Source organism: Vidua chalybeata, chromosome 2, assembly GCF_026979565.1.
Source record: "Vidua chalybeata isolate OUT-0048 chromosome 2, bVidCha1 merged haplotype, whole genome shotgun sequence".
In the NCBI taxonomy this organism is placed as follows: Eukaryota; Metazoa; Chordata; class Aves; order Passeriformes; family Viduidae; genus Vidua; species Vidua chalybeata.
The window spans coordinates 100,173,283-100,317,461 of NC_071531.1; the positions used below are offsets into that span (position 1 = coordinate 100,173,283).

General features: G+C 41.0%; 1 protein-coding gene and 1 long non-coding RNA gene across 7 annotated transcripts; both read left to right on the forward strand.

Moving 5' to 3' along the window:
• Positions 1-13,825: 13,825 nt before the first annotated feature.
• Positions 13,826-104,778, forward strand: TSC22D1 (TSC22 domain family member 1). 6 transcript variants are annotated; one of them, XM_053934161.1, is made up of 4 exons: positions 13,826-14,298; positions 14,920-17,783; positions 102,251-102,302; positions 103,345-104,778. In XM_053934161.1, exons 2-4 carry the CDS (start codon positions 14,953-14,955, stop codon positions 103,600-103,602), a joined length of 3,141 nt encoding a protein of 1,046 aa, XP_053790136.1. In that variant the 5' UTR covers positions 13,826-14,298; positions 14,920-14,952; the 3' UTR covers positions 103,603-104,778. The 6 variants fall into 6 exon arrangements, 5 of the variants coding, with proteins under 5 accessions (XP_053790136.1, XP_053790135.1, XP_053790137.1 ...); XR_008429168.1 differs by lacking the exon at positions 13,826-14,298 and having other exon boundaries at positions 14,911-17,783; positions 103,345-103,833; positions 103,994-104,778; XM_053934160.1 differs by lacking the exon at positions 13,826-14,298 and having other exon boundaries at positions 14,911-17,783.
• A 2,858-nt stretch (positions 104,779-107,636) lies between these two features.
• On the forward strand, positions 107,637-110,558 carry LOC128784029 (uncharacterized). Its single transcript, XR_008429337.1, has 3 exons — positions 107,637-108,212; positions 108,441-108,652; positions 109,700-110,558. It is a non-coding gene; the product is annotated as an uncharacterized LOC128784029 (long non-coding RNA).
• The last annotated feature ends 33,621 nt before the right edge of the window (positions 110,559-144,179 follow it).

A 144,179-nucleotide genomic window follows, 5' to 3' on the forward strand; every position in this document is an offset into this window, starting at 1 on the left:
ATTATTCCTTCAGTAGGCTCCAAATGTTTCTGATTTAATCCCAGATCTTTCTCATATTTATTATAATTTTTAGCCTTAAGAACTAACAAATTATGAGAACTTTCAGAAGCCCATGGCAACAATCATCATCTTAGAAAAAAATAGTTTACCTGAGATTTCTTCAAATAGCAGGAGAACAAATAGAAAATTTTTGAAAAGTTTAGTGAAATATCTGCCAGTTCAAATACTGGCCTATGTCTAGAAACCATAGCACTTTCTGCATCCTAAACATGCATATGACTGGATGTACAGGTTTTGATAAAATATTATTATATTTACACTAATATACCGTGCAAATACTTTGGTAGCCTTACACCTTTGTCTGAAACCAGAATGTTTTCTACAAAGATTCCCAAATTTTCTTCTCCTTTCCCAGTCTCAGGTAGCTAAATTTAATTCCTGTTTTTTCAACTTTGCTAAACAGCAACAACTGGCAGCCAATTATAATTTTTTTGAGCTGTGGTTTCAGCCAAAGAGCTGGATTTAGAGCTCTGAAATGTGAAAACACAACCAGGGCATTTGTATCACATGCAGTTGCCAGCCTTTCCTATAAATAGCTGGGTCAGGAGAGCACCTGTGTTTTTTCCCTCCCAGCATTTGATGGATAGCTTTGCTGGCATCTCTGCAACAGACACTACACTAAATTCAAAAGAGAGGCTTAGTCAGTTCTAAGTAATGGAAAGTGTCCAAATTCTCTTTGGCTTTGATTCTAACAGGGAAAGACATAATTTTCTCGTCTGTTTCCAGATTAAACTCCATTCCATTTTCTGCTGCCCTCAATGCGCACTCCTGAAAATCCCACAGACGCATTAACATTCAGTCAATGAAATATTTCTAGAAGCTAGACTACTACAGTGTTTAGGTTCTTCTGCAGTTGCAAGGCCTTGATTTTAGCTTGCCCTTACAGTGCATAAATTGCCTTTAATTTTGACAGCCCTGAACAATACCATCTTGACAGCCTGTAATGTCTTGTACCCTTGCTAGCTATACCACCCTGCTTTAAGGCTGCCATTTTGACCTTCTGCTGATTGTTGATATGAGAGAAAAAAATTAATAATCACCATCCAAATAATGAAGAACCTGTGTTTTCATGAGTTCTCCTGGAAGTCCACGAGCAAACTTTTTTTTAGCACAGATTGTTTGGAAATTCCTCAGAATGCGGGTGAAACAACAAAGTGCAAATGTTTTCTCTTTCCCTTGTGCAGAATAAATAAACCACCCCCAGCTGGTAGAGTATCAACAATTCCACATTACGGCATTGGGGAATCAGGATGAAGGGAGGGATAGTATATCAAGGGAAGCACAAACAGCAGGTTCAGGCTGTGAATGTAAACTATACCTACGGAAAAGAAGAGATGTAACCTGCTAACATCAACCTCTTAAACCCTTCCCTTGAAGATGGCATGCTACAGAAAGTACAAGCTATTTTCTTGCCACTCACAACCTTTGGTTCAGCTGCTCGCAGACTCGGAAGGATTTGCTACCCAAGTTTATAGCAGATCATGCTTTCAAAGTTTTCTTTGCAACTTCAAAGGGCAGGAGGGTACTTCAGACTGGAAATTAACAGCAACAGCACGCAAGTTCTAGACTGTGCCAAGTGCTGACACTGTCTGGGTAGTCCATTCTGACACACTGCAGTGTCCTTGACCCAACCTTGCATGAGCCACCTTGCATATGCTAACATATGCACTAGCCAAGGGCAAGATCACCAGCCAAGAATACATTCCTCTAGTAGCTTCTACTACTTGTGTCAAACTTCAGATTACCACATTGATGGAGACTCCAAAATGGCATAATGGTAGCTCATGCACATCTCTGCACACCCACAATCATAGATTGCTTGCTAAGCAATGTAGTCAAATGTGTTCAAAAAGTATGTGTCATTCTTAGTGGCCTTTTTCCACATAAAATTCAGTTCAGCTGAAGTAATTTCAGTGTTCTGAGCATATGTAGGGCTCCAAAAGGGCAGGTTCCTAGGTTACAGCTTACTTTATCTCAGCCCCATTGAAACTGCTGAGTTTTGTGACAGAGCACACTCCGCCAGATTGACCAGTTTGTGTTTGGCCAAGACATTTCTAGCCTGATTTCCTTAGGCTAAGGTCTGTGATTGCAGCCTTCATGCAAGAGCACATACATGCATAAATGTGTATGTACATTTGCATATCTGTGAATTCCCCTTCTCATCACTGTCCATCATCCATTGGTAATGTTGAAGCTCTCAGTCACTTCCAACCAAATCTGATAGCAGAGCAGAGATTTATAACATTTATTTTATATGGGTCTGTATAAATAGGCAGTTAGTTAATGGATAAAAGCTCTGGTAGTATATCAGTAGTCCAAAGGAAAAGGTGTAACTCCTATAGTGTACATCTATATCCCAGCATTAATTTTCCAGGACCATTTTCTGCCATTAAGGGCAGCAAGCTGTGAACAGCCCATGCCACATACTACTAAATGCCCTTGCCCTCTGAAATAGGGTGGCCAGCTACTTGATGGAAATGGAGTTGGCCAAAGCTCACTCCCACGCTGTGTTCCGGATCCGTTTGGGAGACTGTTACAGACACAGGTCGGCACCACGCCAAGCACCGTTTGGATAATTTGACAGTACAGAGCACTGAATTTGAGTTGCCAGAACTGCTCCCTGGGACTGTTTGATGTAGTACAGAAACTCAAAAGGGAAGGGTTTAAGAATGTCCCATCTACAGGAAAAGCTTGGATCAAGGTCACTATCATATTAGACAAGGGTGAATCCAAGTATGAAGTACAAACCTTCAGGGAATAGGCCTCATTAAATCTGTTTCTGACAGAATGACTTGTTTAGCTGATGGCACCTTATTTAGAATTCACTCCCACTAGCAACCCATTTCAGATATGCTACAGAAACTTCAGCCCTAGATACCAGATGCATGAGTATTTTTTTTTTTTTTTAGTATTTAGGTGTTCAGATTTTGTTCTCTAGTTTGTTCGTAGTAGCTGCCACCATTGTTGTTTTTTTAAGACATTGTAATCATGTGCACCTTTATTGCTTAACATGTGAATCAGATGATTTATCTTATTTTCTATCAGGAGAGGCAACTGAGAATTCAGACTGTGACCTCCATGGCTAAAGCATGAAGATGTTAAAATCTTAGAGTATGAAGTCTGCTAACCAGCAGCTGCAAAATCTCATCTTCCATGGCACAGAGAGACAGAGGACAAATACCAAGTATCTGCACACTGGGTATCTGAAGAACAGCCTTCTGCAAGGATAAACAGCTGAAAATTGTAGCAATGCTGAGAAGATTTAAGACTTGGAGGAGCTGGAAACTTGAATGCCCATGAGGACTCTGAAAATTGCAAGCTGTAGGCTCTATCTCTTTGGTACCAGAGAATGAAATCTCATATTCCTACTGCAATATTATTAACATCTGTTTGTATTTCACTGGCACCTAGTGACCCAAATCCAAGACTAAGCCAACCAACTGAAAAATGAATACACATGCACCATGGGTCCATGATGTGCATACACATGAAGAGAAAGACTCCAGAGAAGGAAACTCTTTTTGCATGCATCTTTCTTTGTCGTAAATGCGCTTATTCCATGAAACAGCAATAATGTGAGTTTGCGGGCCCCACGTCGGGCAGCTCCCTGAGGGCTCCCCTTGAAGCAGTTCTTTGTCAGGAAAAGCAGAAGCACAGGGTTTTTTCGGTCTTCAGGTTCTTGTTTTATTGTTATCTTATCAAGACTTCAGCACACTGTCTGCACTCAGACCTTACATGCGTGAAAACAGCACAAAGTGGCTAACAAACTCGAGCCACAAGGTCTTTTTAAGTCTAATCTAAAGCTAAACTACCCAATAAAGAAGTGACACCTAGATTATTTCCCTTTCTAGCCCAATAACTGACCCCTAAAGGCCCGCAATGCAGATATTTCTGCCCAATTACAAGATACCACCCAAACCCAAGAAGAAGGAAGAAGAAGAAGGAAGAAAGGAACTCGAGACAACACCCTGCATCCTCCATATTGCATCTATCTACAATATGCTAAAAATCCTAAAATCTAAATTTTTCACCCGTGTGACATACTAAATTACTCTCTACAATCTCTACAATCTATTTCACACTTTTGTGGTCTTTGGTTTACTTTGAGGCTTAGGAGGCCTTCTCCATGAATGAGGGTCAAAGTTGGTGTTTTCCTGGGAGTCAGAGCACCCCTTGCCCTGGGTTTCCACACAATAACAATGTTTGCCTACAGACTTTTGCCATGCTACATAGCAGGCCTCCATCCTTCCCAGTTCATCAACATTTTTCTCCTCACCAGAACATTGCCCCTCCTCAAGCTCTTTTTGCCCCCAGAGAGGGCTGTGTGGTGCTGGCCAGACCTTGCTGGCTGAACCGCAGTGCTGTGGCCACTGCTGCCCCAAATGGCTGTGGGGGTCCTGGAGCCTGTGTTAGGATCTCATCCTTTCCTAGGCTGTAGAAGTGCAGGATCTTCAGTGCTAGCATACCTTTGGGATCTCTATTCCTGTCTGAAATGAACAAACAGGTTCAGAGTTATTAAAGAGGGGCTGACAGAGAAGCAGACAGACAGCCAGGCAGAACAGTTGTGTAAGCTTTGTTTCCTTAGGAAAGCAGGCTAAAAAAAGAAACAAAATGCAGTATTCACTCATCATTGTCTGCAAAAACACTGAAATCAGCTATTTAACACTTTGCAATGAGTGTAATGGCTCAGCAGAGTTATTTATTCTGCTTGAAAAACCTGTTTCTAGGCCTCAGAGGATTAGTTGAGAAGCAGCATAACCTCTGTGTGACCCTACCCGAGAAGAAGCTGGTCTAACTGGAAGCCTGAAAGCAGTATTTTGAAAGTGGTGGCAGCTATGTGTAGCTGTTCTAGGACTGAAACTAAGGGGAAATTTTGCAGAGAAGGAAAATGCTCTAAGCATCAGAAAGGAGAAAGAGTTACAGAAAGTAAGTGAAAAGTAGGATTGAAGACAAGCAAAGAAAAAAAACCCAGGATGCATTTAAGTGGGATAAGGAACATGGTACGTAATTAAAATGATAGGTTAAAGGTATGTTTGAATCGTTGTTAGAAGCTGTACAGTGAAGAAATTTGTAAAACACAAATTTGGTGTTCTTAAACACTTTTTAAATCAACATGAAGCATCACTGCCCCCAAATGCAGTGGATGCCAGAACAAAGAAAAGACATCATCAGTAACATGAAGCCAGGGCTGAACCCAAAAATCTGCTTTCATCTACCTGCCAGTGTTAGGTTTGGGAGGTCATGTTCACGTGGACTGTAGAGAGATGTCCAGTTTGGGAAGAAGGAAGACAAGAAACATGGGAAGGAGCTCTCAGCTGCACTGGCCAGGCCAAACCAAGCCCAGAGCACCCTTGGCTAACAGCATCTGACAGCAGGAGGAGGCAGAATTGTCAATCAGCAGACAATGAGAGCACCACCAAGTTATGTTAGGAAACATTATTAAGATTATTATTTCCCAACATATATTAACATATATGTTAGGAAATATATATTAAGATTATACATGTAATATTTTCAAACAGAAAACCACACATAAAAATATTTACTTATGTATGCACATGTTTATATACATGCATAAATTTATTTATATAAAGAATGTGATTTTATTCCCCAGCATAATGTTAAAGAATAAAATCACATTCCTTTCTGCTCTGGACAATCACCTGTCACTTTAATCCTGGTATCAGGTAAAAGCCTTCAATTATTGATTGTTGTCCTTTGCTAGATAAGAGTATTGTATATATTAATGGTAGGAATAATCTTACAGATTATATGAACCCTCTCTTGGCAAGCATAGGATTACTCTGTACAGGCAATTCTTTAGTAATTTATCTTGGCTAAATTTGAGTGCCACTGTAATTGATTTTCTACCCTTTTCTCATGGCCTTCCACTGTTAGTGTCCAGTGTAGCTTCCAAACTGTTTGTTCTGATGTTCAGTCTAAATATTCTTTTTCTGATGTTCTTTTTCTCACATACCTCCCACCTTACCCAAGGTCCCTATTGATAGACACACACTAGACATCTAATTATCCTGGAATCTCCTAGCAGTCAGTGGAGACAGCTCCAGAGGATGCAGAGCTTGTAGGTGAATGTTCCTGCTTTGTAGGAGAAATGTTACAGCAACACTTCTAATTCAGGTACCTCACTGGGGGTGAGCTGAATTTGGATTTTGAAATACTACCCCTCCCCTTTAAACAGTCACAGATGATTATCTTGTGATTTAATGCCTCAACCTGAGAACACTCATAAACAAACACACATTATGACTGGAACTCCTGCTTTTCCAACATCACTTTTTTTTGCTGCATTTTTCCGGGCTATTTCCTGTTCTCCAATATATTTCTAGTACTACAATGTTCTAAAATTATTACAATTCACAGGGCATTGATATGCCATCTTCACAAATGTCACCCAACATTAGAAATGTTACTTTGCATCCATTTTATATAACAAAATCAGATCTAATATTGTATTTACTAGCATGTGAACTAAGTAAACATACTTCTGGAAATATTAAGCCTGCATGTTATTTCCTGGACCTGTGTGATTGACACACCCCCTCTCATCTTCATGTCAGTGAATTTCATTTGTATCCCATTAACTTCCTCCTTTATGCACCAAGTAAAAAGTACCATCTCCTGCAGCCCACGCCAAGAGGGAGTCGTTAGAAGTCCTCTCACCAAGGATTCCCTTTTGACCATCCTCGCTAAGCTGCTGAGGAGGCACCTGTCAATTGGAGAGCAAGTGTTCTGCATGTTACTGAGCTTGATTTAGCATGCGTGCTGACCAGGATTTGTTTTTTGTTTCCCACAGATGGTTTAAAAGAGACAACTGGGAGACACAGGGCAGGGGGTGTTTGCTGCAGGAAGCAATTCCCTCACTTACAATGTCACCATATTTTGTTTCACAGGACAGGCACACTGACATACTGCCCTTTATTCAAGTAGGATGGGCTCCATCAGCACAGTTTGAGGTGTGTTTTGAGACTATTTCTGCCTTTCCTCATGTGTTATCTAAGAATTCATTTAGCAGTGAGATGTGGCAAGTAACCCCAGTGGATTTTAAACTCTCATCAGTGCTTCCATGCTGAAACTACTAACAACGGTATTAAGACTGAGCAGGAATAAAGCACTTTCCAATCAATAGCAGCATGCATTTTTGTTAGATAGCCTATTTAAAACAGAGAATGTTCTGTTTTCTGATGAACAACAGTTAAAATGCCTTAATAACAGGTAAAACTGGAAACGAGGTGATGCAGCTTGATCCTAAAGCCATGAAATATTGCAGGGCGAGCTTTTAAGCTAAGACACAAAGCTCCATCAGACATAATGTCAGCATCTTTCAAAAAAATATTGGCAGCATGAGGAGTAACTTTCTTCTTGATAAGGACTCAACAGGGTTACCAACTAAAAGTAAACAAAATCCCAAGTCTCCATAAGGCCACACCTTAGCACATACCTCATCTTTTTGTCTTCTAAGCCTACAAATATTTACACATTTAATGTTAAGTTTTTAGGGGGTTTGTGACCAAACGTTAATCAAAGGGACTATTCACATGACTGAAGTTAAGCCTCTGACTTTGTGTTTGTGCCTGTCAGGACTTGGCACATCTTTTGTTTTACTTTAAGTGATAAAGAAAAATTTTTTTCTTGTGCTTGAGTTGGAAATCCTAAACCTGTTTTCCACTGAATTTTGTCACAAGGGCATTTTTAATGTGACTTTCAAGGCTTGTCAGTGTATGCGTGCAGAAGCAAAAGTGACACATACAGTATTTAAAATGCAGAGATAATCGGAGACAAGACGCCTGAAAAATCATAATGTAGGGAAACAAATCAAAGACAGATGTAGAAGAATTAAATTTACTATTATTGTGAATGAGTTTGTAAGTCCTTTAGCAGAGAAATATATAGTATATATATATATATATATATATATATAGTGCAGTATATATAACTTTTATTATTGGAGTTATCAGGAAACATACCAAGTGACTATTGATAAAAATTGTGTTTACTTCTGCTGTGCTCATGACTAGTCTGTGGTTACTTTCAGTAAGCAGTTCAGTTACACTACAACCAATGCGTATAAAAAACAAAGCTGAAGTTTGCTCAAGTACTGTCCCATAGAAAATTCTGGATTTCTGCAAACAAACACTTGCTTCCACAGAATATGTTTTAAATGGCCAGAAATACTGTTGACACAGACAAAAGGGAGATGAAAACTAGATACACAAGCTTCAGACAATTAAATGAGTTCAAGAAGAATTTCTCTGTATCCTCCACAATCAGGCGATCCTATCTGCTTCCAGTTACTGTGTGATAATACAAAAAAAATTTTGTGTGGCTGTACTAAATACTAACTAACTATACATTCTACTTTTCCAAAGAATTCAGCATCGAAGAAACCCATTTCTTCAGGGGAAAACCAAAATTTAATTCTAGGCTGAAATTTTAAAGATTTGTGCCTTTTTGCAACAGACACATTCACTCCTGACCATTCAAGAAAACCACACATAAATCACAGAACTTTTAGACATCACAAAATTCCCAGTGCAGTGAGGGAACACAAAGTACATTCCCAAACAAAGCATTTTCCTAAGTGCTTTCCTCTATCAGAGTTAGGATCAGTCAGAAGAAAACAATTCCACACAATCTTTGCAATTGAGAACTACAAACCAAGAGCTCACATTTTCAGCATTTTTAAACAGTCCTATGCAAATGTTTATGATTAATTCATCAAAACTAAAACTAATCTAAAAATATGGTTGACTCACTACTTTGCTCATTGATTTACCAGGAAAAAAAAAAAAAAGAAAAAAAAAAAGAAAAAAAAAAAAAAGAGGGGGGAGGCTCTATTTAACTGTATGACCATTTTCCATTGATTTGATCATCTATTTTATTTAATCTTCAGCTTAATTATATATAACATTTGGCTGACTAATCAAAGATCAAACAGTTAGCAATCTAAGACCTGTACTCTACAAACACTTAATTAAATAAATGATCTCACACTACAGTAGTTCTGCATTCATTACAGTTGCATGTTGAGGTATCTGGGAAATACTTTCCGTAACTTGGCACTTGTATAAAATGCAAATTCATCAGTTGACTACAAATTCAAGAGAAAATGGAGGAATAAAGGAGAGCAAGATGAATACAGTGATAAAATCGTGGTGATCTTTTGGCTGTTAGTTCATTAGTCATGGGCTGGTGGAGGATTTACTTTTAACCCTTGCTCCCACAATACAGTCTATATAGTCCTGTATGTAGTCTACACACCTATAAAATTTAAAGCAATGATAAAGCATTCTAAACATCTTTCATTAAATCTGAATTTGAATACAATCCCCATTAAAGAAAGACTGCCTACTTGGCCACATTCCCCAAGTGCAGGTATAATGAATATTTTAAACCAACTTTTCCAGATGATCTAGAAAGATATGATTTTGTGTATATTGGCATTGGAATACACTTTACTAGTCTAAAGAGAACTGATTTTTTTTTTTTTTTTCAAGACTGCTAGATTGCAGTCTTGAATTGTTGATTTCTGGAAGCATTTATTTAATAAAAATTTATGAGAAAACTCCCCTTTCCCAAATGTTCAACATTATTTAATAAAAATTAAAATAAGCGCTGAAAAATGTCTCAGTAGGCGTTTTGGAATCAGTAAACTCAATCAACCAACTAACCAGCCAACTAAAAACAAAACAAGAAAGGAAGATCAAGACTTGACTTGAACTTTCTAAGAAAATGCAGAAGCAGAATTACCACTTTTTCAGGGCTGAAAGGTGAGAATTTTCTTATGACTGCTTCTCTTAGAAGGAAGAAAAAAATGCATACATCTTTGCAAGTCAACTTAGAGACTACAGTCAGCAATATTAATGAACAGAGAGAAGCTTTCTGTCTAAACCAACAATGGCAGCTTCATGGGAAAAAAAATTCTTTTCATTAAATTTTTAAAAATTATTTATGAAGCAGTCACACAGGATTTAAAGCACTCATCAGACTGATTTCTCATGATTTTGACTGTTTTGAGTAAAAACCCCATAGTACTCCTGTTTGTTGGCTTTATAATTACTTGGTACAAAGACATAAACTACTGCATATGCTAGGATGAATGCACACAACTGTGTCAAATAGTAAAGGAGCCAAAGAAAGAAAATATTAAAATAGTGCTTCTTTTGGTATCCTTGGAGAATCTGTGGTGGTAGCAAGGCTTGTTGTTTCCTGTCTGAAGAAATATTACATATACAGGAGACAGATCTCTAAATATTTACACTGCAAAGATCTTGTTCTCTTGCACTAGCCCGAATAATAAGATTTTAAAGTTGAAATAAGCGTTATTCCAGACACTCACTCTCCCTGCCTGGCAGTGAGGACTGTGTCAAACTCATCTGTGCTTGTTCATTTGGGAAGCATGTATCTAAGAGATGCAATCCAAAGGGATTCCTCTATCCTGGCAACCCTCCAGCACTCTTCGGTCTGCAGCTGAGGTAATGATGGGACTGCAGGACTGTCTGCCTTGTAGTCATGAGCAGTGATCATGGTCAACAAGCTGCTCAATCCATCCAGTGATGACACAAGTAACTCTGGTTCCAGCTGGCTGATCAATGCAGTTAATTAAAAAATAGCAGGTAGACCTGTTTGGAATAACTGTGGGTAATTTCACTTACTTTCTACACATGGTCAGTTGTGTGGTGGCTGAATTTTGAAATATCTGGTGTTTTGTAAATTAGGTATATGATCAAATTTCTTTTCCCACCTTGAACAACTAAAGAACACAATCCATAACAATTATAAAATTCAGTGGTTTAATTTTGATTTCATATAGTTTAATGGATATGAAAAGAAATTAAAATTGTTAATCTGAGAATCCCATTTTTATGCTTAGACTAATGCTTACCAAAAAATGAAAGAAAGAGAAGTAAGTTTATACCTGAAGAAAAGAGGTAAGGAAAGAAAAAGGGTGTAACATGAAAATATTTCAAGCAGCATTAAAAAACTAATTTCAAACGTGCCGCTTCCGACGTGCTTTGTCTCATCTAGACCATTATTTGGATTGTTAACAGATCAGTGACCACATTATGCAGATAAGTTAACACTGTTATCTAAATTTCATTTTTTTCTTCAGTTTCTCTTTATAAGAAGAAAACAATATGGACCCAATTAATAAAGACCCCATTTCACACACAGTGCTATGAAGCAGTCCAACTACTCAAAATGAATATAAGTTAATTAGCATAGGCAAAGCAAACATTTAATTACTACCAGTACTACTGCTTTACTTCTTTTTCAGCCTTGATGATATTGATTAGGTGCATACAAACTTTACAGCTCAATCCTTTTTAGGTTGCTTTTGCACAAATTTTTAAGTCTAGAAACCAACTCACCCGTATTCATAGCCTCTGTGCTTTAACAGTAGTTGAACTTTATTCAAACATTCAAAAAATCATCTTTGAGCCACAACTCATCATAGAAGACTCAATTCCTCAAAGGAAATTGTTCTGGGAAAGTTATTAGCAGACAGAACAGGGATTTTTAATAGCAGTTGACTTGCAGTCTTGAACCCTCATCTCAAAAATGTTTACACGTGTGAGTATCTCATTAAAGACAATCTAAGATTTCAGTGTAGCACCAAGGATCAAGATGTAGACAGATTGTGGGCACCTTTGTGATGCTGTCCTGAAATCTGCAAAGGTTACATGCAGGCAGCTCACTTTCAGGTAGTACAGTCTTTAAGTATAGGCTGTCATCTGATTGTCAGTTTTTAAAAAATAATATTGGCTTGCCCTCAGGAAAAGAAGAATCTTTTTAAACTATGTGTCAATTGTTCTTTAGTTTCTGTATAAAGGCAGTACAGTCATGGAAGGAGCAAGGGTTGCAATTCTACCTTTCAGGTACCTGGAGACCTGAGCTGAGTGCCTGCATTCCAGATAAAAGGACTTAAACTGCAAAAGGCAGGGTTTTCTCAAAAGCCACCCCTATCCCCACACCAAATGAAAGCTAGATAAGCAAGGTTAGCAGGGAGAGGCAAGATGGAAGTGTGAAATTCAGGAACAGGCAGCAAAAGCTCTCACTGTGTGTGACCTTGAATCCTTGCCCTTTTCACAAAATGGAGCAAGAAAAGCAGCTTTTTAGTTCCTTGGTGATTAAACGCCACATATTAAACATGGGAGACTCAAATCTCCTCTCTGCCTGAAGGAACTAACATTTATATCTCCCATAAGAACTTTCTAATGACTCAGCTAAATGATATAATACCTTGGACTCTCACAACTTTTTTCCCCATTAAAGCTCTACTACTCTTCCTTATGTGCTTAAATATTCACTGCAGCAAGAGCCAAGCTCTGTTTTTTCTCCATGTCCTGTTGATTGTCCTGACCAGTGGGCTCCACAGTCAGGTTACATTAGCCTGAGCCCTCCAAGTCCTGCAAACACTTCACCATTCCAGGCAAGCCGCACCAATTTCAAAGCAGTGATTTGAGACACCTCCTGCCTGCTCATGGATGCCTGTGTTTGGAGACAAAACCATGCTGCCAGGAGTTGGGAATACGAGCAGCTCTCCAGGCATGGTGCACATCTTACGTACCACCAGGCTGCTGGAGAAACAGGGCAGAGGGTGTGAACCTGTCCCCACCTCTGTAGGAATGCAGGACACCCCACCTATCGAGCTCTGAAAGTCCGGCTGGAGAGGGTTCTGCTGCCAGGAGAGGTAGAGCAGTGCCAGTGGTGGGGATCCATTGGGCTGGATCCATTGATCAAGGTGGGGCCACAAGATACCTGCCAGGCAGCTCTGTGCAAGCCAACAGGCACAAGGGCGCGAAGGAAAATCTCTGGGCGGGTGTGTGTGCATCGAGTGTCTCTGGCGATCAGGCGGTGCTCAGCGAAGGGGAGAAGCTAGCTTTGGGATGGGAGCAGCCGCACCGTGGTGGGCGTGTTGAGCTTTGCTGGCTCTGACGATGCCGGCACTGGAACAGTGAAGGAAGGTCGGTTAATTTCACCTCGATCCCGTTTAATAAATTTTGTACCTTTTTTTTTTTTTTTTTTTTTTTTTTAATCAGTGCTTCGGTATGGTTCCTCTGGAGCTTTCATGAGAAGCTCCTCCACACATACACAGCCGCACATTGACACAATGTGGATGCGGATGGACGATTCCACCTGACCTCCGGGCATCCCTGCCCCGGCACTACCGAGGGCGCCTGCGGGGTGGGCGGCGACCCCCGCCGGGGCCGGGATGGAGCGGGGCGCCGGGGCGAACCGCTCGCCCCGGGCACAAAGGGAAAGCGGCCCCGGGCGAGGGGGATGCGCGCACACTCCGCTTTCCTCCCCATGCGCGGGGGAAGGAGCGGGCAGGAATATTCTGGACCGAGGGAGGGGAGGAAGGAGAGAAGGTGATGAATAACTTGAATAAATCTGCAGCGGAGCTGAGGAGAGGGGGAGGGAGGCGGCGGCGGCAGGTCATGTGAGGCACAGTCATGTTGCGGGCAGAGAGGGGGCACCTGGAGGGTACACGACGCGGCCGGGGAGGGGGGAGGGCTACCGCCCGCCATGGCCGTAGCCGCAGCCTCGCCCCCTCCTCAGCCGGGACACCGCGGGCTCGGCGCCGCTCGGCCATTTCCGCCACGCGAGCCGAACCCTATTTCCGCCGGCCCCGGCCAGACGGGCTTTATGTCTGCCGGCGGGCCGCGCGTGCGCGGCGGCCGCCGCCATCTTACGTTGTCTCTCGCCCGCCCTCCCCTTTGGCGAGCTCTCCCCTCCTCCCCCCCGCGGCGCCTCCTCCAGCGCTCCGTGAGGAGACGGGGCAGGCACAGGGAGGGAGAGACCCGCGGCGGCGGGGAAGCCGGGAGTAGACCGTGAGGGAAGAAAGGACGGGGCGGACGCACACGCGGGAGGAGGAGGACGGATTCCAGGCGCGGTTCTGCGGAGGACGAGCGGGTGCCGCCTGTTATAAAGGGGGAGGAGGCGGCGGAGGGGGAAGGAAGAGCGTGCAGAGCGGAGCCTCCTCCAGCGACAGCCAGACACAGGGAGGAGAGAGAGGCTGCCTGGCTGGCTCCCCCTTCCTCCCTCCCTCTCGCTCTCCTTTTCATGGACTCTTTTGTCGGGTTGCTGCTGCTGCTTTTCTTCCGTCCTTATTCCGTCTCTCTAATACCCAAAATGATTCAGCTCCATGGCTGCCACTGACGGGGATGTCCCTGCCCGGCTCAGCCTGCCGCTGCCGCCCTGCTGTGCGCCAGTCCTGTACGTATCCGCGCCTTCCTCCTCCTCCTCCTACTAAGAGCGGTGATGGCGAGGGGCGCCGGCCGCCTCGCTGGGCTGCCCTGCGGGCCCGCCGGCTACCCTCGCCCCGCCGAGGCGGGGAGGGAGGGAGGGAGGGCGGTGCTGCCGGCTGCCGGCGAGCCGCGGCGCCCGGCGGAGCCTCCGCGGGGAGGAGGAAGGGGCTCGCCCCCGGGCCGGCCGGCTGGCTGCCCTCCCGGGTGAGGCGCAGTCGGGGGGCTGGGGAAGGGGGGGGCGGCGGCTGAGCAGGGAGGTGGTGGTAGGGTGGCGGGGGGGAGGGTGGTAGGGAGAAAGAAAGTGAATGGCGGAGGATTGAAAGTGTCACATTCAGAGGCGGCGGAGGACCGGTGCTCGCCCCCTCCCTGTCTCGGAGGGGAGGAGGAGGGGAGGGGAGAGGGGTGGTGGTGAGCGGTGGTGCCGAGCCGCCTCAGCCCGTGCGCTGCGGGAGTCGGGGGGGGTTGTGCGTGGTGGTGTCTGCCCTGCCCTGGGCACACAGCTAACTGTGTGTGTGTGTATGTGTGTCTGTCTGTCTCTTTCCATACCGGGGGATTGCACTCTTAAAATACACTCGATACAATGCACCAGCCTGACTCAGCCGCAGACATTAGTGCTAGGAAGATGGCGCACCCGGCGATGTTTCCTAGAAGGGGCAGCAGCAGTAGCAGCGGCAGCAGCTGCGTTACTGCTCCCACTGCACCAGGTACCGGCGTTGGGAGCGCTGCCCTCTCCGCCGAGGATTATCAGCCGCCTTTGCTGGTCCAGCCGCCGCCTCCATCTCCTGCAGCAGCTTCAACGGCGGGTCCACAGCCGACACCCCCTCATCCACAAAGCCTGAACCTCCTCTCGCAGTCTCAGCTCCAGCCACAGCCCCTTGCACAGACTGGAGCTCAAATGAAAAAGAAAAGTGGCTTTCAAATTACCAGCGTGACCCCTGCTCAAATATCAGCTAGTATGAGCTCTAATAACAGCATAGCCGAGGATACAGAAAGCTACGATGACCTGGATGAGTCTCACACTGAAGACCTGTCATCTTCAGAAATTTTGGATGTGTCTTTATCCAGAGCCACTGACATGGGAGAACCTGAGAGGAGTTCTTCTGAAGAGACTCTAAATAACTTCCAAGAAGCAGAGACTCCCGGGGCTGTTTCTCCAAACCAGCCTCATCTTCCTCAACAGCATGCTCCTCTGCCTCATCACCCACAGCAGAGTGTTGTGATCAATGGAAGTGTTCATCCCCATCATGTTCATCATCACCACCATCTTCACCACCACCATCATGGGCACCATCATCCATCGCATCCTGGGGTGGGTAGTGCCCCAATTTCTGGAGGACCACCACCCAGTCCATCGTTTAGAAAACTATCTACAACTGGAAGCTCTGACAATGTTATATCAACTGCACCAGTTTCTGCTGCATCATCCACTGGTTCCCCGGCATCTGCCATGTCTAATATCCGCACTACAAGTAGTCCTGGCAATTTAGGTATAAGTCCTGCTGCTGGAACTAGTACCTTAAGTAATATTGGTGGTGGTAGTTCTAATGTGGCAAGCAGTGTGCTTGGTACTATGAATTTAAGCAACGTCATGAGTACTGGTAATGTAAATGCTTTGTCTGGAACTAGCAGCAATGCTAATGTGAATATCTTGAGTGGTGTTGGCAATGGTACGAGTGCTTCCTCTAGTGTCATTAACAATGTTACTAATCCAGCTGCAGGAGTGGCAGTGGGATCGAGCCAGCAGCAGCCTGCATCTGGCACATCAAGATTTAGGGTTGTAAAATTAGATTCTAGTTCTGAACCTTTCAAAAAAGGTAGATGGACATGCACTGAATTCTATGATAAAGAAAACACTGTTGCAGTTTCGGAGGGAGTAGCAGTAAACAAAGCAGTAGAGACGATAAAACAAAACCCGCTTGAAGTGACTTCTGAAAGGGAGAGCACCAGTGGGAGTTCTGTTAGCAGCAATGTAAGCACACTGAGTCACTATACAGAAAGTGTGGGAAGTGGAGAAATGGGAGCACCTACTGTGGTACAGCAGCAAGCATTTCAAGGTGTGGGTCCGCAGCAGATGGATTTTAGCAGTGCTGCTCCTCCAGCAATTCCAGCATCTAGTATACCACAGAGTGTTTCTCAATCACAGCTTGCACAAGTCCAGCTGCATTCTCAAGAAGTAAACTATCCACAGCAGAAGCCAGGGGTCCAACCTCCTGCACAGGCCAGTCTAACCACTGTTACTGGGGTTCAGCCAGCCCCAGTTAATATACTAGGTGTATCCCCATCTCTGGGCCACCAGCAACCTGCCCTTCAGAGTATGGCTCAACAGCAGCTGCCATATTCGCAGCCGGCGCAGCCTGTGCAGACTTTGCCAGTGGTGCAGCAGCAGTTGCAGTACGGACAGCAACAGCAGCAGCAGCAACAGCAGCCAGTTCCTACGCAGATGGCCGCAGGTCATGTTAAGCCGGTGAACCAAAACTCTGTCACAGGGGCTATGCCAGACTACATTCAACATCAGCAGATCCTTCAGACTCCAGCCCCTGCCATGCAGCCAAGTTCTACAGGAGTAGGAGCTGGGCAACCGGTTCCTGTTGGCCAGGCACAGGGCATGCAGCCTTCAGTTCAAGCACATCCAGCTGCTGCCCCAGCTCAGCCTGTTGCACATGCTCCAGCAGCAATACCAGGTGTAGCTGCCAGTGGTCAAATGCTAAATGTTGGGCAGCAAGGAAGTGTAGCTGCTGTGGTGCAACCACCATCTGCTACAAACCAAATTCCACCTCCAGTTATGCCATCAACGGCTGCTCCTCCATCTTCCCAAGTAGTGCAGCCTGTGCAGACAGGAATAATGCAGCAAGGATTACAGGCTAGCGCTACAGGCCTTCCTCAACAAATGGTCATTGCTCAGCAAAACACCTTATTGCCTGTACAGCCACAGGCACAAGGAGTGGAATCTGTAGTCCAAGGGATGACTGGCCAGCAGCTGCCTGCGGTAAGCCCTATACCCTCTGCTAGTACTGTTCCTGCACCAAGTCAAGCTGGTTCAGCTGTGCCTCCTGGCATACCTTCTGCTTCTGTAGGTTTGGGACAGCCACAGAATATTGCACAGGCTTCGGCTGTGCAGAACGGCAATTTGGCTCAAAGTGTTAGCCAGCCTCCCTTGATATCAACAAGTATAGGTATGCCAGTGGCACAGAGTGTGCCACAGCAGATGCCATTAAGCTCTACCCAGTTCCCTGCACAATCACTAGCTCAGTCCATTGTAAGCCAAATTGAAGATGGCAGACGCCCTACAGAGCCTTCCTTGGCGGGTTTACCTCAAGCTGCCAACATTGAGAGCGGTGGTGGAGCATCGGCCGCTTCAGATGGCGGTAGCAGCAGCATGCCATCCTCGGCGTCCCTCTTCCCGCTGAAGGTGCTGCCGTTGACAACGCCTCTTGTAGATGGTGAGGATGAGAGGTAAGACTGCCCGTAACTTTATTAAAAGATGGACTCTCTGACAGTTTGATTTGCACTAACTTGCAGGTCTTGTTACAGCCATTCTGTGAAATGAAGGAGTGTGATGTTTCTGTCTAATTAAAATACTATTTCTCAGGTCTCAGCACATGCAGATATTGTATTGAAGAACTTGTTTTCCACTTGAGGGGGTGGGTTGTATTGATTATGCTTTGAAACTACTGTGTGGGTAAATTGTGCTTAACAGTTTGTTCAGTGTGTATATTCCCACTGTGTTGAGGAAGACAAGAATACTGTAGAGTATACTAGTGGTGATTGCAGTTTAGCTTATTTATTATATGGAAATAATTAATAGTTATTCTTAGGTATATTTTTTTCACAAGCGTAGACTTCATCCTGCCTTAGCTTCTCTTTTTAAAGTATTGACTTTACTAAGGTTGAACCAGTTGCGATTCTTTGGTGTATTCAAAACCTCTTTGACAGCCAAGAGATGCTTTAGGCAAATGAGTATGGTGGGATAAGGGATGTTCAGCAACATTGTTGTGGCTCTTTGAATTGAACCTGGGGTACTTTTGGTCTTGATGGTGTCGCTTCAAAGTGTTAATGCATGTTTAGATCTGCTCAGGCCTGCCGAAGGGCGGTGAACCTTTGCATCTGGTGCACCAATTCTGTGCAGTTAGAGTAAGAAAACTGCATTTTTTTTCCCCATTTTCACCAGTTCAAACTACATGTATTCTCTCACCTTCACCTTTTCAAGTAAATGACCACTGCCTAGTCTTAATAGTACGTGCATGTGAATATTCTCATTTCTTTGACAGCGTGTGCAGAGAAGTTGAGACCATTGTGTGTGCAGGCTGAATCGATTGAAACATCAATTTTAAAGTGTGATGGTTTGATATTAATTATGTGTGGAAAGTCCTCAATGTGTTGAGGACCTCTTTTAATACGGGTTTGTGAGTGCCCAGGAAAACTGGTGCTTCTTCCAAAGAACTTCCTGTCTAAAAAGCTAAATTAATGGAGAAATAACTTTTAAGATAAATGACCCTCCTTGGGAATGTGGAGCAGGACAGAAAACACTAGAAAAACTGAGACTAGGGTGAGGAGACAAAATAAGGTACTAAACACAAGGTGGGGAAAATGCTGCAGCAGTGGGAGGTGAAGCACTTTTTAAATACCTTCTTGGTGCCATAACTTAAATAAGAGTAATACCAGTGGCCAGACTTTATTAATTTTTTTTTTTTAATCAAATGGGTTGCTGGGAGAGGCTGGATTCTTTTCTTAATATTGAAAATCCTAACTCTATCAGCAGTCTCTGATTATGTTGATCATAAGGTGTTGACTGCCGTAGTGGCTTTCATCACATCTTTCTAAGATGCCAGAGAACTGTAATGAGTAGCAGCTTGTCTTCCAGGAGTGCTAGAAGACAAGTTCCAACACTGTTGCATTCTGGTTATGTTTTTTTAGTCAATAAGTACATGAAGGTGATAGAAGACAGATTGAGGTGTTAAAGTCAGCAGTGTCACCATGATGCTGTTAGCAGTTTTTCAGAAATATTTTTTGGTTTTCTTTCATTTGAATTTTGTAAACCAAGACACTAATCCTTCTCTTCACGAGTCCTGCTGGTGTTCGGTGGTGTTGTTTGTTTTTGCTGTTGTGTGGTTGTTGTTTTTTGGTTTTGTTTTCTTTTATCAACCAAAAAATCCCCCTAAGCTTTCAGGGGATCCTAGCCAAGTAGAAAAATCATAAGCTTAATTGATAGGGTTTTGGAAAATTACATCTAGAATATGTCTGTACCCTGATTTTAAGAGCATATGTTAACAGTTCAACATGATTGGTAGTTTTTCCAGAATGTTTAAATCTCTCAGGGTAACAATAGCCAGAAATACCTTCTTCCTCTGTTGTTTGCCTAGCCAAAGATCATATCCTTTCTTCTCCCATGCACGTTGTGTCTTTGTTCAATCTGTCATCTCCAGGTAGGCTACACTTTTGTTTAGCTGCAGTTGGAAAACCATTTATATTCATTACACAAAGCAGGATATGACTCTATTAAATGGAGACCAAAAATAATCTGGTTTTTTTTTGCATGGTAGTAGTGGCCAGTTCACTTTTGTGTACAATCAGACCATTTACAGCAGCACGTCTCCCTGTATATTTGTATGTGACATTAAAAACCTAGTGAGATTGCTTCTGTTTCCGCTTCCTGGGGATCTCAGGGCAGGGCACTTCTGTTGTCATGTTCACTGGAATTTTTGGGCTGGAGCTGAGAGTTTGTTACTCACTAGAGGCAGTGCAAGATACGTTGTTACTCTGCTTGTCTCTGCACTTTTGTGGCCATGGGATCTCTCTAGTTTGTTTTTTTGCTGGTTTGTTAGATTATCCCCTGTTTTACAGGAGGTAAAGGGTAGTGTATTGTAGAAGGACATAACCATTTCAGAAGCAGATGTATTGTATATATGAAGTACCCATTTCTCTTGGTCTTATCTGCACACACATATATCACTGAAGACTTCTGTCAATACATCCCAAGTGATTCTAAACCTGGCAAAGGAAAAGGTAGGAGAAAAGAAGTGAGTGGTGACATAATTGGGCCAGCGAAGAAGCTGTAAAATTCCATTTAGCGTGCCTTTGAAAAAACATCTGACCCATGTAATACCTTGTATAGATTAAGTCCCAGCTTTCCTTAAAGCTGTATGTAACTGCGTTTAGGGCTGTGCCAGTATCTTTATGTCTGTTCAGTTTTTAGAATGCCATTTGCAGCTCTTTCTATGCCTGTTATCAGGGCATGGCCTTTTAAATATAGACAGTGTGGAGTGTATCAGCTTTGAGAACGGTAACCTTTATTTCTCCAGTATAAATTACTTTTATTTCAAGTCATAGTGAAGATTAGATATTAAAAATGATTTGCTTGGCAGAATGCCATATGGAAAATTAATTTGCAAATGTTAATAAATAAAGAGAGGGTACAGATAATACTCCCTGTACTTTCTGTATTTAAAGAAAAAAAAAATCAAACTGCATAACAAAAAACCCCAAACCCCAACAAAATCACCAAACACCCGTAGTTCTTCTGACTAGCCTTTCTTAAGCCTGTTGGGTATGCCATAGATGTTTGTGTGTTGGTAGATTGATCATCTCTTAATTTTTTGGTCTACAAAAATGCAGGCCAGTTTTTTGGTTGTTAAATACTTTTTTTTCCCCTTCTCCTTAGCTTGAGCCATGGTGTGGACTCGGTGCATAGTTCTTAATTAGTTTCTTGGATTTGGAGTGGTTACCTTGATTTGTTCACTATAATTACTAAATCTTGCTAATTTTAGGCATGGTCTTTTGAGTTTAGTATTTCATTTTTAGAACTGTAGAGCAGGATTGCTTTTCTTTTCATGTACTTAATATTTAGGCATAGGAGAATGCATGTTTATATCACAGTGAATCGTTTTGTGTATTTATACTTAGTGTTGCAAAATCAGTTTTAAATCCTTGTAGACAATGTTTTGCTGTACATGCTTGCACTAAGATTTTGTATGGACTTACATTATTTTTAAGTTACCTGTAAAGTGAAGATTTTAAAAGTTAATTTATTTTTCAGCATCTATGAAGGCTGCTGTAAGTGAATTTAAAACTAACTTAATCTGAAATGTTGTTTGCCATTACTCAAAAGCAGATTTTGTGAATGAAGGATAAGAGAACTAGTAACTGCCTCCCTGACCTTGACAATGTTTCCTGTAGAATTGTTTGCATTCTTGAGGCTGTTGCAAGTTCTGTTCACCTGTTTGTGCATGTCATCCAACGAAGCTGAAGAGAAAGAAGGAAAAGATGATGGCAAACACAAAACAGGCATAAAGATTTAAAATATGTTTTATTATTTGACAATCTCATTATTTTTTAAGAGAAATTTTTATTAGACGATCCCCTTAGAAATGTTTTTGTGTAGGACATGTGTTTCAGCTTGTTACTAAGTTTGTAGAGGGGCTGGAACATTAAAGCTGAATATGAGAGTCAAGACTTGTGAGCAACTTTTGAGAAATCTCTAGCAGTAGTAACTAGTACTAGATTGTAAAGTGAAGTACAGTCAGGAAGCTGGATTAATGTTTGTCATGTATGCAGCTGTGTAGTGGAAAGCTTGACCAGGTACAAGTGAGATTTTTTACAGATGTAATTCAATATTTTTTGAAGATTTTAGTAAGCAGTAGTGAATGAAGTAAGTAAGGTAGACCTGGAAGCTTCAATTATATTTTTGGTGCAGTAACTGTTTTGCGTACTTACTTTGATTGTGTAAGTGGGTTTAGAATTTATATGGGCTTTTTGGTTTGCTGGAAGTTTTTGCTGCTCTATATTTGGTGAGAAAGGGACAACAAAGGATTTACAGACAAAGGATTTCTGGTGGATTAGCATAGATTTATAGTGATTTTAATTTTTTAGCTGCATCTTAGGGGCACAGGTGTTAATTTCTGTCTTGCAGATTTTAAACTTGCTTCATAGTCTTGCCACCATTTTGAAAACCATGTGATTTGAGTTCTAGGAGATGAACTGTTACAAAAATCTGTTGATATCTTCAATTGAGCTTTCTGTGGTGTCGTGGGAGCATGAAAATGTCCTGTCCCCACGACATGTGGAACTTGAAAAAAACATTAACCTCACTAGTGTCATGTCAAGTGAGTAGAAAGAGAGAACTTTGATGAAGAAGATGTGCTTGCTGGTGTGTCATGATGACAAGTCCAGTTTCTCACTTAGTCTGATGGAGTAAAAGACCTATTGCTGATGGAATTGACTTTGTTAGTTCTGCTCTAAGTGAAGAACAATGAGGAATTTAGGGTCTACACCTTGTATGTCTGCTGACCAGCTGTATGTGGAAATACCTTTTTTGATGGAGCTTTTCCTGGCATCTTTTATAGATGCATTTTCTACATGCCATGATACACTTTGAACGAAGGGTTGCTACAGTACTTGGTATTACATTCATTGTCTTTCAAGACAGGAAGAACCAACAGATACCAGGAGGTTGTAAAAGCAGTAATTTAGCACTTAGTAATTAAGGCAGATGCTGAGAAATTAATCTCTTCTAGTGATTTCCAGAAACCATTCCTTAACACTGCAGTTTTGCTTGCTCTTTGGAGCAGTGCACAAATATGAAACTATCTATGTATGTGTATGAGAACATGAACAAGCAAGATTTTAAAGTATTTAATGTTGAAAAACAATCTTTGTTACTATCTCAGGATTTGCATTCTTTACAGACTAATCTGAAAATTATAATTAAACCCACTGACAAATTGGTAGTGAAGTGTTTCAGCCTTTACAAGTTACTGTGATCTAGATAGTGGGGAGCAGATATCAGTAAGTGGTAAGCTAGCAAAGTTAGCTAAGTGGGAGGGGAAAATAATTGAAAAACAAACGCCACCATCCCCTCCAAAAAACCCTAACCTTAGCAACCCCCAATACGTTAATGTATCTTGCTTAGGCATAAATAAAAAGGAGTATGGTTAGCATTCCTATGCTACAAAAAGACCCCCTATAACCTGTTCATCTTACAGATGGTAATAAAGTAAATAAGCCTTTTCAGACCTGCCTCTTAACAGCTTAGGAAGTACATCAAATCGTAAACAGCAGTATTGCTAGTATGGTTTTTTAAACAAGAAACTGCACACGCCCGAATATTAGTGCAATTATAGCAAGTGATTCTCGGTATGACCTTTCTGGGAATAATTTGTGATCTGGGTTTGCAGTGTGATGTAGGTGAAACATAAAAATGACTAGAGAAGAATAGTGTGTCTTTGTTCTCATTGATTTAATGCACTGGTTCTTCTTCTATTCTTTTGATTAATTTATGAGACTAAAATGTACTGTGTGTAATACATATTATACTTTAACAAAAGACTGAACACTTCTTAAAGTGGGCCTATACCTTTCATTTACTGCATTTACGCCACCAAAAGCAGTGCTACTAAGATGGACTAAGGGTAAGATTATTCAGTAAATTACTTCATGGTAATGAGCACTGTAAATAAGAAACTAGATTATTCTCAGCATGGTTGTACAGGAAACCATAGCCTAAAGCTAAGATGGAAAGAGTTCCTGAGTGACTGGAGATACAGCACTTTATTTTTGCCTGTTCTAAAGCATTCAGACTTAGGAATTGCGTGATGGAAGTGCAGCATAATTATGCTATCAAATTGGAGCACCTGATCATCCTTCTGGCTTTAATGTCTGGGAAGACTTTAACTCTTTTTCTGCCTTTGGAATTTGCTAACAAAGACAGTAATTGTGCTACAGGCAGTGGTGTAGAAATCCTTATCAGCTCATTTTGTGCAAGCCTCCAAACACCTATTGTGCATTGTCAGTGTTGGAAGCAGGGTTTGGTTTGTGGTTGCAGCTATATGCAAAAATCTCCATCTTCCACTGAAGCTGAATTGACTTTCCCGAGAGAGATATTTAGAGATTATAAATATTTGGCAGGCAGGGATTGTAAAGGTGCCATACATGCAAGTGGTAGAGCCCGTGGTAGTTTAGGTGTTCTATCATTGTTGGTTATCTTATGGACTAAGTAACTTGCTAGTACCTACTAAATGAGGGCTTCTGATTTTGGTGCTGTGTGGAGATGAAGAATGATATTCATCATGTTCAAACACATCATTATGCTTTAATAACGGGAACTTGATCCATTTTATGAAATTTTTTTATACTTGCAAAGCTAAGATCTTTAACATGTTTTGGTAAAACAGAAAAGTCACAGTAAAGTTTTTCACTGTTTTCTTTCAGCAGTTACTTTGATTATGCTTCCTTTAAATTATTTTGGTATTATTGTGTACCAAAAATTACTCTTGAGGTTTTTTTCTTCTCTTCTCCACTGGGTTTTGTTAGATGTTTTTCCCTCATGTTTAATGGTTTATTACGCTGTTTTGAGGTGTTGGTGAGGCTTCCTATATTGATGACCTTTGACAATCAGGATGTAAATTTAAGAATCGTAGGCATTCAGGCTTGAAGTTCTTGTTCCAATTTCTGTTTCTTCTTGCAGTGCAGGGTTAGTGATGGCCCAGAGCAGTAAAAGTAACTTTGTTCTTTCAACAGAGAATAGCTACCAAAGGAAACTACTCTTTTAAAGTAGCCTTCCTTGCTGGGACTCATAGGTATTGTACAGTCTGAAATGGGTATAGAATTTTGAAAGTACACTAGAAGAACAGAGTAAGAAATAAAGTAGTTGGCGATTTTGTTTATCATTCTGGCTTGGAAATTTAACACAGCTTACTGTAGTCCTCAAAGACCAACAAATGCACCTACCACTGACGCTTTTCCTTTTCCTCAAGGCAATTCTCGAAAAATGGATTTGTAGTTGTTTTAATTAAATTTAAGGGGTATCTTGTTTATTTGTTTCCATACTTCTGAATCCATTTTTTTTTGCATGTAGCGGAGAAGTACCATTTTATAGACTGCTAAAACAGGCAGCAGAGGATCTTCTCTAAATTTAGATTTAGAGATGAACATGCTACTAGGTGAATGGCAGTCTGTTAAAAAAGACAGGCAGTCCTTCTAGTAAGGTATAGATTCGATAGCACCTGGAAGCTGGTTATAGAGTGTTTTATAATCTTCTGCTTAAGTTTGTTGAATGACTCAGCCAGGCATATTGTTTGAGCTTCTGTGTGATTTAAGTATTTTTCTAGCCTTTTTGTTTGTATGACTTGTCTTTTCTTTATTCCTTTTTTTTGTGTCTTGTTTCGTTTTTGCTTTTGTTCGGTTTCTTGTTTGTGTGTGTTTGGTTGTTTTAATTAGCATGGATATCGGCAGGAAGTTTTCAGGACTGATTTCTTGGTGTGTTACTGAGTTTTGAACTTCTCTAGCAGCACTGTTTAAGCAACAGTGTCAAAGTACTGTGCTAAGTACTAAGGATGGTACTGAAAGCTGCTGAAAATATGGATACACATTCAACAATAGTTTTAGCATCTTAATGCATTTAATAATAGGGTTCTTTTTTAGTTCAGTGCTGCAGTGTAGCTCTTAATGGTGAGTTACACAGGTAACGTAATTTCAGCATGCAGTGCTATTACTGTATGGTTGTTTCTTTATCCTCAGTGTTGCACTTGTTTCATTCCCCCTGTAAAATCTCAAGGTGTGGATCAAATGTAAGTTACACCATCTTTTTTGCAGATATTGTTAGTCTTTTATTTGTAATCCATTGTCTTGTGTGCCCTAGTTATGGATAACTGAATGTTAATTGTCTCTGGTTCTTACATATCTAGTCAGTAGTTCTTTTAGTTATGCAAAGTGTTAAATTCTGAATTTGGTATCCCTTAAGTGTTGCTTATGCTGGTTTATAAATGGTGTTTTCATTTAAATCCTTGTAAACAAATAAAAGTTACAGAAATAGCTCTTAATGTTTCTCTAGTAACTTTGAAGTATGTGCAATGTAGAGGCATGAGATCCCTGTCAAGATGAGAGAAAACTTAAATGCCTCTTAAGCTTCCTCTGACTTTCATTTCACCCAATTTCATCACAGTCATGGATAGATGACAAAGAGAGATGATGACTGGCAGTTGACTTTTATATAAGAAACTGTAGAAATCCAAAAAGTTAGAATGTAACCATACTAAATTTGTTTCTGTATATTTAGTGCTCTTGTAGCTATTAAGGAAGATGGTGATTAAAAATTAACCCAGTAATTCATGAATGATTGCTTTGATGTCTGTTTTGACTGCAATTTTGAAGTACTGCTCTTTTTAAAGTAAAGCAAGCAAAAATTTCTCAGACAGAATCTGAATAATGAGTGACTTGTTTGGCATATATTGCCATTGAGCTGGGATAAGCAAAGGGAAAAAAAAGGCTTCTGTAAATTTCCTGGAATATTATTTTAAGCTTCATAATTTTACTGGATGTATGTGTGTTGAAATATCATAATGTGTTTTTGTACCATATGAAAGATTCCATATTTTTCTGGGGAAGTCTGTCTGTGGACTATAAACAGCATTTTAATTTATACTTCCAGATTGAGCCTGACAGAAATGGAATGCTTTTCTTTCCCTTTAGGATTTTGTGAGGGTTCATCCTGTAATGCCTGCCATATAGAAAGGAATGTAAGGGGAAGGAGAACAACTTAGGATGTTTAATGATTATTGTGTGTGTGTCAACTTGTGCATGGTATTAATTGTCATTCTTGCTTGATGTCACTTTCAGTAGAGGATTCTTAGACTATAAGCATCTCTGAAATCTGTCAAGGAAGGATTTTATAGTAATAATTCATTTATATTTAACATTATGGTTTATCTTCTAAGCTGTTCAGTGAAGAATCTTGACCTGACCCTAATTTCAAATGTCTCCTGAACATCTTGATCAATTGGTTTTTTGAAATCCTTCAGTCTGAAATTTTTAATGTTCCTTACCTGTATGTACACATATGAGAATATATAAAGCTTTTTTTTAAAATAAAACAACCTGAAACAAACCTACTGGTGAAATAACGAGCCATTGCTGCTTTTACAGTCTCATTTCTTGCAGTCTTACAAAATAAGACCAAGTGAAAATAAAATAAAAGGAACCATGAATTAATGACTATGTACTTTAAGTACTTGTTAAATAATTTACTGTGGCACCCAAATGAATTCAAGGTATAAATGTACCTCTTTAATCTGCTGAATGAGGTTATTATGTTAAGAATGGATCAGCATATTGCACTGCCAAGTGTTTCTTTAGTAGGCCTAATATCCCAAATTGGGTGAAATGTCGAATTGCTCATAAATGTTCAAGGATTGATGTAGGATGTGCGTGTACCTCCATGTTATTTTTTTTCTTTCCAAGTGTATGAGATTCCTTCCAATTCTGTAATTGCTTGTGAAAAAGAGGAGTTTCTGAGCCTCTGTTTGATTGGAGAGAGAGTAGGGAGGGTAGAAGGTGTGAAAGAAACGTTCATGATGCTGGTTTTGGTTTTCTTCTTTATTTCTGGTGGGAAAAGGGATTTTAATTTTTGAAATACTGTCAGGCAGGCAGTGTGTCAGTCAAGTATATGCAGTTGTTGGCAATACAGCCTTTTCCTATTTATGGGATAGTAGCTAAAAGGCCTTGTTGTGAATTGGTACCCTGCTTTGCTGGCTGCTTTATAACAAACAGCAGAAAAGATATTGTTGAAGGATTTGGTGTCTGATACAACTTCTGAAGTGATTTTAAGATAGTGATGCTTTAAAGCAGGCAAAATTCTTCATGTTTTTAGTGGTTTATGGAAAAACAGAGCAGCAAAGCAGGATTAGTAGTCTCTGTGTTCTTGTGGAGTTGTACCCTGCTAATAATGAAGTGCACCATCTCTGGAAGAGCACTGCTCTGCCAGTTGTTGGAGCTGCCGTTTTGCCATGAAGGCACAGGTCAGCCTCTTCAGGAGGTCTCACCGACTGCCCTTGGGGTGCACAAATCTGTAGTGCTGCTTAGTGTTGGAGGTGGGGAAGAAACTGAGCAGTCTTGTTATTTCACTGGAATTTAACCTTCAGTTTCGAGAGCACTGTGATCTGTGGAAGGAGAAAAAGAAATGCTAGCATGTTATAGCAGACAGGTGTAGTTGTCTTCACTTTCTGCATTTGTCTGACCATCAGAATTCAGTGTGGAATATTTATTATGTATGTTTACTGTCCAAATTCTTAACATATTTAGGACAGTTTTTTTTTAATTCCTGTGAAGTTATTGAATAAAAATATTTTCTCTGAAAAAGTTCTCCGAAGAATTTTATAAAGGACAATGAAATTTTATGAAGTGTTCATGCATATTTTCAAATAGAGGCTTGTCTTGATACTTAGATATTTAATTATTTAAGCAAGCCGTGTAGTCCTCTGTCTTAATACTTTTTCTCTGGGCAGATGTTTAAGGAAAGCTGTTCAGGTGGTTTTGTTTTGTTTTGTTTTTTGTTTTTTTTTTTTTTTTTTTAATTTTATTTTAAAAAAGTTTCTTCCTGTTCCGACCTCTGAACATGGTAGACTAAGCCATTCTTAATGTTTCAGAAACATGTACATTTTATAACGATCTAAAATGTTTGAATTGTTTTTATATTCCAAGAACAACAATAAAGAACAAAAAAGCACCCAAGCCCTGGGATATCTTTTTGTTAAATAATCAAGTTTACATAATGTGTTAGCCAAAAGATAAATCAGATCAATATAAGAGCCATGCAGTTACCTAAATCCCAGACATCCATCCTTCTAGTTTGGCTTTAAAATCCTATGATTTTGTGGATTTACAGGTGCTCTTTAAAAATCTATTCTTGAGGTTGCTGTCAGGTTGCTCGGGATTAGGTCTGTAGCCTTTGTGAATGCAGACAAATGTTCTCATGCTTTTGTTACTGTGATCACTCGAGTCACACATATTGTATGTGATATTGCCATGTAGCTGTGCACAACTTGGCATAGGCAGCTTGGCAGAGCTGTGTGGCAGCTCACAATTGGTCAAGTATAAGTTTTGGTTGTAGCAGATTGTAATATGTATATGTAGAGTTTCTGTAAATTATATGCTAGAAGTTCTTAAAAAATTCATTTTCTACTAAAAACTTCAATTTTCTTGGATACCATTCTTAAAAAAATAATTATAATATGATAAATCATACTAAATAAACCAAATATTTTTGTAGCATTTTATATCCTAAATTATATACTCTAACCCAAGGTATGCTTTAAAAATTAAGTTATTAAAATGGTTTGTTCCATTGCAGAATTGTTCAAGCATATGGGTAACCCTTTAAAAAAAAAAAAAATTCTCATCTGTTGCATGTTTTTCACCACTGATTCATGTTGTCTGCTTCCAATGAAGAGGCAAGATTTAGAAACAAAGCCATTTCAGAAATCATGAGATTGCTGGAAAGATTTTCATTTTGTTTCAGAAATAAGAGTTAAAAGAAGTAACTATCATTGGTAGTCTCATCTTCCTAATGTGACCACAAGAAAAATGTACCAAAAATAATTGCTGGGAAAAGTAGGCTTTTTTCTTCATGAAAGAAGATCCAGCCATGTCTGAATACTATTTCATTATAGTGTCTGTCAGTGAATGTGACCAGTTTCTGTGAGATTGCTCTTCAGTGATAAACCAAGGGTTTTTAATATCAGTTTTTAATATCAAACTGATAAGAAATGGATTGAAATACTGTGTTTGAAGATATGTGCAATTTTTTCTGGTGAAAAGCAATCTTTAAGTATTGATGTGGTGGATTTTATATGAAGATGGCACAGACAGGAAACATGAAAATTAGAACTTTTTGCTTCTGGCTGTTTTGAAAATTAAAACTGAATAGAAGGGGTCTTTGAAACATGGCATTGAAGACCTGAAATGTCATTGTGGCTGCTGTTGACTTGGCAGATTGATTTTCCTGAATCAAGTTAATTCACCTAACTAAGTAACTGATGATAACAGTAAAAGAGATGCTGAAGAGAAGGCTTAATAAGAGCCCTATGAGGTGAAGAACTCAGAAATTCTGGATTGAGGTTTGCCTTTTGGAGCACTTTGCTGTATGGATTCCAAACGTTTACCTACGAGAACCTTTTGAACTTGCTTACCTTACTTTCCTTTACTTAGAAAAAAGGCTAGAAATGTATGTCTGTCCTATTATACCTTCAGTATAATTTCTTGGGAGAGGGCAGAAGAGTTACTCTCTTAATGGTTCATGGCTGGAGGCCCACTGCCATAGGGAGAAGTGGCTAGTGGAGAAGCATTTGGCCAGCTGGAGTGGGTTTTGTGGAGTCTGGCTAGTATGACTGAGTGTTGTGGGGATGCCATATGTCCTTGAAAGTGACTGTTTTAATCAATGCTTGGCCAAGACCATGCAGATTTATAAGCAACAGAAGCAATTGTTTGATGTTAATTGTAGTTTTCCTAGGTTAGCATGTTTTATATGTGTACAAATTGCATTTAAAGATTTTGTAGTGTATTTTCTTTGCTTGGTGTGAATTGCTTGTATTTTAGCTTCATTATATTGCTCTGCTTATATGCTGAAGGACAGGCTTCAGAACTTTGTTCTGCTTGTTTCCTGATAATGCTGGCAAAATGCAGCACTTGCCAAGCTAGGTTATGCTGCATGAACTAATGCATCCTGTTTCTAAGCCTGGAATGATGTCTTTGAGTTCTTTTGCTTCAGCTTTGGGTCCTGTGCTTTTTCCATTTGTCCAGTTTGGTTCAGCATCTGCTTTTCTTTGCTTGAGGACTCCTGATGAGTGGTAAATACTTGGGTTCAGGAAAGAAAGGCTTCTGTTGGTGAGTCTGAAGAGTAGAAGCAATAAAAGGGAGTAAGGAAAAGAATGGTATGAATTATTTTAGTAAAATTGGTGTGCTGTTAATTCCTCATCAGATTGTGAAAAGTCCTCCATTTTTATTATTTTCCCTTCTTTATATTCTCAGAAAGTCATTCTTACTGAACCAGAAGGCCTATGTGTTGTCCTTGTAGACTAGGTTTGCTTGCTGCAAACATTTGGTGTCTGTAGGAAGTGGAGCCAATGTCAGGGTCACTAGCTTTCCTTTTCTCTTACGTCACTCATATATTCTCCAAGTACAATGGAATGTCGTACCCTGGTCATTTTTGCCTTCCTGAGGATTTTTCACTCTCACCCACTATTACTATGGTGAATTAATATGTTGGAGAGTTCAAATCTCTTGCCAAACATGCCAGAAGGGTCACTTGGTTTTGGTGGACAGGTAAAAAGCACAGAATATCTGTCTTGTAAAAAGAAGGTACTTTAACTTGGTTCTTAGGAAACAAAAAGCTGCTGTTGCTGAGGCCTACAACATGCCAAAATTGAGTTGTGGTGTTGTATTTTTCTTAAATGACAAAAGATAATCACAGGGATTAGAAGGAATCCAGAATGAAACAACCAAGTAATACCTAAACCAAGAAGTAAATCTCTAAAGCTGAATGATAAACCTACATCAGACTTCTGATTGAGACATTGACTCATAAGGAACCTTAAAGCTATGGTAGCATAGTCAGTTACTTGTGCTTTAAATTATAAATGAGGGCTAGCTTAGATCATGAGCTAGACTGTATGTGCCTGTGTGCCCTCACAGAATTTGGGAACAAGAGGCCATGAGTAGAATTGCCTTGGCTAATATTAAGAAAGATTTTGTCTGTGGAGCTCATTGGCCCAAAATCCTGTGGAGACCTACAGGAAAAAAAAAGTTTAGAGGTTGTTGTACCTTTAAAGTGAGGAAAAGTGTAACAACTGCTCTACCCTGTCAAAGCATAACTCAGAAATTAAGATGTTGTGTAAGTAGAAGCAAGATATTTGTGGTTTCATTAAGAACAAAAACACTTATTCACAATTATTTTTTGGGAAGCTGTTCTTATGCTTGAAAAATGTAATGGTCAGCACAGCAATGGCTCAAAATAGCATTTTGGATGCTATAGCCCTGGCATTAGAGCCTCCTTGGCAAACATCCTAGAGGCATGTAAAAGAAGAAAATGCCTTAAATGTTAAAGTTTCAAAAGCTTCTGTTTAATTTAAATTTTCTTTTCTATTTAAATTTAAATTTTCTAATATTTTCCAATATATACCTATTTCATCAAATATTTGAGAGTGAGCTTAAAATCCTGTGAAAACACACTGGATGGCAAGAATTCTTATTTGCAGCACAAAATAATGATATTGATTATATGAGTGCATGTAGGTCGGTAGCTGCAAAGAATTACTCAAACTTTGACGTACAGAATCAAGTGATCATTGTACCAGTGAGATAAGAAATAATTTCAGTAGCTGGATTTTTCTGTTCTCCCTGCTTGTGTATTTTTCAAATTCTTACTTGCATGTCAGGTTCCAGCGTAGGCCTTTCTAGGTCAGTTCTTCTTTCTAAACATACAAATAGGTTTAGTGGTTACCTGATGCAATTGAGGTGTGTGTGTCCTTTGCAGGACACTGCTGGTACCAGAGGGAGGGGTGGCCTTTAGCAGCCTCCTCTGCTTTTCCCTGCTCTTGGTAGTCATCCTGCCTCGGGGTAGGAAAGATGCCTCCTGTTGTAAAAACCCCTCTTAAAGTGTCTCTGGATAACTCCTGGCTGTTGCTAATGAATGAATACAAAAATAGCAAGCATTTAATATTACCAGGTTCTCAGTTTTACTGCTGCATAAAGCAGGACTTGGAATAAAGGTGGTAAAGGCTTCCTGTGCTTCCATGTGTAATTGTGTTGGGTAAATGCTGTTGCCAAAGTTGCTGTGAACTGTCTTTGTTGCATCCCGGAGAAACACCAGAACACCACATGTCTTCACAGTAAAAAAAAACCACTAAGACCCACACCAAAAAAAACCCAAAACAAACAAACAAAAAACCAAAAACAAAACCAAAATAATTGGACATTTTAGGTTGATTAATCTCTTTGTGGTCATATTTGCAACCAGGAGACTAGGAGTTACTTTTCTAAAATTAGTTACCAAGGCTCTGACATCTGGCATAAGTTTTAAAAATATGCCCTCATCACAGTGCTCCTTTTTCAAATGTTTTAGGTAATTATCATAGAGGAAGAATTTGACTTTATGCAGCTAATAAATACTGGAGCACATTTTCCAGGACTTCAGAGTTGCTGGTATATCTGATTCTCTGCAGATCAGGAAGCACGTCAGAGGTCACTAAACCCTAAAAGAGACAAGTAATCTACTTAGGCATTTGGGGTTTTCTTCTGACTTTATTTATAACTTCTAATTTGAAATACATTGAAAATAGCTTTATTTTCATTGTGCTGTGTTTTTGTTTTAATCCATCCAACAGCAGAAAAGGATCTTTGTATCTTGTCCAGTGTGTGGAAATGAGTGTTGTGCTTAGACAAGACCTGAATATGATCCCCCAAAGGGTACCATTGTGGGAAGGACTTGGGTCAAAACCTGGGTTAAGGCAAGGCCCAGGTACTGGATCTGCTGTTTCTCTCTGGCTAAATATTAGTATTGTGTTTGATCTACAGCACCTGTTCCAGACTCCTACTTCAGAGGCTGGAGGAGTCTGCAAATTTTTCAGGGGTTATATACTTAGTGTTTGGAGAGGATGTTTGATTAGGTTTTAAAGTAGAGTGTACTGTGGCTTATATAGAAATAATGCATAATGTTTCAAGTCGACAGTAAAAAGAGTAATAAATTTAGAAATGCTGGAAGCATGTTGATTTTGTTTTAAATATAAAAGGTTTGGCAAAACTTAGGCTTTTTTTGTAAAAATTAATTGTTGTTATGAAAGTCAATAAATAACCCTAGTTTGTATTTACTGTATAGAAAATGTTACTTCAAATATTGTTTGCTGCCACATGAAGTAGCCTTGGAGAGAATTGCTCTGAAAATACAAAATTCAAAACCCAGTGTAGTATATTCCAAGGCTTCGCATGTCATATAGCTAATGTATAAGGCCAGTTAGCAAGTGTGGTTTTGCTTAGTGATAGTCTTGGCATGAATTTCTATTCTTCATCCATTTTTTCTGTCTATAACCTATTTTATGTAGTAAGTTGATCTGTAGTATCTTTCCATAGCCTTAGAGAAGCATCTTGAATCTGAAATTAGAATATACTAAATTACTTGTGCCTAAAATGAGGATTAGTTCTATTTATACTTTATAAAGTGTTCTATTTATACTTTAACTATTATTCAGGAAATTTTTCTTCCTTGTGCTGGATAGTCATTTGCATCATAATATTGTCTGGGTGATATTGGAATATGCTGTTTGTTGGGAACACTAAGGTGATGGATTACTTTTTCAGTAGGCTTTGAATATCTTAAACTTCTCTGAAAATAGGTGCAGAATTACTGGAAGTGGAATAAAGTACACATAAAGGAATAATGACTAAAATTCTTATTACATTAGTCCTTACCATGTGCCACATCTTGCTCATGTCTATTGGAAGAGACACAGGCACATGAGCATTTTACGTTCTTGGAAGAAAAACTGCTGGAGACTGAGGAAGGTGGTGCAATATGTGTGTAAACTACTTGTGTAGCTTTACTCTTAAGAAAATGTACCTGATCCTCTCTGATATAGCTTTATTGATATGCTCTGTAAAGCATCCTAGGAGAAAGGGATCTGAGGAAGTTGCGACTTTATTGATCTGTGATTTTTGGACTTGTTCTGTATCACAAAAGAGACAGCAATTTGTATATGGCTGAGCAATAAATGGCCTCTGAAGATCAGGAGTAGAAGCTTGACTGCAGGGGAAGACTGTGCTCATGAAGGTGGTTAAGTACCCAACATAAAGGATAAAGAAGGGATGCTGATAATCAAGACTAAAGGAGTATGTTCTTCAGAAAGAAATCTTCATGTGGGGAATGTTTATAAACATTGGTGGGTGAGAAGGGGCAGGTAGGAAGAAAAAGCCAAGGCTGTAAGTATATCCTCTCCCTCCAGATATTGCTCTCTAACAGTAGGTGCTGTTTTAGCCTGTTATTTTAAGCCACTGTACTGAGTATGTTTAGGTATAGGTAATTAGGCTGGCTAGTATATTTCAGAAACATTTTCCATATTGTCATTGACTAGAGCATTGTGCTTAGCTTACAAGTGTTAATCTTGTCTTTTTGTCTTCCATATTTATGGTACTGTATGATGTTTAAGATGTGTACGTAAGAAATGTCTGTGTACGTGCTGCTTCCTAGATGGAACCAGATATGTTTGTGATGAACAGCTCAACAGCATAAGAAACGAAACTTCTCTGAACTAGCCATGTGACTCTGTAGAACAGTGGCTGTTGGGTTGGATAAGTTTATAAATCCAATTAGTCTAATAACTTGGTGCCAGAAATTTTAATAGGTGCCTTTTGCAAAACCTTCTATTATGCAATCAATTTGGATTTCAGCGTAAGTGTTTGAAGTATGCAACATTGGTTAATAGGCTTTGGAGATGGATGGAATTTTATTTCTGCTGAGGACTTTAAGCTAAGGTGCTCCTGATACTCTTCTTTTTAATTACTTAGAACCAAGAATTGTATTGACTCTGTTTTGCCTTTGAAAAGAATTGTCACTACTATTTGTGATTTGGAAACATCCATGCTCTTGTAATTAGGGGTTTGAGACTAATGGAAGAAAATTATGAAAGGGATTGCTGAGTTTCTAGTATTGGCAAGTTTAGATAGTTAGGTTTGGTTAATTGATGTGGATTAAATAGTTTTAAAAACTGTGTACCAAGATGGTACTGAAGTTCTAGCTAGAAAAAGAAATGTGAATAAGGATGAACACAAAACTCAGAAGGAAAAATAAGCCAGAACAGCTCAGTGCATAATTTATGCTACATAAATTGCTTTGAAATTAGTGACCCCCTGATATCATTGCCCTTAAAAAATGCAAAAAGTAATAGAAAAGCTTGCATGTTATGTAGATCTGTAAAGCTTGTTACTCATTCTAGTATGTTTCTTGCTTGAAAAAAACATATAAACTGCTAAAATCCAGAAGCTTGATTTATCAGAGGAAGTAGAATAGATGGAGAAATTCAGTGGCTGTGTTTATCAATAAATGTATTATTTGTTGGAATATGAGACTGAAAAACAAATACTTTTACATTGTTTGAAGTTCATATGGAATATGTGACCAGTTGTAAGCACTATGGGACCTGATTCAGGTATTTGTGTAATGCTGTTTTTCTGTTCTGGTTTGGATGATCCCTCATGTGATTTAAGGTTTCCAGATGTTGCACAAATGAACCTTACATTGCATTTTAGCATCAAAACAAACTGCTAAATTATTTTATTTGTGCTAATAGTTTTTGTCTTTTAAAGGTTAATGTAATTAGTTCAGATAATTAGCTATGTAAAAAAAAGCATACTTAGTAAATAATAAAATCCCATTAAACCTCAGGTTTAATACATGGAAGTCCAGCTGAAGGGAGACGAACAAATACTTTCCTTAACTTTTTAATTGATACTTAATAATTCTTGCAGTCCTAGATAGATCTAGGAAAAGCATTCTTAAGATATTTGTATGTGATTAGTTATTTCTGTGCTGTATCTAGGCAGAATGAATTTCAAAGCCTTTGACAAATGCCTATTATTTCTAGATATTTGGAGCCCATTTTTCACTGGAGGAAGAGTGATGTATCTAGGGAAGAATTTTCTATTGGAATCTACTCATAGCTGTCTAAAAATTCATTGAGTATTTGTATTACAACTGCTTATCAATGTTTTGATGTTTTTTGTCCGAATGGCTCTCTAAAGAACATTAGCAAGACAGAGGGAAATGTGAATTGCCATGGTTTTGACACAGAGTTTATTATATTAGTTCTTTGAAATTCATGTCTCTTACAATGAAACTCAAAAATAGGAATACATTCCTCAAAAATATGTATACATTCCTCAAAAATAGGAATATAAAGAATACATTCTTTGAAGATTTTGATTTCTCATAACTTTGACATTTGAGTAGTTACTGAATTTTGAGAAGCTATTGATATATTTAAGATTTTTATTAATATTAATATAGCATCAGTCAAAAACATGTCTGTACTTCAAGAGATTTTATTGAGATTGCACATGTTGTTTTATATCTCTCCTAGTGTGTTTGCAGTATAGTGTGTTCTTTATCATTAATGTGGCCATTAGTTTATGAAAACCAGAAGAAATGTCTTAGCTTAAAAAAAGTCTTTGATGTTTAAAACTTTATTATATATAATAAAGAAGTGTAATATGGAATGGCCATGACAATTTCAGTCTTTGGTGCAGTTTAAATAAATCATTGCTTTTAGTGAGTCCCAAGTAACTGTCAGTGTTTACTTGACAACTAGGAAGAGCAATTTTATCTCCTTAATTCTCCTTATTGATTTAATATAACTCAATACTTGAATGCTGCAATAACAAACAATCTCAACCAACCAAAAAAATCCCTCGTGCTAATATTCATCCTTCCAGAGTGGTTATGTTACTTGCTTTCTTGCTCTTTTGGTTTATTTTGTAGTCTTGCTGCGTACTCTTTTCAAACCTGTGTGTCCCAAAGCATCCTGATGAAAATCTCTTGAAGTCAATCAAAGTAGTGTCCCTGAACATTACTTGCTGTCTTTGCGCTTTTTGGAACTTGCTCTTTGAAGCTTCTCTGTCTGTTCACATGTTTTCATGTCTTTTGGTGTTTCCTAGGTCTTGCAGATAGAAAAAAATCCACACATTTCCTGTAGCTGTCTCTTTGCTCTTCAGTTTCGAAACAAGTAGTTATAAATAAAAAATACAGTTATCGGATTGTATCAGTTGGAAAAGAATTTAACATCTTTGCTGATTGTTTTACAGTTTTGAAATTAAGACTTTAAGATGGCAAGCTTTTTATGTGATGCCCTTATTCTGCTGTATAGAAGTCTTTAGTAACAAAACAATTATAGACAGTTCCTGACAATGCAGGCATGGTATATGGCCTGGAAGAAATTGCTGACAAATAGAGAAAGTCTTCTAAATTGGGAAATTGATTGAGAAATTGTGACACATGTGTAAACAAGAAAGTTTACCAATTTGATAATCAAGTGTCAAAATGATACGTTAAATATAGTTACCTTGTGGGCTGGTGGCACATTGTGCATCACTGAATGTTTGATAGTTCCTGTAAAGAAAAATCCTTCCTGTAAAGAAAAAGTAGTACAGACGACTCTAAAATGAAGCTTCTCTTTCTTATAGGGAAGTACCATTGTTACTCTAAAAAAATGGGCAGGAAGAGAGGAAGGTGGTCTGTTAGTTGCTAGCCCCATTTGTTTCTGCATCTCAAAAGTTGGCACACTGGGACATCTTGCAGCGTATTCTTCTTTTGTAGCTTCTTACTGCTTTCTGCTAGCTGACCCTGCTGTGAGCAGTGGTGTTTGGACTAGGTGGTCTCCAGAGATCCCTTCCAGCCTCAGCTAGCTGGTGATCCTGTGAGAAATTCAGTACACTTCATACATTTTTCTTTTGAATTCTGTTACTTACAAAGTGAGGAGATGAGATAGTTGTTTGGTGATTCTATTTTTTTTTTTTTTTTAAGGAATGAACATAGAAATTGGGACCAATGATTGTAAAACCAGAGCTGAAGGTGGTGCTTCACTAAAACAAATAATGTTCTTCCTCAATCACAGAACTGAAAGCAGAAACCCTAAGTATCTTAGGTTGATATATGGACTGCAAGCCAGAGTTTTACTAATCCTCTTAAGTTTGCAGTTAATTATTGGTTCTCTAGAATACCTTTAACTTACTCCTGATACACACTTGTATTTTATTTCCCTTTTTTTCCCCCATGAACATTTTTCATGAAACTTTATATAGATACTGCTGTAAATTCCAGTGGCTGCCTTGTTTCAAACAGATAGCTTCGTTCTTAAGGTCCCTTTACCTTTCTCTGCTTGCTGTCTGTACCTTTGCCTTTCTCCCTGACCTGTTGGTTTGTTGTATGGAAAGGCTTCATATGGGATGTTTTGGGAAGATGAAAGGAAAGACGATGTGAATTCACTGTAGTATTTTGTCTCTCTTAAGCCCATGGTTGTGGTGCTGTTTCTAATCCTTATTTAGTTTATTCAAATACATTATACAATTGTAAGTTTAACTTAAAAGTAGTGAGTTTTAGGAAGTGATAAAATTTGTGTTTTATATAACACAAATCATAAAAATAAGTATTTGCGATCAGTATATAAAACTATGTATTATAATGGTGAACATACCTTTTTAATGAATTTAATTTACTACACTGTAGTTTGAGAGAGAGAACGTCTAACTTTCTTTAAAGTTTCTGGAAGGACCATTAAAAACTTACTGTTCCTTCTGCAGGCTATAACTAGTGCTTGCCTGTTTTACCCTTTGTTTGGTTATAGCCGTATCATGTCCCCTTTTCCTACAGTCTTGGAATCTACAGTGCTATTGGCAAAGCTGCTACGAGCTTTGGGACTGCTACAAACCTTTGGGACTGAAGGATTTTAAATTTTGTTATGCATATTTTTGGGGAGATACCTAAGGAATGACTGTCTTGGTTTTGTTTCCATGTTTGAATTCCTTTTCACTGGTGTTTGCAGAAGGGAACAGAAACTTGAAGTAAAGAATTGTAAAGTTTGACAGAGTACAGCAGAGAATTTGCTGCTGTCTGTCAGCAGTTCCACTTTTTGTGGTACACTGTTAACCCATTGCTTTGGCAGCAGCCTACAAGCTTCTGGACAGCTGAACCTGTGCAGATCCATTACACCTTCCAGAGGAAGCAGCAGCTGGATAGGCAAGATTGTCACACAAGGGGAGAGATACCCATTGTACTTGTTGTATGCATCTCTTAATTCTCAAGAGTTCACTAGGCCTAGTACTTCAGACTTACTGTTTCTGGATATTCTAGAACTGGAAAGTTTCTGTTCATCACTTTCTCATTTTGTGTCTTCTGATCTCGTAGAGAATGTGGTATAAATGCATGATGGGAGTGAAAATAACATGCTCAGACTATCATTAGACCAGTAATTTAGAACTTGTTAGGTCTTTGTGTGGGTTTACTTTGGCCAGTAAGCAGACCAGAGTGAGTGTGTTGGAGCCAAGGAAATTGAATATGCTTTTGAACCATTGTTCAGGTTTATTCCATCTATTCTTTTTCCTGTTTGCTGAATTGCTAAATGGCTTTCGTAGATAACTTGAGGGAAAACAAAGGTGGAGGAATTGGCAACTGCATGTATCTCTTCAAATACCCTGTTGTGAGCCTATTGATTACCTTTTCATGAACTTCTGTGAAACTTTTACAAAAAGCTTGGATGTTGAAAATTAAAATAAATAGGAGAGGGAGGTATCTGGAAGTCTGTCTTCCCTTTGCCAGGTTCTGTATTTTGGAGACTGATAATTTTATCATGACAACTGTAGTTTTACAAATGGTGAATGTGTTTTTCCACTGTGTGTTTTTAAGATACATTTGTATTATGGCTGACAAACTGCTAGTGTTGCAAATGTCATCCTGAGTGTGCCTTGATGAAAAGGAAGGCAAGTCTAAGGATCAAGTCAGCATGAGAAACAAACCAATGATTCTAGCTTCCTAATTGAGTTAAATTACCTGACAAATCAGACTTTAAAATGTTTTCCGAGGTTGTAGACTATCTGAAAATTGTAGGAAGGCACTTCTTTAGGTGCACAGCATAGGAACTTGGGAAGGCTCAGCAAAACTGACTAAAGGATTCTGCTGCCTTTCTACTACAGTCTTAGATTGAGAATTCCCAAATTCTTCTTTTCAATTAGCCTCTTAGGTGAGCATTTTTTAATGTTGATCAAGAATGTTGATCTGAGAGGGTATGGCACTACCTTTTATAAATGTTTCATAAGTGTAGTTTTGTTTCTTTGGAAATACTTTGGATTGTGTTAGGTGAAATGAAAATATGGTCGTGTGTAGTTCTATTGTACTTTTGACTTAACTGTTGCATTCCTTTTTTTCTTTTTACAAGTTTGTTTTTCTAATAAAACTGCTTGAGTTGTAGTTGATTCTCAATTTCATGCTGTCTCTTGGATGATACTTATTCTAGCACAGACTAGTCTCACTTAGTATTTTTCTAAAATGCACTTGTACTGGTGGTCTCAAAAGAATGCTCCTGAAACTGGGGCAAGGATTCTTCAGTCAAAACCGTTTGCAATTGGAGAAGCCATTCAAAACATTTGTCCCTGCTTTGGTTGGTGGAGGAAGAGATTTCTAAAATGTTGGGTACATAAAAACTGGGAACTTAATGTTCTTCTCTCCTAATATGAGCAATTAAAACAAGTGTGGGAAAGAACAGTTATATCTATTGCAAAATATTCTTGACAGGGCCTAATTTCTTCAAGTACTTGATTGCCAGCTCTGCTAAGTTCTAAAGTGTGCATTGATCATCCAAAAAAATTGCATGTAGAAATTCAGAATTAAAAATACATTTGAAATTATGGGCTGTAAATTCAATGATCGGGCTCTTTTGAAATACAACACAAATAGATGTGTACTGGTTGGAAATTTTAAAGACTGAGAGTTGTCTTTCTGAGAATCCCCCTGCTTTGCTTGTTTAAACCTTGATACAGTCTGATTTTTCAAGTGTCCACTGTAAATTCTTGGGCCTCTGTTAGAAGAGTTTTGGTTGCCAGGTACCTGTGATGCTTTTAAAATTTTTTGGCGCAGTGATGCCAGATGTTTTTACACTATCCTTCATTCAGCCTAAAGTAGTAACATGGAAGTAATAACAAAAAATGGTTTGCCAGCTTTATGTGTTAATTAGAGGGATAGATTTTAATATTAGTTCTCTTGTCAAGCATATCAGTCACTTCTATGAATAAATACTATTGTGTGATATTTGAATGGTTCTTAAATATTTGGCAAATAAGATGGCATTGACCGACTTGCATCGGAACAGTGTTTAAAAACAATAAAAACCATATAGACTTGCATCAGGTCATGATAGAAGCTGAATTGTACTTAAAAATAGCATGGCTGATGCAATAGTCAGGCTAATGTTGAAGCCTGAGTGTTACACCCATAACACTGACTCTAATCCTGCCAGTGGCTTCATAAATGAATAAAGTTAATGCTTCAGCAGCATTGAATTCAGTGGAGTTCAATCCAGTCAGTGATTCTGCTACAGGGTTAATGTAGGATGTAGGAACCAGCCTTGAAAGATCTTATTTTCAAGCATGTTTGCCCCCCTGGGTATTTTTGTTTAATATTTGAGAAAGAAACAAAAAGATCCAAATGTGTGCATGGCTTTCAGGGATTTCTGTCAAAAGTCTTGTTGACTGTGGCACTGCAGTTACCTTTTTCTATTGCCATGCTGCTCTCCACTTTGCCCCCGTATTTCAGTTCTTCTCATATCTCTTTCCCATGTTCCCCATTGTAGTTTCCCTTTTGTTTTGTGTATTTTGGCTTGCTGATTATCTGAAAAGAAGCCTTGGCTGGGCTGCTGCTGCTCTCTCCACTTGGGGTGTACTATCTGGATATCTGGGGGTTGTCCATCAGAATGAGTAACGTTGGGGATGCCTCTTGATGTTCCTCACCTTGTACTTGCAGAGGCAAAAATAGAGCCATGCTCATCTATTCCATTGGTCCCTTCCTCTGTTGTTTGAGGTGAGACACTGGATATAAAATTAACAGTGGCTTCAAAAGTGGTTTTGTGGGGAATGTGCAGTAGAAATACTTGTTTTCTTTTGTTATTTTGGGTTTGTTTTGTTTTTGAAGACCCAGTAAGAATTGTGATTGAACTGTGTGCAGTAGGCAGTAATCTTGTTGAGGATGAGAAGTTTATGATTGCAAACTATTTAAATGTAATAACTAGAAATTTGCAAGTCCGTGGAGTTACAAACCGTGTGTGTAAACTAAATAAATTTCTATTAACTTTGTGAATTTCTGGACAAAATTAATGGTTCTAATCAAACATTAGTTTGATTGAGCAAAGATTAGTTTGATTTGAGTTAGTTGTTACACTAGCTATGAGCCCCCTTTTCCTAAAACTTGTATGTTTGTGTTTAATGCTAGCTCCAATTCTGAGACAGATTGTTAAGTTTGTTTGAATTTGGCTTCCTCATAGTAACTCTGGTTCCTCCCTTTGAATTGTGGACTTTGCCTGGGCCACGGGGAGATGGATTACCTATGTCCTTGTCCATAGTATCATGTTTTTACATCAGACTAGCTTTGGATTCACTACATATTCATGCTGCAAATGAATGTGAAGTGGTAGTTTGAATCTGCCTTGTCATAATTGGAGAATAGGGTAATCAGATGATGTTGGCTTTTTTGATTGCAAACTGCTGCACAGGCATATTTTTTTTTTTACATTATTTAGGACACTGCTCAGAATAACAGTTTTCTCAGATATAAGTGATGAAGAAGAGGAAAGGAAGATGTGTTAATGCATACTGGGGAATGGAGTGGGGAAAAAAAGATGGATTGGTAGTGTGTAAGAAGAATGTTAATGTTCACATTTTATCTCTTAACTTTCCCTTTAAAATACTTAAGTTTTGTCAATAGCGTCTTTTACCACTGTTACTAAATTGCAGTTAGATTCACAGAACTGTAGAATGGTTTGTGTTGCAGGGGACCTTAAAGATAATATAGTTCCAATGCCTGTCATATATTTGCATACATTTTTTTTAGTCTGTAACCCAGTATTGTTTTGGTGCAGTTAAAGAACACTAGATACAGTAGAGTTCAAAAATCTGTGCTATCCAGTTAATGATTCATTTCCTTAAAGGCCAAGGTTATCATGGTGAAATTATTAGCTCTTTGAGAATGGTCTGCCACATGCTTCTAACAGGTGATCAAGTGATTCCACTGGAGTTGTGGAATTATATCCTTCCCCATGTCCTCCCCTGCCCCAGTGCTCTATGTCCTAGCTTTGGAGAGGGGAAGCATCTTTTAATATATGCAGAATATCTTTTATTGCACATTATTGTAATGAACTGCATTAAGTATGAAAGCGAATTATTACTTGATTGTGGTTGTGAGCGACTTGGTATTAGGCAGAAGCATTTTATTAAATATAACAACTCTTTCTGAGGAAACACTGACCCTCACATATGTTTGGTACAGAAATCAGAGATCAGGCAACTAATTTCATGCTAAAAGAGTCATGTCAAGAATATCTTCATTTTATGTTGTTGTCAGACTTCTTTCAAGATAAACTGTGTGTTGTAGATATTAATCATATGCAGAAATGTTAGGTAATGATTGAAAAGGTAGTGTTGTTTTCAAGAGGGTTCCTAAGTTTTCCAACCGTAATAATTCTGTGATACCGTCTTGCATGTTTGCCTGAGTGCGTGGGAAGCTCTTTTCTATCTGTCCTGGATTGTGGTTATTTTTATCAATGAAATCTTGACTCAAATGAAGGAACGAGGGTCCTGTGAGATTCAGTGTATGGTTAAACACTCTCCAGCCCAGATCAGTCAGTGGGGTAAGTTGCTATTTTGGTATGGTTATTTGATGTCTTTTTCCCTGTTCTGAATAATTTTTGTGAAGAGTATGCCTAGCCTAGAAATCAGTGTTTTTGTATGTGTTTTTATGTGTGACTTGATACTGTTTTTTTTTTCTTGTATACAACCTAAACCAAGTGCTAATATTTCAACAGATACAGAATGACAGTCAAACACTACACACTGGTATGCCTATGAAGAGGCACTGCCAAAGTTAATTGTGTCTAGTGCAAAAGCTTGGAGTTCTGGCTGATCAAAGCAGGTAGGTGTGAAGACGCTTGCATGGAGAGAAGATAAGGGGACAACTCAATGCAAATACTTTTACAAAAGCAGAACAAAATTATACATTTCAAATGGCCTTTACCTCAGCTGACTGAAACATTTTTATAATAAAACTTGTGATGGTCTTATTCCAAGCGGTTTGGAAAAAATGATGCAATTTTAATTTAATACTGAAATGTGGGTGAGTTGAGGCACTAGTCCAATAAGGAAAGTTAAGTCAGCAAATCTTCAGAAAACATTTAATTAGCTAATTAAAGACAGCATATTTTGTATGGTGGTAGCAGTACAAGACAATTTAGAATGCTTTTTTCATGTACTGTTAACACATACTGGTTAAAAATATAAAAATGTAATTCTGATCTAAAACATCAGTGGCTGCACATGAGACTTTTTAAACTTGTATCTTGAACCTGAGAGTCAGACTGTATTGCAAAGGTGTATCATGGTGTGATTCAGTCATGACTGAATCAGTTCATCTTCAGTGTCAACTGCTCATGTTAGACAATAATAAGCCACTGTTGCATCACAGATCTATTAATGCTGAAGATCTTAGCTTACAATAGCATTTGACATCACTGTGTCTGAGCAGTAACAGTTACTAGAGAACTCAGTCCAGTTTTGGCTGTAGAATTTTTACTGCTTCTGAAACTAAAGAAGGGATCAAGCCTGTTGCTCTGAGTGCATTCTAAATTCATTAACTCTAAGAGTACAGAAACCCTTTGTAGAAATCAGGATTTGATATGGAAAGTAACATCAGTGCGCAAATATGAAATGCAAATTTTGAGCGCTTTCCAAAATAAAACTTTGTGAAACTGATGACTTAAAACAACCCAGGTAATTTGTTTAGCTTTTATTTATCAGTGTGTTCATACTGCCTTTTCCTAACATTATTCTATTAAATATTTATATTGGTGTAAATTTTGCATGAAAGGGACATTTCTCTGCTGTGTTTGAGTTCTCCAGAGATTGCAGACACCAGAGGGAAGTCATGAAGTGTCAAAACTTACAGAGAAAAGTCTCTAGCTATTCTCATCTGGAAATTCAGATAGGACCTCACCCTACCACCAAAAAATCCAGAAAACCGACCCAAAACCCCACAAAATCAAGCATCCAGTCTGATGTGGCTGTTGGAACAGCACTGGAATCATTCCTTCTAACATTCCTTGTGTGTGATATTTCAGCTTCCAGGTTCTACAGATAGCCAGTCTAGAAGACTCTGACCAGAGAATTGTAGGAATTATGTGAAGATTGAAAACTTAGTAAGAGAAATGATGCTTTTGAAAAAACGGTGTAAGAATTTTCTGTTCCCTAATTTTATGTAAACAGAATCAAATGATTTTAAACAATGTATCAAGAGCTACAAAGCAAAGTACAAAAACCACTGTTAACATTAAGAAACTACAGGTTTTATTTCATTTTTTCAAGTAAGTTCAAGGTATACAGAAATACTGTAACCTTTATTTCTCTAGTTGGCTTTCTTAAACAGAAAAAGGCAAACAAATAGCCATCAAATGATATCTTTAAAAATCCCAGTTTTTTTTTTTTTTAATATTGGCTCCTGCACTCTGCCCAGAAGCACAGAATTTCCCTAAGACTGAAAGCAGGTCTGTTTTTATGACGGAAATGCATGTTAGTGCCAATAAAGTCTGTTAATCTGATTAAAATGTGGTTTAGTTAGGCCAAAAAAGGTTTGCTCTCAACTGTACTTTGCATAAAAGCTGACAAGAAATAAAAAGCATGTTAATGAAGACATTTATAAATATTCTTGCGATGTAAACAGTTCTAAAAAGGAAAAAAATAATTATAATATTGTATAGCAAATATCCATTTTTTCAATTGTATAAAATTGATGCTTCTATTAATGGGAATTGTTTTTCAAAGGTAGTATTTTTCTATAATCAACCAATCATTCAAGTTTATACCTCTAGTGTTTTCCTGTTGTTGTATATGTGCCAAAAGATATTGGCTGTGTTTCTCAAATGTGTGGTGTTGTGATAGCTATATATAATTTTGGAATTCTGTGTCATGCTGAGTTCAGAAAAGTCAGGGCTTTTTGTCACTCCTAAACTAGGAGTTTATGGAGGGTCTCAGGGATTGGTACCTCTGCCAGTCTTAACTAGGTATAGTCTGGTGCCTTGTCTGATAATCTAGACAGTGCTATGACCCTCTAGGTTTTAGTAGGCCTTTACAGAAGTTGAGCACAGAACATTTCTGGAGAGAGGCCAAATGCTTTTAAAACACCTCCTGGAATTTAGAAAGTCAAGATTGTTGCCATTCTATTTGTTGGCATATTTATCTTTTAATGATAGGTTGCACAATAATCTTAAAAATAACACTTTGACCAAGGTTTTTGCTGCCTTTTCTCTCCATCCTGGGACTAAATAACATTATCTGATGTAGCTATTATAATGTTCAGTGACTTCTACCCTTCTTTCCAATCAAGTCTCCTCCTCCTGTTCCCCCCAAAAAATGCCCTAAACCAGAAAGTTTTGAGAAACTAACTTTTTTTTTTGTAGTTTCAATAGCTTGGAATTTAAACAGCTTATATCATTCCTTTTGATACTTAATACACATGCCATGTTCGTGCTGGTTTCCGGGAAAATGATGTTTTACTAAAAATTGCTGTTCTTGTAGTGTCTCTTTTGAATAAGTTGAACTGGATGCTGGTATGTAGATCCCTTGGTGGGTTTGCAGCCTGCACATCTGTCTAGAGGTGTAATTAATGGCAGCAGGAGACAACAGCGGTAAGAGCTGCAAATGCTCTGCAGGGGTAGTTGCACCTTAGATCTAAAATAATTGCATAATGCTTTAAAATTTCAGTTTGAAGGTTGAGAAATACTGACTGCAGGTAACTTGAATCAGCTATGGCAATTTGTCCTGTTTTCTGTGTTCTTTCACTTGGATCCAGCAGCTGTTGGAGCTGCAGTAATAGAAATACGAAAAGTATTGTTGCTTATATTTATACCATTAACCAAATATGGGGATTCAATTTTTTGCTTATTTTGCAGATGGTATCCTGTACAATTTACTTGTAATTGTTTAAGCTTTCAATTTCTTGGCTATTGAGCTTCTGCTCGCTGATGCAGAAAAACGGAGACCACTCCTCAGTGACTCACGAATTGGCTGTGGAACGTGCCCTGTAGAGAAGGAAGAAAGCACTAAAAGGACTTTTCCTCTAGGTGTATTTATCAACCGTCAGGGCACTATGGAAAGACATTGCAGAGATTCCTCTCTTTGCCAAAGAAGATGAGGGTATTGATTATAGGATTCCTTACCATCTTGCATATGCTCACAAACAGAACTGCTGGTGCTTTCCTCACCTCATCTGTATCTGTAGATCACCAGCATGTTTTTCTTGTGTCATCATAATTTCTTTCTGCTTCAGCCCAAAGGATCCCATTAGAGCTTGCCCTTGAGGTAAATCAACAAACTACAGTATAGTGACTGAGAAGAGCTGTTGGATATTCAGCTGCTTAAGCTGACTTAACATCCCATCTAAATAGTACAAATCATTGCTGGTGATTGATGTGAGGCAACAAAAGAACTTTTCCCAAAATTCCTGTAAGAGGGATTCAGGTACTTTGGTCTTTTCTAGACTCCTTTTTCATTCTTTTGAATCTTCTTAAGACTATTCATTAACATTCCTTATCTCAAAATGCAGAAAGATTTATTTGTTTCAGCCTGAAATACAGATCTCTGTAGGAATCAATCAGGCTAGGGTCTTTGATAGCTAGAACACAAAAATTACCAACCTCATTTATTCTGTACAGTTCAAGACAAGTCTACTCTAAGGGAAGAATTCTGTATGAAAGGATAAAAATAAGAGTTTTTCCTTGGTTGTAAAAGGAGAGATACCATGATCTTGATGAAAAAGAATTTAAAAACAAATCATTCCTAACAGCTTGTTTCAGATTGATCTTCCAGAAACAGTTCAGCTGTTTCTATGAGAACACCAGTGGACAAAATCCTCATAATGTCTTTTATTTTCCTCTTAAATTTCACTTTGGATCTTTGTGTCTTCTGCTGAAGGAGAGACATGAACCAAATAAGACCAAGTATTCTCTCCTACACTCCTGAAGCTGCAATAGGTGATGTCAGACTAGTGTATTCAAGGTGATCTGGAGTTTTTTCCATTGAATAGGGTCTTTTGTGTGAAAGACTCTTTCTTAAGAGGCCCTAGACAGATTCCTGTTTCAAAGGACCCTGCAATAAGCTGGGTCACACTGCTTTGTCTGAGCTGATCTGCTCTGATACCTTCTGTTGTTTTGAATAGCTTGATACCTTCTGTTGCTGGAAAAGAATATTGACTTTGGAAGTCAGTAGTGTTTGTAGGCTTCAGTGTGTCACCTGAAATGAAGCCTGTAGTATTGTGTATGGCATTGTAGTTATGAATGATAACTAGTATTAGAGCAACTTGCAATGCCTTGAATCTCAGGAACTTATCAAATTATCTGGTTAAAAAGAACCTTCTATTTCACAAGGGAGTCTTTAAGAAGAAATAATGCTTTCAACTGCTACTGTCCTTTTATAATATTTTCCTTAGCAGATACAGAGCAGTAGATACTTGCACTGAACACATTCTGTTTATTGTAGTTTATCTTCTTCCATTTTTCTTCTGTCTCCTTTACTGGAAGAGGAGAGTGCAAACATCAGCCTAGAGACATCTCTTAGCCAAGTGCATTTATATTTGAGTTCATCACTTACTCTTTCTGAATAGAAAAAAACAAGAACATCATGTGAGATGGAAAGACTGAGCCTCATTCTCTAATCTTTGAAAGTTGGTCTGAAATAATGAGAAAGACAATGTTGTGTCCAGTTGAAAGGCATAGGAACATATCTTGATCTCGAGTTGATGAAAAGCCATGAAATTACAATTAAAAAGAACCCTATTTTTGTGAACCACTCTTTCTATTTAGACTACAACCTCTTACCCTAGCTTGAGATACTGTAACCATATTCAGGAACAAAGAAGCAGAGTATCCTTCTGCATGCCCAAGCAATTTCTCTGGAAAGAACTTGCTGATTTTTGTTTTAAGTACTTTAGAGTATCAGGGTTAGTCCTCGATGGCTTTATCTGTCACTTGTTTAAAAAACAAAAATGTTTCCTGTATGCTACTCCAACTGCAAAATTGCTGTGGTTTTAATGGCTAAACCTTCCCTGGACCACCATTTTCTTGTATTATTTTGAGCACAGTGAAAGAAAGAAAGCTTTTTTTGAGCAGCAGAAAGCTTGTAATTGAAGAACATGTGAGGTATCTAACCATATTTGGTTAGATGTGTTAGAAGCTATTTGGTTTAGATGTGTGCTGTTAGGAGAGGATGAAGAAACACCACCAATTTCCCCAAAATGAATTAAACAAAATGCTTCAAACATAATGAGTAATGTACTTCCTTGGTTAGCTGTTGGATCATGCTCTACCTGATGTCTTAAGAGCAAAGAAGAGCCTGTCTGGTAAAGTGATGGTGCCTCACGTGCCTCAGCACAATGACTGCCCCACATGCAGATGCCTGACACTGCTGTTGTGCAGAAGGTACTGCAGTGGATAATAGCCAGTAAATGCATATGTGAGCAGCTATCCCTGTAGCTGTTGGATGTCCAGTGACTTCTGGTTCTGTTTTGTTGTATGTGGGCTCCATGCTACTGATAAAATTTCACAGGAGTCTTAACCAGCTTTCAGGATTTGTGAAGAAGAAAATTTCAGCTCTCTTGCACATTACTTTTGTTTGTTGTTCATGTAATCACAACTCCTAGGGCATTTGGGTTTTCAGGAATAAAAAGAGGAGTATTTTAGAAATCCAGAAATATGATGCAGGAATTTGAGTTAGTTATTATCTTCCACAGCAATCATAATCTGCCTAGGTTAGACCAAAGGTTGTCACAACAGCATTAAGCTGCTATTAATGTTCAATCAGTCTGATTTTGGCAAATAAAGTAAACGACTTGAGATTAGACTAAGACTTTTACAGAGGAGTTGGGAGTGGTGTTAGGAAATCATTGGTGAGGGAAACATTCAGGTAAGTATGACCATTTCTTTTTAAAAGAAATTATGGGGAGATGTTCACTGCATTGCAATAGATGCCATTTTTAATTCACTTGAGAAAAAATGAACAGAGGAGAGATTTGGATTATTTTTCCCAGAAATGACCACTTAAATTTCCCCCTCCCTCCCCACCTACATCTACTTGTAAAAAACTTAGAGAACTTTCTGGACAAAACATCTTATGATTGATCTCATCTGTTGCTAGATGTCTTAATAGTCTTGAAAGTTCAGGGTTCAACACTTCGGGGTTGGTTTTTTTTGGCATCAGAGCATGAAAAAACTGCATGTCTCGTACTCATCTCTTGTCATCCTCCCCTATTGCAGTGACTATGTGTATGTCTCTGTGTGGCAGAAAATGAGGGAATACAGATCATTATACAAGAAGTTACCAACTAGCACTTTTCCTTCCCCTCCAGTCTTTCTGCCTCCCTATCCTGGAAGTATGGAGTCCCTGCCTCAGCCTACGGCTTCATTCTTTTTCCAGCTGCCCACAAAAGTAAAGAACCAGTGTGAGAGTTTGAAGAAAGAATCTGCTCAGAGGACTGAGTCTCAAGCAAAAGCTCCAGGTTGCAGACTCAGAAAGAAACTTCCTTTGGGGAAGGATCTGCTTCCAGGATTTGCTCGTCTCTTTTTCCTTGGGCAAACAGTTCTTGAAGCAAACAACAGGGTTGCAGGTAGGTAGGGCCCCTTTGAACTGCCATCCACTGAGGTGTGAAGGATGACTTTATGCTGTTTCTCTATGCATTTTTTTTTTTTGGTTAATGTTGTCTTCCACTTCTCTAGGCTGAGAGAGGGAAAGAGTGTGAACGTTGTAAAGAAAAAGTGTTGGGGAGAGAGAGAGAGAGGAGAAAAATGTTCTGGGCACTTGGAAAGAATGCCTCTGTGTAAGCTTCCTGTCCATGGGTCGTATTTGTACTGCAGTTCTGTGAAGCACTAATGATGTTCTTGGTGTGACCCTTCTCTAGACAGGAAACGAAGTCAAGAGCAGAAACTGGTGGCTGGAGCCAAGATAAGGCCAGTGATTGTGTATGGTCCATAGCCACACAGTTTTTATCTCCTCCCTGTCTCTTTACACTAGTGCCAGGTTTGAATGTGCAGTAAGGTGGAGATCATCAAATGGGTTTGAAATCTGACATGATTCCCAGCACTGAAAAAGTTCCCCAGTTCTAAACACATAAATACATTTCTTCCTTTAGAGGAGCCTGTGGCTGCTGGGTTTTTAAAATCCTATTCTTTTGTCCATGTGAAGGAAATAGACTGGAATACTCTGGTTAAGGGGATGTGCTGCTAACCCACACGATCAGCAATCCCTCAGGTCCAGAGAAAGGGAATCAGCTCAGGTAAATTCTGCCTTTCTCACTTCATGCTGTGCAGAGCACCAGCCTCTTCCTTGCAAACATCAGTAGCCCACCACAGTCAGACCTTTCTTTTTCCAGCTATGTCATTGCTGGCACGGGAAGTTTATTCTAAATTCCTTTTTGATTTTTAGCAAAAGAAATCACTTGAAAACTGGCAATGAAATTCTAAGGAGATTTTACCAGTTCCTCTTTCATGCTGAGTTGAAGTCATTTGGAACTATGTTACGTGCATTATTACTTTGGTGCATCTTGTGACTCTCTCTCCCTCTTCATTCCCTCCAAATTGCTTCAGGAAACCTTCTAACCTTTATACTGCATCACAAGCCTTCAGCAGAAGATCTTATGTTGCTGGAAGATGACTGGGTTTGGATCTTGGCCTTCCCTAAGCAGGATCTCCTGGCAAAAAGTGGGATTGGGAAAGAAATGACTCCTTTTTCCATCACAAAGAACCACCCTAGAAATGGAGACCTAGGCAGAAAATTACTTGTAATACATTGTTCTTTAGGAAATGTATTTGGCCTCCCATGGTCCTTTTGTTTCAATGTCATATAGATATCCTTTATAAAATCTAAACCTGGCATCTTCCTATCTAAAGATCAAGTCAATAAATCCAAGATTAAGAGTTTACAGGTCTAATAATGTGGTTGGGTCTTGCTGTCCCTTGCATAGGAGATGCCATGTGAACCTGTGAAACAGGGTTCTGCTGTGGTTCAGACTGTTACATTTGTTAAGCCTTTTCTACTTATATTAAAATTATTAGAAATAATATTAATAAAGGTTCTTGTGAAAATGGTATTTAGACTTCAACCTTGCCAGGTTTACTTAAAAATAAATTTGAGGCAAAATGTCACAATGGGCAATATGGGAAGTAGTGCATCTTTTGAGGTTTCCTGTGGCTTTGTGTCACAAAAAAGTGTGTTGGAACTGTTGAGAGCTATAAAAGTGGAAATCTTATATTTTTCTTTAAGAGTGAGAAGTTGTTTGTTAGAAAGCAGAAAGCTTTTAATCGTTCCCCCTAAGGGACTCTGTAGTCAAATTTAATTAAATGTCTTGCAAGATCTCAAATAAAAACCTTCTGTTTGGTGGTAGCGAACAACACACACGTGCCTGTGCACTTGTGTTGTTCTCACTATAGGAAATCAATTTCAAAGAATGGGACTTAGTTCTAATGTTCATATTAGGAAAGGGGAAAGTTTTGTTCTGAAGCTGAGTGTGAGAATAGGAGTCAGGAGGGTGTACCAGACCCTCTGGCAGTAAGTGAAGAGCACTTTTGTTTTTCTGTTTTCTGCTTCTGGCAGTTGAAGTAAACTAGCCAGATGCTTATACTTGAATCCAATTAATTTCTTGAATCAGTTGCCACAAAACTTTTTTTTTTTTTTAAATTAATGCCTAGATTTTTTGTTAAATTTACCATCTTATTTAAATTATTCAATAGTCTTAACATAGCCCTGAGGCTACTGCTTCATGGCAGTTGTCACTTCTTACTATTCTGGAATGCACTGCAGTCCTAGTACATTCTAAAAATAATTGTTCAGATGGTGTTGTTTAAGTACATACTTACGTAGTGAGCCATTTTCACTGGACTTTCTGAAATTGGCTTTCTGTTGGATAGCTTTTTAATCTTATTTTGCTGCGATTATCAAACTTGTTTGTCTTGGTGCTTCTGTGATTATTGAGTAAAGTGCTGAATTTATAACCTGGTATTTTTAGAGAACTGATAGTCACATGCCTGTATTAAACTATGCAAGCACAGTAACACTTGTTAACTTAGAGTTTAAAAAGAAATCAGTTTAATGTATCAAATTCAATCCTATTATAATATGTGGAAATATGTATGTAATGAACTTAAAATTGAGTAGTTGTTACAGATACAGACATGAATTGTGTACTGAACAGAAGTAATCTAGACATTAATAGCTGAAGATCTATGGGTCTCGGAAATAAATTCTAACATCTGTGGCTAGGGTTTTGTGCCAGCAGTGCTTTTAGTTGAAAATACCCGTTTTTAAAATTTCTAGTCCATTTAAGATCTGATATCCTTTGTGCCTGAACAGGTATACTTACACTTGCCTCAGCCACAGTTTTTGGTCATTTTATTCTGTAGTGGGTAAATTTAGGACTGTCAAATACTTATGAAACAGGCACTGAGAACTGTTTGTTACTGTTGCAGTTCTTAAAATGGCTTTACTCCTCCCCATCACAACTAGGAAACAAAACCACTGAAACAAAAGCAAAAACCAAACTAAAAAGCCTGTTGCAATTCTACAGTCAGTATTTTGATACTTGTCTATCACCGTTGCGTTAGCATGTTTCTGTCATGCTCTGAGTTTTACAGTTGAAATCCTGGGTTCTTGATACATCCTTAGAACAATAACTCCTTCCTTTGTGTTATTAAATAATAAAGATACCTGAAACAATTTTCTTCTTGTTTATATTGTACTTGCCATAAGTGTATGTATTGAGTGACTCTTCTGACAAACTCCGAAAGGCCAGGATATGTGGGAAAACACTTTATGATTTCAGAGGTTTTTAATGCTTGGTACTAACAGAATTTCAAAAAACAGGCATATGATGTTCCTATTTTTTCTCTTTCTGTTCTCTTAAAGGTTTCTTTGAGCATTTGAGCTATCTAACTCAATTCATGTAATCCTTTATGTCTTCTTGACCAGCTACCAGCTCCTCCTAATTGTTTCGTAGCTAGTTAATAAAATCCTGTCTTTTGACACTGTTTTTCCTGTCCCAGAAAAGCTGTCTTGTTTAACTTGAAAGTTTTGCTTTCTTCTTTTCACCTTCTGTCCACCCTCTGTGGCTTATGCTGCAGCTCTTTCTCTATTACAGGATGCTTTGAGGAAATACCCTGTAAAGATCAGGAAATTTGGGGGAAATTCTTGCTGATGTTGCTACTTCAGCCAGAGCTAAACTTGTCATTTGTGTGAGAGATGCTTTGAAATTTAGTTTCAGGAAGGGAGATGTATCAAAAAGTGTTATTTTTGTAAACCAGAAAATTATTTTGATTTTATAAACAAGAAAGTGGGACTAAAGAGCATAGGTTCTAGGGTGTTTGTATCCCCTTGCTTTACACTGAGGAGGTGGGTAAGAAAACAATTTTATGTGATTTTCTGAAGGCCAGACTTGTTCCTTCAACAATGGTGTTCTTTAAGCTGGATTTAATTTTTTCAGTCCAGTTTGCAGGACATGGGGATTTGAGCAGGTAACAGTGTCAAAAATATTTTTTCAGATCTTTTTTTAATTGAGGGAAGTATGCTCATTCCTTGGTTCATCAGACATGAAAGCACCCCTGAGTCTTGAAAGAATGAATGTGATTTAGGGGTAAGTTTAGAAAAAGTGTTTTTAACTGAAAGCTGGGAAAAGGAATTTCCTGAAAGCAGTGGTGACTAATGGTTGAACCATTCCAGTTTTGTTTGTTGCATGGACTTTGAGAAGAATTGGCGGCTGTACGGCTCCTAGGACAGGTCCGTAAGTTGATGTCAGCAACGTGAGGTGAGTTGTGGGTTGCTGCAGGAATTGCTCTGTTTTGCTATTTCACTTCAGTTGTCAGTTTAAAGACCATATTAAGTTTGTGATTCTTTTGCTGATGACAGCGACACTTCCCTGATCACTTCCTATTTTTTTAAAAGAATATAAATTTACTGTTCTCATGAACTGTTCTGTATTGTATTGTTTCGTTCCCTTGGCTGCTCTCACATAAGTGGCTTTGCTTTCTCCCCAGTAGAAAGTGATGTTTCTTGTTTCTTCCATGTACTGAGGTCAGGAGAATGTGTGGGTTTTAGCCTGGTGTTAAAAAACAGTAAGTGAAGAAATTATACCTTGCACAGATGGGTGTCACTTTCATGGGGGCAAGATAATATTTTGTCTTGAGAGAGGGTTATAGGAGGTTGCACAGTTAAGGAGGTGTATGGCTTTTGGTGGTTTTCTTCTGGGTAACTATTCAAAAATTGTAACCATACCAGTATCTGACCTCCTCTTGCTAGATTCAGGTTAAGATATCACCTGTAATTCTGAAGAAAATAACTTTCAAATAAATAACAACTTGTATGGTTATAAATGGATTTAATGAGATCATAATTAGCCTTCAAAGATAGAAGTGTGATTTATATAGGTTTTCCCAAATTATAACTTTGTCCTGACTTAAACTGAAGTTTCATCATTGGATGGAATTACTTTAGAGCTCACATTAAAGCATCCTTATTCATTCAAATGTTTCAGAGGGATTTCCACATACCTGTTCCTGATGTGTTTGGAACTTTTCAGAATAGTAAAATTTTAACTATTTTTTAAAATGGTTTCCTGGTCTCTGGTAGTACTTTGTATTAGATGAGGAAGCATGAAAAATTGATTTGCAAAATCTTTGTGTGCGTATAAAAACAACGGACAGAAGAAATCAGATGGAAGTATGTAAGAGTAAATGAAGGATAGCTGACATCAGCACAGCTGCTATGTACAGATGGAATGTTCCTGGGTGACTTCAGGATTACAGTGAAATTGAAGCTTAGTTGGATACTGGAACAGCACAGGAACTGGACTTGCAAGCAGCTAGCTAATGTAGGAACTCTCCCTTAAGAGGCAGTAGACTTGACAGAAAATCACTTGAAGCAGCCAAGTCTTTTTTCCCCCCCTATAAGTAATAGAAAAGTCTGAACTCATAGATTTATAGCTTGTGTGGTTAGGTTCTCTGGTGTATAGTAGAGTATAAGTGCTGATTTGAAGCTTTCTTATGCCTCGGGCACTAGTTGTGTTTATCACCTCGTGGTGTCTGAAACCTGAGTTAATGCTGCAGCTTTTTATAAGGGGAAGGAAGTAGGGACAAGTTAGAAGGGCTTCTGCACTTGTACATTTATTCTTATGTAAATTTTAAGACCTTTTATATCTTTGGCAGCTGCAACACTTGCAGCTGCTTGAAATTAGGAACAAGTAAAAAAATTGATAAGAATATAGGAGTGAGGATATTCAAAGAAATAACTTAGATTAGTTTCTTTGCTAATAAATTAAGAGTGGCGATAAAAATGAGAATATGCTATATATCAAAAGCAAGTATCTGTTCCCTTGTATTAGTGCTAAATTTTATCAAAAATTTTTAGGTATTCTTCCCTATGCTTGCATCTTCTCTGGAGATTTCTCCCATTTATCCCTTTTCAATCAGTACACTAGTCAGGTCTTTGATACTTCCTTTTCAACTAACTCAGAACTGTTGGGTTTTTTAATAAAGCAGCTTGCAAATGAGAACAATGAACAGTAATCCCATGTCACATCGTTCTCCAAAAATACATGCTGCTTGGAAGATCTGACTGTATCTCCACTGCTAGCAGTCAAACCAGTGCTTCCAGTGTGGCAGTACAGAAGCTATAGGGCATTTTGCTTGTCTCTTCAGGCAACATTAACACCCAAATTCTTACTTGTACGAAGTAACTCAAGTTACTGTTTCAGATTAATTTTCTGCCTCTTTCAAAGACATTTTAAAAACTGTAATTTTGATGGCAGTGTAATAATAATACAAAAGGCTATCTGTGCTCCTTGCTCATTCTACACAAATTTGCCAATTCAACATTTTTCTTTGGGCTTTAGTGCCACATATGAATGGATGAGATAAATCTTGGATTTTCGCTTGCCATTGCTGTTAAGCAGTGAATGGTTTGTATTGCCACATTTTGTCACCCTGAACTGCCATCTGTTTTGTGCCCCTCCTTAAGTGCCTGCTGTTCCAAAATCTGGCCTGCTTTTTTGAATCTGTGTACATTTTTCTTAAAGAAATTCTCCTTTCTGCCTTTCTGAAATACCAAAGTATATGCAAGGTGTTATGGCTTGACTAGCTGTTCCTATTTGGTTCTTAGCACCGAATGCAGAATTAGATTGGAGATGTTTGAGAACCACATTGTGTAATCCTTTGGTTTAGTGAATAGTCTCATCAGTTTGATTGACCTGTGACATTCACTTATTCTCAGGTCGCTACTTTTTGGAACTTTGTTTTTATGTGGACTTCACTGGAATAAATAATGTAGTGACTGGCTTTCTGTGAGGTAGGTATTCTTGTTGCCTGAAGGATTTTTTTCTGCACTACCTAAAAGAAAATACAATAAAACTGCTAAAGCCCTGTATTTATTTCCCCCTTCTTTGCTCCTTTGTTTGCTCATTAATTTCTGACACAATTAAGAGTTTTTTTACTTAGCAAACTCCATCCACCATTTGGAGAATCTGTGCCGGTTAGATAAGCCTGGAAAATTCATTGCTTTCAATATGATCCATGACTTAATTTACAAAGTACATTAATATCAATAAAGCCTCACCCAATATTAAAATATAGGAATTTACCTTGCAACCTAAAATTACAGTGACTGTAATGTGATATAAATGCTGTTTCCATCTACTCCCTCAAACCTGAACTTCAGCTTAGTCTGTATAAAATTCAGGATGTCATTATTTTCTTCTTTTTCTGTCTATGCCAAGAAGGAGACTTTGCTTATTACATGAGACCATTGGATGGTGTTTCAGTACAAGCATAACTAATTTGTTTTATAAGACAAGGGATTTTATTTACACCCCAAATGAATGTCAATTCCTCATTTGCACCTAAAGTTGAAGAGTTCTCTCAAAATTCTGACTTAAACATAGTCTGTCATACAAGGATTTTGCTATGGCAGAAATCCCCCTAAGGTAGAGTTTTGGGACCTGTAGTATAAAGTATGGTGTAATATGTGATATCTCTTCTTAACATGACAGAAAAATAATTACTGATAGAGACTGGGGACTGTACCCTGTTGGGTTTTTTTCCTCACAGTTTGAGGTGTTTTAGAAAGGAATCATTTGTACCTGTGAACGGTCTGAAGCTCTGTTAGTGAAGACCACAAATTTTTAATAAGCCCTCTGCCCTTGTTGCCTTGTTGCTGTCCTACTTAGCACACTGACCTTATTTTTTTTTTTTTACTATGTTTGTAGTAGTGTCTTCTTCTAAAGACAGTAGAAAGATTTTTTTGTTGTTGTTGTTAAATATTTGGATGTTTATATATTGTTTTTTTACTGTGCTGTTAGTGACAGCTTCACCTGTGAGTTTGTTAGCCTTTTGCTAAACAAAAACATTCTTACAGGTATGGGAACTAGGTATATATTTTTAGTGGGATTTTATAAACATTGTGCTCTAGAAGTGGTCAATTAAATACAGATATCTTATTAAGGAACTGCTTCATGGCACTAGGCATTCATACTGACCTTTAAAATGAAAGCTAAACCCCAAATAAGCTCAAACTAAAGCAGCTGACATGACTGCCTGCAAAAAACCACACTAAGATAATGAGTTCTGTGAGTATTATGGGAGAAGCAATTCCAGTTATCATAAGGAGGTTGGGTTAAAGATGCAGATGATTATTTTTAAAGTGAGGTCACTTAGTGAGAGAGGCTATTGTTTTCTTCAGCTCCAAACCCATAACTTCTGGTATCTTTTTAAGTGCTTAGTAAATTAAAAAAAAAAGAATTTGTGTCAATTCCAAGCTCCTGCAGCTTATAAGAGTAAGTTGGAGTGTTGGATCTATTTTGTCTGTGGAAATGGGATTATATGTCTGTATATAAATAGATCCATAACTATGTCTATTTCTACAGCTAGATAGAGCAAGTTGGTATGGAATATAATTTTTGTAAACAGCTTTGGGAATTTAGAATTTCTATTTCTTCCATTTGATTTTAAAAACTATCAAACTCAGCCTCTAATAATTAAGTACTAAGGGCTTTAAAATAACTTTCCCCCAGCTTTTCAAAGCAGTGTTATACTACCATTATCTAGTTTTTGATGATTCAGCACTAATGTATAATCAAAGAAGCTTGTCCCCACAAGGAGCAGTGATCACCCTCTGAAGCAGTGGTGTTCCTCTGTCACTAGATAGGGCTGTCAAAGCTTTTTTTGTCATCTCTTACTCCTGTGTGCTGCTTTTTTGACTTGACCTGAATGTTCTTGACCTGTAAGGGCAGTGAGGTTTAAATGCTGAGCACAGACTGATTAACAAGGCATTAAGTCAGTTAATTCTTTAATTTTTAAATAAAGTATTAACATGGTTTTGGTGGTCACTGATGTGCATTACAAGTTAAAGAGATAGCTTATGTAAGCAGTGTGGATTTGAAGGTTTTGGTGGTTTTAGTCTTCAGTCTTAAACTGTGGAGTTCACTGAAATTAAGTTACTGAATTTGCTTGCTCGTGGTAGCTGTTGCAGTAATGACCAACAGGTATGGTACTCACTTGTTTAAAGCGGAAGATTTCAAATGAGTTTGTGTAAGCCTCGCTCTGTAAATGTGGTTTTTAGAAGGGATTTTTCTGTTTTATAAAACAACGCTAAACTTACTAGGCAAGAGGTGGCTTTGCCATTCCTGTGGCTTAGTACCTGAGTGCTAGTTCAGTGAAACTTGAAATAAAGTGGACTAAGACTTGAGGAAGGTGGGAATCATGTCCTCTAGATGGTACTGAAATAATATGACCTACAGCTTAATTTTTCCATGCTTTCTAAATTTCAGATATGGTGGACTTCGAGTATTTTTCAGTTACAACCATAACCGAGTATAAGATTACAACCAAAGGTTCCACTGGAGGGGAAAATAAATTTAAATCTTTATGCTTTAGAAGTATTTTCAAATGCTGACGAGCATGAACTAAATATTTCTGTTTTGAGAAGGTACCTTTTAGTCCTGAGGTCATCTATAAAAAGATTTTTCATAAAAAGATCTTAACATTCATCTAAGAATTCAAGAGGATTCATTAATACCACTCTTAATTTCATGAAATTGTAGAATATTCCAAGTAGGAAGTGACCCACAAGGATGATTGAGTGCTCTGTGGGGAAGACATAAGAATTCTGTATGGCTTTAACAGAGGACCTGTTACTGCAGGGCAGACTCCTTGAGAGGTGGCTGCTGAATTTTCGTGGAGATGTTGTGGTGCTTATGGATAGACAGGTACTATCCAACATTTTTACTAACTTGGAGCATCTTAATCTCTTAGGATTTGTTTTGATTTATGCTGTTGTGAGTTGATGTACCCTTGAAGGACATGCTGGCATTCCATAGTCGCCTGTTGTATGTCTTGCAAATTATGGGGTACCTTCTGACTCTAAACATGTGCTTAATTAATGTTGCCATTGCTGGGGAGGATGGCAGTGCATAGGGCAGTGCTTTTCTGTGTTGAGCAGTCCTGCTTGTGCTGTTAACTGGGTCTGTTCTAACATCTCACCTGAAGATCTGGGGCATATTAACAGGTTTTGGATTATACTAAACCTATTTGTTACAGCATGTTAGAATAGATATTGTAGTTGGGGCATGTGTAGGGAGAAGACACAAACTTCAGGAGAGGCTGAGAGTTCCTGAGAACTCTTAACAATTGTGTAAGACTTTGTACAATAAACACAAGTACTCCAGGTTTATCTTGGCAGCCTCTCCAGCTGTGTATCTTTTGTGCGAAAGGCCATTAGTCATGTTTCTGGATGCCAGAATAAGATAGAGAAGTTTATTGCTTGCAGATGGTGTTTCACATGCAGAAATAAATGATTTCTGCTTATGCAGATATGTGACAACCTTACACAGCTTGGTTGTAACTTTGAATTGTGCTAATGCACATCTGAAGCTGGAGTTCTTGGGTTTGACCAGTCCTTTTCCTAAAGTTTATTTTGATGTTATGTAGACCAACTAAAAGTTCTTAACAGTTGTTAACAACAAAGGAATCACAATTTACTGAAGAAATCTACTGCTGTCTTGCTGACAGCTTTTTAAAGTAGGATTGAAAGTGTAAGTCAGTATAGGAAATGGCCTCTGAGCCATAAAGACTTCTTTTTCCCTTCCATCATACATATACTTTGAACCAAGTACCATATGCATGATTTTACATGAAAGGAGAGTCTGCACAAAGAGTAATTAAAATAGTGTTGATGTAACAGACTCTTGGTGGTCAGTCATTTCCTCTGTAATCTGAGTGCTGAAATCTCAGCAGTCTTACAGTTTTAAATTTTGTGTTTCTCTGATAATCATCATCACAGAAATTGATAACATTCTCATTTTTTCCCTCTGAGGATTTTAGGCCATGCATATCTACTGCATCTATCTAAAGATAATTTCATGAAAGGCCTCTTCTCATGCCTTCATGTTATCATGGTGATACTCAAGTTTCAGCATAACTGGAAGTGTCAGGACTTAGCATTAATTTTGGTACAACTTGTTATTCTGATAATGGCATTAAACTCGTACAAATTTGATGCTATCACATTCAAATTCTAAAGGTATCCTAGTCTATCAGTATGTGAGTAGTTCTCCATTGGCACTGATGGTGGGAGCTTTGTTTCCATCCTCTTTTATTGTTATACTGAAATACAATGTAGGTTTATGATAGGATTTAAAAACCCATGACTGCTAATATGAGTAAGTGTATATAATGTACTTTAAAGCTTCTGTCTGTCTTGTATCACTTCCTTCTGACTCTCCCTGGAAAAAGATTCAAACATTCAAAGACTCTAGAATATCTTACATTTTAACCTGGAGACAGAATTGATGTATAGTCCATTATCCACAGAGACTTTAGGTCTATTTGATGCTAGGTAATGCCATTATATACATATTAAATGTGTATTGTTTTATAAAAGTATTTAACCTGAAGAAGCTATTATTCTTTTGGAATGTGTTTTTGTTAATTAGCAGTGCATGTTAAGTAGACATTGTAGGACTGGTGAGGTAGGGAGTTGTCCTTTCTCTTCAGCCTTACTCTTTCTACTTCTGATTCTTGCTGATAGCCAAAATTTTAAGAGCATTGTCCTGGAAGTTTTTTCCTTTTTAAAAGGGTAGCAATATTCTTCTGTTTTGGCAGCCCACTTCCACTTGGTGGGTAGGACATTGTTCTTGTCACTTCTTCCTCCCTCTGCCCAGCTGTTGTAGTGTTGACTTTGCAAGCAAACCAAAACTTCCTCTCTCATGTTTAATATAGAAAAGAGATTCTCTGTCCTAGGACCTTCCCAACTATGCTAAGAGGTCAATGTTTTTGCAAAAGCAGCTTAAATCTGTTGTCTTATCCTCTTGTGTGAGGTTTTTTGCGCTTATGTCTGTGTTAAGATTTAGGCTGCAAACAGTGATGCCATAGCTTCCCTGGTAATAGTACAGGTGGGAAATTAATAATCATGAGGGAAAGATCAAACCAAAAAATAAGGCAGTTAGTTAGGAATGTCTGGTATAACCTAAGCATATGGCTGTGTGGGTGGCCATAGACTTTTTAGAGTTCCATGTTTAGAAAACCTGCCTAACTAATATTTGGATGATTCTCTAGCTAGTAGAGCATTCAGTTCCAGATACTTGGTAATCAGAATTTTTGTAGTCATGCCTACCGTTCCAAATTCCTGTCATTCATCTGTCTATTTTAATGTGTCTCTTGTGGAGTAGTTGTAAAATTATCCACTGTTTTGACCTGACAAATGGGAATATGTGAGCTCCTCCTGCTGCTGTTCAGCTGGTGTATGGCTGCTTACACCATTGAAGTGAGATGATGCTTCTGCATGGAAGAATGGGGCATATAAAACTATATGCTGACTCTTGCTCTATGTTTGACCTTTCCATAGCAGTGACAGACAGGGTTTCAGCTCATCACTGCAGTGTTGAGAATGTGTTTTGTTTATTCAGTCAGATTTTCAGAGCCCCTCACTGAAGTTCAGTCTTTACAAACTTGCTCCCATACAAAAGCCTGTTTTGCTCACCCTTAGTGGGCTTGCCCAGCTATGCTTCCTCCCTCAGCTTGTCTGGCCAAGCTCATTGCTCGCTCAGAATATGAATTTCTGTAGAATGTTTTGCAAAAGGCAGTGAGCCATTTACTAGTGAGACTTGGGAAATGGGGTGTTAAAAGTAATCAGTAATAAATAGCTCTTTTGCTAGGTTCTACATTATGTCATTGAGATCAAATAGTTTGGAAATAGTGAGGTTTTGATTAAAATAAAATAGTTGCTTTTCAGAGAAAATGGAAAGGAAGAAGGATCTGAAAGAGCTACCACCCCATGCACTGGTGAAGGAGAACACAGGCTTACTGGAGAAGGCAATATGTAGGAGGCAGTGGAAGAGGACAGCTTTCTACTTGTAACATAAAAACCCAGCCCCGCTTCCTCTTTGTCTGTTCCTCTTCCATTTTCTAATTAATTCTTTTTCTTCTGACTCTCTTTTTCTGTACCTGAACAGATTTGCATTTTGCAGCTACTGTAAGCACTAGGTAAGAAGAGATGAGTTCTCTCACCTTCTAAGCATAAAATGGTGTTTCATGAATTCCAGATGATGTCTGCAGTTCTAGTTCTGCCTTGCTGAGCTGCTGTCTAATTAAAACTTCAGCTTTCCTCTTATCTCCTATACAACCCGAACCTCCCATATTTTTTAATCTCTTTACAGTTCAAATGTCTTAAATACTAGTGGTGCATGAGTTTTTGTCATCCAGTGATTTGGATAATTTATCAAAAGTTTTAAAAAAACAGTTCAGTGTTAGGTGTATAATTCTGTGAATTGTGAACTGAAAGAGTTGAAAGTCATTTATTTGCTGATAGACAGTGCTATGCAAATACTGTATGGTAGATCATCCAGTTGCTTAGCAATAACATTAACAGTCATGAGTGTTTATAAAGCAAATACAATACGATATGGTCAACAAGGTATGTGGTGCTTTTTGTATTATTTAAGTGTCCTGATAACTGTTGGAAAACATTTATTAGGATTACACATGAGCCAGCACCTGACACTTAAGAGCAACAACTTGAATAAGTAAATCTGATAAATTATATGCCTGTGATTTTTTTAATCTAAACCCCCACAACTTGAAACATGATGGTTTTCCAAATAACACTAGCTTTGAACTTTGAAATGTTATTTTCATGGCTTTGATAAATACTCTTGTAATGGCTTTGGATGTTCAGCCTGGAAATACTAAGGGTGATAGGTTATGTGATTAAAAGGCTTGTCTCTGTGTGCACAGCAAAGCCCTGAGGCACAGCAGCAGGCGGGGGAACCCAGTAACCTCCTCAGAGAAATGAGCCCCCTGACCTGGCTCCTGCCAGGGCTGTCACTGGAGATTATCAGCCCTTGGGGACCTGGGTGGCAGACACTTGAGTTAAGAGAGCTCTGCTTGTTCTTACCTGGATGCAGGTAAGAAGATCTTGGAATTGTACACAGCTCAGAATGGGATGGTTGGGGAAGGGACAAGGTTGGGGAAAGGAGGGATCAGTGGCTTTGTGGGGAATGAATCATGGGAAAAATAGAGGAGCAAAGGGAGCTGCTTGTGTGTAAGCAAGTGGCTGGTCAGGATGTTTGTGAGGCCATGCCCTGGCTTCATCAGTGCAGTCTCATTAAACCCTAATTTAAGGGGCTCAGTACTGTGTGTGCCTATAGGGGGTCTCAGTGCCAGCAGCTCGAGTCTGACCATGGGTCACAAGGGCTCACGTGGCGGGGTCAGGTGAGGGGATGTGCGTGGGGTACAATGACTGAGGACAGTGGAGCAGGAGAGGAGACTTGGTAATGGCCATTTTAAGAACAAAACCTGTGTGCATCTGTATGATACAGCTGGAGGAGCTGGGAGCCCAGGCCAAGCACTGCAGAGACTCTGGGGTCTGGCTGAGACCCCCGTTAGTGTGCGTATTTGTGCATGAAGTAACAGGAGGCTCTGGGGACCAGCTGCTGGGTAGAGGGTCCCAGGCCACATCCCAGAGGGCTCTGTGATGAGTGTCTGCATGTTTGTGAGGGGGTCTCAGTACCAGCACCTGGAGTGGGGCCACGGGAGCTGGTGTGCCCTGTGCTGCTAGCTGGGCAGACCCCAGCTGCTGGGCAAACTGCGAGTGAGCCCAAGGCCAGTTACAGGGCCGGTAATTCTCTGAGTGCGTGTGCACGTGTGTGCGTTGTCTCCTAATGGACTTTCACCCCCAGCAGCGAGGAGCGGGAAGAGGATGTCGGTGCCGGCTGTATTTACCACAGTGCTGAGTTTGCAGTGACCTGTGTTGCCAGACGTGTGTGTGCTGTGCACGTGTTTTGTGTGTGCCTGTGGGGAACTGTGCTCAGCCTCACTACCAGGCCAGACCTTGGGGCAGGGAGCTGGGGCTGTGGCGCCTCTGTTGGGCTGCTGGATTCGGCAGCTGCTACTAAAGGACTGTGGGTTTGAGAAAAGGTGGTGAGGTTGAGAAGTCTGTCTTTATCAAAACTCAAAATGATCATCTGAGATAATTCACTTCAGAAGATACTGATTCCAGTTTTCAAATGTACTGTGCTGGTGAAACACGTAAGAGAAATTGTAGTATAGTGGGAAACAATTTCAATGTAAAGACTTACAGATGCTGGGGCTTACAGAAAGTCAGAGCGTACATAATTTATAACTAATTTAGAACATATATACAATTTAGAATATAAAATCTAGTTTAAAATACAGCTATTAAGTATGGCATATGGTGTTGGACAGTATTGTTCCCCTGCTAGATCTCTACTTTTCAGACTGTTAATTAAATATTTTTGGTAGTACATTATAATTTATTTATTACTGTTGCACTTTGTTTTGAGGCAGCTTAGGCAAATTCAGGGTCCTAGATCTGACCTTGAAACTTTTTCTATGCATGTGTACCCTAAAGCAAAATCCATACAAGTAGTACATATTTAAGTGTTTCCCTTTTCTGGGATAGTTCTCTATTTTGATTTAGCAGAAGTTGCAAATCGTATTACGTCTGTAATAAGTTTCTCTGGAATGATGTAAGAAACTTCATCTGAAGGAAAGCCATCATTCATAAAACCCTCTAGATACTTAAGCTGTTAGTTAGTAATATTGTCTAAACTTAGGTAAATTGACAAGTTTTTAAACAATACTTTGGGGAATTCTCTCAGCCACCTGTTTAGCTGAAGGAAATAGCTATCAGTAAAAAAAAAAAAAAAACACAACTCAACAACCTTGATACAGAAAACCAGGAAAAGTGAAAAGCTACCTGAAGCAATCATGACAATAAATGTTTGATGCTGTTTTGCTCTGTGAATTTTCAGGTACTGTGCTGCAAGGCTGTTTCGAAATGTCACAGGCACTGTGTAAATGGGTTGGTAGTATATTCTTGTACCCTGATACACCTGTCCCCTTTTTTATTTATTTTGTTCTTAAAATGAGCTCAGACCTCTGAAGAAGCTCACATTAGACATTTAGCATCATTCTAATGTCTCATCTATGTTAAAGCAACTGATGTAGGGGGAAAATGAGGAATTGTTTGCTTCATACAAAGTACACACGGGTAAAAAATCAGAATGGCTTGTGCTGTGTGGGGAATGGTATGTAGCCCAGTGGCTGAAGACTGATGTAACACAGTAGAAAAGAGAGTTAAAGGTCTCTGATATCTTAATGTGAAGTAAGTTAATGCAATATATAAAAGCTGAGGGGGTTACTGAATCTGGAAAGAACGAGTTAATTCAAAATATGTATATTGGAATGCCTGCATCATGAAGATGGAAGGAAGGGTGCTCTGTTGAGCTTAAAATAAAAGAATTTAGACAAGTTTTTGAAAACTAGAAGTGCCTTATCTTTAAGTAAAAAAGCCAAACAAACAGACACTAATTTCAGCAGAGGAATATTTTGGAAAGAACATGTTATGCAAACCAAGTTTCTAAGGGGTCTGTAGGCAAAACAGAGTTTAAGACCTGATACGCAAAATAATTTATGTTCTACTGCAATTAACTACTGGGGGTATGTGTATTATCAGTTATCTAGTATAAAGGATTATATTTATCCTTGAACAGATCCTTGTGTGAGAGTTTAGAAAGACTGACATTCAGCCTTATGTGACTCCAGTGTATTGGAAACAAGATTTTGCAGTTCAGGTGACCTGTAATGTCTGGCTCTGGCTGTTAAATGTGGGTCAGATCTTTGAGAGCTGTGGGAAGGTCTGAGTTCTGGACAACAATGAACTGATGAAATAATCGTGGTGCCTGATTTTGGTTTTTGTTTGTTTGCTGAGGATTATAAATGGGCACATGTTCTTTCAGCCTTTGTACATTCTTCCACTATGGGTACATGGTGCATTTTTTTCATTTCCTGGCTCACTTAGCAGGTGACTTCCTGAGAAGTCACTGGCAACTGAATACTGTTGCTCCGTTATAGGATTAAAACTTTGATTCAGAGGTTATTAGCTTCATCCTCTTTGACCACTAAGTACTGAAATAAATGTTTTCTGTATTACATTCTGTGAGCTGCTACAAGATACAGCTTGACTTCTAACGTGTGTTAGTATTTAATCATAATTAAAAAAGGGTAGGTCACTTACCTGAATACTTAGATAAGGACTTCTTTCTTGTCTATGTAGTGTCTGCTTTCCGATTAGTCACTTTAAAATGCAAAACACTGGGGTATGGGAACAAATGTCTGCAGTGATTCTGGATGCAGTTTCATGATAATATTTTCCCTTCTACTTGTTAACATAGTTGCATGTCTATTCCTGCCTTCACTGATCTTATAAAGCTATTGGTTCTTTCCTATTCTTGTTTGCCAAAAAGTCTTAGGCTAAATTAGTTGATGAAAATGTCTCTATTTTGCTGATGCTGAGTCAGAAGTGTTTATTTAAAGATGATGAATTTAGTAATCATCAAACCATGTTTAAATCATCAGGAATGCTAATTATAGATCATCCAACCTATATTTCTGAAATACTTAATGACTTGAAGTCCAAATCCTCCTTACTTAAGTTAATAATAAATGCATTGGATTCAGTTGGAAATAGGTGTCTGTAGTTCACAAAAAATAAAAGTAGTAATTATGAAGATGAAAACATAAAACTTATTTCCCATGATATGGAAGGAAAAGAAGCTGAAGTTCTCTTTTTCCATGTCCTTTAGGGTAAGAAAGGAATAAAAATATTTTGAGATTCTTTCAAGCTATATATATAATTTTTATTTTTTGTGTTTTTGATGCTTTCCTGTGTTGTGGTATATTTTGAATATTTATTCTGCCTGATTGGTAAGATTTTTCTTAATTTTTGTGGCCTCTGTTAGCATTTTTATTTGCTAATATTTGAGGATCCTACTGTTGATTATGGCTAGTTTGAGAGTCAATCTGAGGAAGAAAACAAGTCTTCCATTAAGCCTTTACAATTTATTTAACACTTTGTTTCCAGTAAGTATTTATAGTGGTAGTATGCTTTAATAGGTAGGGGAACATTCCATTGAAAGCTAATTCTGGAACAAAGCTATTTTAGAAAAGAATGAAAAAGCTGTCTTCTGTACACGGACAAGGGGACAGTTACTGATGTAAAGTTTGAGTCTAAATTGTTGTCATATAATTTTTGTCCATTACATGTGATGAGGAAATATCCAGATTGTTGTGCCTGCCCTTTTTTTAATCTGGAAATTCCACTTTCTTAGTGATTGTGAAATGTAATGGCATTGCAATGGTCCTGAATGCTGTTGTGAAGCAGCGCTGTTTTACTGAATGTAAAAGTCTCTTACATTTTCAGAGACCAGAATACCATTGTTTCTGGTTTTGCTTTTAAAATGGATGGAAACCTGGGTACTTCCTAGTAAGAATCTATGATGAAAAGAAAGGACATGAAATATTTTAATGTCTGACTAATTTAGATGAAGGATCTGTCCATACTTGTGCCTCATCTGCTTTCAGAAACTGATGATCAGTTATAGGGAAAGGTTTTGTTCAGTTAAAATTGGCTGAAAAATGATTCAGTGCAGTTTCCTAATAGGGCATCATTTTGACTTAGTGGACCCTTACATGTTATGCTAACTGGTGTTAAATAAAATTAATCCAGAGCAGGCAGGTACAATTACTCTTACTTAAGTTACTGTTAGAGTGCCTGAATTCAGGGTGTTTGAGTGTTATTTAATCAAATTTTAAATAGAAATAATGAGTCTGATGGGCTCTACTTGTATAAAACAAGGCATTCAATATTTTTTATTTTCCAAAGTGGAATGTTAAAAAAAAACCCCAAAACTAAAAAACACGTTTCACTGTAGACAAGATGACAAGATAGATGTGTTTTAGGGGCTGGGAAAATTATTGCTGCTATGACTATTTTTTCAGTATAAGACAGTGGCTTCAGGAGAAATGGTACAGAATACATGTGAGATTAAATAATGCTAAATTTACAAAATTTATAATTCTGTCAAATATGGGAAATTCTATGCTGTTACTGAAGGCAGATTTAATATGGCAGTATTGCTGATGAAAGGCAGACTTAATTGCTATGGATAACATTACATGCTTTGTTAAAGCTCTCCTTTCTGCACTAGCCTACTCCTCCAAGTTTAGTTTTACATGGATGCATATAAAGGTAAGACTACCTTAACATGTTTCAGATTTCTGCAAGCTTTGGGAAAGAAATGACTGTGACTCCCCTAAAAAGAATGTATTTTATCAGAGGTTTTCTTTAAATTCTACCCAAGATTCAGAGATTAGTTTTACACACATTTTCTGATACCAAGTGTGAGCTTCTCATTTAGTGTTGGGAAGAAAATAAGATTTTTATCTTGATGACGGGAAAAACCCAAGTCCCAGCACCTATTATCTAATTCTCTTCAGTGAGTTCCTGTTGTGTGAAATTACCCATGGTTTGTTACTTTTTCCTTCTTTTTTTTTTTTTTTTTTTTTTTTTTTTTTTTTTTTCATCTCTGTGACCTGAATGTCTCAAAACTTTGTGACAGCAGGGGATTGTCACCTCATTAAACTTTTGTATGGCTTTGGAGCCAGGACAGTCAGTGTTTGAGAACAAATGAGTCTGAGCATCAGAAGAATGTTTTGTGCCTGTGTAGAGTCCCAGTTCATAACTGCCAAGTTTAGGCAACTGCTTATCTTTGGGCTATTCTTAAACTCAGCAAACATGTATTGCAAATATTTCCAGCATGTCTAACCTTGCTGTTAGAGTTCAGTCTAGAGTACAACTCCAGAAAAAAAAAAAAGGAAAATTCCATCATAACTTTGTGACCATCAAGTTTTTGGAACATTAGAAATATCAGTCTTTAACTGTTGGAAGCTATAGTATAGAAAAGTGCGTTTAGTATTGGCAGTGAGTGCAGAAAAAAAGTAACTGGTCTTAATAGACTTCAAAACCACTTAATATTGTACTTATGTAACACAGACGTTTTGAGAATAATGTTAAATGTGATGATGTAAGGCTAAGATACATCTCCAGTTCACTTACAGTCTTCATGTAACCTGCTTGCTTTTTTTTCCTCTTGTAGTAGTAACAGTATTGATTTCTACATCTCTAATGTTTCTGTTCTCCTTTTCTGCTCTGTTCTGCTTTGGACTTGGGATTGTACGGAGCTTCACCCACTGAGTTACTAATTAAATATATATCTTTGAACACTGCTAATAGTGGTTTAATTCAGGCAGCATTCATCTTTATAAACACTTAGATTGAAACAGTGGTTCAGAGTCATAAATTAGAAAGCAGTCCCAAACTACACAGGTGATGAGCTTTTTGAAAGTGGTCATTCGTGTATTACAGAACAGCACAAAAGCATGTAAAACTTCTGCAGATTCATAGGTGTGTTTTTAACTTAAAACCAAAGTATCTAATTCTTGTCTTTGTTTTAAGGTTTTTCTGGTGACACTATGTATATGTATGTATTACAGATGTGGCATTTTGCAAATGAGTTCTACTTGGCATGAATGTTTTGGATCAGTCTCCGGGGTTATTTTTTAGATAGCATCTCTCTTGTCAGTTTGGATATGTCTTTCTTTCAATGCTGTCTGCACCTCGGATCATGATAGCATACCTAATTACAACATAATTGTTTGTGACCGTTGTTTTTAAATATGTAATTGGATTTAATTATCTAATCTACTGATACAGTTACTGTGTTGAATTCTTGAGGTTTCAGGGTGCTTCGGAGCTAGGACCTAGTCCTATTTACATTTGCAAAGCAAGAGAGCAGGGTTTTATCTGGGACAGTACTACAAAACCTGTTGCCTCCTGTGTGATGTATTTGGTGGTGTTTTCACTGTCATTTCTCCCTTTGATACCCCCCTGCCCTAGGTCAAATGCAATTTGGGCATTTATGAAAAGGTTTCATGTGCTGAGCTTCTTGCTGTCTTTGGCTGTTGCCTTGATCACCTTTGCCAGTAGATGTCTGAGGGCATGAGACTTTCCTCCTTAAAAACATCCATGAGGGAGGAGAGTTACAGTTTTTATTTTTCAGGCTAGTGGGGTCTCTTACCTTAAACTGTCACAAGAAAATAAATATGACATACTAAAGGTTACCGCTTGCGGAGAGCTGAAATTCTGGTTTGCTCTCCAACTGGAGTGCAGAAACCAAATAGCTGAAGTAATTTTTCAAACACAGCTTAATATAAGGTATGTTCTGATGAGTTGCCTGCTGTACTTTTGATGAGCCATAAAGTTTTTTTCAAGAAAGGTTCTGATATCCTAGAGCTGTAATATTTTGGAAATTGATTACTGATTCTTTGGATGATCTATTATTTTCCTTTCTGCTGTTCCAGAAAATAACTTGCGCTGTTTTAGTTAAGGGTGGGGGGATCACAAATGGCTTTTGCTGGTCTGAATTGCAAGGTCCAAAGGCACCATTTCTGTTCACTGCTCTTCAGCATTCCTAAAGCTGAGTCTTTTGGATGGCACCTTCCAACTTGTGGTGCTCTGTCAGGGTAGTAGTGCTCGTGAGCTTTGGGCTCTGTCTATTCTCGTACCATTGCTTCAGAAGGCAGCCTCATGTACTTTTGAAGCTCACCTTCATTTGAGCAGGAGGTTGGACTAGATGGAAGTCAAAGGACCCTTCCAGTCTAATTTTTTTTCTGTTATTTTGTGGTTGGTTACACCTGTATTATACTTAACTAAGTGGTTTTAAATCTTATATTTTACCTCCCTATTTTCATTCCTTTTTTCATTTTATTGGACTTCCCGTGTTATTATTTGTTCCCTTATGTTGAAGGCAGAAACTTTCAATTCTCTAACTTGTAAAACCTACAGCAAGACACATTTGGTCAATTAAGAATTGCCCATCAATATTTTTCCCTGTGCATCCTGGCAAAGGATTTTCAGAGATTTTTCTCACGAAGAAAACTCACTGCCTGCTTCACTTTTTTGTGAAGTAGAGAGTAGAAAGAACTTGACTACTTCAGGAAAGCTAAGATGATTGAGTGAAATAATTGAATAAAACATTGCTTTGATAATTTAAAAGTATACATTTGGGTTTGATCAGATAACTTGTGGAGTCTACGTGCTGTATTGAAACTGCCATAGTAAACAAAACTCCAGGTTGGCACAGTAACAAAAGATTCAGACTCTTATATCAAATCCTGTTATGGCTGCTGATTCCATACTAAATTTGGAAGAGTAGCTTGCATAAAGTACCTGTTTTTCATTGAGTTCACAATATTGCAGGCACATCTTTTTCTGTGAAATACTATGTTTCAGTGCAGGTGTAGGTAAGTCAGTGAGGGAGAAAGTGAAGTGGAGGAGTGAAAAAAAAAATCAAGGCTTGATCCCTTTCTTTTGTGATTACCTTTGCTGTTTCTTCAGTCACTTGTGTTTCTGAACATATGGATCTTCATGTGAGTTGGAGTGATTGTTTGAGGTGAATCCAGATTTTTTTTGATGATGTTGTTTTGTCCTACAAGTTTTCACGCTGCTGGGCTAAGAAAACTAACAATAGTTTCCATTAATGCTTGACCTGGCAATGTGTATGTTCTGCCTGTTCAGAGGGAAGGCCAGTGTTACTAACAAAACAGTACTGACATCACTTTTATCCTAGTGATGCTTTTGGCAGTTGAAGAACAAGTCTGTGCCATGTTGGCTGATGCTCTGTTAAAACAAACAAACAGAAAAAAAAACAAGGAAAAAACCAAACAACAATACCTTCAAGTGTTTTGTGTCTTCATAAAAAGAAAAACACTAAGATGCATGTTCACCAACACTGAAAATGGTTGCACAGGGGAGTACACACACTTTTAAGTGTCTCGTTTTTCATAAAGAAATGCTAAAAAAGCCCCATATTACTCGACTTTTAAATGTATTCTAACAGTAAAAAGTCTTGAAAATTAAGACTCTAAAATCTGTGTTCTGAAATAAAACCTCACTTGTGTGCGCTGTGTACATACCCACACTTGTGGGTATTTTCTTAAGCTAGGTTCAGCAAGGGCTTGTTTCTTGTGGTATCCCTGGAAACAGTGGCAGGATTTGAGTGCACACTGATTTAGTATTTGCTCACAGGTAACCACCAGCTACCAAAGTTGGACTGGGTTGGAGGTGAGAGTGCGATGACCCTTTGGCAGCTTCTGCTAAAACAACTCTTTGGGTTGTTTTTATTTCCTGTCATATGCTGGGAGGCTGGCCCAAAGGATAAGAGTCCTTTCTCAATAAAGCTGCAATGCTGTGGGCATGCATTTTTTGTTGACTGGCTAATGCCCTCCTAGCAATAGAAAGGACTACATTTAGGGGAGTTTTCAGGAAAACATAAGAGGGAGTCTGGTAATCTGATTGATAAAAGGATTGCTTCAGTCTGAGAAATGAAAATGGCTTTACAGTGGGGGAAAAGAGAAGGTTTCTTAAATATAATGTCAATTTAGTGTTTGAAAAGAAAAAAAACCAAACAAAAAAATAGGTTTCTTATACATTATGCCACCATAAATTGAAATTGTAATCTTTCCCCTTTCTGATGAAGTGTGGATTTTCTGGTGTGACACCAGTATCTTGCTACCCTTGCCTGTGGCTTTTCTGCTGATGAGAGGACTGAGGGGAGGGGGGAGCGTGTTACTTAAGCTTGACTTGAACTGGCAAGTGTGGTGTACTGCAGCCTGTCTGCTGTGGCATTTTGCAGGTTACTCTCCCAAGAAAAACATGGTGTGCTCAGTCTGATTCAGATCACTGTCTCTTTCTGCCTCCATTCACTAGCAGGTTCCAGCAATCAAATCTGCGCGGGCTTCCTCTATGTGCAGCACCAGGAGATTTTTCTGTGCTTCTCCTGCGTGCACACAGCGTTAAATATTTGGTAGGAGGGAAAAACCAACAGAGGTTTTATGGTTCCAAGGTCTTTTTAGGCCTGAAAGTGTAGTGAGTGACTGGTGGATGCCCTGGGGAAGAGGCTAGTAGTGGTAGTGGGGTTGGTATAGCATCCTGGAGGCAGCTCCTTCTCAAGGCAATCAGAGAGATGAGTTGCTGGTGGGAACATGTCCCAGGGTAAAGGTTCCTTTTCTCAGAATTTTGGTAGGACTCTGTCCCTGTAAGTTTTCCCTTGGCACTCTCTCTATGCAGTGGGACTGCAGGAACAGAAGGCTGCTAGGTGGGGATGTACAAGCTGGTGTGTGGCCCAGGCCTAGGGTGATGCACGGTAGCTGGGATAGATGTGCCCAGCAAGCCGTGGTCCCATATCCGCCTGTGCTCCACTGGCATCCACAAAACTGCCTTTCGCTGTCAGTCGGGTTTTGTCCGTTCTGATGCTCTTATTTATGCACCCAGCCGCTGTGTAAAGCCGAGATATTCCTGTGCCAGCGCGCTTAGCCGTTATCGCTGTGGGTGAAGGCCAGATAGCCGAGTCGTTGTGCCTCCGTTCTCAGGCCGTTTTCCGGGAGATAAAGCCGTTTTCTGCAGGGAGGAAGGTGGGGGAGCCTGGACCGCTGCGTGCCGTTCTGTGTGCGTGTCTCACGGTTCATGTGTGTAGTTATTTATCTGCAGCAGGTGTGCGGTGGCGCCGAGCGCGGCTCGGGGCCCGCACGGGGAGGGTCCCTGGGCTGGGGCCCTGCGGCAGCGGCGCCCGGGCCCGCAGCGCTCCCTGGCGGCCGCAGCGGGGCGGTGCCGCCTTCCAGGCGGCCGTGCGGGCTCTGCCCGCGGCTCGGCGGCTCCGGGAAGGATGGGATGTTTCCCTGCCCAGCCGCATCCCTGTGCGGGGTGTGCGGGAGGGCCGTCCCGCAGGGCACGGCGGAGCGAGGCGGCGATAGCGCGGGTGCGGCGGCGTGTCCCGCTCGCAGCGGCGGCGCGGGCGCGGCCGGCAGGTGGCGCGGCTGAGCCGCCGCCGCCTCCTCTCCATCCCTGCCCTGCGCCGGGGCGGCCGCGGTGTCCTGAAATGACCGATCCCAGCGGCGCGGGCACCTGCGGGGAGCAGCCTCTGCTGCTCCGGGCTGTGCCCAGCTAATTCCTGAAATGACCGATCCCAGCGGCGCGGGCACCTGCGGGGAGCAGCCTCTGCTGCTCCGCAATGTGCACGGGGGAAACGACTCCTGTCTGTGAATGTCTGGAAGTGAAGCTGAATCCACAACTGGCCAAACTAACGGTAGTTAAGATTAGTGGGGAGTGGGTCCAGCAAGGGACAATGATGCCCCACAAGAATGCAGATTCTCTTTGTACATGACAGTTGTGAAATGAACTCAGTAAGTTAGGCAGAGCTTTATACTGACCTCACATATGGGTTTCTTGGGAGGACAGAGTTGATGGAAGTAGTTAATAGCATTAAGGTTGCTTTTTGCATGTATGCATCATGGTGACTTATTCCACTTTCTTCCAGATTGATTCTGCAGAGGCCTGGTCTGGTATTTCTTATTTCAATTTTACCTTGATTCAGCTCTTAACTTAAAAGATATTTAGAGCTAGACTTCTGGGGCAGAGTTGTCAGTAGGTGCTTGCCTGACCTGTGTGTCTGCCCAGAGAAGCATCTGCCTCTCCAAGCCCGTGGACCCCAAAAGGAGGGAAGCATCGAGGGAAGGAAAGGCAGAAAAGGCTTTAAAGCTGCTGGGGCAGGGTGGTGTTCAGCTGAGTCTGCAGTGTCAGCAGTGTGGTGTATTAGAATAAATTTTGCTCAGGTATGGTATTCTCAAGGTATCCTTAATTATTGCAGTGGTTGAATAAAACTCCCAGATGGGATAAAGCTTGCAAGAAAAATAATGAATGGTCTAGACCTGTATTTACACTTTACAGCTTTCTTGTTTGAGTTCCCAGTAATAAACAAGGGAGGCTTTTCTGTCATAGTGTGACTGTTACAGATAATTCCACATATAAAGAGCCCTCTGGGGGCAAGGTTGGTGCTGATAACATTGAGCCTTTCTGCACTGAGAGAGAGGAATTTCTGGTTATGCAAGCAAGCTTTATGCATTTTTAATTCCTCTTTTTGGCCACAGTGTGCTGTATGGGAAGTTTAAGAATCTGTGTGACTTCTTTGCTTTTCTCTAAGCATTACATTATGCACGTAGTCACAGGATGGCTTCTTGTTGTTTGGGGGATTTTGTTTGGTTTGTGAATTATTTTTTTTAAAACTGCATTTGCATTCTAGATACCTACTTGCAGTGCTGATATTAGTGGCAGCTTCATCTTGCTCTAAGTTGGTGCAAATGTAAAATAAAACAGAGAAGTGTTTGTTGAAAAAAAATGATTATTTGTCTTTTATGCTTGTTCTATGGAAATGAGTGTTTTGTAGGCAGTTGAATGATTATACAACAGGGCCTTTGAAGGAAAAACCAGGCACCTTACTGGTGAAGGGAGTTTCAAATCAGTCTGAGTAACCACTTGCTTTAAAAACAAAATCTGGAATACCTTTTAATCCTAGTAAAAACTTTCTTTTATGGACAAGTGGCATTTTGAGACTGAAAACTGTCTAATTTTCGCTTTAATTCAGGGTGGCAAGAAAATAATTGGGATAAATGCTAAAACAGCAATAAGATGATAATGTTCCAGTTTCTTAAGGTACCTTCTGCTGTGTAACTGAGCAAAAGTTCAAATCTTAAAAAAACATTTTTTTCATCTTCAGTGCGAGTTGCTAGATACTGAGCACTTTTTTTGAGTTGTTGAAATAAATGTAAAAATATCTGAAGCTAAAATTATTTTAAGGTTAGTCTGTGCAGCTTAGGATAATATAGAATGATTTCTCCTTGGAGTTATTTTTTTTTCTTTAAATCTTGTTATCTCTGGCTTTCCTAAAGGTGCCAGATTGACCTTTTTGTGTGTGCCGTAGATCCCCGCTTTCCTTACAGTATGGTGTGCTAGAAGACTCTGCATTCTCTACTGAGACATCTGCAGCTCAGATTAATTCTGTATGCTTGGTATCCATTGCCTTCACCTTCTACCCATATTATGCTTCCCTCATGCTTGGAACTTCATTGCTAACTGTGTCTTCTGGGAATAGGGCAAAGGAGAACACCTGGAAGGTTTACTATGTGTCAGTTTGGGAAACCAAAAGGAAAAGTACCTGAAAGAATAGAGAAAAGAATACAGTAGAGGTGAGAACAGAGAAATGGATGGGCTTAGAAACCAGCACAAAGCACAGGAACACAAAAGGTGCTACTAAAAGCCTTTCCAGTAAGGGTCTCAGTTTGAGTAGCCTTGTGAAGTCATAGTACCAGTAGTTGCTCTACATAGTAGATTTTAGCTACCAGAATTCTTTCATAATTTTGGGGTTTTTGGTGTGCTTGTGCTTTGTTTGTTTTATGAGCTTTCATTTTCGCTTATGCTGGCCACTGAAAAGTCTGCTTTGTAGGAGGGAAGGATACTCATAGGTGCTAACCTTAGTTCAGGATTCATTCTGCTGTTTCTGTGATTAGTGGAGATAAGGCAGTGACCCTGGGTGCTATTCTGTAGACATCTAACCTTGTCTATGCTAAAGTGAGCTTTAGAAACACCACTTTATATCCAATATGTGAATTACTTCTACTAAGCTTGTGAGCAGACCTGTTTTTAACTGTGCACTTACCTTGCAGGGTGTCCACACACCCTGTGAATGGTCCACACAGTCACATGTGATAAATCCATTACTCTAATAATACTTTTGAATAAAATAATTGGATAATATTGCATCTGTGTCAATACCTCTCTCTTCCTAGGCACAAGAGATTCAGTCACTTCTTGAGTGACCCTGAAATAACAGGTTTAATGTTAATTGTACTTGCTGTTGTGTGTCTCTTAATATGATAACTCTGATTATAACTGGGATTTTTTTTTTCTTTTTTCTGCTGTCATTTCTGCCTGCCTGCTTATCTTCATTGGAATGTGGTTCTTCAATTGTTCTGATAAACTTCTGACACAGGTAAATACCAGTCTGTTTGTATCTGTATTTACTGAGCATGCCCTTTGCTTGGCAGTGTACAATGAATCTTGACTCAGATATGCCATACAGCTGTAGACTGGGAAAGGGAAATGCTACTGCCATGATGTGCCTATTTAGAAAAGATAATTAGCAAGGAATATTTATTTCCTTATCTGTTCTTTCTTATTCCTCCCTCACTTTTAACAACAGTAAAATAGATAGATATCCAGATAGAAAATAACAAAATTTTGTATTTGCTTTTTGGTGGTAGTATATATCCTGCCTGGTGTTTCCTGGGAGACCTTATGCTCGTAATGAAGTTGGTGTGTGTGTAAGGAGAGGGAAAGCAACCTAGAAAGAAAAAATGATACAGTCTCACTCTTCCTACTCTGCCAGTCATTCATTTCTGCCTTCACTTTTATATTGTTCACGTGGAGTAGCAGGTGGTAATTCTTGGTTTTCCTTTGGATCCAGTGAAAAGGGGAAGGCAAAAACATGTGGGCAGGATGAAGTAGGCGAACCTTTCATGGCAGTTAGATGGAGTCCATTGTGAAATACAATAGTGGAATATGTGTAATGGAGTGAGAGTAATGGAATGTTATTCAACTTGTCTTGTTAGCTGCATTTGTGCCTTTTATTAAAACACGTAAAATTCAACCTTTGTCAATGGAAGGCCTGTTGCCATGAATGCTGAGCAAGTTACTTACATCTTTGGACTTAGCTCAGTATGTATGTACTGATAAGGATCACTGCAAAGGTTTAATGAGATGTTGAACTGTTCACCAAATGGGAAAGTAATAAACTTTGATTGGTTTGGGGTTTTTTTTCCTCTCCCCAGCTGCCTTGGAAACAAAATTCCTCATTCTTTTAACTTGATAAATTGATATTCAGAAGCCAGATGTACAGAGAGTTTTTGGAATACGTTTAGAACCCATCATCCTTGCCACTTCTGGTGCATTTTTCAGTGAACAATATGAAGTGTTAGCCATTATTAACTACAGCTGAAATGCACATAGGTCAATAAACTGGCATTGCATCCATCCATCTGTCCTGCCCACTCAAAATGGCTGTGCTCTGAAGAGGAGTGAAAACGGCAGCATTTTGTTCAGAGCTCACACGGGAGTGCTGCTGTCCTAAAAAATCCTCACACGTGTGGTGACCGAATTAGTTGTGATTGTGGAAAGATGGATGTAGGCTGGGTTTTTGCTTTGAATGGTGCTTAACCAACCTGCACTGAAGGGCAGCTGCTGTGCTGGCTACAGGGGCTGCTGGTGCATGGCTGAGCTGCAGTGCCCCTGGCAGGGCATCCTGCATGCTGGAGGAGCATTGGTGCATGGCTGCAAAAGGCAGGACAGTGCAGTTCAGGGCTGGATGTGTCATTTTGGAAGCATTGTCACCTTAGCCCTTTCCAGAGGGGTAAGATGAGCCACGTAGGGGTCTTGGCTAATATAACTGGTTTACTTCTGATACTTCAGGTTAAAGCATTTCTCTAGTACACTGTATTTGGAGCATGAACTGAGGAGAGAGTCATCACAGGTTGGATGTTTTTGCTCACGTACGTGGAAAAGGGAGCTTGAGAGTCTGAAGCTTTTAAATTTTTTCCCCCTTTTTCTTCCTCTTTTCTAAAAGTTGTCATCATAAGACAGTGATCCCATGGCATTAGTTTATCAGTGGAAGTGCTGTTCTGCCAAGAGAAACTGCAGGGCTTTGGCAGTTGCTTGCTGTAAATTTAGTTTCTTGATTCTTCTCTTCCTAAATTTCTTTTTTTTCCTTGAAAAGTACGGCATTTCCAGAAATGCTCTTTCTGTTTTTCAGATGTTGTATTAAATGTACAAAAAAAAAAAAAAAAAAAACAAAACCCATCTGCTGTTACCTTTCTTTTGGGTATTTTTAGCCAATAACTCCTTTTTCCTCTTCACTCCCTCATGCAGTTCCTGACCCTTCTCTCTCCTAACTGTTTGACTTGCCCTGATTACTTTTTCTCCCTCTTTCTTCCCTGCTTCCACTTGCCTTTTTATTTTGAATCTTTGCTTCTTACTCTGGCAGCTCTCTTTAGTTCACTGACATGTTTTTCTAGCTTCCAAATCTGTAGTTTGATGGTTTTCCTGTGGTTCTGTTATTTATTTAATATTTAATTTCACTATAAATACACTTTTCAGTCTCAATTGTAGTTTATATAAAAATAGTATTTCTTCCTCTGAGATGCAGTGATACTCTTCCAAGTGCTTATTTTGGTCTCCTAAATAACCTTAATAGCTTTTTGCTCACCTGATTACAGCAATTCAGTTCAAGAAAATCACTGATAATTACTGGCTATGGAACTAATGAGGCAGTTTCTGGCTTGAGGGGCATTTCAGTGCATCTGTAATGTTGTCACATACTGTGTTTCTGACTGATAAGGGAAGAAGTGAAAATATTGTCAGAAGGTCTCTGAAGAAAATGCTTTGTCAGAAGCAGCTAATTTCAGAATTGCTGGTGTTGTTACATAGCCAGATACGAAAATTGAAGGTGATGACTTTCAGTTTTTTCTGAAATAAACATTGGCAAAGGCAGTCAGTTTAGAAGTACACTGAAATAGACACAGTGTAAGAGTTAAATGTTCACAGTAAAAATAATGAAGTATTTGCCTAGTGCTGTCTTCCAATGCCTGCTAAAGGAGCTACTGTTAGGGTGATGTTGATGCTTGAACTAATGTAGCTTAATCATTCCCGGTGGGCCACTGATGGGATTCATTACAGGAGAACACCTCTGTGATATCAGTGTCTCAAAGTGGCAAGGTATTTATTTTGCCACCTGTGGTGTTACTTCGTTGATGCTGTTTTCCTGTCAAATCTCTTTAAGCATTTCAGTAGGTTTCACAGTATGATGGAAGTAATTTGTACAAGAAGAGGTAACACACAGAACACTTGTCAGACCGTGAAGTTTCAGTTTCAGCAGCAAGCTGAAACACCCTTCTTTCTTCTGCATGCACAGCACTCACCTTGTGCTGCTCATGAGAGGTCCTGGGGTGGTCCTCTTGGGAAGCAATGTGTTAATGGAGGGTTTTATTCTGGTTTAAATATCAGAGAATCACTTTCTAGCTAGATCTTGCCTTGCAGAATTTCTGGCCTAATTGAAGGAAGAGAGGCAGGATAACAAAGTGTTTTTCCTTCTGTGAGAGAATACTTGGCATGGCAGAGAGAACCCCAGTCCATCTGGTCTCTGCAGCTTGCTTACAGCAGTGAGGGTCATGTTAAAACTCCTGTGCTCACAACACCAAAAGGGCTTGGTTACTCCTGTATGGATTGGTGCTTTTGTAGTGTCTCAGAGGTGATGTTCTGCTTGCTTCCTTTTGTAAGCAGGCTGACCTGTTAAAAATAAGACAGTAACCTTATGGCTCCCAAAGCTTACTGGGCCTGAACTGCTGTTTGAGTACAGGCTGCTCTCTGAAACCTGAAATAAAGGAAGAATTTTTAACTCTAAGAATTTTTATTCCCCCAGATTTTTTGGTATTGTCTTGATAATGGTTATAACTACATTATTCTAAACCTTTGATTTACTCCTTTAATATGGATGTCATAAAATGCTCAAGGAATGTCTGCTGTAATTTAGTTTCATAAAATTCCAGTATTACTGAGGAAGAGTATCATCATTCTAGATTTAACTGGTTCCTGTTAGCTCACACCTAGTAATGAGTCTCAGTTTGGAGGTTTAGGCAGGACAGAAATTTAGTCTGCAATTTTCCTGTGGAGGTTTTGGATGGCCCTTTTCAATAGGAAGCTCTGAGTATTTCTTCATGGTGCATTTTTCTGTCAAAACTGAGGCTCCATTTCATGGACTGTACAACTGGCAACTACAACTTCATAGTATTCTCAAGTTCTCTCTTGTATGCTTATGTTGAATGCTGATATGTTTTGGGGGGCAGGGTTCCTTCCCCTCCAGTCTGGCTGAATTTCTGCAAATCCTTCATTTTTAATTTTGTATTCAGTTGATGTAACATGCAAAATAAATAGTCAATCCCTTGCAGCAAAAAATGCTGAGCTGTTGTTAGGTGCTGTGCCAGTTCATGTTCATCAGGCTTCTTGTTAATCAGATTCTGCTGGTTTGTGTTTCACAGGTACTGCAGCAAAGGAAAGGAGCACTCAGATTAGGATAACAAAGCACAGCCAGGGTAGAGACATGCCTTACTTTTAGAAGTGGAAGAGATACTGGGCTTGTCCCCTGTAGGCTTAATCTGATTTTACTGATTTCCACTGTACAAAAAGCAGTCACCAGTAACTGTTCTAACTGGCAGTGTGTGTTCAGTATCAATGCTAACAGTTGCACAGTTTGAATATGCTTTGATGATATTTGCTCTTCTGTATGATTAAATGACAGAAGTTCAGTGACTTTCAGTTAGTGGAATGTAAAGCACTCGCAGATTGCTCACTGTAGTTCTTGAAGGAGAAGACTGACTCCTGCAGCTGCTCCTTCATGCTTGTGCTGCCTTCCAGGTGTTTCTAATGTGTGTTCTTAAATCAGGACTGCTCTTGAGATTCAAAATCATATCTCTTTAGAAGCCAGGGTGATTGATGCTTCATATTTGATAATTTTAAAAAGTCTCTTCCCTGGGTAATTAACTCCAAATTAACCAGCCAGAATTTTATGAAAACTTCAGAACTATGTGATATAAGTAATTTCTTGAAAGGAAAATAAATGGACCAATTCTTCAAAAAAAATTCTCTTGCATCATTAAACACTAAGTTATTTCTTCTTGTGCAGGAGCTCCTCAAGCTGCTGGTTGCTGGCAGGTTGGAGGATACTGTAGGAAAATTGCATTTATCTGCTTGCCTTTTTGGGTTCTCACCTAAGTATCTGCCTCGGGCTGTGCCTAGAAGTGGCTCCCAGGCTAAATGGATGTTTCAATCCAGTGAGATCTTCCCCACATGTATTTCTTGCTCTTTCACACACGGAGGAGTTGCTTTTCAGCAGTATATATGTAGGGGTACCAAGATGAAAATAAAAATTGAGTGTAAACTAACAGGCTAAACATGTGTAATTGTAGTGTTTATCTCTGTGTAACTGAAAGCCATACCTTTGGTATCACCTGGTGATGACTATGAGCAATGTATAAGAAAATTCCTCAGATTTTCAATTAGGATGTTAATAACTAAAGACTTTTTTTTAATTGCTTAATGATAGACTGAAAGCTATCTTCTCTAACTGCACTTCATTATAGTCATTCAAAATACAAAGATAGCAAAAATACAGCAGTGATTTTTGCTGCTAACATTTGGGAATGAGATACTTCCCAGTTTGTTGTCCATGTTCTTGTCTTTCACTTCAGTGCTTTGGTTTTCACTACAGTGCAGATGTCTTTTTACAGGGGTTTTTTGTGCTTTTTACTTCTTCTTGTCATTAAAATTATTTCCTTTGATATTCTGGCATGCATTGCTTTACTCATGGTTTCTAATATTTTCTGAAGTCAGTTTTTGTTTTTGTGTGCTGCTATTGCTGACTAGCAGCCTTGCAAAACCCTGTGCCAAAGCACTCCATAATGATTGATTTTAAAATAGGAGAGTGCTTGGTAACAGGACATTAAAAATCCTGTAGGTTAGGATGCAGTTGATATATGGGATATCTCCCATACAGTAAGCACTGAAACTTCATATAACGATTTCTTTGCTGTACTTGTAATTTTTTTAAAGCTCTAAATATCTTAAGGGTTGCATGTTTGCAACTTTAAAGTCTCCAGAAGAGCTTGAATGTCTGGTATATGTTATGCTTTATCAAGAACTCATAGGCACATCTGAATTTTAAACTTATTCTTAGTTTGTTGCATCATGTCAAAATTGATGCTTGTTACCGTAGGGTGCTTTATGTCTGTAGTCTAAAGGTTGGCTTTATTTTCTGCTTCTTATGGTGAAGTCTGCATTATTCAAACAGTGTCTGAAGTCCTCTATAGAATGTGGAAAGTGAACCTACTAAATGTTTACTCCGTGGAGGTGTGGCAGCTCAATCAGTGATGTGTAATACGCTGAGGAATGTGGGCTGAAGTGCTACACTTTATTCAGACTGACATTAACAGTAAATTCTGCTGGATGAATGCCAGATTCATTCACTTACAGGTTAGATTTAAACTTGGGCTGATGTATTTTTTAATTTAATTTTTTTTTAAAGCAAAACTGTCAAGGAGTACCACAAATCAAGAATCTTGAAATAGGCTCCCTTTTCCCCTTTGGACATAAGAACTATGGGTGGGGGAGAACCTAGGTACCCTGATGCTCTCATGCATGAAATCTTGTTTTTTGTTTCATTAAATTTTAAAATTTGCCTGTATCTGACATTCTCATGTACCCAGAGTGATAATTCATCTGTGAGCAATCTGTCACTTTATATAAGAGCCAGGCTAGTTCAGGACAAAGGAAGGAAAGCATAGCTTGATGCTGAATTCTTGAATGTGACAGGAGAAGAACGAAGATCCTTGTACTTCAGGCATTTTTCAGTTGCAGCTAGAGGCTATTTTTCAAAGCAATAAAAATATTCAATCTCTTAGATAATCCAGTTGTTTTACAATTTCTTTGTGGTTTCTATTACCCGTAAGTTGTTGACTCACACATAATTAAGTAATGCTTTTAATTACTTGAATGCACTGGAACCAACTTTGTCAAATTTATGGGGAATGCTTATGAAAAAATGACATATTTGTCAGAATGCCTGCCTCTGAAGTAGTTGTGTTTTCACTTTAATTTGTTTTCAGTCTGGTAACTGACAAAGCATATCCTTTGCTATTTTTTGTGAAGGTGAGAAGTGGAATTGATATAGATTCCTCTGGCACACAACCACCCCCCAAATAAAAAGCTGATTAATTTGAATTAGGTGCTTCTAGATCAGTGGTATAGAAATAATTTTCCTTGACACAGCTAAAGAAGTATCATCAAATGAAGTCTATGTGAGTGTTGCCTCACTGTAAAGTCATCACCAGAACTGGTGCTGAAGCTTGAGGAAAGGTGATTGGTGTTACCAGAGATGGAGCTAGCTGTGGCTTTTCTTTGTAGGCCCAGCAGTGAACTTGCTGCTTTGCAGAATGAAGCAGCTGCTATATGCTGCAGTCCCACATCATACATGCTTGGGTGTGTATATATTTGCTTTTCACTTTCAAACTGACTCTGATGTGGCTTCTTCTAGTAAGCAGAGCAAATTACAAGAATTTTAGCAGAAATTCAGGAGAAGGATGCTGCAAAAATAATATTTGCAGTAGTATCTTTTTATTGTGTCTTTATTTGTGGATGTGAGTTAATAGTACAGTTACTAATCTTCCATGAATTTTATCCAGTGCTTAGACTTGTGTCTCTTAAGAAATTCCTTCCCCCCCCCCCCATGTAATCTAACATTTAGTGATCTTTCTGGCTATATGGGAAACCCAGATTTGAGTCAGAAGAGCTTTGGAGCTGAGTGGTGTATTAGTCAACTATGCATAACTTACTGGACCCTTTTTTAACTCTCATGATAGCTGCTAGCATGATGGAGCTCCTGTTCAGAGGGCATCTTGGAATAGGAAAGGAGAAGGTAAAGACTGGAAAGGTTAATGTCACTGCTTTCATCCCCTTCCCACCCCAACATATGTCAGACTGTATCCATAGTTTCAGGCATCCTGGAAAACACCTGTGACCAGTGGGCACATCCTGTATGCGTGGTAGGTATGGAGAAAGATTGTTCTCCTACGTGGTATCGACTGTGCAGCTTTACAGGCAACAGAGGTGGCAAGAAGGCAGCAGCGTTAGGGGAATAGCATCTTAAATCTATCAGCTCTCTTGGTGCAGTTCTGTGGGACACAGGACTGAGCTAAGTTCTGGCTTAGCTAAGCTAACTGACACTAAGCCTGACTGCCTCGGCTTAGCATATCTGATATATGGGACTGTGTAACCAGCAGTATTCATTAGGAGTTATTGCTGTCTCCAACTCTGGAAGGATATATCAGGATGCTGCTCAAAGTAAAATTTCTGTTTTCGTTCAGCTTTTTGGAATTGGTTTTGAGCATTCTTCTAGTCAGCTTGATACTTCAGCTCTTTAAAATAAGTAAGATTCCATGCTATAAGTAATATTTCATTTTGAGTACTGAAGTTACTCAATAATATTGGGTCAGACTTTCTCAGTAGTTGTTTATTGGTGTGATTGCTGTTTCCTTTGTTCCTTGTTTATTTTCCATTGAAGTCTGTTGACTTTGATTCACCTCTCTCTTATAAGTGGTTGTATCCATTTGAAGCTTTCTAGAGGAGCTCTGCTTTTAGAGTAAACATCCCTCTTTTAGGGCTGTTATATCAGTCTGCCTCTACTCCAAGGACCAAGATCCAGGAATACAACTGCTCCCCCACCTGAGTGGTCCCACCTCTGTGCCTTTTCAGTGGGAGTGAGAGGAGAATGCTAAAATCAGCCTTGACTGTTACCCATTCCCATGTGGAACTGAGAGAGATGGACTTGATATATTAAGAGAAACATTTATTGTAAAGTGTAACTTGCCAGCTTCAGCTCCTTGGTGTGCCTTAACAGGAACATTATGCTCTGTCCTTGTAAGACAGGCGTACAAGGATCTGGGAAGACTGTTTAGAAATATTCTGCCCTCCTTCACAGTTAGTACATCTGAAGCTCCATTTAAATTTTCTGAATTCCCTCTAGGCTTTGGGAATGGGGAACTAATCCCACTGCACCCCTCATTTCCAAGGGAAAACAATTTGCATTTTTCTTTTCTCTGCTTCTTCACTACCTCCTAAAGAAAATACTCCTTGTGTGTGATGGTAGACCTCTTAGTTCTAACTAGTTGGTTTTAACACTCCCTTCCTCACCCAAGCCAGACCCCTTTCTTTTTTATTGTGTAATACCTACTTCTCTTGCCATCAATCACCTCTTCACTGCCTTGGCAAGGTACAGCAGAAGTGCAGGTAACTAATATATGGCGGTGCTCTGAGCCAGCTGACACAAGGCAGGTTTAGATAACAGGAAGCGATTCTTTACAATGAGAATGGTGAGACATGGCACAGGAGGCCCAGAGAAGCTGTGGATGTCCTATCCCTGGCAGTGTTCAAGGTCAGGTTGGATGGGGTTTTGAGCAACCTGGTCTAGTGGAAGGTGTACCTGCCCATCACTGGGGGGTTGGAACTAGATGGTCTTTAAGGTCCCTTCCAGCCCAGATCATTCTATGATTCTAAGAATTTGTTCAACCCTTCAATTTGGTTTCTTTCCAATGTATTCTTGCAAGGCAAACCTACTTGAGGAGACACGTGTGACATCACTTTAGCAGTCAGCAGTAAGCCCAAGTAACATTTGCTAGGTTGGGTTTCTGGTTTTGTCTCTGCATTTGTGTGGTCTTGGTCTGATGGAAAGGTGTAACCATTGCCCATGCTCTCTGGTGTGGTGGGAGTTCCTATGCACTTACTGCAAGTGGCTGGCTGTTTCCATGGTGAGGGTTCTTTCTCACTCTGCAGCTTGCCTGTGGAGTAAGGAAATTAATCTTCTTTCCTTCTCTACCATGTACTGTGGGCAGTCAACTTCTCTTCCCACTGAAAAGCATTCAACAGGGTCAAGGAAGGAAAATGCTTACGTTGCAGCAACGTGGGATAATGGTATCTATGCATATAGGCTCATTGTTACATGGCAGAGAGTTACTACAATGCACCAGAACCTCCTCATGGCAATCTGTGTTTCTGTGAGGAAGAATATGCAGTATTTGATTGAATTTTGGCTTGATACATGATGAGTTGCTATCTTTATCTGACTAACTAGATACATGTCTCCAACTCTCATCACTGGTTCTTTTTAAAGTAGCAGTGATGGACAGGATTTGTCTGTGTAAAATATTTTCTGGCAAACAAGCTACTGTCACTTTCGTGTCTAGTTAGAATTGCCATTAAGCCTTAGAACTTTGATTTGAGAAACAGTACAACTTCTGCTGCCTTTCTCTAAGCAGAATTAGCTACCTGTAGTGATTAATACATGCTTCACAAAAAGTGGGAGCAAGTTGAATCAGCTTTAGAGTTGACGAATTTGGCACTGCTGAGAGAAGATGCATTTGTTTGAGATTTGAAAACGTAATCATGAAGATTTTAATCTCTTTTGATGCTTTATGTAACAGAACACCATGTGACCTCAGGATCTGTGGTGTCACTGTTTGCCCTTCTTGTTTTTCTTGATCATGACCAACCAGTATTAAACTCAGCAAACTCTGAATTTAAGCAGGTGGATAATCTTTAACGGGCAAGGCTTTGCGATTCTTAAAGTGCTGCAGAATTCAGGACCTGTAGTTAATAGAGGAATGCTAATGCTAATCTTACAGCCACTGAGGACTGAGGTATTTCTTCTGACCCTCTATCTGGGGCAAACTAATCAGCAGGTACTAAGTAGATACATCAATGAAAGTGGGACTTCTCCAGAAACAAGTGCCTGACCAAAAATCATGAAAGTGTTATTCTTGGAACTGGAACAGCATCTGAAGAGGTACTTGTAAAATTTTTAATATGTAGATGCTTGATTTATTTGTTTTAATTTTGGGGGGAGGTTCCTTTATTTTGTTTGCACAAATACTTAATACTTCTAAATCAAGGTGCTTGGCACTTGTTAAAACTATTTCAAGCCAGGAACATCATACTGGTTGAGAGTACTGTCATGCAGAGTTGATTACTTATTCAGTGGAAACCTACATGCCTTGAAATATCTTTACTGCAGTATTTAAAATAATCCATATTATAAAATGTTTGCTCTTGTAGTGCTTTTATTTCTTTTTTTTCTAATGTTATTCCAGTTTTTACAAATCTTAAGTAATGTAATATTAAACAAAAAAAAGATAATTTGAAAAAAACAGGATTTGAAACTCATTATCAAGTAAGTTTGTATTCATTCAAATACTTTTCATACATAATATGCACTATCTTCTGTACTGTCACATGATTGAAGAAAAGTTTAGTTAATCTGTCTTGTTCAATGTTTGGAAAGAACTGAAATACAGCTTAGTCTTTTGCAACCTCCGTATTTACAGTGAAATATGAACTGCATGTTTTTGATATGGTTCTTTCTCGTGTTTAAAATAAATACCAAGTAACTTGGTGAATTGGAAGAATTATTTTGTTGAGTTAAAAATTCATGACAGTGAAGGGAAAAAAATGCCCTGACTCTTCATGTTGCAGAGTTGTTTTTCTGTGTGCAGAAGGAAAATACCCATCTGTGGGAGGGAGCATGGAATTTGTTCCTATCTTCTGATCTCTGAACTGGTGCTTTTGTTATGCCACACCCTTAAAATCTAAACCCCTTGATCTTATATAAATGTTTACATATATCAACTAATACTTTTAACTTCATATTTTTGTCACGTTATGTTTGTGGTATTGCCTGTGGAGAACAGCTTTCCTCTGCGAATGGTGTCACTTTAAACAATATTAAATTGTACATTGGAAAACTTTTTTTAAAAGCTCAATTTCAATTTTTTTTCAGTAACTGACACTTTCTGAAAACATGTTGAACTTTCAAATGAACAGTAAAATTGTAGTAAATTAATCTGAATGCTTAAGGGTAAATATAATATTCTGTAACAGCAAATTATATGTAATGGGAACAGTTATGTTATGTGTGAGTAGCACGTGTATACAGTAGTATATTGGTATCATGTATTACTGAACAAGGGAGGTAGTATTGAGGAGGTTGTTTCCTACCATCAACCAAGCTATTCCACAGAATGTGTAATGAAAAAGGTGTGGTGGAGTAAATGTGTAATTTTCTTTAATCTTTTTGCATTATTAAAAGGTTTTGTTGTGACTGACTTTCACTGATACACACAGGAACATGATGCAGCACCTCTAGTAATAAACCAAAGTCTGCATCTGCTAGCATTATACAGAAAATGTGGACAGTTTCTCCTGTAGTCTTACTCTGCAAGCTGCTTTCTATTTAGTTTTCATTTGCCTTTGATTTCTCTAGTTTCTCTTGCAGAGATGCTGGTTTTCTCCTGGTTATTGTTCAGTGAATTCAAGGTGGCTGGTTGTCCTGTCACCAAAAATAGCAAATGCTAAATGACAATTGCAAATGGCAGCCTTTCTTGGCTAATATTGCATGTGACTGTATGTTTTTTCTCAAAACTGACCCTGCTGGATGCATGGGTCAAATACAAAGAAAGAAGCATTTAGCTTTTTCTGGTGTAGATGTGGAATTTGAGAATGGGTGCAGTTATGTGTGGCTTTCTGGAGGAAAGAGAAACAATTCTGGGGTCAGGCATCTCATTTAAAACTTAGAGAATATGGATACAGTTGGGTGAATCTTTTCCTTCTTGCAGTCCTTGGTCAAGGGCAGTTTACAGCATACTGAGAAGTACTTGTACTCTTAATAAAATTAAATACTTTATGCATATTTTGCATTTTAAGGCTGCCAGAATGAAGTCTGAGAGTCAGAGTTTATGCTCTGGAGCTCCACCAAATTGTTTTGGAAAAGCAATCCCTAATGTCTTTGTGCTATTGGGGAACTGTCTAACACTAGACAGCTGGAAATGGTGATTGTATGGGTGTGCAAGAGCTCCAGCCTCTTGTGAAGTGCAAACTGCAGACAGGTGGCTGTGTCCACTTTGGATGTACACCATCATCTTTCCATATTCATACAGAGTAAATGGTGGTGTGGCATCCTCCACATTTCTTTTTGAAACTTGGTTGGAAGTGCTGAAGATGTGAGCAGGGAGGGTGGGGGGAGATAAACACAGGTCAGAAGATACTTCAGCCTTTGGTTATGGCATAAACTGGAAGGAGGGAGCACTGGCTCCATCTGCTAACTCTTAGGATGGGTAAAGTGGGCTGTAGTTGGTTAAAATACATTAATATTGAAGGCAGGCATGAAAACACATGTGTTGCTGTTATGTTTAGGTCATCCCTATCAGAACATCAGTAATTTAAATCTATTAAAAGCATACCTGAGTGATGGACCTGAGTCTCTGACAGGTGGACGTGGCAGTGTTAGGTTTTACAGTTGGACTCAATGATCTTAAAGGTCTTTTCCAACCTAAACGATCCTATGATTTTGTGTTATCAAGGGACAGAAAACTCACTGTATTTATAAGCTAATGTTCTTACTCTTCTAAAAAAAGAGGCTTTAATTCATCATTAGGTAAATGTTAGGTAGTTGTATTCTAATATGAAGAAATAAAAGTCCAATAGCCTCTTAAACCTAGTGTTTTCTCTATTTAAAGGTTATTTTTCACTCAAGTCACATCTCAGTCCTCCCAAGGATTTAAAGGATCCTTTGAAGTACCTTGACATTTTTCAGACTATCAGTATAAGTAAAATCCCCCAGCCTCAGAATCAGTTTAATGTTTCTGTTCTTCCTGCTTCAGTTTATTGACAACTTGGTTTAAAATGCTGAGTTCTTCAGAAATAGAGCAGAAAAACAGGTTTGGGCAAACTAATTCAAGTCAGGAGCCTATCTGAGTGGGCAGCAGTGCTGTGACTCAAACATTCACTTAGAAATATTTTTGTTTGTAGTTGTCATGATTGTTTGTACCTGAGCTGCAGATTGATATTACTGTCCACCTGGTGAGGGCCTCTGTCAATTAGTAGCAGCTGGGAACAGTCAGAGAGGAATTCCCCTGTTGTGTAGCTTGTGTGGGAGGAGGCACGCCTCCCTGGATGGGAGGTTGCCTAGTGTGGGTTTTAGGAGAGATCCTTCTGTCCTCTGTGCTTGGTGAACAGCAGTGGTGCCTTGGCTCTGTCAGGGGAGCTGAAGAGGGGATTTAAATTCTGTGTTGCAGTAGGGATTTTCTCTCCTTCCCATATATTGAGAGTAATGTGGCAGCTCACTGTGTTGATGCTGTAGAAGAGTGGCTACTGGGCTAACACCCTGTGTAAGAATGAGGAAATAACTCCTGGGAGCTGTTTTGGACTCCATGCATTTCTAACTGGGTTACTTAGACTTCTGATACTGGAGTTACTCTGGTTTTGTTTTTGTGGGGATTGGGTTTTGTTTTGAATGGTTTTAAGCCACAGAGGTTCAAGGTGTCATTATAATGGTAGTGGTTTCTGAAGGATGAAGTAATTGTTTTTCAGAAGTTTTAGGTGCCTGACATAGTATATCCATGAGCCTTGGACCTTATATATACAAAACCTTGGACATCTAATTAAATGGTTTAGGTGGATATCCACCAAAAACCATGCATCAGCAGTTTTAGGGAGAGGACAGGAATGCTTCATAAACAGGGTGCCACTTGTAAATGTAGCCATCACTGCATAAAGACGATTACCCAGATACGGATTAGGTATGACATGATAGGCTGCAGTCTTTCCTTCGCAAGTTGTGTATTAAAAGATAAAGAGAACATCTTCTGCTGTTTGCAGGATGTCTGGCTCAAGGGCAGCTAAATGTCAGTGGTGTGTGCCCTGCATGGCCACCATGGATCCAACAGTCTCAAGGTACTTGCTGCTTTGAAGCTAGAAGATGCTGTCCTGTGGAAAATTAGAGCTTCTTACTGCCTGAGGTTCCTTTGCAGGATCAGTAGGGTACTGAGGAAGGCTGGATCCTATTTGAAGGAGAACCAGGACTTCAGGATATACAGCCTTTTGTAGATGACCTGGCCCCATGCCAGCTGATTGCAGTCTCTGGCCTAGAAGGTGCTCCAGGGATGTGTTCAAAATATGCTGAGCCAGCACATCTATGTTCTGTTCTCTTTGGTTTGCAGTGTGGCAGAGTTTCAAGAACGAAGTGTTGTGCTAAAGTAGGTAATGCATCCCTAAAGCCACAAGGCAGTCAGGTCAAATTAAAATTTCGATCAATCTGTTCTTTAGGTAATTTTTAAGTTTTGCAGCACACCTCATTTTATAGTCTTACCTACTTTCCCAGATATATTGTGTTCTATTTCAAATCAGTATCACTTTACAATTTATTCCTTCAGCAAAGAGAGTGTAAATGGAGATACTCTGGGATTTCTGCGATTGTGAGTCAGCAGGATTTGTGTCTCTTAAATCACTGAAGCTGTGCCTGGATTAAGAAGCCTGAGAGTGCCTTCCCACTCCAGAGTTGAGCTCTACCTGTTTCTCAGTGCTGTACTTACTGAGTTGAAGCATCGACATTCATCAAATTCCTCTCATACGTTTGTTTTCACAGATGGGGGGAAGGTACAGGTTAGGCAGGAAATTATCCCACAAATGCTCAACTCAGTGGCTGTTAAAGGAAAGTAAGATTTTGGGGTACACTGTACTGTGCAGTCATATTCTTATTTGTTTGTGGAAATTCTCCCCATTCTTCCTGAATGGTAATGGAAGTAAATGGGGTTTGATTTCTAGAAATTAAAATATCCATTCAGGTAGAAAAAATACCTTTAAATAGGCTACAGTAAATTCAGCCTGTTAAAGTACAGTTCTTCTTGGATGGTACAGAAAGTCTTTACGTTTTCCTGTATTTTCTTAGGAACTCACCAAATGATGATAAACTGTGGGTTGTGGCATTACTAGAGCAGAGTATTTTGACCACTCAGAGATAAGGAAATATGGCGTTTCAATTTTGTGTAATATGCATGCATTGGCGCCAGGGGAATTAATCTTAAAGTCATTTCCCTATTTATATATTGATACTGCTGATACATGTGAAGCCATTTGCTGGTGATTGCAGAGACTGAAACTGTGGGAGTCTAAATGGGCAGCTGGATAGAGGTCTGTTGTCTTAACGTATTTGCTGAGGAAGAAAAGTGGCATTGAACTCTGAGCTTATTGTCTTTATTTTTCTATACGTGTAAACAAGTTGCAGCGTTGGGAGTTTAATGTTATTGAACAGAATGACCTTAAAATGGTTCTGCACAGCAGGGTGGTAACGAGGGATCTGCCACCACAAAAGCTGAGAAGTGGCCGATTTTCATCCTCGTTCACGGCAGATCGGTTTCGGCATCCCGGGTGCTCCCTTCCCACACTGAGGACTTAGGTTTTGTTTCTGTACTTTTCATCAGCTGTTCGTAATAATTTCTGTAAAAGCTGGGGTAGGGAACTTCATTCTCAGCTTCCTGAAGACCATAGGACAACTCTAGTTAATTGCAGAGGTTTTGGTTTTTTTCCTAGCAACCCTGAGTTGGCTTCTAGTGTGACAGGCTTCTGTGGGAAACACAGGCAAGTGTTGGCCATCAAAGGGCAAATGATATTCAGTGGGAAGTGCAGACCAGCTGTTAATGCTATACAAATACTTTTTTAATAAGCATGAGTAAATTATTAGCTGATCCAAGATTTTCAATATAGTTTCAAGGATAACAATTAGAAACAGGGGAAGAGGTGGGAAAAGAGGAAGGAATGGACTAAGGAGTTAAAAAAAGGCATAATGGGTGTAAACTTTATAAGGGGCTGGGGACAGGGGAAATTAAGGGCCTTTAGATCGTCCATCTCCCCCTTCCACAATTAGCAGTACTCAGTAAGACATAGTTTTCCCATTTCATTTCATGGTGTGGCTTTTCTGCAGCCTTAAGGAAACAGAAAATAATACAAGTTCAAAAATAATAGAAGATGACCATTCTTAGTTACAGGTTAATTTGGCTGTTTTTCAATTTGATTACTAAAGCCATTGTGTACTATTGAAGGTAACCTAGGGTGGGTGGGTGTCAGCCATTGTAGTTCCTCCTGGGCTGCTTGTCCTCTGAGTCAGAGATGCTTTTTAATACAGAGCATTTCATCTTTCCGAATGCTTGTCATGTCAGTGTGCCAAAACACTCCATATACTTGCCATGTTTGTTAAGTGTTAACTTAAAATGATCCAGTGACTCTTTCCTTCCCTCCTTCATTTAATTTTGGAGTATGTGGTTGAAAATCTGTTGTACAGTTAGAAGTAGGATTAAATATTTGTGTAAGTGTTTTTTGCTTTGAGAAGCAAAAGGGGTGTTCTTGCCTTTGAGAAAAGCTTTTACACATGAGAGGTACACAGAAGACCAGGGAATTGAACACTTTTTTATGCATTAAATCTTAAATTATTGAAGCCAAATTTCACATAAAGGAAAAATAAACTTGGGTAGTGAAACTTAAAGGTTGTAACATTTTATCACTCTTGTATATATGCTCCTTTATGAACTAAACTTCTTTCCCACATTCATCCTGGGGACAACGTCAGCATGCAGTGTGACATTGTGTGCAGCTTTCTGGAGGAAAGAAAATATTCCTGGCTCAGATGTCTCACTTAAAACTTTCAGGATGCTAATTTCACCTGTAATAAAGTTAAATGTTTCACACCTACTCGTTTGAAGGTTTCTGAAATCAGGAAAGCCTGTGATTCCCAAGCTGCATGTTACTGCAAATGTATAACTTCTTTAAATTTGGAGTAGCATGTGGATGTAATTTGAGGTTTTGAGTTATAGTAGACCTCAGCTGGCTCTGTGAGGGGACTTTGAAACTAATTGGATATGTATAGAGCACAGACCTTCATCTCAACTGCATTGCTCGATGGTTATCTATGGATGATCACGGGAAAAGGGATGCCCTACATCCCTCTCCAAGCACCCAAATTTCTTTAAGATGGCTCCTATTTCCCTGCAGAATTCTCTGTGATGGGTAACAAGTGGGTCATCTCTTTGTTTGACTGTATCCAGGTACTTGATTATAGACAATATGTTTTGTTTTGTCAGCATTAAAATTGGTAGAATCATTATAATTCTCATTAAAAATAACTAGGATTGACTTGGTAATTAGTTGCCTGTCAAAGAGAAAGAGGATATCCTCAGAGGAACCAGTGAGAACCTCTTCTTGTTTTTCTTTTGATCTTACATGGTTATCTTCTTGCTTTAAATGCAGCCTTCTGTCTCTAGTGCAGAGCTCCCAGCGTGATACTTCCGTGTATGCACCGCGATCAGAGATACTGTCACGTTATTTCCAGAGCCCCAGTAGGGTGTGTGTATTCTTTCCACTAAATATTTATTTAGTTATGCTTGCACATCTGGAAAAAAAAAAAAAAAAAAAAAAAAAAGCACTAACAAATACAGCACTTCATTTCACTAGCATATTGCATAGCTTTCCCTTTTATCTGTTTTTCCTGGAACTAAACTCCAATTTCTAGCAAACTAATAAACTAAATTATAGCTGCAAATAATATTTCTATGGGGGAGGAAAAGCTCACATTTAGGAAAACTGAGAGAGTACTGTCTTGTAGAAAGAGCTTTTTCAATTTAGCAGAAGTACATAAATTGAAATAGTGGAATTCAATCTGGAAATAAAATACATGTCTTTTGGAGCTGAGCAGTAAGTTCTTAGTGACTTGGTTTCTTTAAATCAAGATCTTAGCTAAAGGTTTGGAGCTGGAAAAGGAAGTTGGCTGAGATTTTGTGATCTTTATTTAGGCTATCTGAAGATGGGGCTTGTGTGGGTGGGGTTATTTTGTTTGGTTGTTCTTTGGTCCTTAGTCTGTTAAAAATATTTATGATTTACTGTGGGAAAGAAAGTTCGTTGGACAGCTTCTCCAGTTACGTACCTTTACTGAAATGAAGAAAAAAAAATGTGGCCTATTGAAATAAATGAACATTTAGTCCTTGATGTCAAGTACAGCCAGAGCTTTCTCTCTCAGTTATTAGCTTGGCAGAATTTTGCATAAGTTGGATGCTGGGAGGGTTGCTGTCAGTACACAAAGAATTTTGAATCTATGAATTTTAAGGCAGTATAGTACTCTGCCATTTATTCTCCATTTTTAGATGCCAAGTGGAATGCACAGTCAGATGTCAGGTAGAATCTAATTACTGTAGCCTTTTCTTGAGTAAATAGCAGATTTTATTTTTAACCTCTTCAGTACTTGCATTCTGCAGTTGAAAGCTGTTGTTGAAGTTCACAAGATCTCAGCCTGTCTGAGCGTAAGATGAAAGTGTGCTGTGACAGCAATTGCTGTTTTTCTAATATGGTTTCTGGTATGGCATCTTTGTAACATCATCAAAAGATGAGATTTATTTTATGTTCAGAAGATGCTTATCTAGGGCTTTTAATGTTGTCATCTGAAGGGAGCATACACTGACAAGGTACTTCCAAGATAAATGTTTTAAGTTAAAGAACTTTTTAACACGTGGAGAAATATGACAAACCAGACTTGCATAGAGACAAAATGATTCTGTGCTGTAGTTTACCTCATTATGTGCTTAAGATGAAAAGCGCTTTCTTCAAGTGCTTAGCATGAATAAATTGAGAGAAGAGGAAATCATTTAGTGGGAGGAACAGTGTTTAAGAGCTGAAATATTACAAAAGGTGGCATGTGCTGAAAAGTCTTTTACTACTGTTTGTATGTTCAATTTAAGAAGTCAGTTTACTTGAGGATCAAAGGTGCTGGTCGGACTCTACTGATTTCTCAGGAGCCCATCTCGAGTCTTCTTCTGTTACTTTATGCAGTTTGTGAACACCTGGGGTGCTCTGTAGATACACAGAGCATCTACACAGGCTTCCAAAGCATGTGCTAACTTGAATTTGTCCAACTCAGTGCACGACGAGAGTGCCTCAAACTGAGGAATTCTGCAGCCTTTCTCACCTCTACTCCCAGGAGTACTCCCAGCCTTTCCAGGAGCCGAATATCACGTATTATCTGTTAATGAGGTGGTTATAAGGTTTTGAGTAACACAGTAGTAATCTTGATGCCCTTCTAGAGGAAAACTGAGTTTGGAGAACTATCTTCCTTAAATATTCCATGTACATTTTTATTTCATAAGTGAGATATTTGTGAAAAACAGCAGCAAAAACCCAGTCCTTAAGAGTTCAGTGTCTGTCCTTGTCAGGCAGATAATGGGGTGTTGAATTGAGAAGATCAGATATAGTGGTGATGTCCCCTCCTCCCAAAAAATTTCACCCCAGTTTTGGAGATTAAAGTAATTTATATCATGGGGTGTTTTATTTCCTAGATTATCTGCTTTCTCAGCCATAAAGGGACATTTATGGTTTGCTTTTCTGTAGAGTGGGCAAAGCAGAACATGCATATTAATATGCAGTCCTACTTACGCAGCTGACAGCTTTCTGTTGAATCACAACTCTGCTTGTAGGCATCTAAAAATAAATGACATATTTTGTTAAAAGCCCACTGAAGTTAATGGAAGATGGTTAATGAGTTTAGTGGGAAATTGATTTAGGATCATATGTGTTATTTCTTCTTTGTGAAGATTAATACAGATTAAAGATGGCAATGTTGTTGTTAATTTAGTTTGAGAATGGTGTAATTTTTCTGTTGTAAACTGAATAATGGCATTCGATAATTATCAGTTGTTCTGGCAGAAGCAACAACCATCTTGGAATGAAACCATGACTTTATTTCTATATGTATGAATGAAAACAAATGCAATTGTCTGCTGTCTGTCCTGCAGCAGCAAAGCAGGAGTTTTGAGGATAGATCTATGAGTTTGCTACCTTCAAGTTCTTTTTAAAAAGCCTGATTAGCCTGATAGGACTTACCTATTTTTGCACCTACTCTGCCCTTTTTCTGATAAAGAACTACAAGGCACAGAGGTTGTCCCAGAGCTTTTGTCCAACCGCAGTTTTGTTAATTGTGCTGAGTAACTGCCATGGGGAGGACTCATTTGAGACATTACTGATTTTGAAGCCCAGCCTGTCATAAAACATGAATTTAGATCAAGTCAAGGAGTTGATACAGATTCCAGTACAGCTGATGTGCTGCTGGCACTGTCTGTTACACGGCTCCGTTCATCACTGGTGTGTAGTGAGTAACCTCTGCAGAGAAAGTGCTGCGGGGAGGTGTCAGTACCGCACGTGGTTCCCTCGGGAGGTGGGGGGGGAAGCTGGAGCCTGATGCCCCTGTTTGAATGCGTTGCCTCAGTTTACTTGCTGTCACGAGTTTGCAAGTCAGTACACGGAAGAGTTTTTCTAAAACACTTCCTTTAATTTTCAGCCTGTTAGGTGCTATCCTGTGTAAATTCCCCATATATCCAAAGGGTGGGATGAGAGCTGTGCCCTTGTGGGATATGAACCCTCTCTGGTAGTAGGAAAGTGGCTGTGAGGAATTATTATTCTTAAATGTGACCTCCCTGTGAACAGGATTCGTTTGTACTACTCTGCTGGCATTACTGAATGAAAGAATAGTAGTCTAGGACAACATAAATAAACTAAGAAGGATGATGCAGATACGCAAATGCTAAATTTAGCTTTAAGATGATTATTCCATGCCTCCTGGCTTTCCTGCTTTTCTGGGACCAGCACTTGTGATGTATGTGACTTGTAGCTCTTGGAGAAGTTAGCTGTAGAGAATGGAAGAGGTTTTTTACTTTATTTTTTTTGCACCTTTAAGTAATGTAACACATGCTGAAAGTGCAGATCTAGAAAAGAGTGGTTTTAGAGGCTGGCTGTTTCTTGTGACAGTATTTCATGGTGGTCTAGTTCAGCCTCGGGTCTCTTTCTACGCTGTAACTGGTAGAGAAGATCACTTGGACGGGCACTGAATGTAGTTGATGTGTTCTGTGACACATGAAAGGATAACATTTGTTGAGAAAAACGTCACAGTTAGGTGTGAGAAGGATCTTTTCCTAAATTATTAATGCATGTGCTGCAACTTTTAAGAGTGAGTGCCTTATGGTGCAACCTAAAAATAAGTGAATAGGCATTTTCCCTGTTACTGTAGAATAATATCAGCCGGCTTGCTAGAAATCCACAGGTTTGTGCCGTATGTGCTTTTGTAGATGATCAGCGTCTGAGTATTTTCTTCATAAATGACTTTATGGGCTCATAAGGTGTGTGTGAGGAATAAAGGGGGATCGTAGCTGTCTGAGAGTTGTCTCTGCAGTGTGTGGGTATCCTACTTGTACTGCTTGGCGTGGGCGAAGCGAGCAGAGCTGCGGGGTACGGGCTCGGCTTTGCGGGGCCGGAATGTGCGGATTTGGGGTCGAGGCGAGGGCCGGCTCGCTGGATAAGCCGTGGGAGGCGGCACCGGGACCTTCCCGCAGCCGCGCGCCGATAGGTGGCGCTGTCGGCGCGGCCACGGGCGGCCCCTCGGCTCGTCCCGCGCTCCCTCCGGGCCGTGCGGGGTTTCCCCGCCGCTCCTCGGGCCCGCTAATTATTATTATTTTCTCCTTTTTTTTCCCTTTTATCCCTTTTTTCCCCTCTTTTTTTTTTTTTTTTTTTTAATTTTAAATCCCCCTCCGTTGCTGCGGCAGCGCGAGCGGCGCTGAGGCCCCGCGCGTGCCGGGGCTGGCGGAGGCGGCGGGACCGCGCCCCCCCCCCCCCCCCCGGCTCTCCGCGCGTGCGGGGCCGCTCCGCGTAAGCACCGCCAGCCCGGGCCGCGCGCGGCGCGGGGGGGGGGGGGGCGCGCTAATGAGATGCGCGGGGCGGGGCGGGGCCAGGGCAGCGCAGCCAATGGGAAGCTGCGCCGGCGCATAAATGAGGGGGGGGGCCGGGATGCCCGGGTTTTGTGCTGCGCGGCGGAGCGCTGACCCCGCTCGGAGCCGGCCGAGCGCAGCCCCGCAGGGTCCCGCAGGGTCCCGGCCCCGCCTCGCCTCGCCCGGTGGAGCGGCCCCGCACGCACACACGCCTTCGAGAGGAGCGAGACCTGATATATTTTTTTCTGGGGAGCGTTTCTGGCCGCGGTTGCATGAATGCCCAATGTTGTAGACCGGTGGCAATGGATCTAGGAGTTTATCAACTAAGACACTTCTCGATTTCGTTCTTATCGTCATTGCTGGGCACCGACAACTCGTCTCTGAGGCTCGACAGTAGGTAAATAAGTGTTGTGTCTGAGCGGCTCTGCTGGCGCGGCGGTAGCGGGGCAGGTGAGCTCCGGGCTGGCTCCTTTGTCCGGGGGAGCCGCAGCGGCGGCACCGGCGCCCGCCTCTCCCCCCGGAGCTGCTGCCCTCCCCGGCGCCCACCGCTTCTGTCGCAGCCTGCGATTGAGCTCCATCTTTGTGGTCCGTCGGGGGCAGAATGGTCGGGATATTTGGTCGGGCTGCGGGCGGGGGGCTCGGCGCGGCTTCACAGGTTGCTTTGCTGCATTAGAGCATCCTGGTGAGGCGGCGGCAGGGCAGCGTGAGGATGACTTTCTCAGCCAACTGCCTACCAATCCTCGCGTTTCTTGTCTCTTAAATAATTCAGCCGCCGCTAATGTTGTATGTTTTTTCTCTTTCTTTCTCTTGCAGCTCCTCTGGTGCAAGCGTAGTAGCTATCGACAACAAAATCGAGCAAGCGATGGTACGTACCGATGGGGCATGAAACCTTGTTCGTGCTTGAAGCAGTAAACAATATGGGGATACAGCGCCGATACCCGTGCTGAGACGCGCTTCGGTAGCGGAGCCGGGGACGGAAGGGGAGGCACGGCGTCGGTTTCGGGAGCTTTGTTATTTTTATTTTTAATTGATCAAAGGCTTCCCGCGGGGAGGAATGCGCACGTTTGTGTATTGATGCCGGGGAGGGAATGACGGCATTGCTCTTGGCTACTGCCTCCCCAAACGATTGATCCCGGCTCCATGCGGCGGCGGAGGGGCGCTGCTGGGCAGAAAGCGGAGCCTGTCTGTGGGGTTTTACAGTTCCAAAGAGAGGGCGTTTAGGGGTACTTTTAATTTTATCTTTTTAACTCCCCCCCCCCCCGCCCCCGCCAGGCGCAGGCGAGCGCATCCCCCGCGGGCTGCAGCCGGGGCATCCACCGCCGCTGCGCCCTTCTCCCCGCGGGCGGCACGGGCGCTGCGGTGCCCGGAGCCGGCGGCTTCGCCCCGGGGGCCGCGGCGGCCGCTGCCCCGGCCCCCGCCCGGCGCGGAGCCGGGGGCCCGGCCGCCCTTTGTTACTGGAGCGGTGCCTGGAGCCGCTCTCCCGGGAGCCTCTCCGGCTGTTGCTAGGCAAACTCCGAGCCTTTAACTCCCGGCTATAAATAACTCGGCCGCCCATTGGCCGCGCCGCGCTCTGACGTCACCCGCGGCCGCGCGCGGACGGCGGGAGGGAGGGAAATGCGGCAACCTGCGCCCAGAACTGGCTGCAGCCGGCGCGCGCGGGGGCGGGGCCTGGCGCGGGGGGCGGGGCCGCTGTGCAGGCCGGGCCGCACGTGAGGCTCGGCGCTGACGGCCCGGCCCGGCCCGGCCCCGCTCGGCTCCGCACGGCCGCAGCCGGGACAGCGCCGCCCGAGGCACAGCGGGGTCACACTGCACAGCGGGGTCTGCCGCGTCTCCGGCGGGGCAGGCTGGCAGCCCGCGGTGGGAGCTGCGCCGCTTTCCTAACGTACACGCTCTTTTTTGCGTTTCAGGATCTGGTAAAGAGTCACTTGATGTACGCAGTAAGGGAGGAAGTGGAGGTCCTCAAAGAGCAAATCAAAGAGCTGATAGAGAAGAACTCGCAGCTGGAGCAAGAAAACACTCTGCTAAAAACACTTGCCAGCCCAGAGCAGCTTGCCCAGTTCCAAGCACAGCTGCAGACTGGTTCTCCGCCTTCCTCTTCCCAGTCACAAGGGACAACACAGCAGCCTGCTCAGCCAACGTCACAGGGCTCAGGGCCTTCAGCATAGCTTGAGATGTCATTGTCGTCATGATTGCTGGCTTCTGGACTGTCCAGAGCGAGGAGGGCAAGCGGGAATCCGCCACAGCCACCCTTCATCCATTTCAGTGCACACTGCAACCCAGACTGAGGACTCCATGCCTTGCACACATCAGGAGAGGCTTCTCCCCCTTCTATTACACACTCATCTGTCTCTCTTACCTCCCTTACCCCTTTGGCTTGAAGGACTCTATGTTCTTAGGTTGGTTGAATAAAATAAACTTCTTCCAGAGAATTAGCACAAGTATACTGGGGACTTGAGCAGCTTCTGCCAATGGTTGAGAAACGAAGCTGCATGCCTGATTTTTTTATTTTTTTTTTTTTTGTTTTTTTGTTTGTTTTTAAACCTTCCACTCATCCAGTGCTACAGCTGATACAAGTGCTTTTCAAACTTGGAAACGTGAAGAAATAGACTGGAGTAAAAAGTGATGGCTCAACCCCCTGTAGTGCATTGGGGTTCCAAAGTGTGGACTGGTGCGTAGGATCTAAAAGGAAGAGGGAGAAAGGTAATCTCAGTGTTTAACACTTAATTGTCACCTGAAACCTTAAGTGCAAATATTTGCACCGTTTTCTGAACCAGTGGACAGGTGCATAAAGCTGTATTATATATAGAAAAAACAGGTAGGTGACAATATAGTTGTTGGGTCATAGGATAATTACCATGAAGGTTATTTGCCTACTGTATATTTGTGTATTTAGTGTAATTACTTTGTAAAATAGAAAACTGTAACTATTTAGGTTGTACAGATTGAAGTTTAGTTGTCTAATTGGCTGATCTGAAGAAGTTTGAAAAGTTTTTTTTTTTATGCTACATATATAAGAATGCACCTACGCAACTGTTCGGAATTTGGCAAATTAATGCTGTTTGTGTAACTTCTGAAGATCCCTGGCTGCTGATTATCTTGAAGTAAATCATTGTTCCTTGTAGTTTGGTTCAAGATGGGAAAAACCACTCCAAAAATTATCAAGCCCTGCTAGCAAAGAATTAAAGAAAAAAAATTTGATTTCCCAGTATGGATTTTTTGCATATGATCTGTATAGTAGTATGCATATGTTTTTGTGCATGTTCTCTACAGTTGTAACACGTCAATGTATTTAATTGTTGCACTTGTCAACTTTCAATAAAGCATACAATGTTGATAAATCACAGTTTGTATATTGTACTGGTGTTAACCACAGCCACTTTTAAGATGTTGCAATGCAGTTTTACATGGGTGGTGAGGTCAGCTTTTCAAAACAGGCAGATACTGAAGTTAAACGGAGGAGGAGGGAATAGGGCACCTGACTAAGCAAAGTGCTGGGTTTGGTCCAGTTATATATGGTTAGGACTGTAGGGCCACAGATATGTGTTGTATATGAATGTATAAGTTGTTTCCTAGTGGCAAACTGTGCCCTTGCCTGTGCACTGGTCATTCCATGCTGGCACAGTTCCCATCCTTAACTTGGGGTGACAAAGGCAGTAAGCACTGCAGCTATCCCACCAGGTCAGCCTGTATTACAGTATTAATTCTGAAAAAAGTTGAGAATAATTTCCACTTTTGTGTGTACGTTTGGAAAAAATGCTTCTTTAGTAATACTGATTAAAACTGAATCTAAGCTTATGAATTTCTAGGTGAATGAGTAGTGAAGGTGTGATTGATACACTGTAACGAGGGGGGAGCAAAGGAATATGCAATTTTTAAGCAGTGACTTAAAATGCGAATACAAGAAATTAATTTGACAAAATATAAAGATTATTTACAAAGGGGTTTTTATAGGGTCATTTGAGTGCCTACCCCGTGTAGTGAAAATCAGGAGATACTATTTTTGTGGAGCTTCTTGTTACTGAGTAATCAAGTGTAGCAGAGGAAAATAGAAAGCTGAAGGTTCAAAGGTAGGACAGGTCACTCTTGTAATTTATAGCTAAATTTTTGCTTTTGGTGGATACTTACCCTGTAGCAGTTAAGGCACTGCTTAGCTGAATCACAAGTAGTTGAATTGCCTTTATTGGGATTGCCATATTAAAGTGCTTGCGTGAGCGTGTCTTCATGAACGTGTGAACTTCAATTCATAGCTTGTGTTTGTGAGATTTCAGTGTACAATTTAGGAGAGTTCTTAATGAGGAAACACCAGGAGAAATGCAGGATTTTTCTTTTTAATGGATTAAGCTAAAATTAGAAATGGTTGATGGCCTTTGTGGCAGAACAACACTTGAATTATTTGGATCCAACAAAAGGAATGCTAATTTTGGTGCTTTTTAAAAGGGCTTAATTGTCTCCAGTTGCCTTTATATTCTGACTGTCTCTTCAGTGCTTCCAGACCATAACATTGTGAAAATTGACTTTTTTTATATACTTACACAGATCAGCTTTTTCACCCGCTTCAGTTATCAAACCTTGTGAAGAATTTTTTGTTTGTTTAAAAATAAAATGGACTTCTGGGTTTATTTCTTAGAAGAACAGCATCAACATATTCTAGATTCCAGTTTGTTTTTTTTTTTTTTTTTTTAACTGTTCTTTAATAAATGATTTGGAAGGCTTCAGGATTTTGATTAGGTAACAACATTAATTTCAGTATACTGTACTAAACAGTAACAAATCAATGCTGGCAAATCTGATCATTTAGGTACTGAGTAGTTCTAAACTGTGGAGCTGGTTCTTGGAGCTGTTTAATTACTAAAATGAGGCTAAGCAATGTTTTGTTGCTGAGATGATTTTAGCAATAGCTCTGTCAAAGCTGCAGCCTCTTCATGAAATGGATTCAAATTGACTAAAATTGTGCTTGAAATCCAGACAAAGAGTAGATGTTTGTCAGTTATGTTGTAATACTTCTGGAATTAATTGTTTTGATTTTTCCTTTTGTTCTAGAACAAATTTTCAGAGAACTTTAAATCAAATGTTATCAGTGGTCAAGAGTGTTGTCTTTTTCCACCAAAGTTTTTCTTCTTACAGCTCTGAAATGCTCATGTTTTCATCCGCACTGAGACACATATTAAATGTAACATATCTTTTATATGTCAAACCTTTTATTCTTTGCATATCTCCAATTCAGTAACTCTTCAGGCTATATTCAAGCTGTTTGTCATTTAATTTCTTGCTGTCAATTAGCTGCACACTGGCTTTATTTTTAACAGCAATATGATCAAAGCAAATTATCACTGAGACCGGGTTGCTGGTCTTCTTTCTTCTTACGGCTTTCTTTTTTTTTTATCTAATACTTTTTTGGCACATAATTCTGAGGCAGGCCTAGGCAGTTCAGATTCTGGGGTCTCTAGAAATACTTGAAAGTGCTGGCTGTAGCTGGGGTAGAGCTATTTTTCCTCAGAGTATGGTATGGGGTCGTGGGTTGGATTTGTGACCAAAACAGTGTTGGTAACACAGGGATGTGTTTGTTGCAGTGAGCAGGGCTGACACTGAGTCAGGGCCCTTTCTGCCTCTCACTCCACCCCACCAGAGAGAGGGCTGGAGCTGCACAAGGAGCTGGGACGGGACACAGCTTGGACAGCTGATCCCAACTGACCATAGGGGTATCCTATAATATATGGTGTTGTGCACAGCATATAGAGCTGGGGGAAGAAGGGGAGGAAGTTCAGAACTATGGTGTTTGTCTTCCAAAATCACTGTTACACGTGGTGGAGCCCTGCTTTCCTGGAGTGGCTGGACACCTATAGGCCCATGGGGAGTGGTGAATAGATTCCTTGTTTGCTTCTCTGTTAAACAAGTTGTCTCACTTTTCTAATTCTGTCCCCTATCCCACTGTGGGGGAGTAAGGAAGTGACTGTTGTGGAAGGGAAGAGAAATAAGAGCAAGTGGCTGTTGTGGCACTTAGCAGCTGCCTGGTTAAACCACAGCAGTCCTTTTTGTTGCCTGCTGTGGGGCTCGAGGTACCACAAGCTGTGATTGGAAGGTGCACGATCGATTTTATCACTATTATTACTATTTTGCTGTTAATTGACAGGCTCCTGTTTGTCATAGGGCTTGCTTGCCTGAGTCTAGTGCTCATTAGTGGCTGCTCACTGCACTGCTGTGCTGCTTATCACCTTACTCTGCAGTGCCTGGGAACATTTTGATAACAGCCATGGCGATGTGTCGGGCTGGCAGATAGCCAGAGCTGCTGCTGTGCTGCTGTTCTGGACAGGCTGGAACTCCAGCGTGAACTTGAGTGGAAGGGCCTGTGATCTGTGGATGAGTCCATGTGGGAGCTGGACACCCTGAGGCATCTGTGGCCCTGGATAAGGCCATGCCAGAGCAGGTACATTTCACAGCATCTGTGGCCATGGTTATGTCTGTGCCACAGCAGCTGGACCTCTGAAGGGATTGTGGCCCAAGGGGTAAGTCCATACTGGAGAAAGACACGCCTTGAAACATCAGCAGCTGTGCTTGAGGTCATGCAAGACTACCCCAAAGTGTGTGGCTGTGGATAAGCCCAGGAGAGAGCAAATACACTCCTGGAGGGACTGAAGTCATGGGTAAGGCCATACTGGAGCAGGTTTATTTTCCAAGGGACTGGCTGTGGGTGAGGCCATGCTGGAGCAGGAACATCTCTGAAGGCATTATGGCCCGTGGAAAAGACCATACTGAAACTAGTCTACTGTGGCTGTGGGTAAGTCCATACCACAGCAGGTAGACCCCTGAACAGTCTGTGGTTCATAGATAAGGCTTCACTTGGAGCAGGTACACTCCTGAAGGACTGCGGTCTGTGGAAAAGTCCAAACCAGAGCAGGGCAAGCAGAAGAGTCAATTGCAATTTTAAACCCCATGGTCTGCTCCAAATGAACCATGGAAACATCTTGAAATTGTTGTAATATGGAATTTGGCTTGCATGTTATAGGAATTACTACAGCAGGAATTACCCAAACCAGTGGAGAACAAGCCTTACAGGAAGCAGTGCAAGTGCAGCAGTGACCTGTCGTGACCTGCCTTTGGTGCCCAGTAACTCCACACAGCACACCACGTCTCCTGTCCTGACCAGAGTCATGGACTAAATGAACTCAAAGGACATTTTGTGGATGTTTCTGCATGCTTGGCAGGCATTTCACCGAGGTGAGCCATAGACTAAGGAAATGATGCCTGTGTATTATATCAAGGGATGGTGACAGTGGTGGTGGGTAATGAGGATGCATGGATAGTGTGGGACCTGAGCATGATGTAAGTGGTATGGAATCAGGAATGGAGAATATGCTGGTTTGGGCTGGGATAGAGCTAGGATTCCTCGCAGGTGCTAGTGTGAGGCTATAGTTTGGTTTTGTGTGGAGAACAGTGTTGATAACACAGGGATGTGTTTATTACGGCTGAGCAGGGCTGACACAGAGTCGGGGCCCTTTCTGCCTCTCTCCCCACCAGAGAGAGGCATGGGAGAGGACAGCTGGGACAGCTATCCCAGACCATATGGCATCATACTCAGCATATAAAGCTGGGGTTTGGAATTATGGAGTTTGTCTTCCCAAGTCACCATTACATGTGATGGAGCCCTGCTTTAGTGGAGATGGCTGAACACCTGCCTGCCCATGGGAAGTGATGAATGGATTCCCTGTTGTGCTTTGCTTGTGTGCTCAGCTTTTGCTTTACCTGTTAAACTGTCTTGATATCAACCCCTAAGTCTTTCCACTTCTCTGAATCTCTCACCATCCCAGTGGTGGGGGAGAGTGAGCAAGTGACTGCTGTGGAAGGAAAGAGAAATACTCTTCAATAACAAGCCTGGCAACTGTCCAGAGAGCACCCAGACAAAACCTCCCAGCAGCAGTGGAGTAAATGCAGTGCCTTAGAGATGCCTCTCCCTAATTCTTCGGGAATAAACCAATGCCTGGGAGACAGCTTGCTGTGGTTCAGCTGCAGAAAGAACCCCACAAGGCTATTTGGGAATTACCACCCATGATTTTTTGTAGCTACAAATCTCAATACAAAGAATTTTAAGTTTTAAGAATTTTAATTATTTATTCCTTGCAGGGAGAAATAGCAGCTTGCTGGCTGAAGGCATACTTGTTTATTTAATATGTGCCATTTGCAAAACCTCTTGTTAAGCATCCTGAGCACAGTAGTAAGAGGTCACATCTTACAGATGATGCATTATTTTCACTTTTCTCTCTTTAGGATTATGTTTTTTAAATTCCTGGTGAATTTTCTGCTGGAGTAAACCTGAAATAAGTTAGAAATTCAAGGAAATCAGCCCAATTCAAACCTTTGCTGTTCAGCATTACTTCAGATGAATGAAATGAAATGAAATGAAATGAAATGGAGAATGATTGCTGGAGGGACCTCCTGAGAAGTCTGGAGTGAACTGGAGTGAAATGTTTGGGGATATTCTGAAAAAGTCCTGCCACTGGGCCAATCCTTTTCCTGTGATGAGTAAGCAGACTCTTCTGACTGCATTTATTTAGTATGTGCTGAGCTAGGTCAACAAACGGCCTGCTTGAAAATCCCAGGCAAGGAGTTTCCAGCAGACACTGGCAACTGCCCTCCTCAACTGGGATCCAATTTCCAACAGGAGCAAAGCCAAGCTCAACAACAAAGTTAAAAGCCAAACCATTAATAAACTGACTTCCTTACATTGTAAATACATCGGAAAAGGGCAGCAGTTCAAAAGGGAAAATGAGCCAAACTCTGATTATTTTCCTTGAAACTGAATCCCAGGGGGTGATTGTCCATTGAGATGCCCCCAGGAGAGTTGTGCTGTGCCAAGAAGCAAGAGAGTTTGGGTAGGACATGGCCAAGAGGCCTCCAAACTGTTGCACAACAGGAATTTGGGTACAGCGTAACAATCATCTGAGGAAAGGGAAAACAGTTCTCACAAACCTTATTCCTGAGCTAAACCAGGTTCTCAGGCCATCTTGAAGCTTAATTTTGATTCCTCAGCTGTGTTGGGTGGGGGTGGTTTTTCAGTGATGTGTATGTGGTAATACACACTGATTGTGGCTCAAGCCATCATGAGAAAGTAGCTACAGGAAAAAAAAAAAAAAAAAAGGGTCATAATGCTCCAATTTAGAATCTTGTAGTTTGGGTGCACTGAGAGCTCTGTTAAAGTTCTTCTCTGGAGCTCTAAAGGCACTGCAAAATGACAAGAGCTTTTGATCTGGCAAGTGCAAGCTCAGGGCAAATCCACCTCAGTCTTGGAAGTAACAAAAGGGGAGTGAGTAAAACCTTTCAGCCTTTAAAACTAAAGTCAAGAAGAACAAACCTCAATGGCCTTCAGAATGGAAAGCAGATGAAGCTGTTCATCAGGGAGTACTGGAAGCAATGGAGATGAGCTTACTTATGTATTATTTAAATTACTGTTAGCTGCTTTCCAGTCCAACATACACTCAGGATCTCTAGGATTTGGAAGCTGGGTATCTGTGCTGAGGTTTCAGATCTCTCACCCCACACCCCCCAAAACCAAATCTTGTTAAAAGAATCTACCTGCATTATGCTCTCTGTGGAGGCTGCTGTAAATGGCCAGTCTTCCTTCCATTACTTTTATTACTGAGAACCTCCCTGTTCTGCCTTTGCTCCTGTTTTAATTGAAGCTTTGCTAGCAGATAGCCATCAGAAAAGACATCTGCAATTCAATTAGATCTGTGCTTAAACTCATGATCTCTGTGAAACCAGCCGCTGCCAGAACTGAGTGCCCTCCATGGACTAAACTGGGGCTGCAGCCTGCCGTGCTTTGCACTTCATCCCCCTCCTGCCATGCTGGCCCCGCTTACAGGTGCTTGAAATGAGGATCCATTCCTCACAGGAGGTTTGTAGGAGCTCATTTCTTCTTCCTTGCATAGCCAGAGAGAAGCTGGAAACTTGGCACCACTGAGGAGCCATGAAACCTGTTTTATAATGTACTGAAAGTGGTTACTTCTCTACTCTGCAGAAGAGAATCTCTGCCATGACAGGTGGGATATTAAGGAGTTCCAAAGGTGCTCCAGGGGTAACTTATTGCATATTTTGCATAGATATGAAAGCATGATGAATTTATAGGAATGTCCATACTAAAAGAAGTTGGGCTTTTTTGCTGACTTAATTCAGTCTCTGGTGCTGTAAGTGGCATGTTCCCTGGTGCCAGCTGCTCCAGGGCCACCATTCCTGCTTGCAGTGACCCTATGAAGTGACTGAGGTGAGGACCAAACATCTGGGCAGGCCAGATCACTGAAACCCTGCAAGGAACAGCTCTTTGGAAATATTTCCATGACCCTAGAGGTAAATGTTGGTCTCTAAGTGATGTCAGGCTGGTTCCTGACATGAACCACAACCTTGTTTATGAATGCTCCAGAAGAATGTTACAAAGTGCTTCAGTGGTCTCGCTTAAAGCATTTGTAAGAACTGATTATAAAGACTTGCAAAATCACAAATGAAAGAAGCCAGAAGGACTTTGCAGAAAAGAATCAGTTGATGAAAACCCCAGATCTGAGGTGAAATGAAAAGTGAAGGTGAGCATGAAGAGTGGATTTGGATTGCGGCTCACTGCAAGCTCCCCTGCCTTCAGGGAGAAGTGGCCCCCAGTTGATAGAGGGGAAAACCGAATACTTACCTGGGGTGGGAGAAAACCGAATGGGGATCAGAATAATGCAGCTGAGTGTAGCAGATGGGTTGGAGTGCTGTACCTGTCTGTGCCCCTGAGTAGAGGGCTTAGCCTTGGTGAGAAGCCTGCAGCCATGGGCTTTCTCCATCTGCCTTTCACAATATTGTTGCTCTTGGTTTATTTTTAATAAATCAAGTGAAATCTTACAGGGGAAGGAATTAGTCTAGCAGGGGTCCCTTTCTGTTTTAAAGAGTGAGGACGTTTGGGACTGCTTTTCTATTGGAGCATCCTCAAAGCCTGCAGTGTTTTAACTTGCTCCTGGACAATCTGGGCTGTCCAGAACAATCTGAGTTTTGGCAGAACACTTGTATGTGCCTAGACGCCCCCCAGGCCTGTTTGATCAGGAGGTGGAAGGGGACACAGGGGGTACAGGAGTTTTCAGCTGGCCACTGCCAACCCACCCTTCCCTTGAGGAGCTCCTCATGAGGGTTATGCCCCCAGCCACTGGTGAGGCACATAGGACAAGGAGAGGGCTTCACCTCTGCACCCTATAACCCAGGGGAAAACACTTCCACTTTCCATGGATTTTCTAATTTCATCTCAGCATTGCTATTCATAGGCAATCTGGAGGTAAAATAAACTTGTACCACAATTCTCTTTGCATTTCACCACACTGCTTCAGTGGCAAGCACCCCTTTTTTTAAAAAAGTTTCATTTTGGGGATGTGAAAGTACAGGTATCAGTTGTTAGTAATTTAGATAGGAAAAAAAATCTTGTATCAACGCTAAAAAACTAATGTAAATATAAAACACTCTGTAGAAGGCCACAGCAGTTCTGCACACAGTGATGTACATGCTGGGGGAAGGAAGAATCCTTCTAGCAAAGCCTGGCAGTTCACAGCTTTTCCAGCTCCTGGAAAACCAACCAATCTAGGGAAAGGTTGAAATGAAAACATGTGCACCCTTTTGAGTTGTTGTATATGAAAACTCTCAGACATTAATTTTCTTTTCAGAAAAAGATAAAAGAAAAGCAAACTTTATTTTTTATTTAAATGTTCACAAAACTCCATTTCTATATATACTTCAAAGTTTCCCAATGAAGCTACTTGGCAACATCAGTACAAAAGGATATATCAGCTGTCATCTATGTTAGAAGAAAACCCAGGATAAACCTACAGTATTGCTAATTTCTGATGACCTTATCATAATGCCAGATAGATTTGATGTTCCCATTAAAATGTGAGTTTCTGAAATAATGCTGCTCCTGTGAGATTTGTACCTTCTATTAAGAATGAGTCAGCTTCTAGCCTTGGGTTTCTGGGTAAAAGAACTGAAAATATCAACGAGCTGTAATACACCAAGCTAGAAATCAGAAAAGAAATCAGAGAAGAAAATTCCAAAATAGTTTTTTTAACATAAAATGACATATTTGGCCTGAAATTTAGGATAGTTTGACGACTCTGAAATCGTGTTGCACCAAACCTGTTCTTGTGCTGTGACAGTGACACAATCTGCATTTGGTGTCATGATGCCCTGATCCTGCAACAAATTAAGGGTTTGGGGTTAAACAAACACAGGATAAATCTTTCTGTTTCACAAAGTGGGACTGAATTTTTTTCCTTGATGTGTGACAGTTTTGTGATATTTAAGCTTATGCTGGATTTTTAACCTTAAATACCATTTATCTCTTTCCCTCCCAAGGAGCATTTTGTATTCAGTATGTTTTATCTGGTGACTCATATTATCTGCAAATAATCAAGCTGAAATACTAATTGCTTTTGAAGAGGGAATAAAGGATGACATTGTTCTGGATCATCAAAAGCAATTCAATCTGTTCCTAAGGCAGGAATAAAGGTTGCAGCCTTGTTTACAAAAATGGGGAAGGCAAGGAGCCACTCTCTTTCAGTTGTGCAGATGGGTGAGGAGAAACAATGTTCAGATTTGGGTTATAGAATGCTCCAGCTCTACTGAACCTCTTAAAAGTAGCATTTAGTTCAGAGGCAGCGGTGTTCATTCACGCACCCCAAAAGAATCTGGAGTGATTATATTATAGCTCTACAACCTGGGCAGTGTTTGGCTCCAACTGCTTTGTAGAAGATTGCTTCCCTGGAGTTCTTGCAGACTGTGCCCAGGCACCAGGGCTCATGCCCTTCAGTGCCCAGGGGCACGGCCACCCTACAGCCAGCGGTGCTTTCTCAGTGGCCCCAACAGTAGGGGCAGGTCTGTGCATCCAGAGCTCTTCAACAACAGGTTTCCTAAAGCTTAGGTTGTGTTTTGAAGGGTCAAGAGAAAGCACTGACTTTTCTGTTTTCCAGATACTGCTAAGTTAATGAGACTGAAAAATAGCAACAGCCATTCCCAGCAAAAATAACCAGCAGCAGTAATGGTCTCATCTGCAATCTGCTACGTGTTGTCCTTTCAGAACTTCATCAGGAACACACCAAAGGACACGAGAGTTGTTTGAAGAACTGGAATCATAGAATAATAGCATTGCTTCTGGTTGGTTTGCAGTGCCCAGCCCAAACCTCTAGCCTCCCAGGCTCTGGATTTAAGGGCCTGGAGGAGAAGCCATATGAAGAGCAGCTGAAGTCTTTTGGCCTGTTCTCCCTGGAGGAGACTGAGGGGAGACCTTGCAGTCTCCAAGTTCCTCATGAGGAGAAAAGCAGAGGCAGGCACTGATCTCTCCCTGTGGCAACCAGAACCAGGATCAAGGAAGGGAGTCAAGGGAGATTCAGGTTGGATATTAGGAAAAGCTTCTTTACCCAGAGGGTGGCTGGGCACTGGAACAGCTCCCCAGTGAAATGGTCACAGCACCAGCCTGACAGAGACCAAGAAACATTTCCACAATGCTCTCAGGCACATGGTGTGGTTCTTGGGGATGGTGTTGTGCAGGCTCAGGAGTTGGACTCGATGATCCCTGGGGGTCCCTTCCAACTCAGCATATTCTGTGATTCTGTGAATAATGATTTATTGCATATTAAAATACTTACTGTTGGGTTGAAATGACAAATGTACACAATCCTATGGCTTTTGGTTTTGAACAACTTGCTTTTAAAAGATGAGTGGCTGATCCCAGGCTTAATTGTTTCTTGAGCAGCCTTTGTTCCACTGATGCTGGAAAGTCATTTTCCAGGCTGTGACACCTGATGACCTGAAGCATGAGGGCATGAAAGCAGACCCAAACATGAAGTGACCTGTGCGTGGTGCCTGTTTGTGCTGCACATTCTGACACAGAACCCCGGTGTGCAGCGGCCTGGCTGTGCTCAGACATGCTCCGTGTGTTGACGCCGCACCAGCATGTGGTTGTGTTGAACAAACAACTCGCTGTGCCCCCAGACTGGTGCTGCCTTGGGTCTCTGCCTGACCTTGGGTGATGTGATACGAGTCCTTCAACCCCAGACTCGTTCAAATGCATGCTTGAAATGCAGTTATTTGGGAAGCCAAGGACTTTTCTCCTAGCAGGGCTGGGTGCTGTGCCTCCGATGGCACATGCCTGGAATGGGAGGTGATGACCTGCACCACCAGCACAGCAAATGCCCTTGCTGCTGTGGGTAAGGATACAAGATAATGCCTGGGCAAACTTGAGACTTGTTATCTCCTGCTCTGGGATTCACCACATGATTGCAGGGACAAAGTAGCATAGATGTAGAATGACTGAACCTTTAAGGGACCTGGGGAGGTCATGTGCTCCAACGTCTCACTCAGAGCAGGGCTAATTTTGGCATGAGGGCAGATGACTCAGGACTGTTTCCACCTGAGTTTTGGAAATCTCCAAGGACAAAAAAACCCACAGCCCTTCTGGGGAACCTCTTCCAATGTTGTTTGGGTTTTTTTCCTAATATCCAATTAGACTTTTCTTTGATTAAACTTTTGTCTTGGCTCCATGAAGTTTCTCACCTCATTTGCGGTAAAACAATTCGCAAGTTGCAGATTAGGAGGAGTCTTTTCCCACTGGTGAAACCTTGTGCATGATGCTTCCCTTCTACTACCAGTTATCCTGAGCTGCAGACACCTCCTCCAGCTGCTGTGTCCATGAGAGATAACCAGCCCTTCCTCAGCTCTGACTGTCCACATGGAAAGCTGGAATAGCATCTGCTGACAAAGCAGGAGAAAACCTGCTTTTAGGGAGAGGAAGAGAGGCTGGTTGACTTTATCTGCTCCACCTGCAGCTCCCGTGTTCGGGGCTGCACACTCACACCCAGCCTGCCTGTGGTGTCCATGTGCTTGGCATACATGACTATGGAAGAATTCGTCTTCTCTTCAGAATGCAAGTTAAGATAGAAATTACAATGTACATACAATATACAATTTTGTTTGTTTGTTTGTTTTTCCACAGTGTGTAGCTGCAGTATTTATGTTATTGGAAAGCCCTGGGCTCTCTGTGGAGTCATCCTGCATTCCAGGATAAAAGGCCAACATGTATGGGGGGGCTGGTTGGAGCAGTGCATTTGAGAAATATGGATGAAATAATCCTCAAGCAGTCAATTTAGTTAGGAATTGACAAAAGAGCTAGCAGGTGATTCCTTTTTTCTCTGACAGGGGCAATAATATTTAGTCTATAAATAGGCTTTTTAAAAAAGCTTTTTAAGTTGAATCCATCAGAATTTTTTCAATGAAGTGTTTTTGACAGAAGACACTGATCAAAATTAAAAGTCCTCCAAAAAATAGCTAATTATGCTACAAAAAGGTCATAAATCTGTAGAGGAAAATATAATAGGAATGCTTTCAAAGCATAAGTTGTTCATTTTAAAAAATCTGGAATTTCACAGTGATATCTTTAAAGTTATATGTTCTGTAGGGCTTTTTAACATCATGGCTGACATGTCATGAAATCATCACAGTGCATAATAACATCTTATCATTTCTAGCTCAGAGTGTTGCCTGTTTGTTGTAGTGAAACAGTTTGGCACCTGATCAAAGTGTCTCCTGCCTGTCTTGTAAAAAAATAATGTCAAACTTCCATTACAACACAGACAGGAGACACTTTGATGTAGAAAGAAAGTATGTTAGTGTTTACTAAGTGGCAGATGGTTTTAATAGTTTTAAAATGAAACAGAATAAAAAAATAATAAGGTTTTCCTATATAATATGCAGGACAAATGAAATGTCATGACATCATATGAAAAAAGAAAAACAACAAAACCCTAAACCAGAGATAAAAAGCAGGAAAGAGCATTTCTTAAGAGAAAATGACCTTTTTTTGGTAAGGGTATTTTCCTTTGTCATTTGCTTTTGACCGGGCTGGATTCGCCAGGCACTGAGTCTGCCCTGCACTCTGCTGCTGGGATGTGGGCATGGAGCTGGCAGGGCTGTGAGGCTGGAAATGCCTGACTTGTTTAAAAAGAGAGATGAGGTTGACCCATGTGACATGGATAACTCCTGTGTTGTTGCCATTGGCTCATTTAATGTCCAAGGAAAATTCCAGATCAGCAAATATGCCTATTCTTGGCAAATATATTAAACAAAAATAAAACCCCAAAGAGCTGCCCGATCTGGAGCATAAACTTGAGACAGTTATCTGTGGTACCTGGGGATCTGTTCCAGGAAACAGTGTGCTGAGCTCCACGTCTGACTCCAGCTATTTGAGAATGGGGTGCCAGCGTCACACCGTGTGTGTAAGCATATAACAATAACCACTGTTATTAATTCACTGTCGTTGTTATTATTACTATTGTTGTTGTTGTTGTTGTTATTATTAGTCCTCCAGCATCAAACAGAATCATATGCTAGTGTGCACACAGTGAACAGCACCCAGAAATAAATAGATACACAAAATGCTTCCCGGTGAGAGCACAGAGAAATCAGACCAGCTTCAGGCTGGCTTACCAATATGATTTCAATCGGGACAAAGCAAAAATGTCCTTTTCTGTTGCAGGTCCTTGCAGTTAGGTATGTTGGTAGAAGCCCAGTGAGGGGTCCTATTCCCCTCTGATAACTCATCCTGCCCTCTTTAACTGTTATCCAATAATTAACAGTGAAACCTTCACTGCTGATTGTAGGATCATTTAGGTTGGAAAAGGTCATCTAGTCCAACCGTAGAACAACAGCTGAGCTTGCAGCTGCCAGCAGCATGGCTGGCTGGTGGTGGGACATCCCACTGGTGTCCTACCACAAGCTTCCAGCTGCACAGGCATCTGCCAAATGGAAGAGCAGCTGACTGCTGGCCTTTCTGCATCAGGCTGTGGCAAGTCCTCAGAAGACATGAGATGGCCAGAAATGTGTTTGCATTTGTGCCATCACAAATGGCACAAATGCAAAACTGGGGGTATCCAAGCCCAAGGCACAGCTGTGCTGTCAGGAGAGGCAGCTGTGACATGGAATGGCTCTGCTTCCCGACTGTCCCTGAGGGTCTGCCTGAGCCTGCAGTCCTCCTGTGTGCTAAGAAACCGGGCATCTACCTGCCTTACCTGTCTGCAGGATGGAACCAGCACAGCTTGCATTGTGTCCTGAAAACTTCTCACTGTGAGATTCCTTACATGTGGCTCTGTTGGGTACCAGCAGCTTTCTACTCTGGTATTCATACCAGACCTCCACATGCCTGTGGAAAGCAAGGCCATGGCACACGAACAGTTACTGCAGGAGGAAGCACAGGAAAGAGGAAAGACAGATTTCAAGCCTCGAGTCAGCCAGAAAGCTGAAATTGTAGGAAGCTGCACTGAAAAGATGAAAAAAATAAAGAAAAGAAAGGGAGATTTGAATTGATCCAAGCCTGCTGAGCTGTACAAAGGAGAAAAACAGTGCAGGCATGAAACTCTTCCAGCGGCTTTCCACAGACCCGGCACAGCAAATTTGTCACAGGAAGTAAAGCAGAGAAAGGGAGTGAAATGGGTCAAGGCGAAGAGGGCTCATGGAGGAATGCTTTCTACTACTATGGGTAAGGCAAGGCCAGAGCACTGAGCTCATTTCTGCATGTGGGCCTGTGACCAGCGCCGGATTTTGGGTGCCCTTGGAGAGGCACAGCAGGGATATGGATGGGGCTAGATGGGGAAATGTCCCCTGGGACTGGCAAAAGCAATTGTATCAGCTCTGTCCTCAGCCAGTCAGGGTGGAGCAAGGAGAAGAGCGAGCACTGGCTGCTTGGTCTGCCTCCTGCAAGACCTGCTAATCCCTCCCTTCACACAACAGGTGAATCAGGGGGAACGCACAAGGAAGAAAAAAACAATAGAAAGAAAGAAAAAGGAAAGATATAAGAGAAGCTAGGCAGTGTAGGAGATGAAGTAGTTATGAAGATGCCTTTCAGGTGTGACATGGTGTGTCGAGAGTGTCCACGGGGGAAGGTTACCACTCATGCCTGGTGGGAAGGCAATACCATCATGTCCTGCAATCAACCAGCCCTGCGAGAGATTGAAATGTTAATGGTTAATGACTCGAAACAATGGCCCATTTGTGGGAGCGGCAGGGTGCTTAGCACCCCCCGAGGGGGAGGAGGTGAGGTTTTGGGTGTGTGATGGCAAACCTCTGGTCTGCACAAGCCAGAGGGGGTGAACAATCACCACTGGAGGCCACAAACGGCCTTTGAGGCTAATAGGAGGCAGATCCTGTGAGGTGGGATGGTGCTTTTCATCATGCCAATTGCCCTCCCTTACAAAAGTCACTCAGTTGTAAAACTCCCCCAGCCTCCACCTGGGAAAGGTCCTGAGGGTTTTCATCCCTCCTGATGGGGCATTCCTGGCTCAACTGCGCTGACTGAGAGGCAGCTGTGATGTCTTAGAAGGTGTCACAAACCATCAAAGACCCCCAAAGTGCCCCCAGACTCATTTCTGAGGCTTTCCACCAGAGCACTGAATGCTCGCCCCCAGGGGAGGTGCCTGGGGGCTCCCATTGAGCCTAATTGTATTTGAACCCATCGGACTTTGTGTTTTACGGGCTTTTTTCCCCCCGCCCTCAACAGATCAAGACTGAGATCATCACTTTAACCCAGGGACACTAAATTGCAACAATCAAGTCTTGCCGTGAGATCCATGGGTGGTTATATTTCTACTCTTACCTTTTCTTTCTGTTTCTTTCTTTTCCCTTACACATTTTCTTAAGTGATGATATTTTTATGCTCTCATATTGACATATTACTGCAGATAACAGTAAGCAAAACGGCTACATGCCTGCTTTCCATTGCAACCAAATTGTTCTAAAATAAACCCTACATACATATATATATATATGTATGTATGAATCTTTACAAACACTGATCGTCCAATGTCCTTTCACTCTAATCCACCCCAAAGGATCTGTTAACAAGAACCTGGGTTGCTTTCACCTTTTGGGGCTGGGTGTAACAAGCCCCTGCTGGATGGGATCCTGGCGTGTAAACCCAATTCCAGGGGATGGGATGGGGAGCAGTTACCAGAGAAGAGGACGTTAGCTGACATGCTATGGTGTTGTGGAGAAAAGCACTGGGAAGAGAACTGACGGCTGCTCCCATAGGAAAAGAAAGCTACAAGAAAGTTGGTGAGCAATCTTCTACAAGGATATGTAGTAATGGGACAAGGGGTGAAGGCTTTAAACTGAAAGAGGGCAGGTTTATTTTAGATATTAGGAAGAAATTTTTTTCTTTGAGGATGGTGAGGCACTGGCACAGGTTGCTCAGAGAAACTGTGGATGCCCCACCCCTGAAAGTGTTCAAGGCCAGGTTGGATGGGGCTCTGAGCAACCTGATCTAGTGAAAGGTGTCTATGCCCATGGCCATGGCAGGGAGGTTGGAATGATGTGATCTTTAAAAGCCCTTTCCAACCCAAACCACATTACCATTATATGAAAAAGGGTTTATGGGTAAAAGCCACGAGGTTTATCAATCTAGCAGTCAACTTGAGATGCAGTGTGTGCTTTTCACCTTTGGTATTTAGAAAAGGCCTATAAGAACCTGCTCTAATACATAAAAGATACAGGCCTGTGCATATAACCTCTGGGGTCAGTTAGGGTCCTCCCTGGGAAGAAGTGAGCAGGAGGAGGATGGGAAAGAGCTTTCAGTGACCTATACCAACAGAAACAAAAGCAAGCTGCTGCCCTGCTCTTGAAGGTGGCAGGTTAGTAGCAATGGCCTGAAGCTGAAAAAGGAGAAGGGTTCAGGTTAGACTTTGAGAAAAGGGCTGAGCAGTGAGAAGTCATCCACTGGGGTGAAGCTTCCTGGACTTACATGGAGCTTGACAAGTGATTCAGAAATGGCTTCTGCCAGCAGGAAATGTTTGCCTAAACACAGCTCCCCAGGCCATCTTATTAAAGTTGGAGTCTCTGAGGGACGGCACTAAACCTATGTCATTACCAGTGCTGTCTTTTCAAGATGGGTCTTCAGATAATGGCACTAATTCTGTCTCTCAGGCAAAATTTCCATGTGATTTGCTGGAGTCTGTGCACAAAAAATGAACGTCCCTTAGAGTTCAATACTACAAATGTTTTTGCTCAGAAATCAATCTGTTGATTGAGGGGGTCATTTCATGCTAGAAAAATTGTGTTGTCTCTGAAATCCAGCCATAAGCTTAGGGAGAGGAGGCTACCTAGTCAGATGTGCGCTGTTGACTCAGTCTCTCCCAGAACACCCTTGAGCTCCTGTGCTCACTGCTTCCTCCACTGCCTCCTCCTCCTCCTTGGCATCCCAGTGCTCCAGGTGCTCTGGGGCAGACTTTGTTTTCCTGCAGGGCTGGTTCAGTGTGATGAACATGTGGGAAGAGAGCACAAGAGGCAGCTTTGTGCTGTCTGCCCAAGGATCCTTTAAATGACTGGGCACCTCATTGAGACACGGAGCAATAGTTTGGAGAGAATGATAATTTAAGACATAACTCTAAGAAACTGTTTATAATGTTTTCTTAAATAATTTCCCTCTTAGCTAAAGGTCACAGGATAAAAAAGCCACAGAGTCCAAGTATGGCTGTTCTTAAGCATCAATCCCAGCTTGGCCGGACTTTGCTGAACACTTGCAAGGAGATAACCTTACACAGTGACTTGTACCAGCACACTTGTGTAGAAACATTATGTTGGGATACATCCAGTGTGATTACTGGAACATGTAAAACATGCCTTTGAAAGCAATTCAAGGTTTGTGGAAGCTTGAGTGGGTTGGAAAGGCCTCCAGGTACCAGCAGAGCACAGCACATCTCAGGGACCAGATGTTCCAGTCCCCTGTACCCCACATCCGTGCCTGAAAAGGTGGCCCGCTTCATCCCTGTTAGAAGTCTCTAACGAGCTTGTAACCTAAAACTATAAATACAGGAGCAGATTTTGTCACCAGGGCTCACCCAAAAGTCTTCCCTCGAGAGTGAGTAAATCTATTCCAGATGGCAGCAGCGGCAGTCGCTGCCTTCCCAACCTCAGATAACACCAGAACCTGTTCTGTTTGGCAGAACAGCCCACCAAACCCCCTGCACACTGCCTAGGATCCCAAGTACCGAGCAAATCCCCACCAGCTTTCATTTCCAGACATGTTTTCTGTCAAGACTTAGTAGCCATTAAATATTGAACGCTGAAAGTTTGGGAGGAAAGGTAGCAAATCAAACTTTATTGCTGTTTCCAGAGCTGTTTCCTAAGGCACAAACACAAGTTTCAGGGGAACCATGCCCGGCTGGTGACTGCTTTCCACTTTCCTGCTTTCCCTTGCTGCCCACCCTTTGGAAGTGTGTTCCTACCTGGTCTGCAGACAAAAAAAAACAGAGAGAGCCAGCAGCTGGATCCTACAGGGGACTTCTCCTGTGGCTTCAAAAATATGGGTGGGGAGAGTGGAGAAAGAAGTTTTCGGTTGTTACTGCTTTGCTCTTTTGCTCTGCTAGCTCATGTGAAAACAGATGCAGAAAGACAAGATAAGGAACTCTGTGGTTTCATCTTGTAACCTCAAACAGCAAACACTCCTCAAAAACAGTTTACTATGTGGCCACATTGCTTCGAAGAAAGGATAAGAAGCCCAACTGAAAAAAACACAATATAGTAATTGAAAAATAATATTTAGTCACAGAGGAGCTATAAATAAAATATAAGATGCCCTGAGATTTGAAAGCCTCAACAACTCAATAGCATCTCTCGCTCAGGAGGTTTCTTCTTTTTCTCTTGTAGAGATGCTTCAGTTGCTATTGATACAGGCACCTCCTCCCAAAAACTGACTAAATGGTTTACCCACCCCCACCAAGTCCTATTAAAATAGATGCTTTTCAGCATGTGCCAGGAATAGCCTTATGTGAAATGTGCTAAGATGTTGCAACTTCTATTAGGTTTGAGTGAGTATGATAAAGCAGCTTAAGGCAGGGCTCTGAGGCTGGGGACAAACATGGAAAGGAGAAGTTCATTAATTTATAGTAATTTTGAACTGCTGAGTTTCGTTTTCATGTGTACTGCTAGCATGGCACTACAGAACAGGTTGAAGATTTAAAAGAAAAAAAAACAAACAAACCAAGAACATTAAATACCAATATGCTAACTATAGCACTCGCAGCTTCACAGAAAAAACAGATGTTCTCTAAATGCAGATGTTGCCAGTACTGAAATAACAGCTGGCATATACTGATAATTACTAATTGGACTTGTTCAGTGGGTAGAGCTTAACAGCGGCGGAGTAAAGGCAGAGTAACAGACTGACTCCTTTCCCCAGCTCCAGAGAGTATCTGAATTTCTGGTTTGGCTTCCCTTTCTTCTTCCTTTTCCTTGCCATTTTTAATTTCAGCCTTCCAACAGCCTCTGTTTCCTCTCCCCCCGCCCTGGGTACCCACCCCACGGATGCAGGTCCTGGGGCAGGTCCCTGCTGGCAGCTGCCAAAGCCACCCTGTCCCCAAGGCAGCTGCTGAGCAGGGAAGGAGGTTCAGAGCAATCAGCCTGAGGAGCGTCACCCACACTGGTCCCCCTCCCACCGAGGGCAACAACGTGTCTGCTTGATGCCAAGCATGGAAATTCATCTTCAAACACAATCTTGGTGCAGGTAGTGCAAATTCCCACTAACCAGTACGAGGCAACTCAGGAGGAACATCACCTTAAGCCCAAGGGGTGAGACCTGGAGCTGCATGGGGCTGTGGGCAGAGGAGACACAGGGGCAGCAGTGGAGAATCCCAGGCTGTTTATGCTGTGAGTGGTAGCTCCTGCTGCTAGTCGTGGGCACTTTGAGCTGAAATGCTGCCTCACACATCAACGAGCAGCAGAAGCGAAAGAGAAAAACAGACTGACTTGATTTAAAGTAAACATGAGAGAAACAAATCCACCCAAACCCCCAAGCCGTGTTATCAGAAAGGTACCAGGCTGTGGGAATGCTGTGGGTTAAAGTAGCCTGTAATAGTTGATTTTGAGTTGCATTTTTTTGTAAGAAAAGCAAATCAGCAAGTTTTTCCTAAGGACTGGAAAACGCCACGAGCTGTAATATACTTCTTTTAAAATTTGTCTTCAGAGATGTAAGGACAATTCAACAGCAAAGCTGGATTGTGGCCAGACACATCTGGGGAAGAGTCCCACTTACCATGGTGTAGTGGGTCATTCTGCCTGGCCACACAAAAATTCTGGCGGTGGGTCTCCCTCCACCCCCTTGGAACACCAGAAAATCTCCTTTCCTCCCTTCCTGGGAAAAACTTCACTGCTGGGATGGAGGAAGGGAAGGAGTACATCTGTATACTTTCCACCAATCTCCTTTTCTTGGTGGGTTTAGACCAAAGAAGAACTGTAAATGAGTTTTGAGTCAAGGCACACTAGGCTGGAATTAAAAGCCCTCCTTCAGAAGCCATCTTTCGGCTATTGCCAGCTTTGGCAGCCCAAGTGCTGGTGAGCTGGTGAGCCTTTGTGGCTGGATGGGCTCCCAGCCCATGGAGCAGGGCCAGAGCCTGAGCCTGGCCACAACTGCAGAGGCCACAGGGGAGATTTTGGATCCCTTGGGCCACAAAGCCTCTATTCCCCTGAGCTGTCTGTGTGTAGATACAGGCGTACACATTCACACGTGTTTGTTTTTTTTGCAGGGTGTGGCTTGACACTTCCTCTACTGGTTTCACAGGCAGGAGGTTTTCCTCCCTTTTGAAGAAGAAGTCTGGGAAAAAGAAGCCCTGCCTTCTCCAGGCCCCAGGGAAGCATACTTGAGTGACCCTCAGAGAGCCCCGCAATGCCCCCCACCACCCCCCACACCACCTCAGCATCGCCTTACCAGGGCTGGGCTATCTTTCCTCCCTGGTGGGTGGGGGTTTCACTGTGCTTCACACTTGCCTTCCAGATCCACTGTTTGGCCATCATCGCTTTCTTATTTCATATATTAATTAATTAATTGTAAGTATACACAAGTAATTACATATATATGTGTTATCACTGTGTTTTGGGTATAATTCTCTCACTCCCACCTTCCCTTTGGAGGGCTGGTGCAGAAGGGATTGCTGGTGCTCGTTCCTCTGGCCCTTGAAGAGTGCACATCCCCCTAAGTCCCCTTGCCCACCACAGGCTGTGGCACTGGGACACATGGGGGGCCCCATGGAAGGTGGGGACACTTGCCTAGAGAAGCCTTGTGGGTCCCTTCAATGCCCAGTGTGTCCCCACTCTGTGACCCCCATTCTTCCTGCCACCTGTGTCACGCCGTGCCTGGCCCCCAAACCCCTATGTCTCTCCCATGTTTCCACATGCTCCCCCATGTGTCCCCATCTTTCACTACTTCTCCACATGTGTCCTGTTGTCTTTCCACACCTGTCCTTCCACGTTTTCCTACATGTCCTGCCATGCTCCCCTGTGCCCCACCACATGCCCATGGGTGTCCTGTGCCCCCACATGCACCTCCCCTGTCCCACCTGTCCCTTTGCACCTTCTTAAGTGTCTCTGTGTACCATGCATGCTTCCCACACCCTTCACACTTCCAACCAACCCCCCTGCATGTCCCCAGTGGTCCCCAATGCTTGTCCCACTATGGCTCCATGCTTGTCCCTTGCACCCTCCCTGTGTGTTCCCCACCAGCTCTCCCAGCTGCCCCATTCCTTACTGTCCCTGGCAGTAGAGTCTGCTGACATCTTGGTACAATGTGCTACCAAACACTGAGGTGTCAGTTTCTGATTTTGGGAGAAGCAGCAATGTTACCATCTAAGATGAAAGCAAAAACCCCTTTCCTCTTGTGACAAGCACTACTTGTTTCAAGCTCACGTGAGCACAATCTTGAGTGTTTTGGTGTAAATTGCCTGCTTGTGACACACAAACCAGTTCCTGAAAGAGTGCCGTGGGCTCACTGGCTGCTTTGGTCTGGGGCTGTCTCAGCTTTCAGGATATAACACGTCTCCAACAATTATTTCAAGCTGTAGCAAGAAAACACATGGCAAACTGTCCAGCTGCTTGCAGTAGCCCTGCAACAAGATCTGTATTGTGAAAGTATGACTAAAAATGGCAGGAGAGAGAGGGTGCCCCATGGCATAGCTCCATGGCCAGGTGACTTCTACTGTAAATAATGTAGATTGTTATTGACAACTGAAAAGCAATAAACCTATTGCTACATGCCTTTTAGGCCAAATTTTGGCTGGCAAACAAGGAATGTGATGGACCTTCCCAAGGCTGGTATTCTGGTGTTTGCTTTGGGTATTGACATTTTATATGCCATTGTTAAGGGCTGGGAGAAAAAGTCAGTTATTGATTGGGACAGAGCTATCTTTGTGGAAAGGCATAGGGGCCTCCTTTTCATATTATTTGTGTGCCTTCTCATTTACTGGGCGTGGAGAGAGAAAAGCTGTGTCCATGACACTGGATGAGCACTGAGGTGACAGCACGGCTGATAGAGAAGGCCAGCTTGTGTGGGTTAGACTGGTTTCACATCCAGCCCAGCATCCATCTCCAGATGTGACCAGATGTTTTGGGAGGAGGGAGGACAGGGTTTGTAATGCTTCCCTTGCCAGGCTCTGAGATCTTCGTTCACTTCCTGCAGGTTCCTAGTGTTTGACCTGCTTTCTTGACTGCTGCCGAGGGCTGAGCTCGTGCTTTGGTGGACACTAAACACAGGACCCAGCTCTGGACCAGCAGTGGTCTGTGCAGAGCCCGTGTGAGTCCAGGACTCTTTTTTCCCTCAAAATATCTAGTTTTGCAGTTGTATGTGTTGAATTTGATCTGCTCTTTGACCCCTCACCGTCTGCAGTTCTCACAGCCTGTCCTTGTCCTCAGACAGCTCCTTATCAGTGGCCAACTCTCTCCCCTCCCTCCTCACCCCTTTTCCAGGCCGTTTACGAAGGACTGAGCAGCCGAGGTCGCTGCACAGATCCCGACCCCAATGGAAGGTCACTGCTATCACGCTGCCATATGAGAACTGGCTGTCTTCTCCTGACCTCTGTTTCCTGTTTTCCAGCCTGTTATTTGTAGATAGCAGGACCCACTTTCTTATGCCTGAGTGGCTGCATTTCCTGAGGAGCTTTCTCTGCAGCCTCATTTAATCCCGAGCAGCTTCCTGGGCTAATGGAGCTGTTGTGCCCACAGGAGTGGTGCGCTGATCCCAGCTTGCCTGAGCCTTGGGATGGTGATATATGTGCCAGCAGGTCCAGAGCCACCCCACTGCTTTGGTGTCTTTGGGAGAAACGTGTGTGTTTTGGGTCACCCCTGCAGTCACTGCAGGGCACCAACTCAGACCCTCCAAGGGGCTGGTCTCTGCCCATCATCCAGGGCAGATGCCGTCATCTGGGGGTCCTGCAGCCACCAACTCAGGGCTGAACAGCAACCAGCAACAGTCTCAGCTCAGCAGAAGTCTGTAAGAACATATGGCTAATTTGGTGTATGCACACGTGCTACCAGGACCAGTGTGGTTTCTGAAGGAGCCCAGGTGATTTTGCAGCTGGGATGGGGCTCAGGGCACATGTTTTTAAGACTGCTGTTTATCTCACGTGGTGGTTAGTCACTCTAAGATCTTTGTTAACTCTGCTCTCTCCATTTCTCCTTGTTGCCATCAAGCACTCACGGTTTATCACCAGCATTGGGATGTCCCTCCCCAGCAGTACCTGAGGAGTCTGTGCAGCAGCTGCAGCAGCACCAGGGTAGAACACACTGGATAGGCACAGCTTATTTCTCTTCCCACAGCTCCAGATGACAAAAATAACACAAAATGGTGACAATTCTCCTATTGTTTTATTTCATGATAATTTTCTTCTCCCTCCTTCCTCTGCCCCACTGAGGGACGTTTTGGCAGTTTGCAAACATCCCCCTGTTCACATTCACTGAATGTTACTGCAGGCATTTCTTTCATGTGACAGCTTGAAAAGGGGATGTGAAAGCTTTCCTTCTTGTCTTCCTGGCCTTTCCCTCTATCATCTGACCCTCATGAATGCTCTCCAGCAAACAGTTTGCCTTTCTTGCATGGTAGAATCTGGAAATAATTGCCTGCCACAGCACTTACTTCTATCAGTGAATAAGCTTGTGTAATTGCACCGTGGTCTTTGCTCCACAGTTCAATTTCTTAGCTCAGAAATGTGCTTTTTTTTTTTTTTTAACCATTGCATATAGTCTGTTTATCCCCACAATTCATTGTTGCCAATAAAGTAGGAAAATAAGGGATAATCACCACTTAAATGGTTTAAAACCAATGCCATGTGTGGGGAAAAAACCCCAACCGAACAAGGAAAAAGTCCTACTATCCTCAAAGGAATGTGCATCAAATGTGCTCTAGCCAAAGCACTGGCTTTTTCTGATGGGTCATATAAAAACTCAAGGTCCTGATAATCTGACAAGCCACAGTTTGATTTTTTGAATCCCAACCATAGCTCAAAAGTTGGCTGACTTGTATCAGAAGCTCTGTCGTTCTGGTTGTTGCTAATCATTTGTTTGTAATTGGTATAGCAAGCTCTGGGAGCAGCAAATGTCATAATCCTGTGTCACTGTATTAGCTCCAAGGAGATTGCTGATAAATAACAATAATATACACACACGTAATGGATACAGGCAGCAGCCAAACAGGACAATAACTGCTGTCTTGGTGGAACTTATTAACTTAAATCAGGCAGAAAGATTTTGTGAATGGATGTCACCTTTGTAATTTCCTGGAAAAAAATAAAAGGCCAGTATACAACTTTGGAAAGATGTGCTCTGAGAGATGTGCTTCATGTGGCCAGGGAGGAGCTACAGATATATGTGTAGGTTGTTTTTTTTTTTGTTGTTGTTGTTGTTTTGTTTTTGGTTTTTGTTTTGTTTTGTTGGGGTTTCTTTGTGTGTTTGTTTTTTGATGGTGTCTAGTATTTGCCCCAGGACTGGCCACAGAGACTAAACTGGCTCTGTTTGATCTGATTTTCATTGTGATGCAGCCCCCATCACAGCATGTTTCCTCACCTAACATTGGTCCTGCATTCAACCCTCTGAAGTTACCCAAATCCACCTGACCTGAAAGTCCTCCCTAAGTCTGAGTGATATTTCAGTGTCTTGGGATGGGTCCCCCCATTTTCAAAGCCCAGGAGTGTCTGTTCTGCATGCCCCAGTGCAGCTGCCTGACTTTCACACTTCAGGTTTTGCTAAAAATTAAGGATGTCCACAATACAATTCTCTAGCTCCAGTGTTAGCCAAAAGCCCAGCTGCTTGGCTGCCCATCCATGGTCTGTCCATATAGGAACATATATATTCCAACAGGAAATTCCGGACAACCTTTGGCAGATCCAACTACACATCCAAGCTGCTTTTTGCCATTTCAGTTATGCAAAGTAGTGGGAAACACAAGTAAAGTAGCTACTTGTTCAACACATTTATCTATTTTACAGCTTGGGATTGATCTGAAGCAGGAGCATAGCCTACCCATCCTGAATACATACATTTTAAGACATAAAGGGGAAATCTTGGTTACAGGGAAATTTATGAGCATTTGTATTCACTACCCTGTGAGTCCTGTCTGAGATTCACCATCCAGCCAACATCTTTAGGTTCATCTGTACAGATGGACCTCACAGCTGAAGTTCATTGAACTGACAACTTCCAAGAAGGAGTCCCCACAATGAGGATTTTCATCTCTGTTGGCTGGCATTAGTGTGAAGTCAGAGGAGTAATCCTCAGTACCTATTGGTTTAATTAAAATTAGTCTTATCCTCAGTCAGTGGAAATTATCAAAGAGGGAAATGTTAGGGAATTCTCTGCTGCTGAACTGTGGAGAAATGTATACAGAAATAGGATTCCCAGGTCTCTCCCTCAGCTAATGATGTGCATGGCGTGGACTGGGTCCCCTTGGTGCAAATGTGGGATAATCAATGCAGTCTGGAATTGCACTCTCGGGAGAACAAGTCCATCATGCTCCCGCACTGCAGCTCAAGTCGTCTTCTGTTCCGAGTTAATAATAAACACAACCCACCTAAGTGATATACGTGACACGTTTATTACCATGTCCTTTAGAAGCAATTTCCTTTCTGCTCTGTTTTCTCACAGACAGTGTAATTACCAAGTTAAAGAGAACAGAGAGGAAAAAAAAAGTTTCTGACTTGATCTTTCCCAGATGAAATGACAGAATTACTGAACCAGTGTATACTCTTCAGATCTGTAAGGAGATATACCTTAGGGTTAACAGCTGAATTTCAGCAAGTCTTCAAATGAAGGGACACAGTGAAATCAACTCCATATAGGTACAGCTTAGCAGCAGGGGATTTTTACATGATTATATTGAAACCATTTATGCCTACATGGAAGGCAGGCACTGTGACATTCCTAGGTATGTTTTGCAAAACAAACCCAGCCACCATTCCTGGCATAACAGATTGCTTAGTTCCAAACTGGAGGAAAAAAAAAAAAAAAAAAAAAAAAAAAAGAGGCAAAATCCTAATGCAGTAGGAGGAGGTGACCATTGACTTTGTCAGAGTAAGGATTTCCCTCATGCATTGCCTCATTTTGGTTGCACAGGGTGAATGCCATGAGCTTTGCATTTGTTATTCTTCCTGTTCACTCTGTAGCCCCATCACAGGGAACCTGTTTAACTGGGGATCAGAAAGTAATCCCTCAACTGCAGATTGATCAGCAGCAGGTGCCCTAAGCTGTCATATGCTTAATAGTTGCACATTGAGCACAGTGGTGCTGGTTAATGGTTGGATTTGATGATCTCAGACATCTTCTCCGACCTTCATAAACAGAAGGCTGAGAGGAGTGTGACTGAGGGTGTGCAGGCTGAGAAGCACAGGAAAAAAAGGCCTTTGGATTTCTCTGCACCAGTGTGCCCAGTGAGAAATAGTTTCCATACATGCTTTCAGCTCCTTCTGCTTGGAAAGAAAGGACACAGCCCCAAGGCACGATCATTACAATGGGTTCTATGTAAGTAGCTCCTTAGAAGCGTTTGTCAAACTGCAGTGAGCACAGGACAGTGTGGCAATGTGTCCTCATTCAGCAGTGGTTCCCATGGGCAATGGATCATGCTGGGAACCGGGCAGACTGCTGCTGGCTTCTGGCACAGCAAGGCAAGCTAAGGTGCTTGTGTTTTAACCTCTAAAATCCCAAATTGTTTGGCTTCTGATATCTTCACAGGGTCTGCATTGAGTGTCTTGGTCAAAGTAGCAGTGGCACTGTCTGGGTGGCAGGACCTGGGTGTTAAATCGTCCCCTGCAAATTGCTCTCTACTTCCCTGTTGGTCAGAGATTTGGAAACTTTCAGAGCATATTGCAAAGCTAGCAGCTGTGTGAGTCTACCCACTCCATATTAGCTTTCAAGGAGGGTAATTTAGCAGTAGAAAAACAAGGAAGCAGAGTCAGCCAGCAGGAGGGTGATGTGATGGAGTGCCACAACACGTGTGCCATGGTGTGAGGCAGACAAGGACCCCACACTCACCTTTCTCCAGCACCGCCAGACCAAGAGCACATCTAGGCCAAGCATGAGGAGGATCCCTTGAAAGGGTCAAACCCCTCTTCCTTGTGGAGAAAGTCTCAAGAGTTTTCAGGGACTGATGTCCTGTAGGGCTGGTCTTGAAAGCCGCTTCTGTCAGGGCAGTAATTGGGACCCCCATGGAGCCCTCCCACCTCTGAAAAACCTGTTGTGTGACCCCTCATGGCCATCCCAACCAGTCAGTGGGCCTGGTGCCCCAGCAGAGTTTCTGCTTCTTGCCAGGCAGCTGTCATGATGTTGGTTTGAATGGGGATGTTTACCACAGCCAAGGGCAGAGATGGACACCCTCGGGTCTGTGATGCTGGGATATCCCCACGCTGTGGGTCAAATATAAAGAACTAATTAAGTTTAATCCTTCCGAGGCAGAAATCATGGGCCAGATTTCATCTGGTGTAAATCAGCATGGCTCTGCTGGGGTCAATGGAACAAACCTAGGTTGTGCCAGTACAGGCTCTGGATTGGTGCCTGCCATTGTGCACAGTCACAAACGCTGCTGAGTGCCACGAAATTAGAATGAAAGATTAATAAAATCATATTTTGCATTGTCCTCAGCACAGACAGGCCATTTGAAATAGCACAGCAGCCACATATTATTGGTAGCTATGAACCATGTTGCTTTCAAAATACACTGTTGTGTATAGAAATTAATATGGTTACATGGTGAAAAGTATTGTCCTCTGCATTATTTGTTAATTTAGGCTTATGGCTAAACAATTCACTTCATTTAGCCTTATAGTTTTTATTTTAAATTGCACACAGCACTTCCAAGTGTTTTATAAGCTCAGCTGTTCTCTAGACTGTTTTCCTGGGAATTTAGGAGGTGGTGCCCCTCAGGGTTTTGCTCATAGAGGGTCCTCAATACCAGTTAGAACGAGGTGTGCTGGAAGAAACATCACTTTTTCTTCTCTTCCTGAAGTTTCTGCAGAATTCCTCTTTCCTGACAAACTCCCTGTCCCAAGGAAATAAGGTTTCATTGCAATTTATGATAACCATGGTCATCTAGCAAATTGAAGTCCACTACTTTCCTTTGACAATATGTATGATACTGGGTGAAAGACTTTATATGCAGATTTTTTGTTTTGAAGCAGCATCTCAGGACTATGTACTAGCCTAACACCCAGCCCCCTTTTCCCTAAATAAGAAAGTAAGTTTTTCTAAAGTAAAGCCATTTGCTCCCTATGGCTTAGACTCTGTTCCAGAAGTTGTAATTGAATTTTGCAGCTTCTATCATAAGCTTATTTGCTTAGGATATTAAAAGTTAGTATTGCCTTAAAAGCAGTAATAGTAGATTTGCTGTTTAATCATATCACACTTTTGATTTGCAGCAGAAACAACTTTGTTCTCCAGCTGAAGACTGGAGCTGAAAAAAAAAAAAAAGCAGATCAAATTTCATTTCTTGGAGATGTAATAGCCTTTATTCTTGCAATTATTCACCTATGTCTTGTCAGATTAGAGTTAATTACTGGGAAAGATAAGCTGCTCTTTCTTTCATTGTTATAGCTGGGGTGATACTGGATCAGAATGACTTGGTACATGCTCATTGCACTTTGAGAGACATATTCTCCAGTGAAAATTGACAGAACAATTTCAGCAGACATAAAACCTCCTGAATTTGCACAAGGCCTGCAGATGCTCCTGCCACAGAGTAAGTTTCCATACAGACAGATCAGGAGAACGGTGATGTGATGTTGTCTTAGAGGTTTTGAGTCCTCAAATGTGTTACTGCTTTGATTTCTTGTCCCTGGCACACCCAGGGTGGTTTGCTGTGCATTTCCTCATGGAGAAGGAACCTTACTAGGCCAGCTCGATGACAACACGAGCCTTAACAGTAATCCTTTGGGTATGCTAAAGGGCTGACAAGCATCCTTAGATCCCTCTTTGATGTCCTCTAAACCAAAAAAGATTTCCCAAAGGAAGGGGTTTCCAAACAGCTGTTGCTGGGATAGCCTTGGTTCCTGGGCTCAGGTTTTGTCCCTGCATTTCAGAAAATATCTTCACAACTCAAACTGGCAAAGCTTGGGATCTTGTGATGAAATCTCACCTGTGACTTCTATATCAGACATATCTCAAAGAAATCTCTGATTTCTCCTGGAGCTCCTGTTCCATGTCTGGCCAGTTAAGACAGGTATTTTGGACCACTTGATCTGTATTTTATGAAATGCCATGGCAGATGTGTGAAGGTAAAACATTAATTCCTTTGGTAGCTTTAATGCCTGGAGTTCAAGGATGTATTCCCTTGATCTTAAGGATCCCAATGTATCTCTATTGACCCAAGGACACTGAAAGGAAAAAAGGATTGTCTAAAGAGGAGTCAGAGTTGCTGCTGCTCTGATCCATCCCTATTCCCTTTCTCTCTTCTTGGACTGCTAAGAAAGCACGTTGATATTGGCCTGATCCATTAACAGCCTGCTTCTAGTCCGCACAGCCTCCCAACTCAGCTCTGCCTGTGTCTGTTACCTCTCCAATTTCGCACATCATTACCTGCTGGTCATCACCCATTCAGCTTCATTTTCTCATTACCTCTGGGAAGTCTGACATCTTCGCTGTCAGAGGGGTTCCATTCCCTGCTGCAGCTCCAGGTTTAGCTGTGAGCTGTCAGGAGTCAAAGCCAGCATTGCTCAGCCCATGTACACCAGCAGGGTACTGGGCTGGGCAAGGGAGACAGGCAGCCTGAAGTCCCTCTCCACTGCTGCCTAAGCTGGGGCTCATTTCCTCTTAGCATTCCCTGCTTCAGCCCAGTTTGGTGAACCCTTTTGCTATTATGGGTGGGTTGCGCTTTCCAAACATTTCTAACTACTTGTGCACCATGATACTTGACTTTCCACCTGTCTTCATTCAAATCCCCCTTGAACACTCAGTCTTTCCAAGAGGCCTATAAATGCTAACCTAAGTCAAGATAATGTCATTATCACTGCCATCGATGAAGTAACTCATCAAGTGCTGAAATAAATCATTTTCCCTAGGGATTACTGCCTGAAAGCCAAATGTAATCAGTAAAGCTTGGGTTTGACAAGGCTGTCACAGATAGAATTCATTTACTAATGAGTTCCAGCCTATAAGTCCACATTGGTAATGTGTCTGTGGTTTTAATGAAACATTACAGAGACCTTTTTCTCAGTATCTTTTGCTTGTTAGATATGCTGTTTGTCAGATAAGTCTTCCCACTTGATGTGCAAGTTTTTCTCTCCCTCTCCCCCCAGCTGAACAATAGTCTCTAAGCATTGTGTTGCCAAATGCTGTTTTCCAAAAATCTTATTTGATCCTTTGGAATAAGGATCAAATTGGCCAAAAGCAACACGCCAGCTATGCTGATGCCTGTCCATGGAGGGATACTGCCTTTTGCAGAGGTTTTTACAAAATTGTTCCTCCTGACAACCGCTGAGTGAAAAAGAAAGGTGCTATCTGTTCACCACGCTATCAAGAGAAAACTCGAATCATCGATAAGGATGGTTTCTAAGCAACCAAATGCAGTCTACAACCACAATAACAGCACTTTGGAAGTAAATCACTTAGTCTGGTACATGCCCTACTCTCCAATTAATGGCAAATTCTTATCAGCTGTATTGTCTGGCAGACACACATTTAAAGGGCTGAAGTAGTTCTAAAACAACACCTCAAGTGGTAGAACAAAACTCAGAGTCATTCAGATGTCCCAAAGACTAATAGCTTTATAGAATTTTTACAGAAAATACCCTAAAGATTTTAATGGAAAATAACAATTCTTACCTTTTATACCTTACAGGATATTCCACTGAACTGTGTCTCTGTTCAAGGCTGACTCCCCAAAGCTACAGAAAAGATATTGCCATAGGTTTATGAATATTTTTCCTGATTTTCCATATAGAAAAACGACCCAAGTACCATCAATGTAGTGTTTATTACAGTGCAGAAAACTCACTCATTGTAAGAGAATCATATACTGCATCGTCTGCTCTACTGAAGTGTAAAAACCACTTAAAGTAAGAGCAAAATTATCTTTTTCAGTAGGTAATATTGCAAGAGGTAATACAGAAACCTGTAAAAAGTACCTTTCCCTGCCACAGTCCACTTCCCAAGTCTGTCACTCATCATCTTGGCTCCCTGCCACACCATTCCTTTCTTGTCTGCTTCTCTTCACCATCTTAGTGCAGAGAGAGGTGATGCCCCCCCACTGAGCTGGTCCTAGAAAAGGTCTTCTTGTCTGTCCCTGACAGCCCTTATCCTCTTCCCATGGTCTGAGAAGCATGGAGACCAGCAGCCCCCTGTTTCTCTTAGCTGCAAAGCAGGCCAAGAGGACTCACATCTTCATCTCCATCTTCCTGGTTCATTTTAACAAGCAGGGAGGGATTTAGGGGACCTGATAGGCCATGAAAAAGGATATTTTAAATGTTTTAAAATGCACTGCAGAATAAAGCAGGCAGCAGGTGGTTGTTTTTCTGCATGACTTTTGTGAGGAGGGAAAGGGCAGCAACTGTTTCTCAGGTGGTCCCATCAAGGACGTTGCTGGGTGCTGGTGACACAGAGCATTGGGAAATGGGAGACTGGGGAAGCAGGCATCCTTCCTGGTTAGGGACCAGCTGAGAGGGGTGGCAGGGAGTCTGGGGATGCCTGCTTCTTCATGTGCATGGTGTTGAAAGGGCCACAAACCCTGTGGTCCATGTGGGAACAAGGACCAGAACTTCAAAAAAGCAGATGTTTGCTGGGGGAAACAGGCATTGTGGCCACCCAGGAGCCTGAGCTGCTTACAGTTCATGCTGCAGTTTGGGTCCTTTTAAGTGGCATGCTAAGATCTCCCCATAATGTCTCTTGACCTAGTATAAAATGGGAGGTAGAAATTGTATCTCTGCCCTTGCTTTATCTGATTTGTCTAGTTTGACAGTGTCTGGCATGATGATAGTGCTGAACACAACTGAAATACAAGCAATATCAAATAACTTCCCAGAGGAGTTGTAGAAGCTCAAGGATGCAGCAAACAAGGGTAGGTATCTGGGTCTAGGACATGGGGCAGCGAAATACTGTGACTGCCTTAGTTGCAGACCTCTATACTAATATACATTGACAAATATTTTAAAAAAATTTTGATGGCTTCATAGAATCTGTCCACATGTTAAGTGCTCCTGGCAAGCTTGATATATTTCGTTTTGGGAATGTAACCTCCATGTCTTCAAATGCATGCAAGAACCAATCTCCTCTCCAGCTGCTTTCATGGAAGGACATTTGATTAGAAGCCTCGATACAGGGCAGCCTTTGGGGAGCAAAAGGTCCTTGAGTCCATGGCAAGCCACCACATGACAATGATGTGTCTGCTCAGTGGAGGATGCACAATGAAATTTAGGAAACGATGGGAGAGGAGACATGAAGGGAGGAGCCCCTTTTACAGCAAGTATGTGGATGTCTTAGGCTGAGTCACATTTGGAGATGTGGCGAACAAGCCAGGAGTTTCAAAAGTAGAATTCTGGATACTTGGAGGGACACTCACCTAATGCCAAAGAGTTCCTAATGCCAGGACAATGAGAAAAGCACAACAAAGAAATGTAATGATGTAATTTTTATTACTACTCCCCCCCCCCCACGTATTTCTCATGCTACCTGATTAAAGATCACATTTTTGTTTAGACACCAAAATGAATCCTGGGAGCACTTCAGGGTCTGAAAGGAAGAAGTCCAAGGAATGTTTGTTCTAGTGGAGAGATTATGCCATTTTTTAAAATTTCAGGATCTATTTCACATGTATGTATGAAAAGGGGAAGCTATTGAATTCTGCGGTGAGCAGCAGGGTGTTATGACACACTGCAGCAGACAAAGCTAACCAGGTTATTGTTAATAGATTCCTTGGGGTGTATTAGAGTGAAACAACACTGGATGATCAGCATTTGTAAATATATACAGGTAGGGGTTATTACGGAACACTTTGGTTGCAAAAGAAAACACGTATGTAGCCATCTTGGTTATTATTGTCTATAGCAATATAAGAACATAAAATCTTTGCAATACGAATGCGCAACGTCATCACCCAAGGACATGCAGGAGGGAAAAGAAAGAAAGAGAAAGGACAAGAGTGTGAAGATCCCACCACCTGTAGGCCCTGCAATGAGACTGGGCTGCCACGCAGTCTCTATTAAAGTTATGGTCACAGACCCAATCCATCAGGTGCTGGGGGATATCTAAAAGAGTGGTGGGGGAAAAGCCTTGGGAAAACCCACAGAACACATCTATTGGGTTTATATTCACTCAGATTCAGGTGGGAACGCCCATATACTTCCCTTAAGGCTCCAGCTTCACACTGGATGATGCAATGTTGTGGATCATGGGACACTTCGGGGTTTCTTGACACCTTCTAAATCACACAGCTGCCCGTGACACCAGCGCAGTTGAGTCCACTATGGCCCATTATGGCCCATCATGGCCCATCAACCACGTGCCAATGTTCCTGGTGGGAGGAGGGGGATCGCCACAACCCAGAGGTTTATGCAAGGGAGGGCAACTCAGCTTGAGGAGAGGCACAACAATGTCTACACAGGACCTGCCTCCTGTCTCACTCACAGCCCATCATTCACCCTCCGAAATACCAGATCAAAGGTTGGCCATTAGACACCCAAAAACTCATCACCTCCGTTTCAACAAAGCACCCCGGCATCTCCACATAAGGGGGAATGTTTTGAGTCATTATCTCTTAACAGTTCCGTGCAGGGGACACAGACAAACCCATCCACATGAATCTATAGGCAGTGAATTTCTCAGCTGAAAGGAAGAAGGAGCTTTGGAGCATGGCTTCCTTGTTGACAACAGGGCACTGCCATGCCTCTTCTGCAGCTGAAAACACAGTCTGGAGAGGGTTTTGGTTCTGGTTGACCTGGTGGTCTATGCTGGGAGGGACTCTTGAGGTGAAAGTAAATGGATGCATTAGGCAGTGCAGGATACCCTAGACTCCTGACAGTGGAGGGACGGTAGGAGAGGCTGGGATAGGACACCCATCACAGACCTACCTCTGCTCTCTGAGACCCATCACAGCCATCCAAACGTGGGCAAAGTAGTGGGTACTAATACTAAGCAATAGTACAGGCAGCCCTTGCCTGTGCTGTGTCAGCCATAGATGTGTTCCCACGGTACAGGACCAAAACACTGACTAGCAGCTGCGCTGTGGAGAGGCCATAAAGAGTGTAAAGTTCTCACCCCTACACCCACATCACAGTCACCTGTGTTATTAATTACCTGCAAGGAGGGAATTAGAAAGTACAGAGGTAAGAGATCTCTGGGGTCTTCACAGTTCTTGGAAAAGCAGAGTTAAGAAGCCCTGAACCTCCTCAGGGCAGTTTCAGATATTTGTCTTCTTTTTAAAAAATTTCCATGTCAGCTTCTCAGCTGTACTTGCATATGGGGTACATATGGAGGAGAGAAAAAAAAAAAAAAACAGTGCCTGGCACCAAATGGGGCCCGCTGCAGCCTTTAACAGTCCTCTCCTCTTACTATTAAAATGCAGCTTTGCCCTGTGAAAATGCTGCTTTATTGCTGCAAAAATACTTCCCAAAGACATGGCCCTTGGAGCACAGCAGGGAAACATGATGAGAAGCAGGCATCTTCGGAGTGGCAGGCACAGGGGCTGAGTGCAGCAGCCAAGTCAAGGCTGTCCCAGAGACTCCCAGCCCTGCTGACCTGGCTTGAAGCTGTAGGAGGACAGTGCTGTTTACAGTATGAACCTGCATCAGGACAGTGCTGGTGACCACATAAACCTAAGTCACTGTTTCAGAGATGCCCAAAAGACGGAACAAAGTTTGGGCGTACCGAGGTCGGCTGGGTCTTAACTCTTTCTGTGGCTTCTTGCCAAAGCCCCTAGGAAAAAGAGCTTGTTTTTCAAGAGTTGTTTTTTTGCCTGTACTGTCTGTGCCTGTTCTCATGCACTGTATGCATCTCACCCATCTGGCTGCATCCTTAGCAATCTGTGAGGGCTGCACACCCTCTTTAAATGTAACAGCAGGCTATGAAATACTTTGTTATCAAAGCTCTGTCTTTTGGCTGTACTGCACCTGTCATCACTACCCATTTTAAGGCTTCTTGCATGACACTGAAGAGTTTTCTTCACCAAACAGGATGCAGAGTAGATGGGAAATTGGTGCATAGGTTTTTTTTTTTTTTTTGTTTTTTTTTTTTTTTTTTTTTTTTTTTTTTATCCTTGTCTTGTATTTCCTTTAGTTCCAGTGTGTGTAGCCAAAAGATGTGGTTAGGGATATGGTTTAGTGGTGGGCCTGGCAGTCCTGGGTTAATAGTTGGACTTGATGATCTTGTAGGTCTTTTCCAAGGTGAATGAGTCTATGATTCTCTGTTTTTGCTTTCCCTGTTTCTATATCAAATACAAAAAACAAATTCACACCCACACTTATGGACACTATTGCTGATACCCACTCACACTATCTCTTCATGCCAAAGTAAGATTTGTATTCATCTCTTCCTATTGCAGCCCATTGGTGAAGAGCTGAACATTTTAGCAGTTATAATAGGCTAAGACCAGTTTTGATGTGTTACTTCAGAAATGGAAAGTGAAATTAGAAGTTAGATTTCATTGTGAAAGAACTGGTTACATTAAGAGGTGATGGAATTAGTAAAGAACTATGGAATAAAAATAATAAATAATAAAAATAATGAGCTTCAGGAAAACATTTTTGTGGTTTTTTTTTTTTTTTTTTTTTTTTTTTTTTTTTTTTTTTTTTCCTCAGGCATTGGTATGTTTTCAGAATACTTTGCCCACACCCAAAGTTATTCTTCTGTGAAAAAGAAAAGGATCCCATTTTTTCAGAATAGTCTCTGGGAAGCTGTGATAAAGCATGTTTATTGTTGTCACCTCACCTCAGCCATTCTGAAATTTCTGTGGTGACCACAGCCAGAGACAGAGGTGAAAAACATTGGGTTGAAATGGAAAGGAATGAGTGGCTGCTCTTGGGCTATAAGAAAATAACACAGGTGTTAAAGTGTCCTCCAGTGCCAACCCAAACAAAGGGTGGTCTGTGCTTAATTTTCCTTGGAGTAACAAGAGTGTAGTTTCCAAATACAATGAGATTTCTTTCCATAAAATTTAGTTTATGAATCAAGATTACGTTTTCAAATGGAGAAATTAACAAGTCCACGGATTTCTGCCTTCATATGCTTTGACAAATGAGGTCAATTTAATGACATCACTGAGTGGAAAAATGGGACGAATTTGCAGGATAGTGGATTCCAGATACAAAAAAATTGTTGGTGATAAAGATTTATGAATACCGTGTTCATGCTGATTAAGTGCTTGGTTGTTGCTACTTAAAATTTAATACTGGTTCCCCTTGGATTTTTTTTTTCTTTTGTTTTCATCCTGTGGCCTTTTTGAGGGCAGGAAGAGAAGAAGACAGCAAAAAGATTTGGAGGATGTGAATGGGGTCAGGCTCTGCACGCGCTAAAGAAACAACAAATCGTCTGAGGTCATAGACATTGTTAAATTGCACTCAAAATGTCCAGTGCTTTTGTTCCAGCTGATATCCTAAAGCAGATGTTTGGTTGTTTATTCAGTACGGAGATAAAGCTGAGCTGGCTGTGGTGGGGACTGTTGATGACCTACGCAGCCTGCCTGGGCCACTGTGCCAGCAGGAGATGCTTCAGACCCTGGTACCCTTCCTTTCTTCCCCAGCAAGAGGAATGATTCCTGATGCCAGAAGTGCTCAGGAAAATGTGCCTGAGACCCAGAGGGTGGTGGGAACATCCTGACTCAGCTCCCTCCTGGTGCTTTGCAGGAAAAGAAGAGGAAAAGGTGTGGGGATTCGTAAGGCAAGGCATAACTTCTGCTGCTGGATCTTTGGTGGCATTTCCAGGCTGTCCCAGGAGGGAAACAGGTGGAAAGGGAACAGCCTTTGTTGCCTCCTTGAGCTATCCGTGCCTCTATGGGACATGTGGGTTTTCCCTCTCCCCAGCAGGAGGTGGGCAGAGCAGCTCTTGGGGAGCCTTGGGCAGTGTTGAGCTCCTCATAAAGGCCACTGATTTCAGAGGCAGTTTTGCATCAAAATGTTTTTAAGAGCTTGGGGTTTTTTTGCATTCTGAAGTGGCAGTACTCTGGGAAAGCTTTGGTGAGCTCTCAGCTCCTCTAAACACATTTCCATCAACAGCTGATGCCATGGAATAGCATAAGGGTCTGTGTTGCTTCAAGCAGCGTAATAAACCTGGTGCTAGCAAAATGCTTCTCTGGGCCATTCTGCCTCCAGAACCTCTTGTCATGCACTGTTGGATGGGATGCTGAGTAGTTTAGGCAGAATTCCTGTAGCTACTGAAATATTCTGACCTTTAAAGTGACCTTGTTCCTCTATTGATGACTAATATCAGTGACTAATAATCTTTCTTTTCTGACTGATCTTTTTTAAAAATAATAATTCTTGTGGTGTAAGGTAGCAATTGCAAATAGACAACATTTCTTTTGACTTATCAAAATACACAGACAAAAACAATCCCAAGAAATATCAGAAGAAAGACTGACTGGGCAAGTAAAGTTCTATTGCTCTATATATTATTCCCTTCACAATGTGGGTTTGCAGTACCATAAAGAGGAGGTCGCTCATGTGCCCTTCTGAAGGGCAAATGAGCCCTTCTAATTCACTCCTGTAACTGTCTGGTACATGCCTTCTGTTCAGCTATTATTAAAAAAAAAAAACAAAAAAACCCAAACAAACCAAACATTAAAATGTGATCGGAATAATTTTCTGCTTTCTGAATTTCTTACTTTTCCCTTGTTTTTGCCCTAAGATATTCTTGGCATTGCTTTTTCTTGGGGATGTTACATAAAGGACTTTAACCTGTAGCAATTGTTTAAAATTAACTCTAGCAAAATGAATGTAATATCGTCATATTATTCTAATAGGAGGTGATTTCCCTCCTTCAGAGACCAGAATATCCATGCATAGCATCTGGTGAATTAAAGCCCAGGAGGGAAGAAGCTGGCAAAGAAGGCAGGGACACAGACGAAGACTGAGAGAGCCAGTGTCTTTTTCCTTTTAACTGTTGGCACCTTCTACCAGCACACCTGCTCCATGTCCCCAACATCTGATGAGCTGATTTGATGAATCTGTACTGTTAGGCTTGTTTTCATATGTTGAGGTTACATGTATGAGGTCTAGGGCTGCATTCATCCTATATCTGGAGCATCAGAAGTAAACATGCAGCTGACTGATTTCCCATGTCTTTCAAAATTGGGCATCTCTAGAGAGCAGTTCACATGTTGTGTGGGACATATCAACGTCTTTTTTAAATAGACTCAGGCCAGTTTTGCAAAATATTGTTCCAAAATCATCTGTCTATATTGACAATTCAGGCAGTTCAGGAAGTCTTGCCAAGGAAATGGACCTCCAACTCACTACACCTAAAGAAACCAGGCAGCGAAAACATTTCTGCCCTTTGCCCAGCAAATGATATTTGAAGACATTTAGAAAAGCATCTTTCAATCCCTTTGCAGAGGTGTTTTGTACCAATGAAGGTGAGGGTGGGTGCTCAGTGACACTGTCAGATGCCAACAAGTAATGTATTTCTGTCAAGATCAATAGGAGTTGGCAAGGTAACACTTTTCACGTTCTTTCTAAGCTGGCCATTAAATGCTCAAGAACCTAAAACTCCCTGAAAACCCCATTCCTTGGGAGTTAAATTGCTTTTCAAAATGGTATATTTGGGATCCTACGTAATTTTTCAGAATACCTTTTTGAAATGTGTGATTGTAAGTCCTCTTAGATACTGTTTGTGACCACAATTTGTTGGGGAGGGCTTGTGAGAGCCAAGAAAATTTGATTACCTATTTGTTGAGCATGTTCTTGGGCAGAACAAGTGCAAAGAGTAATTTTATTTAGCTTGAAGTATCTGGTAAACATAAAGAGAAAAAGAGCTCTGCAGTTGGACAGGTCTTATCTCAGTATCTTTATTTACATATTCAAAGAACACTGACGCAATCAAGCTACCAAAAGAACTGCTTTCCATCAGCCTGGGAACAGAAACAAATTAGTCTTTAATAGTGTTGTGTGAAAACTCTGGTGAATGTTATGTAAAACTGTGCAAACAGAATGATTGTGTTCTAGTTCCAGGTCATTTAGTGGGTAAAAAGAGAGACATTTTGTGTGAAATAGCCATGAAGTGGTTTGCTATTATATAAGGATAGGAACTGCTAGATCAAACTAATAGTGACATGCTGAGAACCAGATGCTTCAAAGCAAAATGCAAGACATCCCAGTGTGGATAATTATGAAATAGTCTGACCATAGGGGAAATTTCTGCATAAATGACTTTAGTCCTAAAAGGCTACATGTTTGTATTGCTTCTGAAAAGGTTTTAGTCTGATTTCCCACGGACACAGGGCTTATGCAACCAGTGTGCTGCCTGGCTCTGC

What these genes read in the sequence shown, in the direction of transcription:
- TSC22D1 (XM_053934160.1), top strand. Translation starts at nt 14,911, where the DNA reads ATGCACCAGCCTGACTCAGCCGCAGACATTAGTGCTAGGAAGATGGCG. An exon ending in GTAGATGGTGAGGATGAGAG is followed by an intron (nt 17,784 to 102,250) that starts GTAAGACTGCCC and finishes TTTCTCTTGCAG; the next exon opens with CTCCTCTGGTGCAAGCGTAG. An exon ending in ACAAAATCGAGCAAGCGATG is followed by an intron (nt 102,303 to 103,344) that starts GTACGTACCGAT and finishes TTTGCGTTTCAG; the next exon opens with GATCTGGTAAAGAGTCACTT.